Source organism: Halichoerus grypus, chromosome 2 (assembly GCF_964656455.1).
Source record: "Halichoerus grypus chromosome 2, mHalGry1.hap1.1, whole genome shotgun sequence".
Taxonomy (NCBI): domain Eukaryota; kingdom Metazoa; phylum Chordata; class Mammalia; order Carnivora; family Phocidae; genus Halichoerus; species Halichoerus grypus.
This window is the reverse complement of record NC_135713.1, coordinates 89,646,194-89,772,343: the sequence shown is the minus strand read 5'-3', so window position 1 is coordinate 89,772,343 and position 126,150 is coordinate 89,646,194. Positions and strand designations below refer to the sequence as shown.

The 126,150-nt window shown below is 39.0% G+C and overlaps 1 protein-coding gene across 3 annotated transcripts; it reads left to right on the top strand.

Annotated features, from left to right (window-relative positions):
- Positions 1–7,291: 7,291 nt before the first annotated feature.
- VCAN (versican) lies at positions 7,292–124,178 on the top strand. Of its 3 annotated transcripts, XM_036091246.2 has the most exons (15): positions 7,292–7,895; positions 18,968–19,043; positions 24,779–25,156; positions 28,559–28,733; positions 28,819–28,946; positions 51,765–52,058; positions 58,660–61,668; positions 79,400–84,628; positions 87,943–88,056; positions 90,304–90,417; positions 95,171–95,329; positions 96,586–96,668; positions 114,833–114,977; positions 121,879–122,061; positions 122,207–124,178. In XM_036091246.2, exons 2-15 carry the CDS (start codon positions 18,974–18,976, stop codon positions 122,332–122,334), a joined length of 10,209 nt encoding a protein of 3,402 aa, XP_035947139.2. In that variant the 5' UTR covers positions 7,292–7,895; positions 18,968–18,973; the 3' UTR covers positions 122,335–124,178. The 3 variants fall into 3 exon arrangements, with proteins under 3 accessions (XP_035947139.2, XP_077923216.1, XP_077923215.1); XM_078067090.1 differs by lacking the exon at positions 79,400–84,628 and having other exon boundaries at positions 7,295–7,895; XM_078067089.1 differs by lacking the exon at positions 58,660–61,668 and having other exon boundaries at positions 7,299–7,895.
- Positions 124,179–126,150: the final 1,972 nt, after the last annotated feature.

Here is a 126,150-nt window from a genome sequence, read left to right as displayed (position 1 = left end):
TCGAAAGTAAGAGGAAGTCCGCATTAGGTGGATTTACAAGCTAGATCTGTCAGAGGGAGAAGAGGCACTGAGATTTAGACTAGGGATCCTGCTAATGAGGCAGCCCTGGGTGTGACCAAGTAGCTGTGATGTGATCCCGGCGTGGGGAGCATGGCCTACACCGAAGGAGCGGTGGCTGGATTCACACTCCTCCCTGATACCTTAAAACTTGCAGCCTCATCTTGCCCCAACCAAGGCAGGAAACCTATTGTTGCCAGTCCTGCCTTTCTAGCCAGCCAAGTGGTGATTAGAGTATTGAGAATTATAGCAGATGTGATTGGTACCCCACCTGCATCCCCTTACCTTTATCATTTCCTTGCAGGCTGGCCCAGTTTCCCATCACAAGCCCTGGATCTTTTAGCCCGAGAGCCTTCACTGGCCACCAGAGCCCAGGCGGCCGGCACATATACCCAAGTGGCAGGAGATTAACACCCCTTGGAAAAGCCCTCAACCAACAACAAGTATATAAATAGCCCAGAAGGGATAGCTCTGCGGTGCACGTTCTCTACTCTTTCTCAGCAGTCCCCAGTGGGATTAAGCTCTAACTACCTATAGTGACAGCCTGCTTGAAGTGCGTCCCCCACTAGCCTCCTTTCCTTCCCCGTCTCATGCCTTCTTCTCTATAGATGTTGCTTGGTCTTGCCTCCTAAATGAACTGCTTGCATTTGAATCCTGGCCTCAGGGCTTGCCTCTGTGGGAACCCAAACTAAGATAGATAGTGTGCTTTTTTGTTTTTCCTTTTAAATTTCTGTGGAAAACGCCATTGGAATTTTGATAGGGATTGCATAGAATCTATAGATAGCTTTGGGTAGTAGGGACATTTTCACAATATTAACTTTTCCAGGATATATTTCCATTTATTTATGTCATCTTCAACTTTTTTTCCTCAGTGTCTTATAGTTTTCAGTGCCTAGTTCTTTCACTTCCTTGGTTAAATTTATACCTAAGTATTTTATTGTTTTTGATGCTACTGTACATGGATTGTTTTCTTTATTTCTTTCTCAGGTGACTGTTACTATATAGAAATGCAACTGATTGTTGTATGTTGATTTTTACTGAAACTTTACTGAATTCCCTTATTAGGTCTAACAGTTTCTTAGTGAAGTATTTAGGATTTTCTATATACAAGCTCATGTCATCAACAAACAGGGACAATTTTTCTTCTCTCTTTCTGATTTGGATGCCTTTTATTTCTTTTTCTTGACTAATTGCTCTGGATAGGACATCCAGTACTGTGTTGAATAAGAGTGGTAAAAGTGGACACCTGACCTTAGAGAAAAAGCTTTCCACCTTTCACCATGGAGTGTGATGTTAGCTGTGGGCTTGTCATATATGGCCAGCCTTTTATCATGTTGAGAGTAAAATGGTGGTCGCCTGAGCCTAAAGGATGGGGGAAATGGGGAGATGTTGGTCAAAGGCTACGAACTTTCAGTTATAAGACGAGCAAGTTCTGGGAATCTAATGTACAGAGCGGTGACTACAGTTAACAATACTGTATTGTATACTTGAAAGTCTCTATGAGAGTAGAGCTTTAATGTTCTCACCAGAACAACAGCAACAAAATGATAATTATGAAGGTAAAAGATGTGTTAACCAACCTTATTGGGGTAACCATTTCACAGTATGCACATGTATCAAGTCATCACATTGTACACCTTCAACTTACATAACGCTCTATGTGATTTATATCTCAATAAAGCTGGAGAGAGATATTGTGTGAAATGATATGGGGAGAGGAGGCAGTCACAGGTAACTACCACCAGAGAGAAATAGACAAAAGTTCCCCCAAAGAGTTGCAGAAATGGGGATAGGAAGGGCTATTACACATTCTCAACTGCATTTTTGAGGGAAGCCTATAAATTCAATACAATATTTAAAATCAAATTATTTCAGCTTTGTGATGACTAAGAAGAAGAATTTTAGTGCCTATTCTTTTCTCTTGTTTTCTAATGCCTACATTTGATACTCATGTCCAGCAGCCAGAGACCCTAATGTCCTTGGTGTGATCAATTTCCCTGACCTTCCTTTCTTGTTAGGATGACATTTAATGCTTTCCTTCCACCATTCAACTTTGGTTTGATTTATCAACTCTAGAAGACCTTCAAAAACTTAAAATGAACCCTGAGTACATGACATCTACTGAACTATTTTTATTGTGGAAAAATAAGAAACACAATTTCTTCATATACAACAAGATTAATGCCTGGACTCAATGTCAGTAGAATATGTGCATGCAAGTGATTTTCCAGTAAAGGAGATTTGTTGAGCTATCATTCTCCCCTGATCCATTTGTAATCAGTGACATGTTTTTAAAAGATGGCTGATTAGACCAGCCAATGAACACACACACACACACACAAATGCTTTTTTCCCTTTAAATTCATTAGTCATTACATAGATAAATAATAACCTTGGCTACTCCAATAAATTAATTTTTTCTATAGAGATTAGAAACTTCTTTAGGCTGAGAAGCAATCCTTACCTTCTGAATAATGCCTGAATGCCTAAGGTCTAAAACAGTACACATTAACAGTGCTCGGTAAATGCTTGTTGGATTGAACAAAGAAAATAGAAATGAAATTGAGAGCAGTCTGTGATAAATATTTGCTGCATCTTATAGATATTCTTCTCTTCTTTTTTCTTGATGAGCTATAGCAATATTTAATGTCCTTTGAATTGCAGGGTTAAAATGGGATCATTCATATTTTTTGACAAAAGCCTAAAGTCCCTGGCATTCAACTTGTCCTGCAATTCTTTTTGCTGAAAAAACTAAAATGGAATGACTGCCTGTTACTTCTGTGTCTTGTTCTGATACCTATACTGGAGTTCGCCAAACGTTCTTCTCACTACGTCGAACTTCCTTTGTTTCCTGTCTTGCTTCCCACCTTCGCTCACCAGAGACACTAATGATGCTGTGGTGGCTTTTTGCACCATCCATAGAGCTTTCATCAAATTTCTTGTCTCTGGGTCCCGTTGTACTCCGATTAAATAAATGGAAGCTGGTACTCACTGAAAATAAACAGCAACTGCAGAAGTTTTGCCTCTTAAGAAAACCTCTGCGTTGTTCTCAGCCCTACAGCATAGATTGTAAGATCTCTACCGCTTCCTTGTGTTCAGAAACCAAATCCTTCAGTTCATCTTGGTTCAGTGAGACAAATGCTTTATAAGAAGTGACCTATATTTCTCAGGCTGTAGGAGGGGAAGAAAAGAGTTTGAGAAAGTGACTAAGGAGGTGAGTAAGGTCGATACTATCTCTGATTCAATTTAGTTGGACTGCTTCATTTATGTCTTAATCTTTTTCTTTATAAAAACGATGGCATTTTTGATACTGTGCTCCAAACAGCTTTCCTGGGGGCGAGCGCAGATGTGCTGAGCCATTTGGCTGCCGTGTGGACCGACTCAGAGAACTTCTCTTCTCCCTAATGAAGTCATCCTCTGGGCAGCCCAGCCTTTCCCATCACTCCATGTTGGAACTTGGCTTTTGCTTGCATAGTTCCGTCGTGATGTAGATGGTCTTCCAGTTAAGTTCTGGAATAATCTGCCCAACCATGAACAGGACATTTACAGCAAAGAAGAAAAAAAAACTTTTACTGAAAGAAACATTTTACTGTAACATTTTGATTTGGGGGTTGGGGAGCAAAGTCTCGCTCTGGGAAAAATCAAATTTTTCATGGCTTTCTGAAGATATTTGTCTGTGTTTAATTTTTCTGAGTAATGTATATACTTCAGGCTAAAGAGTAATAAGATTGCCACCATCACTTTGCCTTTTGTAGAGTTTCTTTTATTTTTTAAGGAAGGCAAAAAGACCTCATATTACTTCTGCATTTCCTAGAAAACCAAAGAGGACTTAAAGTGTTGGATAAAATATCAGTCCCTAACCTATTAAAAAAAATAATAATGAAGCAATTTTAGAGGTTGGATTCCTTTTCTAGGCACTGTGGAATTCATTAAAGGTACATTTTTTAGCCACACATTTTTTTCACCATCCACAGAGGATATTTGCTTCATTGTGCCTAGGATCGGCCAGATCAGGGACTTGAAATGCGAACCTATTTTCTGCATGTGGGTGGGACTGGAACCTTGTCATCCCTAGTGCAGCAAAAGATGATACCATGTCTAAGAACACTTCACCTGATCACTAAAAAAGAAGACTTGAAATGTGATCCTAAAGCTCAGAAGGAGGTTCAGATGAAGATAATGAAATTCCCTGGACACCCACCTGCCAGCTACACCTTTCTTGTCCAGTCATTGGCTGACTGCCCCTGACTCCTGCCAAGTTCCTGAAGACAAGATCAAGGCAACGAAGCAAGGCACGCAGCTTCTGGCTTCTGGTTTCTTGTAGACACCCGCACTAGGAATGAAGATCTTGCTTTATCGATACCTGGGACTATGGAGTTTACATACAGAATATCCCCAGTACAAGGACATGATTTAAAGGGGGATACATAGAATGAGATTTTAATTACTGTTTGATTCAGACTTGAGTGTAATGGGCAAAGTAGTTTTAGTTATAAAGGTTACAAAAATATACTTTCCCATTCAAAACCTTGTGATAATTTTTAAAACGTGGGAGAGTCGGAAATAACTGCTCTGTCATTCACTTTGTCTTCATGAAGAGAGAAAGAGAAACACAGGGAGAGAGAGGCAGGGAGGGAGAGGGAGAAAGAGAGAGAGAGGGAGAAGTCCTCAAGGACAGTTAAATGGAAATAATACATCTATAGAGTCTATTCTGAATGTACCTTGTATACTTTCTTTTTTATTCCCTATTATAGGGAAATTAGAGAAAGCAAGCTGATATTTGGGGGTGTCGTTTCATTTTAGTTATTTGGCAGCCTGCGGGAGTGTTTAATTTTCTAAATAATGTTACAAGCCGAGGTAAAGAAAAGGCATGCGGTATAAAGCTGTTCAGAATTGTCCATGTTCTGACTAGTGAAGTCTGCCTGAGAAAGTGCCTTTGCCCTATAGAACTGCTCTGTCAAGAGTTGTAATGTCCGTGGACATTATAAGGAACTATAAACATTAGAGGGCTAGAGAAACACATTTGGGAAGATAAAGGAAAATATCTCAGGATGTAAGTAGTCTCTGACCCTTATTTTTCATCATGTTTCATCATGTAAAGTTGGCATTATTTACAGGGACTGTTAAATATTAACATTTCCTTAAAAATGGTTATTAATCTGCTATTAGTTGCTTTCTTCCGCCTTAGGTCTCCTTTGCAGAAATGTTTTACTTAACTGTATTATGAAGGGAGAGCAGGGTAATGGAAAGATAATAAGCTTTTCAGATTGGCAGATGTACCACTTAGAAAGTGGCCACAGGCGAGACATTTAAACTCTTTGGAACTCAACTAGGTTTACTCAAATTTAAGAATGAGAACAATAATATATACTTTGAGGTGTCTCAGAGAAAGGTCTGTCCTAATACCTGGAGTATAAATTTCAATAAGGAGTTTTCTCCCTTTTTGAGTGAAGTGATCTTGATTATAAAGTTGCTAGGAGGGGCACCTGGGTGGCTCAGTCATTAAAGCATGTGCCTTAAGCTCAGGTCATGATCCCAGGACCCTGGGATCTAGCCCGCTTTGGGCTCCCTGCTTGGCAGGAAGCCTGCTTCTCCCTCTCCCACTTCCCCTGCTTGTGTTCCCTCTCTCTCTGTGTCTTTCTCTGTCAAATAAATAAATAAAATCTTTTTAAAAAGTTGCCAGGAGGAGTGCTGGAAAGACCACTGGACCTGGAGTCAAGAGTTGTGTTCTGGTAATAGCTCTGTTATTAATTGTCTGACTTTAGGAAAAATCACTTTCTGAGCTTTAGTTTGCTTATCTGCTAAATGTAAAGGTTGAAATCTGATTCTGTTCTGTGACTCTGTTATTCTAAATACTTAATGAAATAGAACTTCAATGTTAAGAACGGTGGTATAAAAACTATAGTAAGAATAAAAAAATCATTGTAAAACAAACAAAAAAAAATTGATTCCTAAATCCTGTAGTTAATAGTTATGTTATTCACTGTAGTGAGCTGATAAATAAATAAATAATGAGAAATGGAAAACACACATTTTGAGAGCTGAAATTCTCCCAGCAAAACTTCTACCTGTCTATAACTTAAAATCTAGCATCATGCAGAATGCATACAACTTGCAAAAGAAACTTAGAAAAGAAACATTATAAATGTGTGTGCACAGAAGTCTAGGCTTCTACAAGTTTTAAAGTATGAATCTAAAGCCAACCCACTCAAAGAAATTCAGAGTGAAACTGGACTTTTTTCTTTAATCATCACTGTTGTATTTGATATAATTTTCTAAGTAGAGACTTTAGAGAAAATAATCATGAGGATACTTCCATGTTTGTGTAGAAAGAAAAATTTGCTATCCACTCCAGTATCCATGTTGAAACTGATGTGCACCTTGGACTTATTTTGTTCCCATTGTATAAACTCATACTTGACTTCAAAGAAAAGGAAAATACAAAGTCCCTCTTTTCTAAGAGGGAGAAATCCTTTGTGTCAACTGGTTGACCCTTTGCTCTCTAAGGTCCTATAGGAAACCTTTTGTAACACAATGCAGGGGACTCTTCCTTGTGTTGATGTTGTTTACATAGTTGGTCAGCCTGGCTGAAAACAAAAATCACAAAAACTCAAGAAAGATTGTGGTCCCATTTCCTGACCACAAGGAAGGGGATTGGTACATCCAAGGAGTCTCTGTTACTAAGAAAAATTATTAAATATTCTACCATGAGGGACACTTTGAAAAACTGAGGGAAAAGAAGAAGGAAGAAAGCAAAATCTAGACTTCTGTACGTTTGTGGCAGAGTTAGAGAATCTGTTGAAATCCGACAGGGGATTTGCTTCGGGGAATTTCCTGTCCAAGCCTTTATTACCAGGGTCTTTGTAAATTGCGCTATGACGTCGGGCTCCCCTTTGGGCAGTTCCCGGGTAAGGCAGTTCTTACACTTTCCCTCTAGGTCTTAGAAGGATCTGGTTTTCTCAGTGTCTCTTTCAGGTTGGCTGGAGGCGCAAGCCTGACACTTCCCTCAGATGGGACAGGCAGGTTCTGTGGCCGCGTAAACACGCTGTAACCAAGTTCTCTGCTGATTTTGCAGAGTTTCATTCGCTCCCAAGAAGAACTGAGGGTGCGCAATTGTCTAGTGCTGGCCTGCCCCACCAGAGCCTGGGGGCTCCTTTCCCCTAACCCAGAACTGGCAGCACAGGGGGCGGGGAAGTGGGGGTGGGGAGGGGTGGGAGGGCAGTGGTTTCCGTGCGCACAGCGCGATGTTACTTAGTGAGTCGCTGAATGGGGAGCGCTGCTGTCCCCAAGCCGATTGGTACTTCTTGTCAGGAAGAAACGCCGAGAGGTGGGAGTGCCTGGGGAGGGAGGCAGGCGGTCCCTACCGCAGGCGCGGGGAGCTGCCTTTCCGCCCCTCTGCCTGCTTTCCAAGCCTGGGCTCTTAGGAGTGGCTGAAGCTGCCGAGCGCTTCAGGAGCCTGTGAATGAACCCTCCTCCTCTTCCTCCTCCTCCTCCTCGCTGAGTCTCCTCCTCGGTGCTGACGGTACAGTGATATAATGATGATGGGTGTCACAACCCGCATTTGAACTTGCAGGCGAGCTGCCCCGAGCCTTTCTGGGGAAGAACTCCAGGCGGGCGGGAGCAACAGCCGCGAACATTAGGTGCTGTGGACAGGCGCTGGGACGGGGATCTGCGGCCAGCCCCGCATCCTCCTGCATCCTTCAGCACCGTCCCGCACCCTCCGCACCCTTCCCCAGGCCACCGAGCTTCCTATGTGACCCGCCCCGGCAACACCGAGCCCATTCGCGCAGCGCTGCGGTGATTTTTATCCCCCAAACTGCAATAAGCCGCCTTTCAAGGTAATCACGTTTCTTTTGTTCCCCCTTTAAAAAAAAAAAAAAAAAAAATAGAAAAAAAAAACCAACAAAAACGAGCGAGCTTAGAAAAACGAAGTACATTTTAATTGGTAGAAGGTTTTAATTAAGGCAAAGAGAACTAGCTGTAAGGCGAAGTTAAGAAAATATATGCACTTTAAAAATGCAGGTAACTTTCAGAAGGACGTTTGGAGAGAGGAATACCGAGGGACCGTGGTGCTGAAAAGATCCAGACAAAAGAAGCCCGGAATGGGGTGGGGGTAGAAGGACTAACGGAATTGGGGGAAGGGAGGGAAGAGAATTGTAGAGAATCCTTAGAAAAGTATTGGGGTCTTGAGCTGGAGAGCTGGAGGGACCGCTGGCACCTTGAGCTTTTTTTGTTAACCTGCTCGAGGCAAAAGTTTGAATGGGGACTCCCGAGACTTGTCCACTTGCAAGTCCCCGAAGCCGCCTTGGTGCGGGCCACCTGGCTTCCGGGCCCCTGGTGTGTGGTCAGTGCCCGGCGTTCCTGGAATGCTGCTCCAGGGCAGCTCCTGACAGGACGATCCCGCGCCGCAGCAACCCGGGACCTGGGCGGACATGACCCCCCCGCCCCCGCCGCCCGCAAGCAGTCTGGAAAGAGGTCCGGCCGGGGGATGTGTGGGGTGCCTGGGCTGCGTCTCTTTGGAGACTTGGGGGCTGTCAAGGCCCTCCCTGGTGCCCCTGGGTTCTTTTGTCCTGCGCGCGGAGCACAGGGGCTGGCCGGGAGGGAGCAGGGGATGGGGGTGGGGTTGTTGGAGTGCCGCGGCGGTCTGGGAAGCGCCTGGGCGGGAAAAGCTTGCCTTGAACCATCAGCGATGTGCAAGAATTTTCTCTCACCCAGAAGAGCGAAGTGGAGGCTTCCACTCTGGTCTTAACGAGCAAACCAGGGCTCAGAGCGCTCTCTAGACAAAGGTGGTGCGGGGACCCGAATCTGGGGCCTCTAGGACCAGCCTTCTCGCCCCGAGTAAAGCGGTCCTTCTTTTCCTTCCATCTCCCCACACCCTCCCAGCTCTTCGCCCTAGTTGAGCAACTTTACTGGCTAATCCAGCGGCCAGGGAGAGCGTGTGCCGGGAGCCCCGGGGGACGCCCTAGGCTGGAGCGTCCCACCACCCTACAGAGGTGTGGGCGCCGCGGGGCGACATCCCCAGTGCGTGCGGATATGGGGGCCACAGGGCTGTCCCGGCTTGCTGTCTGTGTCACTGGGCGTGGAGCGGTCTGTATGTTAGGCAGCGGAGAGCGGGTTAGAAATACAGTGTCATAGCTTAAACTATTTGCTCTCCGATCCAGCTGCGCCCCAGCAAGTCCTGCTTGTCCCCGGGAGATGCTGCGGGAGGGGGAAGAAATCTACGCAACGCCTGGAGAGCTGTCGCACCGTGCGCACACCCACAGACTGAAAGACAGTCTCGCTGTGTCCCGTTTCTCATCTTTGTGTCTCCCTCTTCTGTCTCCATCTTCTCTGCCTCCCTTCCCCTCTCCCAGCCTCTGTTCAGTCTCTCTCGCTCCTGCGTCCCCTCCCCCACGGCTGACAAATGAATGGCTAGTGTGAAATCCCTGCCTCCCGGGTCCGCGGAGGCAGGCTAGGAGGGAGGAGCGAGAGAGGCAGTGAGCTCCCTGGGATCTGCCCCCAGTAGGCGTGCTTAGGGCTTGCAGAACCCAGATGTCTAGGAATAGGGTGTTTTGTGGCGGGTGTGGGCGCCCCCTGATGGAGAAGTGCGGCACAGGTGGAGGAAACCGAGCCCCCCACCTCCCCCCTCAAAAAACCCCAAGCGAGCCAATTTTACAACCATATATTCAAGGATGAAGAACCTTTAGTTGTTAGTTTTCTATTTCAGACTCTGCGACGTAAATCTAGGGATTTGGAGGGCCCTGAAAGGAGACCTTGTCTTTGCGAAGTGCAGAAGCGCCAGCTCGCGAGTCCTCGGGGATGTGCGCAGCGCCCTGGGCCAAGTCTGAAGCTTGCCAGGGGCGAATCCAGGTTTTGGAGGGCTTGATGTTCAATCTTACGCATCAGTTTAGGAAATATAATACAGAATGCTTTACTTTTGGAAACTTTACTAAGGCCCTTGACCACCTGAACCCAATACTAGGGCCCCGCCCCAGGATATGGCAAAAGAAAGGCCCCTAATCCAAAGTTTAAACTTAATCAATTTCAAGACACACATCGAACATGGAAATTTGGGGGAAGGAGTGCGCCGGGAGGAAAAAGAAGAGAAGGCAAGGGAAGGGTAGGAAGGGGGAAGAAGAAGAGAGCGGAGATGGAGCTGACCGACGCAAACAGCCAGGAGAGGACAGGTAGGGTACGTTTCGAAGTTTGAGGCCGAATTTCGCGTCTTGTTTTAAGATATATTTTAAATAAGTGACAACAAACGCGACTAAAGCGGCGTCCCAGGATGGAAGGGTAGGGGAGAAACGAGCCCTTTAAAGCGGCTGGGACCTCGGGCCGAGCCCCACTCGCTCAGCAGGCGCGGGGTAGGAGGCGCGCTGGGCGCTCCTCGCTATGCCGCAGTTCTCCAGCCGCCGCCACGTGGGCTGGGGTTTTAGTTCCCGGCCAGAGACGGGTGTGACTTGGGCTCTGAGACAACCGCTCTGCCGAACCGGCAGTCCGCCCAGCCTGAACGCTGGCGCGGCGCCTCGGGTCCCCGCCCAGAGGCCAATGGGGGCGGGGCCTTGCGCTTTCGGCGGGGGCGGGGCGGGGCGGGGAAAGGCTGGGCGGGGCTCACGGGTGGAAGCTCCGCGGTCGCGGCCTCGGCGCTTAGGGTGCGGGCTGCTGCTGGAGGCTACCCGACTTCTGTCCAGAAGGTGCTAAACACTCTTATTAATAATGTGAAAACAATTTTTCTTGCTTCTTGGGAGCGGTAGGAGAAGTGTTTGCCTTGAAACAGGGAGGACTCCAAGCAAACTTTTTCGACAGAAAAATGACACGAGTTTATTCTGTACTCCATATATTGACTTTTAAAATACGTTCAAGTAGGTTTAAAGACTATTTTTAGTCAATTACAGGATAATCACGTCCAGACTGTCGTGCGTCTAGAATGGCGAATGATTGCCATTTGACAGGACTGATGTAATTCCAATGAGCTCAAACATTAAGGGGCTGCGGGTGTAACTCAGGTCCCTGTGCATCAGGACCCTTAGCACGGGTTTGGCCCACAGTGGGAGCTCAGCACACATTTATGAAATGACGGAGCTAGTAACTTGGGGGAACGTGGCGCAGTCTAGACACTGCCACTTAGAGCTGCATTTTAAACTCTCTTGCTTCCTCGCTTTACTTCAGAGAACAGGGTTTTAAGGATCTCTGAGATCTCAAATTCTGATTATCTAATTGGTACACTTTCCCTTTCTTTTTGACTCCTTCTAAAAGCTGTGACCTAAATTATTTTAAGTACTGCTTGTCAACTGTGCCAAAGCTATCATGAAAATATTCATGTGAAGTCCTGAAATAGGATGCTGTGAGTTTAATGTAAAAATGGGAAGGCATCAATGGGAGCAACAACTAGTTTTCTGAGATGAAATCTGTTCCCAGTTCCGAGAATATGTCACTTGGATATAAGACCATATCGGGCAGAAGGTCTCAGGGACTGACTTCTAGTGCGATCTCTCAGTAAAAAAAGGAAGATTTCACAATTGTATATGTCTGTCCAAACTAATACAGCGAAGGGTTCCAGTGGATTCCAAAGTGATTGAGCAATTACTTCCTCCAGCAGGAAGTCCACAGTCCTTAATCTTGTGGGTGGTAGGAAGAGGGATAAGAACAAGACCATCTAAGAGTTTATGTCAGAATTCAAGCTTTTAGTTTGTTTTTCCTAGTAGATAAATTAAAAGTTATTCCTAAATTGTTTCTGCTTTAAAAAAATGAAGTTTGAAAAGAATCCCCCGCTAGCTTTATATGTTTACAGGTGTAGGTTTCCTCTAATTTTTCTCTGTGCTTGCAAACTGGAGGGGAATGTCTCTGATATTCTAAGATACCTATGTCTGCATGCTTGTAAATTCTGTTTGCAAAGGACTTAAAAAGCTAACTTAAGGTTGAATATGATTAATGTTAAAAATATAGTCTTTGTTCTCTCTTTCCTCACATTATTATGCATAAGTACTTTGTGGTTGATGAGTGATCACTAATTGAGCTTTAGAGCCTTTGAGAGCATAAAGACCCACCAAGGCTGTCTTCCAATAGTCACACAACCAATCTTTTCTTTCCTACTGCAGTTTAAACAGTTTTGTTGACTTTATTCATTGACAGACATCACTAGACACGATATTTAAAATGGGATATTGCCCTATGACTGACCCAACTTCTCAAGATACACAGTTATCTTGAGAAGAATCAGTGACTATACCACAGTAGGTGATTATTTCACCACCCACCTAGAGAAACCAGTGAGGACTCACACTCATTGTTGGGGGTGAGTTGCTCTAGTCTGAGAAAACATGCTCATTGTTGCACAGGTCTATACTTTACCAGAAAACACAAGGCTGGTACTCCCTCTGATTGGGAATCAGAACAAGAGGAAGTAGATGGGCACCTGGGTGGCTCAGTCGGTTGAGTGTCTGCCTTCGGCTCAGGTCATGATCTCAGGGTCCTGGGATCAAGCCCCGCATCAGGCTCTCCACTCAGTGGGGAGTCTGCTTCTCCCCCTGCCCCTGCTTGTTCTCTCTCTCTCAAATAAATATATAAAATCTTTAAAAAAGAAAAAAAAAAGAACAAGAGGAAGTAGAGATAAATGTCTTTTTTTTTAATTTTATTTGTCAGAGAGAGAGAGAGAGCACACACTGTGGGGAGCAGCAGCCTGAGGGAGAGGGAGAAGCAGACTCCCTGCTAAGCAAGGAGCACAATTCGGGACTCGATCCCAGGACCCTGGGATCATGACCTGAGCCTAAGGCAGACACTGAACCAACTGAGCCACCCAGGCATCCCTAGAGATAAATGTCTTGGTCAAGCTCTGCTTCAATTAGTGAGTTTTTGCCTGTTTCCTCTGGTAGCCTAGATTTAGAAAATTACACCCACTCCCCCCACACCCCCCATACATAAATGTACATTTATGTGTTTATATTGTATTTATATGTATTCTCCAGTGTTTGCGTTGTTTTTTTGTTTGTTTGTTTTGTTTTTACTCTGCTAGGTTCTTATCATTGAATGTGCCAGGGTGGTTGTATTTCAGTGGTCAGGGCAAAGTGACTTTGTTGAATGTGTTTGTCTGTTATGTTTCCTGAAACTCCTCTGGATAGATCTATCAACTATAAAAGGGTGTGAATGCACATCTATGTTTAAATTTACCTCATTTCTGTATCTATATATATCCTACCTCGTTCTTTTAAGAATTTTAAGAGGTGCTTATGTCTATAAAAATGAGACTACATAGCTTATAATAAACACATATATAATATGTGACAATAATTTTTTATTATTAAATTACTGAGTTGCTATTACCTATGGTGTGGTGGAATGAACACTAGACTTGGAATCAAAAAGCTTGATGTCAGAATCTATTAAATGCATATACAGTTATACACATCAAAACGGTGAATACCTGTGGGAAAGCTTTGGCAAATGGAAAACTATACAAATAAGTGGTGTTAATATTATATCCATGGGACTCATATTGATCTAATTCTATAATCTCAATAAAAACACTATTACCTAAATCACATATTTCCTACTAAATCTATAAAGTGAGTTAGATAGGAGCATTTTGCTTTAAGAATTGTCTAGTTTCACTTAACAGGAGACAGAGTCCAGAAATATACTAGAATAGACTTGGAAATTCAGTGGAAAAGAAGGATTATTCAACAAATGATTTGGGGACAACTGATTGGTCCACTCAGAATAAGAGTCAATCTCTACTTCATTTCTTTTCCTTAAATAAAGTTAAGATGACCAAATATGAGATGTAGAGAATGATATTAAAAAAATAACTAGAGGGGGCGCCTCTAGTTGGGAGGCTTAGTTGGTTAAGCTTCCTACTCTTAGTTTCAGCTCAGGTCATGGTCTGAGGGTCATGAGATCCAGCTCCATGTGGGGCTCTATCCTGGGTGTGGAGCCTGCTTAAGAGCCTCTCTCTCCCTCTGCCTCTGCCCCCCCCCCCCCGGCTTGTACATGTTCTCTCTCTCTCTCTCTCTCTCAAAACTAAAATAAAATAAAAAAATAACTAGAAGAACCTATAGGATTTTTAAAATAATAAAATAGGAGTAGAGAAACCTGTTCTAAGCAAAAGATAAAATCCAGAAGCCATACTAGAAAAGACTGATAAGTATGAGTAAATAACAATTAAATTATTTACACAAAAACAAGTAACACATTGGAACATATGAGAGACAAAGAGCTAATAACTCTTTTGGTATACCAAGAACTTTTACAAATAAGTAAAAGACCAAAACCCATCCAAAAAATATCAAATGTGAAATACAGGCAGTTGGCAGAAGAAAAAATATTTTTTTAATCATATGAGAAATTGCTCAGTCTCATTCATAATTAAAGAAATAGTAATTGAAAAGCAATGATATACTGCACTATTTTTTCATCCATCACAGTAGTAAAGATAACAAAGTTCGATGAAGGTTGTGTCAGCCATGTTGTGGGGAAAGTGGATCTCTCATATACTACTGTGGCAATATAAATAGGTTCATCTTCTTTACAAAATAATTTGGTAAGAGCTACCAAAAAATTTAAAAAATGCATATACTCTTTGACCCAGCGATTCTCTTCTGGACATTGTCATATAGATATTGGCACAAATGTCACCCAAGACAAATGGACAAGGATGCCCTTTGCAGCATTGTTTCTAATAGCAAAAATATGAAGCCAGCTTAAAGGCTTATCATAGGAACTGGTGAAATACAAGATGCTGCATTCATCTAATGGAAAACTATATGGTTGTTAAAAACAACCCAGAAAAACTGTATTTGCTAATTTGGAACATTCTCCAAGATACACTGTATTTTAAATGAAGAAAGGAATGTACCAAACAGTGTTTATAATATGCATCTTATTATGTAAAAAAAAAAAAAAATGAGCATATTTTACTGAGTGTCCTGAGCAATGAACAAAACATCAAAGACTGCTCTCCCAGAGCTTATATTATGGTGGGTAGAGAAAGGCAATTCCCAAATATATAAATAAAATGATATGTGCTATGTGCTGTGATGAAAATAGAGCATGGCAAAAGGAATAGAGAATGCAGTGTTTTAGACAGAATAATGAGGAAGGAGTTAGCCAGGCAGAGAAAAGGGCAGTACCAAGGGGCAATGACATGAGAAAGCTTAGCTATGTCCCGGTTCAGGAATCCAGTCACAGGTTAGTGATAAATTCACATGGCGCAATTACTCCTGTGAAATAAATTTATAAGATGTCCTGCTTAAACCATGATATTTCTCTCTGCGTTGCAGTGATTCTTCCTGTGAGAATGCACCCAGGAGCAATATGGTAGGCAGTACTCATAATATTCACCTTGTGGTTGAGGTGTCCTAAACCATTGGTTGTCTAAGGTAACTAATTTGAAGATTAGAAGACAAGATCTCTATGTCTGTGTCCTTAAGTCACCCTTTGCTCAGAGGATCTTCCCCAAGATTAAGGGAGGATTAAGGGAGAATATTAAATATCTGTTTACTAGAACCTTGGCTCTCTTTCTTCAAGGCAGCCCATCCTTGGCATGACCCTTACCCTTTTTGCAGACATTTGTCATGTATAGGAGTCTTGTTAACCTTGTCTCTTCTGTCTCCCAGGCAATTAAACAGCTTCAGTCAGCTGTGCCTTGATTGTTTGATGACTTTCTCCTCTTCTCACTGATTTCACTGGAGTGAAGGCTAAATATAGGCACTGGCTTTCATATCTCCTAGGTCTTTCTATGCAGACAGACATGTTATCACCAGCAGATTATGCTTACAAGACATGGAAGAGGGAAGAATAGAAGTGGGGGGTTAGAGTGGTACTAAAAAAAAGAAAGAGGTTTTAGAAAGTTCCTTATCTAGTAAGATCAAATGCAGAAGGTAAATAGTGTGCCTTAACAACATGAACATGGACATAGCCTTAAGAAAATTAGAGAAATGGAGTGAATGCCCGTAGACGCCAAGGAAGAGACCACAGAAATGTAGTTCTAAGTCAGTTAAGATCAGTAAAAGCACTCTGAGATATTTACTAAAGAAATAAATGACCATTCTTTAAATCAGGTGCCTAAAGGGAACAGGAATGGAGTAGAAATGGATGAGAAGCCGAGTGGGGCGAGTGATGACCTTGAGTACACGGAGCCAGGGTGAGAGCCTGCTCCTTGCCTAGTGCTGATGGCTGGCCAGCAAGAATATGGACCTAGACTTGTTTGATCTGATTTGTCAAAAGAGATCTGAGACTTACTGTGAAAACCCTAGTTTTTGAATGTTGGGAATTTGTTAAAATATATTTATGTAGATATATTTAAGACATGACTGATCTCTCCCTTGTATTTTTAATGCACTGGCTTCCTTCGCTAGCCTTGTCTTGGGGCAATCTTAAGGCAAGTGATGAATATACTTGTTATATAGATAAAAAACCATTTTCCTCCCTCTCTTAAAAAAAAAAAAGATACTTTTATAAGGTTGAAGCATGGCACAAAAAGTTACACTTTGAGTATTGGTCTTAGAGAGGAAATTAGGATGCAGAAGACCCATTCCTGGGTCATGGTCACACTTTCTCTGATTTTGTTATGAGAGCTAACACCAATGTCCAAATATTGACAAACATCAAATATTATCATGACATGATGAATAGTCAACTGGACTGGTTTAAATATATTTCACGTTTAATTAGCCTACTTTCCCATAGTCATAAGAGATGGTTGGCCCTTGGCTTCAGAGTGTGTTTCAGAATAGGAAGTGGAGGCAGTGGCCCTGCATTTGGTCTATAAACCTTCCTCAAGGTCTACTCTGAAGCTGGCCCTGTGGAAATATTATGGGAATATTACGGGAATTAGTAAATTGAATGTGATACTAGCTGTGTTCTACAGAGAAGATAAAACATGTTTACAAGAAATGACTCGAAGCACATAGAAAAAAGTTTTAGAGCAATTTATTATAAGCATAAACTTATCCACTGCTTCTATAGTGGCAACCAAGGTTATAATTTTCAAATCCAACCGCTTCAAATACTTTTCTTTTTACTATTAGTGATATGAAAGCAGGAAGAGAACATCTGTAGAAAACCTGAATTAGTAATTTTAGTAAGAAATATTGAGTACTGAATACACTGTGTATCCCTGAGCTATATTTCATAGGCATTATTTTATCAATCCTCACATTCACTCCAATAGTTAAGTACTACTGTTCACAATTAAAAAGCTACTGAAAATGAGAGAGTTAGTAATTTACCCCCAAATTGCAGAGTATTAGTAAAGGATTCAGAACTTGAATTCAGGTGGACACCAGGCTTTTAACATTATGCTTATAAAATAAAAGTCTCCTGAAAAAATAAAAAAAATTGAGGACAATTTTTTCTCTAATGAAGATAGGAAATTATTGTTTATAAGTATATTTATAAAAAGGTTTCTTAGTTAGATTCAGTTAATACTCATGGAATGCATTTTCTTTAATAGCTTTTTTATGATACAACCTGAAATTTCACTTTCTACTCTTAAGATGAATGTCCCTCTCCCAGGAGCATCCCTTCTGCCCTGCTGAGATCCCCTCACATCTCATTAGTTAAGATTGCCTCATATACTCATTCCAAAACCAGTCATTGGTGAAAGGAATGGGAGCAGTGTGACTGACTTAGGATAATCAAGATCATTCCCTCGGGCTGGGTTTGACTCAGGCTCCTCTAAGGTGTATGGCTGTGTGAAGGAGGGTAGACAGGAGAATGGAATGGGAATTTTGTTAGAAAGGAGAAAGAAGAAAGGCTGCTGGGTAGCCAACCAAGAAGGACCGTTACAGAACAGTTCTAAATGTAGCTGAGAAAGGAACAACCATGGGGATCAAATAATCTGCAGTTCTTCTGAGATCGGCTCTTTGCGTTCCAGATGGTCCCCAACACTGGTACTTATCTGCCTCATAATTACAGCTTCATAGAAATTCAAGCTGGAAGGGACCATTCTGAGACCCAGACTGTTAAATGTCTTCCCCAGAGTTGCACAATAAATTAATGGCAAAGCCAGGGCAGGGTTTCTTGACTCTCAGAACAGAGTTTTTCTTTCTTTTTTTCTCCCTTCAGGCTTAGGAACTGTTGGAACTGCTTTAAAACTCACAGCAGGGTGCCTGGGTGGCTCAGTTGGTTAAGTGACTGCCTTCAGCTCAGGTCATGATCCTAGAGTCCCAGGATCAAGTCCCACGTCAGACTCCCTGCTCAGCAGGGGGTCTGCTTCTCCTTCTGATCCCCTTCCCTCTTGTGCTCTCTGTCTCTCATTCTCTCTCTCTCAAATAAATAAATAAAATCTTAAAAAAAAAAAAAACAACTCATGGCAAGCACTGGTCTTTTTGTAATTAACAGCTCCTTATAATACATTTGTTTTGTTTGTTCAGCCTCCTAGAAACTAAATTGAGTCTGTGCTTTAAAAAGCCTGCTGAAGTCCTTATTCCCTGTTTTGATAACATGTGCGGGAACCACCACCATGTTCCTTCCCACCTCACATTTGATATGAATCCCTCTCTTTCAACATCCCTGCCTATTGCTTCCCCATCTTCTTCTGCTCCATCTGTGACCAGCTTCCTGTTTCTAAATAGACATTGTGGTCACCCCTCCCTCTCTGTGCTGGTTCCTAGCCACTAGGTGCTCGGGCTGTGGTCTCAGTCGTTCTTTCTACAGCCTACCCAGTTGTGGTTGTCCCGCGCATCCATATTGTTGTATGTTCCCAAAGTGGGTTCTGGGATTATTTTGGTAACAACTGCATTGGGTGAGAGTCAAACTAATAATTAAAGTGTTGGGATGACTTTTCCTATTACAGGTTCTATCTTGTTTTTACAATCTAAGGGGAGCCGCTCCTTGTACTCTTATTACATACACTGCACAAATAGCATGTGATTTATGGCCCACCACAAACCTGAATGCTTATGGTTTCCTTTGTGTTTTTCTCCATTTCTAGAACAAGATGTTGATAAATATAAAGAGCATCTTATGGATGTGCTCTACCTTAATAGCAACCCATGCACTACATAAAGGTGAGTGTGGTAACAATTTCTTTGGTGCTTAGTGAAATAAAAATGTAAGTACTAGGGCATAGAATAGCAATATGGGGCCACTAGAATAAAGAATTAATTTTAATCTACTTAGTGATTTATAGTGCTGAACACTTTCAGCTAAAATATTATTTTTTATTTAATAAATGGTTTTAAATCAATCAATCAAAATGAAATAATGAACAGAATGCTAAAGAAGCGAATGGATTTTCAGTAAATTCCCAGATTACTTTCAGACTGCAAAAAGGCTCATATATGGCATTGGACATATTTTTAAAATCTGTCTTCTTCGATATACTCAAAGACTTTCCTATAAAGAAAAGAAAGCCTATCAAACCCTCAGGAGGCTAGGGTTTGAGAAGAGTCAAAAAGACAAAGAGCAGGCTGACAGCCAAGTTTTTACCCACATCTATATTTCTTTTCTCTTTTCTTCCCTCCCCTTCTCTCCTCTCCCCTCCTCTCCCCTCCTCTCCTCTCTTCACTTCTCCTCTCCCCTCCCCTCCCCTCCTCTCCCCTCCCCTCCTCTCCCCTCCTCTCCTCTCCTCTTCTCTCTCTCTCTCTCTCTCTCCCTCAAACTAACTGGGTAAGTGCACATGCACTGTTTTCCTCAGCTTTAAATTATATATTCATCTGATGAAGGTTCTATAGTTCCAAATTCCTGGACCGTAGTCCATGACGGAAGATACTGCCCTGAGTTCTTTCTTTGTTTTAAGCCAAAAGTCTAAACTCTATTTTAAGTGTCCCTCAAGGTTCTCCCCCTCTTTTCTCTATTATTCCTCTTCTGTTACTACCCATCTAAACCAACTCCATTTTCCATATTTCCTTTCTGTGTTCTCCCTTGTCCCTGGATGCTATTATCCTTCCCTGTCTGTGACCTTCCCCTTTACTTCCTGAAAGTAAGTAAACTTCCCCAAAGTCGCACAATAAATTAATGGCAAAGCCAGGGCAGGGTTTCTCCCCTCCCCTCTGCTCCTCTCCTCTCCCCTCCCCTCCCCTCCTCTCCTCTCCCCTCCCCTCCCCCCTCCTCTCCTCTCCTCTCCCCTCCTCTCCTCTCCTCTCCTCTCCTCTCCCCTCCCCTCCTTTCCTCTCCCCTCCCCTCCCCTCCTCTCCTCTCCCCTCCTCTCCTCTCCTCTCCTCTCCTCTCCTCTCCTCTCCCCTCCCCTCCTCTCCCCTCCCCTCCTCTCCCCTCCCCTCCCCTCCCCTCCTCTCCTCTCCCCTCCCCTCCCCTTCCTTCCCCTCCCCTCCTCTCCTCCCCCTCCTCTCCCCTCCTCTCCTCTCCTCTCCTTTCCTCTCCTCTTCTCTCTCTTTCTCTCCCTCAGAGTAACTGGGTAAGTGCACATGCACTGTTTTCCTCAGCTTTAAATTATATATTCACCTAATGAAGGTTCTATAATTCCAAATTCCTGGACCGTAGTCCATGAGGGAAGATACTGCCCTGAGTTTCAGTGATCTGCTCCTCTCCAGACTCAGCTTCCACTTTTTTCTCACACTTACTCTATGCTTCAGACTCTCTGAACTAATTTGCAGTTCCACACATAGACTTTCATATTCCCAGACAGCCCAGGCGCTGTCTTCTTCAGTGTTTTCAGGAAGTAAAGGGGAAGGTCACAGACAGGGAAGGATAATAGCATCCAGGGACAAGGGAGAACACAGAAAGGAAATATGGAAAATGGAGTTGGTTTAGATGGGTAGTAACAGAAGAGGAATAATAGAGAAAAGAGGGGGAGAACCTTGAGGGACACTTAAAACAGAGTTTAGACTTTCTGCTTAAAACAAAGAAAGAACTCACACAAACAATGGGGAAAAAACCCAAAACACTTATGATATAGCCCCTTGATGGTTTTTTAAAATAATAATAACTATAGCTAGCAATACTGAATGATTTCTACATGTCAGGCCTTCTTCTGAGTATTTTACATAGTAAATTTATTGAATCTTAACTTTCCAGTGAGACAGATGCTTCTATTCTCCGCATTTGGCAGATGAGGAAACTGTATTATCAAAAGCTTTGGAGGCATAGCTAATGTAGAAGATTATATAGCAGTTTAGTTATGGAGCCTGGAGTTGAGCCTGGGCAGTCAGGCTCCACAGTCCATGCTCTTAACCACTGTATTATACGTTAGGCCAAGAATCAAGTTCTTTGTACATATGTGATCATGATTAAGAGATGTAATTAGTTGGGGGCTGATTTCAGAAGAATTTAATTTTTTCATATGAGGGGCAAGAGTTGAAAACATAAGATCCACATAAAGCAGAGTTGCCAAGTTCATAGTGTGATACACTGCAGTAACTTGCTATGAGTCAACACAAGTATTTTCATCTTAAGCTTTTCTCTGCTTATTCCTAGGCACTCAAAAGATCAATAACTAATATTAATGAATACCTTGTCTCCTGGTTATTGGCTTTATTTTAATGCATGAAGAGGTCTGTGCTTTAACAATACTTATTATATTGATTATCTAGTGTTGACTTGGTTGTTTGGATATTCCTCTAATATCAGTAAATGAGTCATGCACAGTTATGAGTAAATGAATGAACAAGAGAGTGATATTTATCACCTGAGAGAGTAATAAATTCCCATATTCTCAATCTGACATTGACATTTATTTGGCCAAGGTGTGTGTGTGTGTGTGTGTGTGTGTGTGTGTGTGTGTGTGTGTGTGTTTGGTCAAATTGTGTAGATGGAATTTACGTCATTCTTCTCCACAGAATTTACTGACAAAGAATGAAAGGTAAATGATCCTTCATTATTCAGAGATTTCTCCCTCAATATACTCATTTGGACCACAAACCATCTGGTGGGAACAGTGAACTTTTTGTTAACATTCATTTTTATTACTTGCATTGTTCACAATTTCAGACAAGTTCTTGCAGGTAGCATTTTTTAAAAACATGCATGGTCTATAAACATAATCTTCTGAACTACTAAATTTCTTCCTTAAAATATTTAGATTCAGTGAACTTAGTTCTTGTGACCCAGTGCATTAAGACTCAAAATTTTATACACAAAAGACTTGACCACACAGCTTCTTGTTAATCCTGTTGTTAAGATTGGATTCTACGTGAATATATATTTATATCCAACTGAAGCTTTTAATTTTCTTGTATCTATAAACATCTAGAACAATAAATAACCCTTGGGAAATTTGCCTTTTGACATCATTTTGTTCCAATATATTTTTTCATAACAGCACAGTTATTGAGCAATGCTCTGAGTTTCAAAAACCACCCAAATGGATAGATTTGACTGACTCTCATATCTGCCTCTACACATCTAAAATTGTGAAAAGAATTATAATTTAGTAATAAATATTACAGAATTGAACATCATTTATCTTAAATTCATTTTTTAGGGAAATGATAAAGAATCTCATAATTTATATCATAATTGAGGTTGATGGTAAAGCTGTTTATTCTCCATTAAAAGAGCAATACTTTATTTGTGGTGAAGTTAATCATCTAAATAATTCTTCAGGAAGGAAGATGGGATTTCCTAGAACATATGATAAATGTAAATTAGGAGATTTTTAGATCATAGAATTCTCACCCCTTCCCTTCTCAGAACCCCTATTCTTGGCAAAAAAAAAAAAAAAATCTTTGTGTCGTCATCATCTCCCTAATGGGGCCCAAATTAAAGGATTATGAATCAGGTAGGGAGTCCCCTGTGGACTTTATAGATTTATTTAAAAGATCATGAAATTGCTAAGAGCTGCCAATGCAGATAGCAATTAAAGAAATAGGATGGGATAGAAATAGGATGGGATAGAAATAGGATGGGTCTAGACTCTGCAAAGGAACTAAAACTAATTTAGGGACAATGGAAAAACCCAATAAATACCAAAGCTGAAAGATCCCTTTATTAGTTGTGAGGAGACTTTCCTTCTCACCACCCAGGTCTGTAACCAGCCAGCTGGGAGCTTGAATGTCACTTCCTCTCAGTGGAGCATCTGTAGAAAGTGATTGGACTAGTTTCACTCTGAGGGTTCACTTTCAGTGAGATAATTTATTTTGTCAGCCAAGGATTTAATAGAATGGAATTGCCCCCTATATTCCAAGATGATAATGATCTTAGTAACATCTTAAAGACTAACTTAGTGCAGTTAATAGTATATGTTATTTTTATTTAATTTTGTTAAGTGCCTTAAATCCTGTTTTGGGACAAGTTATATATAGATTAGTAAGATGACAAAGAAATGCATGACAACAATGACCATTATAAATTAGAAATATGTGAGTGATTTCTATCAAATACTGTAAATATAATACTGTATTGATTATTTTAGATTTATTTGTATCATATAAAAGGTTTTATAGGCCAGTCATCTTGAAGTTAAATTTCAGTCTTTAATAGTAGAGAGTATTTTTTTCTTTTCTTTTTTTTTTTTTTAAAGATTTTATTTATTTATTTGACAGAGAGATACACAGTGAGAGAGGGAACACAAGCAGGGGGAGTGGGAGAGGGAGAAGCAGGCTTCCCGCCGAGCAGGGAGCCCGATGCGGGGCTCGATCCCAGGGCCCTGGGATCATGACCTGAGCCGAAGGCAGACGCTTAACGACTGAGCCCCCCATGCGCCCTGAGAGTATTTTTTTCTTAAAGTCCATAATATCTCCTTATCTTCCTGCAGTTTTCAAAATGACTTATCCGCAACTGAATCCTCAGTGCTCTGTTGACAGCTATATCATTTCTGATGCATGTTTATATTGAGGTGTATGTTACCAATACCTTGACTACTAACACACACTAGGTGTTAGACACACGGCATTTTGTTAATTAAGAAATATTATTTCACTCCATCTGGCGCTACTGTTACCTTGTTCATCATATTTTCATGAAGTAGGACTGCTTGTGTATTGACATAATTTCTATTGTTATTGCCAACACATTGTCTAGCCAATTTGTAGGAACTAGAAGATGGGGGGAGGAAAGAAAGGGGTATGAATTCCTGTAAGAGTAAAAGAACAGGTTTTTTTTTTGCATGTGATAGTGTTAAATTGCAGTCAAGGTATTCTTTCTTATTAAAAGTTTAAGGGCTTAAACAGAAAGACATTATGCAGATTAATACTCTAGGTGGGTTAGATAAACAGACCAAAATTTCCCCCCAGGATACAATTGAGAGGTAATGTTTCACTGCAAAATGATTGCAGCTGGATTTGTCGTTATGATGAAAGCCTTTGATTCGAACACTGAACCAAATGAGGGTCCTTCAAGTGTTAAACTTCCTCTTGCTCCAGTCTACTAAAGTACGTTTTTAAAATTTTTGCTTCCTCTTTGCATTTTATTTTCATTTCCTCTAAGGTAATGTGGCAGTTATCTTAAATGTTTTTCCTCTTCTGACCTGTAGATATAAATTTGCCTTTCAACTGCTCTTCCTAACATCGGTCCAGTCTTTGAAACCTGCATTACTGATTCTAGTCTCTGCCTTCCTATACATGCCTTATTCTATCACCTATTTTGTTCGTGTTGAACCCTAAGTTACAAATACTTCAAAATAAATGCCATATTTTTAGTACATAAAAATGAGCATTATGAATCCCTGTCTTTGTTGCAAAACATTATTAAAATTGTATACTATTCTTTATATATAAAATCATTCTAATTATCTCACATATTGAAGATGTAACCAAACCAAGGCAAGGGTTTCTTATCCATTCACTTATTTAATAGACTCAGTTGAGTTTTCTAGGACTGTTAATTTGGTATTTTCTCTTTCTTCTAGTCAAAGTGGAAGAAAGCCCACCTGTTAAGGGCTCCCTCTCTGGAAAAGTCAACCTACCTTGTCATTTTTCAACCCTGCCTACCTTACCACCCAGTTACAACACCTCCAGCGAATTTCTCAGAATCAAATGGTCTAAGATTGAATTGGACAAGAATGGAAAAGATCTGAAGGAGACTACGGTTCTTGTAGCCCAAAATGGGAATATCAAGATTGGTCAAGGCTATCAAGGAAGAGTGTCCGTGCCCACACATTCCGAGGTCGTGGGTGATGCCTCACTCACCATGGTCAAACTGCGCGCCAGTGATGCGGGTCTCTACCGCTGCGACGTCATGTACGGGATTGAAGACACACAAGACATGGTGTCATTGACAGTGGATGGTAAGGCTTTCTAAGTCTGGAAGACAGTAGTGTAACATGATACCTGGTTCAGAAGTGTTGTGAAACAGTACCCAAAGTAACTATAGTTCAGGGTTTGGGCAAGTGCAAGAAATACCAGTCATTTCAACAGTTCATGCCTTTCACCAAAAATGAGCTGTTATTTCTTCAAGGGTCAAGGAAGGTGACTTTTTGCACAGCAACTTCCCTGACTCAATACAGTCAAGAGCAAGTGCAGTATCGCAGAAATGATGAATACCTCAAGACATGATAAATAGCTCAAGAATTATTACTTCATTATTGAGACCTATCAATGATACTTTTTAAGACCATAAAGACTGATCTACAGTTTAATTTTTACAGTATGTGTGTATGCACATATACACACACACACATACTCACATGCTACCTTTTCTCCTTTTTTCTCGCTGTCCTAGCATGATTATTAAAACCTTTGAGTTTGTTCTTAAGAAATAAAAATTCCATCTTACATTGAAGAAATGAAGCACTTAATAAGTATCATGGTACCTTTCACAGTGCCTTAGAAAGACCAGACTTAATAAACATTTGAATTGGATCAAAATAAAACTCAGTGAATTTTTTTTTAAAGGTAATAACGCTAGCTGTTATACATTAAGTCTTCCAATGAGGCATTTTCATTTTAGCCCCTTTTCTGTGGTGGTTTATATGTCATTTGAATTTAAGTTAGGAGACAAAGCAAAGAAAAATCGCTTTAATTGGGTACACACATAATACCATAGCTCTTGGAAACAGAATATTTTGGCAAGTTATTAAGCAAAATTCTAATACCCAAACATGATGGAACAGATTTTTCTTCCATCCCTCCATTTCCCTGTAAAATATTTACCTTTCAGAAATATATACAAAGGGTTTTATTAAAACTTTCTTGTGTAGCCAAAAGGAAATACTTTGAATTTCAGATGCAACGAATTAATTTTCTGTACATCCTTTTATGTTCAGATTCTGTTTCTCTCTCCTACCAATCTATTTTTATATTGTCCAGGCATCCACTAAATATCCTGGGCTCTTCATTCTTTTAACCTTTTTATTATTTATTTTAGTTAGCCTAGGACTGTTTTGCTCTAGTGATATTTTTCTATTTCTCTTTGTGTGTGTGTTTGTATGTTTGTGTGTATTATATTTATATCTTGTATGAACATACAGATTATTAATAAATTATAAATATATATAGTAGTGGTAGATACGCACTATGTATAATTTATATATATGTTTTTAAAATTCCAAAAGGAGTTTAACAATTTCTTACTATTTTCATCATTAAAGAATTAGCAATGGATTTGCCCCTTGCCCCTCTTAAACAATGAAAATCCTCCACTTAATCTCCTTAGCCCCATGAGGTCTTCAAATTATCCCAACAATTGCAGATACTTACACCGACTGATATGCCCTGCCCTGCTCTTAGAGGCCCCTTTGTGCCCCCTTACTGCCAGTCTTCAGTGCACATGGAAGATTTTTAATTACCAAGAGGACTATTTGAAGCTTTGATCAACATAAGACTAATTTAAAACCGTTTGAATTCTTGCTTAAGCCTTAGAGATCATTATAAACTATCTCATACTTACCAGATAGCACAATATATACTTCCTGGCAATTTTATTGTAGTTCTGTAGAGGTACAGATTTTCTGAAAGGCATGTGATGAATTTTTCGTTGCAATATCAGAAATGGGAAAATGAATGTTAATTGTCAGTACATCTACTCGGTGACTGTGCAGGTCTTTTTGAGTTGACACTTATCAGAGGTGCTTATCTATGACATGGCTAGTTTGTCACCCTGTAGTTATTTTATTGGCACATACCTGTCTCGGGAGAAGGAGACAATCTAAGGATGGGCATGTGGAAGACAGTCTCTTAAGTCAGGCTGTGGGATATAGACTGTTGTCAACCCCAGGGAATTACTAGGAATAAAAAGACAGTGGAAGGTATCTTGGAAACCTAAGTTCATTCTGCATAACAAAAAAAAAGTGGTCTTAGGCAATATGACCTTTTCTTTAAAAAAAAAAAAAAAGATTTATTTATTTATTTATTTATTTGAGAGAGAGTGAGAGTGTGAGTGGGGTGAGGGACCGAGGGAGAAGGAGAGCATCCCAGGCAGACTTGCACTGAGCGTGGAACCTGGCACCAGACTCAATCTCACAACCCTAAGATCATGACCTGAGCTGAAATCAAGAGTCAGACACTCAACTGACTGAGCAAACCAGGCGCCCCGGCAGTGCAACTCTTAATAAATTCTCATCCATAAGACCCAGTTGCCCCAATTTCTATTTTCCAGTGACTTCCCAGGTACTTACCATGACTCACTTTGCAGTCTTGTAGAAATGAGTCACCATATTTACTCCAGTTAAAAATAAAGATGCTCCTGTTGAAGTGGGGGAGAGGACCAAAGCTCCACCCCCCGACCCCCCAGCTGCTCTTCCCTCAGCCCTTTGACAATTCCTTGAGCCCTGGAGCACCATTCAAGAACCACTAGATTATGCAACTCTTAACATACAGCAGAGTGGAATTTGAAGCAAGTACTGAGATGCCTAGCTTCAACTCAGGGGAGTCTTAGGAACTTTACTTCAGGCCTTCTTTGGGATAAAAATCATACATTTTATCTGTCTTAGTGGAAACCCTCAGTTATGCTAGTCACATGGTGAATATGATAAACATTGGGTAGTGTTTAGTAGCCTATCCAACATTTTTAAAGCCTTTACATAATTTGACTTTTATATCACATAACGTAAGCAATATCCGTTATACTTTATGGTGGGGGAGATTAACAATATATGGTTAAGGAACAAATTAGGGACTGGAACAAGCTTTCACTCATAAACAGTCCATTGTCTTTGCCATCTTAGTACATTATTTCTGGAAGTAAATATCTCAAATGTTTTATGTTTGGAGGAAGTGGTGTTAGTGAATGTTCCACGGGCTTCTGTTGAGTCGGCCCCGGGTAAAATCATGAAGTAGGGCAAGTTGATCCTGTGACCCCCTTAACTCTTTGTATCCCCTGCAGCACCAACTCCCTTTAGTTGTCCAGTCTCCCCATGATAATGTGAAGACTACCTGTAATTAGAACAACTCTCCACCACTTGGGATTTAGTGGCTTAAATCTTTTTCTTAGATTGTCTTCATGAGAATAGAACATTCCTGGCCAGGAAACTTCCTAATGGAGCAGGATAGGACACCTGGGTGAATGGCATTTCTAGGGCTCCTCACATCACCATAATTTTGTGTGGTGCTACACCAAGTGAAAATAAAGGATCACCATAGTGTTATTACCATGTGAGCAATGAATTTGATGTATTGCTCCAGTAAAAAACTTTGCAAAGTATGGTGGGATATTTTAACCTGCCTGTAATTGCTTGCTGCTCTCTTGGCAGGGGTTGTGTTTCACTACAGAGCGGCGACCAGCAGGTATACTCTGAATTTTGAGGCGGCACAGAAGACTTGTTTGGATGTTGGAGCAGTCATAGCAACCCCAGAGCAGCTCTATGCCGCCTATGAAGATGGATTTGAGCAGTGTGACGCAGGCTGGCTGGCGGATCAGACCGTCCGGTGAGAGGTCTGGGGGCCTCAGGCTGTAATTCATTCATCTGAGAGGAAGAATCAAGTGCTACTGACTAGTCTTTTATTTCCCCAGGTATCCCATCCGGGCTCCCCGAGTAGGCTGTTACGGAGATATGATGGGGAAGGAAGGAGTCAGGACCTACGGATTCCGTTCGCCTCATGAAACTTACGACGTGTACTGCTACGTGGACCACCTGGATGGTACGATGTTTAAATTTCTAATGCTTCCTTCGAACTCAGGAAATTGAAGACAGACTGGGAGCACGTAGGACTAGAGCAAGTTTTCATACGTGTTTGGATTCCAAGCAGCAGCATTTAGTTTAAATGACCGTATGATTGTGGTGAAATAAGCTTAAATTAAAGTGGAAAGAGAAGGAGGAGTGTACAAATGGTTATGCAGGTTAGAAATGTCTTCAGTTAATGGCAGGTTTTCTTTCAGGCATGCTGCTGTTGGACTGTTTCCAATACACTTTTAGAGCCTTAAGAATAGAAAGCTGGACGGGTGGTACCTATTCTTGTGAGAACTTCAGGTAAAGTCCTGTGATGACAAACCACTGTGAATCCAAGTGCTGATAAACACCCCGAAGCTCAACTAAATAGCTGAAACTAGCCCAGGAGGGACTGTCAGGTTTTACTTCTTTTCCTGTTAACTTTGCTGCACTAATATTCAGGGCAATTGTTCATTCATTAAAGAAACCACCGACCGTATGCTGGGTGCTCTGCTAGTTGTTAGGGATATGAAGCCAGGGAGGATAAAGGCCTTGCTTTTAAGATGCTTACAGCCTGATTGATTTTGGCACAATCATCTCTCACTTGGCATGAGTTAGAGGTTCTTAAAGACAAGTATGATTTCAATAGTGGCATCCAAGGGGCACAGTACAGTTTTATTGTAAGACACATGGAACAGAAGTTTCTGTGACTTTTGAAATGGAGTCTCCTTTGTATTAACAGGCAGCTTAAAGTCTAAATATATAAGGGGGAGTTCTGAATTGAGTTACTCTTTTAATTTTGGCTGGGTGCATATAGAAAGATAATCTCAATTTTCTTATGTGTAAAATAAAGAGGTTGGACTAGATAATTTCCATGGTCCCTTCCAACATTAAAATTCTATGATTCTGTGAATTGAATAAACCACCTCAGAGACTGAAAGCTACAAACTAAGCAGCTTATATTTTCCTAATGCCCTGACCAAATTTGAATAAGAAGCCTGGCTTACCAGAAGGCTGCTTAAGTGGGGTTCGCTAGCATCTTAACATTCTTATTATAACTGTCCTTTAAAGCTGGTAAATGTATTTTCTAAAGTAGAACTTCAGATACTAACCATTTCCATTTTTGCATAGGGACGAAGGGAAAACATACAAAATCCAACCTATGATATATATGTGATATATATATTGAATTTTGAATATAAAATATATGTATATATACACAGAATTTGAATGTTTTTGTTTGGGCACATAAAAGTTGAAAGAGAAAGGCAGAAGAATCAGTATAACTACTAATTCAAGCACTGACTGAAATTTCTGTGAGCAGAGTAACAAGGTTTTTCATTGTTTTATAGAAGGAATTTAACAGTTCTGAAGGATATTCAGTATGTTTACAGTGACATTGTTCTGGAAATTTTTTCTTCCATGTTTTTTGTCCCTTGGAATAATTTGCAAATCTCTGGACACTGGTTTTTTCTCTCTTGACCTGAAATTGGACTGGTGTGGTGGGGGAGGTTAGAGAGGCCTTTGCGACTGGCGATGAATGAGGAAGATCACAAGATCACTCTTGTAAAGGTCTCTCTCCTTCCTTTACTGAAGTGTATGCCTCTCTTTGAAGTAAAGGCCATTGGCTGAACTTTGAATTGATAAAAACTCTTGTGGAAAGTTGACTATATAAAGTTACATCTGATGTTTCAATTGCCACATCAATGACAGATTATTTGAAAGTAAGCCAAAATTCCTCATAAGAGAGATTTATTACTATATTCAGGGGTATCATAATTGCCACCTATATTTTATTGTATTTTTGACAGCCAAGTGTGTGTGTGAGCGTCAGTAAAAAATAGAGATATTGATGCAATCAGAATGCATGTGATGGAAAATATATCCAGTTATGAACTAAGGTGCAATAACTTTCGATCAGAAGCCAAATATTCCAGGTGGCCTAATGAAAAAGTCAATTAAGTGTAAAATGAAGCATAGTTTAAAAAGGTAATTAATTTTGTTTTAATTTAGTCATTTAAAATGAAAGGCATTTAGTTAACAGAATGTCAACCCTCTTTTTTTTCTTCTTGTTTTATAATGTCATATTCATTCTGTTGTATGTATTTCTTTATAAAATTCAAATAATTATACTCTATTAAATCCAGCTAGTTTAGGGGAGAAAAAAAAACTAATCTGGTTCTTATTCTAAGATGGTGATTATAGCACAGTTATACATACTAATGTAATATTCAATCCTATTTTTAAAAATAACCAGTAAATGTAAAACAGCAGTTATATTAGCTATATCCACAAGCCAGAATTCCAGTACGAGCCTGTATTTTTGGAAATGGTCTAGACATTGTGGTGGCTTATTAGCCATGATTCAGTAACAGAGCACTATTACCAAGAAATTAAGGGAATTAAGATTCTAAAGTAGGAAATCTAGAAATTAAGATAATCACAAAATAATCCTTATTAGAAAGTTTAATCTGTGTTTCCTGGTGAGGTAGCTTTGGAAAACATTGAGAGGGTTCCTTATTAGGAAGTTTAATTTGGGTGTCCTGGAAACATAGGTTTGGAGAACTTTGAGAGCATTTAGAATAGAGTTGAGATGATCATACAGTTCGGAAAATTGAGTAAAGGACTGGCATTATTTAGGAGTGGTAAAGACAATGCTGAGAGAGGAGTCTGGGGAGGTCGTTAAGGTCCCTGTAATTAAGAACAGGAAGGACCTCAACTGAATCCCAGCTCTGTCACTTACTAGTTGTGAGATCCTAAACAAGGCTTTACCTCTGTTTCAGTTTCTTCTTCTCTGACATAGCGACAATTAGAATACGTACTTTTTTTTTTTTTTAATATTTTATTTATTTATTTGAGAGAGAGAGAATGAGAGAGAGAGCACATGAGAGGGGGGAGGGTCAGAAGGAGGAGCAGACTCCCTGCAGAGCAGGGAGCCTGATGCGGGACTCGATCCCAGGACTCCAGGATCATGACCTGAGCCGAAGGCAGTCGCTTAACCAACTGAGCCACCCAGGTGCCCTAGAATACGTACTTTTTAATCAGGGTATGAAAATGAGGCGAGTGAACGTGTAAAGCTTTTATCACAGTGCGTGTCTCAAAGTAAGTGCTCAATAAATAATAGCTTATGGATATATGAAAGGTTCTTTATTTCCACTGAATTCATAAAAAGAATAAATGACTTAAAATTGCAACTCTGTGAATTAGGTTCAATATAAGGAAAAATTTTCTGATAATACTGCAAAATGTAGAAATAATCTTGACAGACTATAAAATTTCTTCTCTGGAGTGTTCTTAAAACTAGAATTTTTCTGAGATGTTCTGAATGCAATGTTCTGTCAAAGTCTGAGTCCTGGTACTTTGAAGTGTATAGAAAAGAACTGGAAATGGCTCATTTTATGAAGAAGGATGACTTTCATGTCAAGGCATTTTGAATACGATAAATTGCTTGAATATTACTTGAATATTACTAAGAATTAAAATTAATACAGTGACAAAACCAGAATTCCTGTGTTATCCCTCCTAAATAGTTTAAAATAAGTTTATTCTCTGATTAGAATATTATATTCTTGACTAACAGTGTTCAGGAATCAATCTGGTATCTGATTCCTCATAGGAGGTCATGCTAGTGGGAGATTTAAATAATTCTGAGAGTGCTTTGTGAATTAATGCATTCTGTGCTGAAAACTGGCTGTTTGATAGGAAGTATGTGTGTCATAGCAAAACAAAATAAAACAAAAAAACAAACAAAAAACTATCCTAAATAAGATAGATAAGAGAATGTTGGAAAGAATGGTGGTAGGTGAGGTCAGTCTGCTTTCATTTTCATGGGTGACCTGCTTAGTTTCCTTGCAAGTGAGTCAATACTTCCAGTCTCATCCCTAGACCCGACGAATGATTGATCTAGGAGCTTCTTGCTCCTCTGATATAGGCAACCTTGGGGACTTACAGCTCATCCTTCTATGGCCTATATTTTCTATGTAACCCTACCTTTGGCTATTACTTCTCCTGGAATAACTACTACCCTACTATTCTGATTTCCTGGCTTTCACATAAGGTTCCCAGCACTTTGATGTGTCTGTACTATGGGCTTTCTCCTTCATCTCATATCCTCTTCCTAAGTCCTAGTTGATTTTTCTCACCTTTACATCTCCAAACCTTGAATATATGACTAACCACCCCCAAATGTTTGCTTTGTCTCTGTCTCTCCCCTAAGACTGTGGCTTATGTATATCCCCACTATGTCCATGCTCCATAGATGGAATCACATAAATGTGTGAATTACTGAATTGACCTGCAAACTAAAAGTGCCCACTCTACTCGCCTTGCTTTGCACTTACCCCTTGGATAACTTCACCCCTCTCCAGGCTTAATCGCTATTCTACTTGCTTCCCAAATTTTCATTGCTCCAATTTCCTTATTAGTTTGTATAATGTCATACTTGTTCTTGTAGGTAAACTGTACATCAAATGCCTTGTAGGATGAATGGGGCATGAAAGTACACCAAAATAACAAATAAGTGAAAATGGAAATGTTAGTTTCTAGTTTTGCATGTTTAGCCCTGAATTCTCTTCTGATTTCCATACCCATGTTTCTAGTTTGTGAATCATTTCCGTGTCTCATCTCTGGTTTTGATTCTCACAGATAATCCCTATGCCTTTAACAGACCTTCAAGGGGCCTGTTTTACAACCATCAAAGAGCTTGAACACTGTGTCCATGTTCTTCTCCTACTCAAAATCCCATGGTGAATTTTCTGTCATCTTCCTCCTCAAGCATAAACTCTGCATAATCTTTGAAGTCCCCCAAACCTGCCTAGAGGGTAACCAATTCAACCTTGTTTCCCTCTTTCCAACATGACACGTGCACCAGCCCTCCACAGACCCTGTGTTTGCTCCCACCTGCAGTTCTGCTTTGGTCCTCTCAGAGAACATACACCCCTCAGCTTTCCAACACTCTGCTCTTCCCTGTACCTGAAAACTTACTGCTTCCGAGAGCCCATCTTTCGCTCTTCCAGATCACATGATTTCCTTAGTCTGAACTCCCTCTTCCACATGTTTGGTGTTTAATTGTCCTTTAGTTGCTATATAGTCACTGAATACAAAATGTGATCTGTTAGTTTTGTTTTGCCAAACTTCTGTAACTGCCTGTAGAGATAAGGCCATAAACATCTTCTCTACCTCTCTCAATCTCAATGAAGGACCTATTCCATTAATACGAACATAATAGTTACTCAAGAAATACTTGGTGGTAAATGCATTATTTTTTTCAGACTTTGTCTCTTTTGGAATACAATTACTACCACCCTTCCATTTCTATAATATTTGAAAAAAATGCTTCACTTTGTTCCCCAAATTTACTAAGAATCTATTTTTTTTCATCTTTATTTGATCACCATGATACTAATTTTTCTCTTTGAATTGCTCCTCTCACTCTTCTCCATGGTGTCTCTTAGAAAGAATTCCTTCCTAGCGATACATTTTCTCTTTTCCATCTTCTCACAGTAATTTCCCTTTCTTGCCACCCTAGCCAGTCATCCCCTCTGGGATTGGTTCCTTTGTCCCTATTCACAATTTAGCACTTAATTTTTATACTGCTTCCGCATGTCAAAATCAAAGATAGTTCTATCACCTTCATAACTGTGTAATACTTCTATGCCATCCTTGTGTCTGGCCTAGAACCAAAAAATAACCTTTCCTTTTTGTTATCATATGATCCCCTTTAGAAATGCAAAGCTAAAAATTTAGGTGAAGGCCCGAATGTCCTTAAACAGATCTTAAGCAGGGCTTAAAGGTTCAGGCTTTTTTGGAGGCTTTGATTGGATAGAAATCAGTTATCAAATCTGGAAATTGTGTGATTTCCTGCGATAGATTCTCAGATTGACTTTTAATTTTGTTTCTTTCTTTTTTTTATTTTATTATGTTATGTTAATCACCATACATTACATCATTAGTTTTTGATGTAGTGTTCCATGATTCATTGTTTGCGTATAACAACCAGTGCTCCATTCAGTACGTGCCCTCTTTAATACCCATCACCAGGCCAACCCACCCCCCTCCCCTCTAGAACCCTCAGTTTGTTTCTCAGACTCCATAGTCTCTCATGGTTTGTCTCCCCCTCCGAATTCCCCCCCTTCATTTTTCCCTTCCTACTATCTTCTTTTTTTTAACATATAATGTATTAGTTTCAGAGGTACAGGTCTGTGTTTCAACAGTCTTACACAATTCACAGCACTCACCATAGCACATACCCTCCCCAATGTCTATTACCCGGCCACCCATCCCTCCCACCCCCCACCACTCCAGCAGCCCTCAGTTTGTTTCCTGAGATTAAGAATTCCTCCTGTCAGTGAGATCATATGATACACGTCTTTCTCTGATTGACTTATTTCGCTCAGCATAATACCCTCCAGTTCCATCCACGTCATTGCAAATGGCAAGATTTCATTCCTTTTGATGGCTGCATAATATTCCATTGTATATATATATATATATATATATACCACATCTTCTTTATCCATTCATCTGTCGATGGACATCTTGGCTCTTTCCATAGTTTGGCTATTGTGGACATTGCTGCTATAAACATCAGGGTGCACGTACCCCTTTGGATCACTACATTTGTATCTTTGGGGTACATACCCAGTAGTGCAATTGCTGGGTCGTAGGGTGGCTCTATTTTCAATTTTTGAGGAACCGCCATACTGTTTTCCAGAGTGGCTGCACCAGCTTGAATTCCCACCAACAGTGTAGGAGGGTTCCCCTTTCTCCACATCCCCGCCAACATCTGTCATTTCCTGACTTGTTAATTTTAGCCATTCTGACTGGTGTGAGGTGGTATCTCATTGAGATTTTGATTTTGATTTCCCTGATTCCGAGTGATACTGAGCACTTTTTCATGTGTCTGTTGGCCATTTGGATGTCTTCTTTGGAAAAAATGTCTGTTGATGTCTTCTGCCCATTTCCTGATTGGATCATTTGTACTTTGGGTGTTGAGTTTGGTAAGTTCTTTAAAGATTTTGGATAATAGCCCTTTATCTGATGTGTGATTTGCAAATATCTTCTCCCATTCTGTTGGTTGTCTTTTGGTTTTGCTGACTGTTTCCTTTGCTGTGCAAAAGCGTTTTATCTTGATGAAGTCCCAATAGTTCATTTTTGCCCTTGCCTCCCTTGCCTTTGGCCATGTTTCTAGGAAGAAGCTGCTGCGGCTGAGGTCGAAGAGGTTGCTGCCTGTGTTCGGCTTTAGGATTTTGATGGACTCCTGTCTCACATTTAGGTCTTTCAACCATTTGGAGTTTATTTTTGTGTGTGGTATCAGGAAATGGCCCAGTTTCATTCTTCTGCATGTGGCTGTCCAATTTTCCCAACACCATTTGTTGAAGAGACTATCTTTTTTCCATTGGACATTCTTTCTTGCTTTGTCGAAGATTAGTTGACCATAGAGTTGAGGGTCCATTTCTGGGCTCTCTATTCTGTTCCATTGATCTTTGTGTCTGTTTTTGTGCCAGTACCATACTGTCTTGATGATTACAGCTTTGTAATAGAGCTTGAAGTTCGGAATTATGATGCTGCCAGCTTTGCTTTTCTTTTTCAACATTCCCCTGCCTATTCGGGGTCTTTTCTGGTTCCATACAAATTGTAGGATTATTTGTTCCATTTTTTGAAAAAAGTGGTTGGTATTTTGATAGGGATTGCATTAAATGTGTAGATTGCTCTAGGTAGCATTGACATCTTCACAATATTTGTTCTTCCAATCCATGAGCATGGAACATTTTTCCATTTCTTTGTGTCTTCCTCAATTGCTTTCATGAGTATTTTATAGTTTTCTGAGTACAGATTCTTTGCCTCTTTGGTTAGATTTATTCCTAGGTATCTTATGGTTTTGGGTGCAATTGTAAATGGGCTCGACTCCTTAATTTCTCTTTCTTCTGTCTTGTTGTTAGTGTATAGAAATGCCACTGATTTCTGTGCATTGATTTTATATCCTGCCACTTTACTGAATTCCTGTATGAGTTCTAGAAGTTTTGGGGTAGCATCTTTTGGGTTTTCCACATAAAGTATCATATCATCTGCAAAGAATGAGAGTTTGACTTCTTCTTTGCTGATTTGGATGCCTTTTATTTCTTTTTGTTGTCTGATTGCTATGGCTAGGACTTCTAATACTATGTTGGATAGCAGTGGTGATAGTGGACATCCCTGCCGTGTTCCTGACCTTAGAGGGAAAGCTCTCAGTTTTTCCCCATTGAGAATGATATTCGCTGTGGGTTTTTCATAGATGGCTTTTATGATATTGAGGTATGTACCCTCTATCCCTATACTCTGAAGAGTTTTGATCAAGAAAGGATGCTGTACTTTGTCAAATGCTTTTTCTGCATCTATTGAGAGGATCATATGGTTCTTGTTCTTTCTTTTATTAAGGTATTGTATCACACTGATTGATTTGCAGATGTTGAACCAACCTTGCAGCCCAGGGATAAATCCCACTTGGTTGTGGTGAATAATCCTCTTAATGTACTGTTGGATCCTATTGGCTGGGTGAGATCCTATTTTGTTGAGAATTTTTGCATCCATGTTCATCAAGGATACTGGTCTGTAATTCTCCTTTTTGATGGGGTCTTTGTCTAGTTTTGGGATCAAGGTAATGGTGGCCTCATAAAACGAATTTGGAAGTTTTCCTTCCATTTCTATTTTTTGGAACAGTTTCAGAATAGGTATTAATTCTTCTTTAAATGTTTGGTAGAATTCCCCTGGGAAGCCATCTGGCCCTGGGCTTTTGTTTGTTGGGAGATTTTTGATGACTGCTTCAATTTCCTTGGTGGTTATAGGTCTGTTCAGGTTTTCTATTTTCCTAGTCAGTTTTGGTAGTTTATACATCTCTAGGAATGCATCCATTTCTTCCAGATCATCTAATTTGCTGGCATATAGTTGCTCATAATATGTTCTTGTAATTGTATTTCTTTGGTGTTGGTTGTGATCTCTCCTCTTTCATTCATGATTTTATTTATTTGGCTCCTTTCTCTTTTCTTTTTGTTAAGTCTGGCCAGGGGTTTATCAATCTTATTAATTCTTTCAAAGAACCAGCTCCTAGTTTCATTGATCTGTTCTACTGTTCTTTTGGTTTCTATTTCATTGATTTCAGTTCTGATCTTTATTAATTCTCTTCTCCTGCTGGGTTTAGGCTTTATTTGCTGTTCTTTCTCCAGCTCCTTTAGGTGTAGGGTTAGGTTGTGTATTTGAGACCTTTCTTGTTGCTTGAGAAAGGCTTGTATTGCTATATACTTTCCTCTTAGGAGCGCCTTTGCTGCATCCCAAAGATTTTGAACAGTTGTGTTTTCATTTTCATTTGTTTCCATGAATTTTGTTAATTCTTCTTTAATTTCCTGGTTGACCCATTCATTCTTTAGTAGGATGCTCTTTAGCCTCCGTGTATTTGAGTTCTTTCTGACTTTCCTCTTGTGATTGAGTTCTAGTTTCAAAGCGTTGTGGTCTGAAAATATGTAGGGAATGATCCCAGTCTTTTGGTACCAGTTGAGACCTGATTTGTGACCTAGGATGTGACCTATTCTGGAGAACGTTCCACGGGCCCTAAAGAAGAATATGTATTCTGTTGTTTTGGGATGGGATGTTCTGAATATATCTGTGAAGTCCATTTGGTCCAGTGTGTCATTTAAAGTCTTTATTTCCTTGGTGATCTTTTGCTTAGATGATCTGTCCATTTCAGTGAGGGGGGTGTTAAAGTCCCCCACTATTATTGTATTGTTGTCGATGTGTTTCTTTACTTTTGTTATTAATTGGCTTATATAATTGGCTGCTCCCATGTTAAGGGCATAAATATTTACAATTGTTAGATCTTCTTGTTGGATAGACCCTTTAAGTATATGTGTCCTTCCTCATCTCTTATTATAGTCTTTGGTTTAAAATCTAATTTGTCTGATATAAGGATTGCCACCCCAGCTTTCTTTTGGTGTCCATTAGCATGGTAAATGGTTTTCCACCCCCTCACTTTCAATCTGGGGGTGTCTTTGGGTCTAAAATGAATCTCTTACAGACAGCATATTGATGGGTCTTGCTTTTTTATCCAATCTGATAGCCTGTGTCTTTTGATTGGGGCATTTAGCCCATTTACATTCGGGTAACTATTGAAAGATAAGAATTTAGTGCCATTTTATTGCCTGTAAGGTGACTGTTACTATATATTGTCTGTGTTCCTTTCTGGTCTGTGTTACTTTTAGGCTCTCTCTTTGCTTAGAGGACGACCCTTTTCAATATTTCTTGTAGGGCTAGTTTCATGTTTTCAAATTCCTTTAGTTTTTTTTGTCCTGGAAGCTTTTTATCTCTCCTTCTATTTTCAATGACAGCCTAGCTGGATATAGTATTCTTGGCTGCATATTTTTCTCATTTAGTGCTCTGAATATATCATGCCAGTCCTTTCTGGCCTGCCAGGTCTCTGTGGATAGGTCTGTTGCCAGTCTAATGTTTCTACCATTGTAGGTTACAGATCTCTTGTCCCGAGCTGCTTTCAGGATTTTCTCTTTGTCTCTGAGTCTCATAAGTTTTACTATTAGATGTGGGGGTGTTAACCTATTTTTATTGATTTTGAGGGGGGTTCTCTGTGCCTCCTGGATTTTGATGCCTGTTTCCTTCCCCAGATTAGGGAAGTTCTTTGCTATAATTTGCTCCGATATACCTTCTGCCCCCCTCTCTCTTTCTTCTTCTTCTGAGATCCCAGTTATTCTAATATTGTTTCATCTTGTGGTATCACTTATCTCTCGAATTCTGCCCTCGTGATCCAGTTGTTTATCTCTCTTTTTCTCAGCTTCTTTATTTTCCATCATTTGATCTTCTGTAGCACTAATTCTCTCTTCTGCCTCATTTATCCTAGCAGTTAGAGCCTCCTTTTTTGATTGCCCTCATTAATAGCCTTTTTGATTTCGACTTGGTTAGATTTTAGTTCTTTTATTTCTCCAGAAAGGGTTTCTCTAGTATCTTCCATGCTTTTTTCAAGCCCAGCTAGTATCTTTAAAATAGTCATTCTGAACTCTAGTTCCGACATCTTACTAATGTCTGTATTGATTAGGTCCCTGGCGGTCGGTACTGCCTCTTGTTCTTTTTTTTTGAGGTGATATTTTCCATCTTGTCATTATGTCTAGAGAAGAATAGATGAATGAGAGAACAAAATGCTAACAGGGTAACAATGACCCCAGAAAAATATACACTAAACAAATCAGAAGAGACCTGAAACAGGGGGAAAAGAAAGGGAAAGAATGAAAAAAGAAAAAAAAGAAAAAGATTTAAAAAAAAAGAATATGATCAAATATGATCATGCTGGTGCATAGATCAGTGCCACACACTAGATTTTGGGTGTATTTGGGTCTGTTAGAAGAAACTGCCTCCCAAAATTTTTAAAGAAAGAAAAACTTATATATGTATAAAAATAAGGGTAAATAAGATGAAGGGATGGAATATGACTGTAAAGATGAAAATTATAAAAGATTTTTTGAAAGGAATTGATCAGATAAGAAGTTGGTTGAAAAAAGAAAGAAGAGGAATTAAAAAAAAAGGGAGAGAATGTGATCAGGCAGGAGACTGGAACAAAGCCATACACTAGAGATTTAGGGTATCTTTTGGTCTGTTAGAAGAAACTGTATCCCAAAATTTTAAAGAGAGAACAACTTATATATATATCAAAAATAAGGTTAACTACAATGAAGGGATAGAATATGACTCTAAAAATGAAAAATAAAAAAGATTTTTTAAAAAGTGATTGATAAGATGTTGGTTGAAAAAGGGAAAAAGAAAAATTCAAAAAAAAAAAGATTAAAAAAATTAACTTTGAAAGACTAAAGAATCATGGTAAAAAAGCCATGAATTCTATGTGCAGTATTCCCCTAGCGCTGGAGTTCTGCCGTTCTCGTTGATCGGTAAACTTGGTCTTGGCTGGCTGTTCTTGCTGATCTTCTGGGGGAGGGGCCTGTTGCCATGGTTCCCAAATGTCTTTGCCGGAGGCAGAATTGCCCCGCCCTTGCTGGTCCGGGCTAAGTAATCTGCTCGGGTTTGCTCTCAGGAGCTTTTTTTCCCTGCAAGCTTTCCCTACAGCTTTGGAGGCCAAGAGTGAAAATGGCGGCCTCCCAGTCTCTGCTCTGGAGGAGCCGAGAACTCCGGGCCTGACTTCTCAGTGCGCCCCAGAGAAAAGCAGTCAATCACTCCCGTCTCCCCGGTCTCCATGCTCCCCTGGCCTGTGACTGAGCATTTCTATCTCTGGCACCCGACCCCATGTGGAGTCTCCAAACCCAGCAGATCCCTGTGGTGCGCTCCCGCGCCGCTCCTCCCAGGGGTGGAAGGTGAGTCTCCCCGGATCTGCCGCTTGTTGGGTCCCTGCTGGAGGAGCAGTGGCCTGACTGTGCCGCGGATCATGGTTTATGGCAACCCCGAGCTGAGAGTCCGCTCCTCGGCTCTGTCTCTGCAGCCGGCTTCCCCGCTCCGATACCTGGGAGCTCTGCCGCACTCAGGCACCCCTGGTCTCTCTGTGACCCCGTCGATCCTGAGACCACACTGTCCCACGAGGGTTCCACGCCCTGCTTAGCCGCTGGAGCGACGTCCCTCAGTGGAGCCGACTTATAAAAGTTCTGATTTTGTGCTCCGCTGCTCTGTCACTTGCCAGAAGTGGCCGACGGAGGCCCCCTCCCCCGCCGTCTATCTTCCCGAATATCGCCTCCGATTCACTTCTCCGCATACCTTCCAGAAAGTGGTCGCTTGTCTGTTCAGAGAGTTGCTGCTATTCCTTTCTTCAGTCTCCTGTTGAGTTCGTAGTTGTTCAGAATGGTTTGATCCTTATCTAGCTTAATTCCTGGGACCAGACGAAATTTAGGTCTCCTACTCCTCTGCCATCTTGCTCCTCCCCATATTGACTTTTAATTTTAATGGGATTTACAACATATAATCTACAAAATACTTCACCAGCGGGAGTTATCTAAGAATTAGTGATACTGGTCTTATTCAGTTAAAACGTTCTGTGTCAGCTAGAAGAGCTTCCTACTTACTATGGGTCAGCAAATGATTCAAATATTGATTCTGGATTACAGAAACTCCTCACTTCCATTCACTTTGGTTTGGTGCTAGAAGATGCTGAAAACTTTTCATTTATTCTCTGTAGAACTCGTAGAACCATAGATCATAGCTGCAGCTGTGGCTTCTTACATAAGCTTTGGAAATTAACATGTCTTGCTAGGGACCTGAAACTGACCTTGGGAGTTTTGAAGAGTGTAGCTAAGAGCCAGTGAGGAAAGCAAGCAGGCATGGCACCCTGGCAGCCCCTCTGGAAAATGATATCCTCATTCAGTATAATGATTTCCATAGATTGACCGTGAAGTAGCTCCACAGATAAGGTAAGGAAGGAAACTGTTTATTATTTGGTTGTATTATTGTTTAACTTAATCCTCATGAGAACCTTGTCAAGTATTTCTTTTTTTAACCCTGCTTTTTGCCATAAGGAAAGGTTAAATAATGGGATATGCCCTTTTTCCTATTTCCCGGCAGTAAACTCTTGTGGCTGCAGATTCCCCAGAGGAGAACAGACAGTCCTCCCAGCCAAGAAGAGATAAAGTGCTCTCCAGACTCCCCCAAATTTCTGATTTCTCGCATAAGAATATCTTCATTCTTATTTGAGTAATGATTTGTTTACTCATTGTGTTGTAATGATTAGAATTGCTGGCTTAAATGGTAACTCCATTTTTAACTTCTTGAAGAACTGCTTGCCTGTTTTCCAGTGTGGCCACACCATTTTAAATTCTCACCAGCACTATATTAGGGTCCTGGTTCTTTCACATCCTTGCCAACACTTGTTTTTATCCGAGATTTTGATTACAGCCAAAAATATCTCATTGTGGTTTTAATTTGTATTTCTCTTATGGCTAGTGATGTTAAGCAACTTTTCATGTGCTTATTGGCCATTTGTATATTTTCTTGGAGAAATGTCTATTCAGTCGAGTTATAAAATGAGTAAGTCATGGGGATGTAACATATAGCATGGAAACCATAGTTAATAATTTATATTGCATATATGAATGTTGCTAAGAGAGTAAATATTAAAAGTTCTCATCACAAGAAAAAATATTTGTAATTATGTATAGTGATGGATGTTAACAAGACTTATTGTGGTGATCATTTTGCAATATATACAAATATTGAATCATTATGTTGTACACATGAAATGAATATAATTTATGTCAATTAAACCTCAATTAAAAGAAAAAAAGAAATGTCTAGGGGCACCTGGGTGGCTCAGTCCGTTAAGCATCTGCCTTTGGTTCAGGTTATGATCCCAGGGTACTGGGATCGAGCCCCACATCGGGCTCTGCTCAGCGGAGAGCCTACTTCTCCCTCTCCCTCTGCCTGCAGCTCTGCCTACCTGTGCTCTCTATCTCTCTGTCAAATAAATAAATAAAATCTTTTTTTTTTAAGGTTTTATTTATTTGACAGAGAGAGACACAGCGAGAGAGGGAACACAAGCAGGGGTAGTGGGAGAGGGAGAAGCAGGCTCCCCACAGAGCAGGGAGCCCGATGCGGGGCTCGATCCCAGGACTCTGGGATCCTGACCTGAGCCGAAGGCAGACGCTTAATGACTGAGCCACCCAGGCGCCCCAATAAATAAAATCTTAAAAGTAAAAAAAAAGAAATGTCTATTCAGAACCTTTACCCATTTTGTTTTGTTTTGTTTTTACCTTTACCCATTTTTAACTGGGGTGTCTTTTTGTTATTTAGTTGCAGGAGTTCTTTATATACTCTAGATTAAAGTGTCTTTTTGGAAGATTTGCACATTTTTTTTTCCCCATTCCATGAGTTGTCTTTTTTACTTTCTCAGTAGGGTCCTTTGACACACAAAATTTTTGAATTTTAATGAAGTCCAATTTATCTCTTTGTTCTTCGGTTGTTTGTGCTTGTGGTGTCATATCTAAGAAAACACTGCCAAATCCCCAGTCATGAAGACTTGCTTCTGTGTTTTCTTCTACAAGTTTTATAAGTTTTAAGTTTTATTTTTCTTTTGATTGATTTTGAGTTAATTTTTGTATGTGGTATGAGTTAAGAGTCCAGATTCATTCTTTTGTATGTATAGACATCCAGTTGTCCCTGCACCACTTATTGAAAAGACTGTTCTTTCTCCCATTTAATGGCCTTGGCATCTTTTTGAAAATCAACTGTTCATAGATATATGGGTTTGTTTCTGGACTTTCCATTCTATTCCATTGATCTATATGTCTCTACTTATGTTAGTCCCACATTGTCTTAATTACTGTTGCTTTGCAGTAAATTTTGAAATTGGAATGTATGAGACCTCTAACTGTGTTCTTTTTCAAAATTATTTTAGTTATTCTGGGCCCTTGAGTTCTCATCTGAATTTTAAGATCAGCTTGTCGATTTCTACAAAGAGGCCAGCTGGGATTCTGATAGGGGTTGCATTGAATCTTTAGATCAATTTGTGGCATATTGCCATCTTAACCATATTAAATCTTCAGATCCATGAACATGGGACATTTTTCCAATTCTTAAGACCTTCTTTAATTTCTTTCATCAGTGTTTTATAGCTTTTAGAGTATAAGTTTTACAGTACTTTTGTCAAATTTCATCCTAAATATTTTGTTCTTTTTTGATGCAAATGAAAGTGGAGTTTTCTTTATTTCTTTTTCTGATTGTTTGTGGGAAGTATATGGAAATGCAATTGGTTTTTATATATTGGGCTTGTATCTTGTATCCTGCAACTCTGCTGAACTTGTTTATTAGTTCTAATAGCTCTTTAATGGCATCCTTAGGATTTTCTCTATATATACCCTTGCATTTATAATCTTACCATAAGTAGACTTGTCATGATATACATCCCTTGAAGCATGTGACATTTGCTCTAAGATTTTGATGTCAAGGTCTTTTGGAGTTCTGAACTGAAAGAGCTTCTTAGGAAATACAGTGGCCATTTACCTTTCAGCTGTGAAAAGTAAAAAAAAAAAAAAGCCAAACTAGGCTGATCGTCCTGTGTTGACCCATAGCCATACCGTGCCTGTCAAATCAAATAACATGTTCAATCTCTTAGATATTTTGAAGACTCAGACACCCAGAAATATTTTAGAATTTCTTTCTCACTCTAATTAAAATCTTACTGCTTTGTCAGTGGGAAAGAAGGAGATATGACATCCTGAAAAACCATAAAAATATGTTTAAATTTTAAATTTTAGTGGGGTTTCCTATCTCTTTAAGCTCTTCAAATCGACATACATGAGATCTTGTATAATAACACATTGACAAATACATGGATTCCTTTCCTTATCTGACTTAGAGCATTTTAACTGACTCTAAGAGCCAACTGATGACAATTCTTTAGTAATTAATTGGAAGTTAAAAATTCAAAATTCTGTCTGTGCTCTAAGCCACATCATGCTTCTCCTTCAGCCTAAGACAAGTGAAAAATCTGAAAGGTGCTGATCTGTCCTTCCAGTCTCATTACCGCCAAATTGGGAATAATGCCAGCCTTGCACTCGAGATGGAATGAAGTTAGGTTGGCAGCCCCTGAGGTTTTCTTGTCACTTTGAACAGAAGGGTGGTCTCTGTGCAGGTTGAAGGACCAAATCTTAGGGGAACTGACATGCTTTTGAATTATCTTCAAATGTTGGCCCTCAAAAGATTATATAGCAGTGTATGTTAGCTGTTAATCAAACATGTACAGCTGATGGATACTGTGATCCAGAGTATAATGAGCATTAGTCTTCAATGCTTTGATCGTGTGTACGTAGACACAGTCAAAAAAGAGCAAGAGTGAGAGAGGGCAAGAGAGAGAGAGAGAAAGGGAGAGAAAGAAAAGAAAAAATAAACATCCTTTGAAACTTAAAAGTCCAAAACTTCAAAGCTAATAATAATTATGCTGAATTGCTTTTATCATCAGGATATTTGCCATAAATGGTTTTATTATATCGGCATTTAGAAGCTCATGTCACATGACTACTTCCTGCTTACACACTGTAGCTACTTTTACATATATTTATTACTTATTATAACTTAAATAGCAAGGCAATGTAGTAACATTTATAAATCCTGAACTTCCTTAAAGTGAAAAAAAAAAAATCAGAGTTCTTTTTTCAAATGGATAAAGGGAGTCATGATTAGTTTATAAGAACTTATTTTCAGACTGGACAGTTCATGATAGAAGGGTTATGAGCACAAATAAGCAGAAACAAACAATAAACATTTATCACACTACCCAGCAAATATACCCAGCCCAGAAAACTGTGGTGGGATTTTGGCTTTGGCTACCTGTCCACTGAATCCAGCAGAGAATGGAGTAATTATGTATGTCCTGCCCCTGCCAATTCCCCTTTTCTCCTTGGTATTTACAGGGAATTGTCTGCAGGAAAGAAAGATCTTATCCTCGCTTTGCTCTAGAACCGGACTCTTTAATAGTTGTTCTGAGTTACTCCTGGGTATAAATTCTAGCTTTTGAACAGTGCAGGTCATTTTTAATGTTTGATTTGTTTTCATCATTGTTTGCCATTTCAGTATATGTCATTTTTTAGTCTGCCAAGAAGCCACTTTCCCATTTAGCAATGAGAAGTGTGGAAAAAAGAACACGCATGGTCCAATTTCCAGGGAGTCTTGTAGCAGTTAGTTGTCAAACGAAAGTATTTTTTTCCTTAATATTTCTGATGATGTTAATTCCCATGATTAAAGTAAATTTAATTTGTGGAATGTCACCAGATATTAAAGTCTCACCAGCGGTGTCTTCCAGTTTCTTCCAGGATATCCCTAGAAAGTTGAAATAACAGGAATAATTCAAACCGATAACATTTAATTTGAGATTTTGGAAAAATATGCATTAAGATACCACATATATGTTTTTCAGATAAGTATGCAAATTATCCTATATCTGCAATCCTCTGTTCAGCATTATTATATCTCATGTGTGTACTAATGTGAGCATATATGTATACACCTCAATGAATTCTTACTTATGCTAACTTAAATTAACTTGACCTTTTATGTTAAGTAATTATATGTAAAACATTTTGTATATTTCTTTCCTGACATTTTATTTGTTCTCTTTAGAGAAAAATTAAGTATTGTCTCATAGGTAGATAACATTTACAAACATGTTCCAAATCTTTACTCTAGTTACCAATTTGATGGTAAGTGTCTTATAGATGTAGCTACCTTGAAGAGGCTACTTCTGGAACTTAGAGAGCAGACTCATTGTCAACTTGTAAAAGTAATGTCTACCACCCAGGAAGGCAACTATCCAGTAAATCTAAAGTACATTAAATGGCTCAGTTACAAGTATTCAGTGGTAGAAAGAGAACACAGCCTTGTCCTGTGCTAATAAAACGGGCATTTTATCTCACAAAAGGTTTTGCTTTCTCTCCCTCTCTAAAGCAGTACTATGATTCAGAAGGAGCTTTTATTACCTACATCAGAGGCAAAAAGGTGCCTTTAAGATACCTTCGGGGCAGGAACTTACACAACCTGACCAATTAAGTTGTGTCGTAGAGAAAGAAACTAAGCTAATGCACTTAGTTGCTTTGCTTGATTTCCCAGGTTTGCTTTCTCTTTCTCTTGATTCTTTGGTGCCTGATGTGCCCTTGACTCTGAACTTCAGACTTTATGTCTTGATGCATCCTGTTATGATCATTCATTTTTGGACCAAGGCTGGAGTTACATTATTGTTACTGGCCCAGACTTAGTATCTGTCTCATTTCATTCTGCTGCGTTATAGTTTAGAACATATAATTTGACCTGTAAATAATTCCTGACTATGGATTTAAAAACTGAGAGTAGATCACTGGAAACATTGAAAATCTTAACATCTTGACTGCTTTATCATTGTAAAAGTGGTCAGTGTTTAGCTTAAAATCTGCATTTTTTTCCCTGTGGTATCGATATGCTTTTTTTCTGTGGGAAAGCTTTGTGCCTACCACTTATTATTGAGGAGAAAGCCTGCTTTTGTCTGCTATTCCTTGGTTTACTTTTCTCAAAAAGATCTTCTTTTAAGAAATGAACCTCCGTGTTCATTAAATACCGTCTTAGATGCTTCATCGAGGTCCCTGCCTCTTCCCCGTCCCCTGTGCTCACTGGCAGGCTTTGATGCAACCCTAGGAGGCAATGGACTTCATATACCCTTTGCTTTGTACTCTAGCTTTTTGGCTCCTGCTTAATGCTGTTTGCTTACCTGGTCCACTTTGCTTCTATCTTAAGTAGGTTGACACGTAGGCAACCAGAAACTTAATAGCAAATTATACTTGCTATGGATTCATTGAGTTTGGAAAATGATTCCACGGAACAGGTCCATGGACTATTAATTGGTATTCTATGAGTAAAGGAGGCTTCTCTGGTCAGATGGCTTACAAATTGTAACTTCCTGTGGGAACTCTCAATAAATAAGCTATAATATTAAATGCTCTGAGAAGTCTTGCAGAAACCTGTCAGATCACTTGCATTTGTTTTCCAAATGCAGTTGTCCGTGGAACCTCTTTTCTATAGAATACCTATTCGCATCTCAAGGATCACCAGTTTTCTGTAGAAGACATTTTTGGGAATTATGTACTTCGAACTTGGACCATAAATTAACAGTCTTTCTGATCCACATCTTCAACAATAAGCTTTTAATAGGTTAATTCGGATTTAAACAATAGGTCACCTATGTTTGTATTATGTTAGATAAAAGATATATAATGTCAAAGGATTATCTAATTAAAACCAGGCATCTAAGGAATAAAAACAAAATAGGAGGTCATAGATGTCTTAGGAATCCAAGACACTTAGTAATACAAATTAGTTCAATTACTGCTGTGCATTACCTATTGACTTACCTTTTTTATTTTCTGGTTTGGGTTTCAGTATAAAACGGATGCTAGGATATTCTGGCATATTTTAGAAAAGTATAAGATGTCCTGGCCTTAATATTTTGAGGTTGATACATAGGATGGGCAAAGTTTGGAGGTTTGACTCAATGCCAATTAAATCTTTTTTTTTTTAAATCTGAGTTGAATGAAACCCAATGGTGATATCTTTTTCAATGTTTTTTTTTTTAAATTTTATTTTCAGTTTTTGAAAAGTTCCTACATATAAAGGAAAATAGGTGGCCTTGGGGATAATAGAATTTAATCAAATAAGTAAAATGATTATTTTATGGGTATTGGATAGATGGATGGAAATTATATCTTCCAAACAAATGAATTAAATAATTGACTGCAATATAGTCAGACTTAACAAGAGTTTCTATATAAAAATTCTATAAGTAGATCTTTATTGACTTAATAATAATAAGGGAATTCTCTTTTTAACCTACCAGCATCTTCTGAAACCTTTCTTTCCTCTAACACCCCAAATATATTTGCTGTTTAAAAGAGGTGAAACCATTTACCCATGAAATCCTGCTGTCACTCTTCTTCACTGGCCCTTTGGTCTGGCCACATTTGGAGAAGTTGATTTCCCCCAACATACAGACTGGCATTGCTGTTTGGAATAGCAGACTTCTACTCTCTCAATTCTATTTCTCTGCCTGCTTTGATTGGCTAATCACTCTTATTACTATAAAGGAGCAGTCATTTTGCCTCAAAATTGCAGTACATCACAGAGAACTAAGGCAACAGAAGGATATTCCAGCTGTAATAACAAATGCAAGTGTTCTACCTTGGAGGGAAACAGTTTGGCGTGCTGCCCTCTCTCACTCTTGCATTCCTTTGAAGTGAATGAGGCTGCTCAGGAGCACACAGACAGTCTCTCTGTCTGCCTTGCCCCAGGTTGCTTTAAGCCAAATCCATAGGTGAGATGAATCAGCTCTTCTGGACCGCAGCTCCCCACAGCTCGGCTGCAGTCAGCTTTTTTGAATGTGCTGCTCGGGGAGGACGGAAGAAAAAGAGCACCTTGTTTCTTAACAAGAACTTGAAATGCCATTCACTTAGCAAGGATTATTGAAGATCTACTCCGTAAGTGGTACTGTGACCCTTATGCTTTTAAAATTTCTTAGGGAGGGAGATGGTGCAGGAATGTGGCTGGAACTTACGTTCTTACAGTGTATTTTGGATTTGAGGTTACTGTCCTTGCCAACCTACACAGTTAAGGACAAAAAGCGATTCCCACCGCCCCCCCCCCCTACTTTTTTTCAGTTAGGTAAAAGTCATTTTTCTCTCTCTTCTTCAAATAGCTCTTATAGGGATTTGGCCTATTTTAGATTCATAGTGACCAAAGCTGACGTGTGTGATTTGGCCATTTTTCCCGCGACTAATTTTTCTTGTTTTATGAAGCTATTGCACACTCAGAGAGAGTAATGGCTCTATTCATTGTAAGCAATCGCTTGTTACATCTGGCTTTAGTCAGGTGAAGAGCTGAATCGTGAGAGCTCTGGAGTCCCCTTGTCTAATAAATCATACAGTCAGAGACGGCCTCAGTGAGATGCAGCTGGGACCTGCGGCTGCAGTAATGGGCTATCAATATTTTCGCTTCCCCCTGCCTCATTTTCTCTCCCTCCCGCCTGCTGTATTTGCTTAGGTATTCTCTCACCCTGCCTCTGTCTTCGAGCCACTTGTGCTGTAATGTGAGAAGCATCATTTAATTTGCATTGAATTTATTGACGCCCCTTGTTTTGTTAGCTCCCCACGTACCGATTTAACAAAGCATTTATTCTAGCATTTCCAGAATATTTTATTGTGACATGTTAAGTTATTGTGAACAGATTCTCTGCTAATTGGGCCTGGTGATGAACAAAGTAAACGTTCAGCCTTCCTTTGTTAATCAATAAGCAAATAGAAGAGTCTCTCAAACGTAGCTAGAGCCCCGGCTAGCGCGTATGATGTCTTTGTGAGACCTGGAAAAGGGCGCCCCCTTTGGGCAGACAGATTGCGAGAGGTATGCACCCTGGGCAGAGCGAGCAGCAAACAAAAACGTGCCTCTTCCTCCAGGGGGACCTTGGTCACTTGGGCCAGTTGGAGTGGGAGCGAACGTTAGGGGGCCTCCATGCACTCTCAGCCCCGGATGACGTAACAACCACGGGACCCATCTTGCTTTCCTGTCCCTTCGCATCTTCAAACCCTGGAGTTTTTCTTGTTTTGTTGTTTAATTTGATGGGAGTTCATCCATTTTGATGGTAGTGAGAGGTGAGAAAGAGGGTTCGAGAGCTACTGTTGGATTTCAGGTGAAACGATGTGAAATAACCCGGGTGACATTTTAGTATAGTTTCCTTTTCCAGCCTGCTCTATCACGGAAAAGAAAACTCATTTCCCAGATGATAATCGAAAGACTCAATGGAGAAGGTGTGTTCATTTTAAAGAAATGATTGTAACTTTATTATCAAATGGTTGCTTCTGTTTACCCATGGGCCATAGAAGCAGTCATTTGATATTAAAGTTAATATATATGAACTTTCCTGGTATGTGTCACACTAATAGTGGCAAAATTGAGTCGCCGTGCTGTTTACTGCTTTAAAGAACCAGAAGCTGGGCGCCTGGGTGGCTCAGTCGTTAGGTGTCTGCCTTCAGCTCCGGTCGTGGTCCTGGAGTCCTGGGATCGAGCCCCGCATCAGGCTCCCTGCTCCGCGGGAAGCCTGCTTCTCCCTCTCCCACTCCCCCTGCTAGTGTTCCCTCTCTGGCTGTGTCTCTCTCTGTCAAATAAATAAATAAAATTTTAAAAAGAAAGAAAGAAAGAACCAGAAGCTGCTACCTTGCCATGAAAAAAGTATTATGTGCTTCTAGCCGCTCCCTCCACCCACCCACCCATAAAGTGGAGAGGAATGAATAGTAAAACTTAACGTTTGTTGTCATGTTTTTTTCCCTCCTTATTTCAGGTGATGTGTTCCATATCAGTGCTCCCGATAAATTTACCTTTGAAGAAGCTGAAGAAGAGTGTGAAAACCAGGACGCCCGGCTGGCGACAGTGGGGGAGCTCCACGCAGCTTGGAGGAATGGCTTTGACCAGTGCGATTACGGGTGGCTGTCCGACACCAGCGTTCGCCACCCTGTGACTGTGGCCAGGGCGCAGTGTGGAGGTGGTTTACTTGGGGTGAGAACCCTGTATCGTTTTGAGAACCAGACAGGCTTCCCTCCCCCTGATAGCAGATTTGATGCCTACTGCTTTAAACGTAAGTGTTTGAGACCTTTTTAAAAATTACAGATTTAAAAAAAAATACTTCGAAGACATGCCTTGGTGTTCACCTAGTGGTGGGAATGGATTCCATGTCTTGCAGTGTATGCACAGAACGGAAACAGTTCAGTGACTTTCAAAAGCCAGTAAACGGAACAGCAGCGATATGGTTAAAACAACAGGAAGTTTGACAGATGTTTTTTTAGAGGTGATGAGGAAATGTCAAGTTAAGGTCTTAACTATGCTCCATTGCACCTAGAACCACAGAACATAGTTCTGATTCTTTGTTTTTGTTTTTGTTTTGTTTTGTTTAACATTAATTGCAGTCCTTAAATGTAATTAGATTGTTGGTGCTGTAATGTTGAGGCCAGCTGTGGCTGAGTTGAATCCTTGAATTCTGCTTATTTTGTCTTTGTTTGGTATGTCTTTCTTTGAAATGGCGGAGAATTCAAATTTCAGTAATTGCAGGTGAGTACTTGGAACAGATATGGATAATCATAACATTCAATTAATACCTAACAGGAAACCATGCTATAAATAAGTATCTCCTTTCATCTTATTTTAATTCAGGTAATGGAAATATGTGCCTTCTAATCACTAATTCTCTAGTACCATATTGAAGTACAGTCTATGTTCTTTGAAAGGTGTAACGTAGGCTATCCTCAGTTAGGTTTGCTATTTAAAATTGATCTTAAGTGACATCTCTCCACATTCATGATATAATTGCTTAAATTTTTCAGATGTCCTTAAATTATTTTAGCAGTAGTAGTCACATGATATAGTATCGTGCTCATAGGATGCTTGATCAAACAAGCAAGTAATCCAGAGTCTCACTGTGATTTTTACTGAAGGGTCTGTATTGTTGTGACAGCTAAACAAAGGTTTCCTAGCATTTGGGGTGAGTATGTTCAAAGTAGAGCCATGTTATATTGAAATAGAGTAAAGGGTTTTACTAAGTTTCCAATATATCTTATTTTAGTAATACATAACTGAAATGAATAGAAAATATTATGGAATTGGTTTCTAAACTGAAGTGCACAGGCATTCTTTATCAACCAAACAGTCACCGCTAGGGTGTCCGAGTAGAAGAGCCATTAGCGCTGTGGAGAGGCGTGATCTCACACGCCGCGGCCTCCCCGCTGAGCTGCCTCTGCCCACATCTCCTCCCACAGACTCAGCTTTCCGAGTGTGAGAGCCATGTGTTGGGTGTCAGGGCAATACAGGCTGGCCATAAAAAGCCACTTGAAAATACTGACTTTTGTTCCTAGGCCCTGAAACAGCAGAAAAGTTCTTCCTTACTTATTTTCAGGAAAAGAAACAACAATAAAGAGGAAAGCCTATCTCTAAAAGTAGAAAGATAGACATTCTTTTAACAGTGACTCTCAAGTAGTTGAAGCTCTAAAATCAGTTTTTCATTAAGTGACTATGATTAAGAACTGAAATCAGATTGGTGTCGGGGGGCAGGGTTAGGGAGGTTTAATTAGGGAAGGAGTGGAATTATCCAACTGGACTACCTTGCTCAATTGGATTTTCTTGTGCTTGATAAAACTGGCAAGAGAGAACTTTTAAACAACACTTTTTTTTTTTCTCCCTGAGGGTAAAACTTAAACCAAAGGCTGTCTGTAGACACAAAGAACTCATCCTGATGTGTTTTAAATTATTTATTTAAATGAGGAATTCACATGAACGGATGAAATGACAAGATACTTAGTTTCAAATACAGTAGCCACCTACTAAAAATCTATATAAAATCTGAGAAAAGTTTGAAAGTTTAGGTCCAGTTTTTTCTAATTCATCTGAATCGATAGAACTTGGAAATATATAACTTCCAAATATCATGGTTCAAATTTTGAGTTTTTTCCAAACCAAAGTGTAATCTAAACTAATCCAAATCTAATCTAAGGGTTAGAGTCTTGTTTATTTCTTCCCTAAAGCCTATTATATTTAAAATGCATTCAGCATCTAAAAGATTTAGAAGGCTTAGTCATAACATAAAAATCTTTCTTAAATCACACACAGTGCCAACAGCTTCCCCAAATTTCTTAATTCATTTTTCAAGGATTCTTTTAATGTATATATTTTAAAGAATTTAAAAAATATTCTCAAAATGACTTGACTGCTACTCACTTTTCCCACACAGTTGAGCGGTGGCCAAATACCTAGGGTGAAGTGTATGAGTTGTGACCTCAGCAAGAGTTCCGAAAGCGATTTCAGAGATGTACCGCTGGTTGGTTAAGTAGAGGAATTTAGAAATTTAACCATATTTCTCTTGCTTGCTTTTTACCAAATGTAGAAGGGGTTTTTAAAGCCACTTCTTGGTGAATGAACAATACCAAACCTCACTTTGCTCTAATTCTCTTTTCCTTCTACCATCACTGAAATAGAATATTAACAATGGCTGATGACAAGCATAATTAGAATCTATTCATGTCAAGTAGATTTGAAAAACAAGGAAATTAGTACATTTGTGAAATGAAATTTTCCTGTGTATTTCCCTGTGATGATTAAACTAAATTGTGCACTTTTGATTTTTCTTTAACCTCAGAGTTAAGCAAGTTCTGTGATAGTTAGAGACTTAGGGCTTTGAAAAATCACCCATACATCCCCAAATTTAAGTCAGTCAAAGCCACTCAAGACTCATGATAATCTTTCACGTTATGTTATTAATGATCTCCAAGACAGGGAGATAGAACATGTTTCCTAGAAAACCCATTCTCATATCCTTTTACCATATGGTCGGATAGTTTTTCTAATTATCTAAATTCATTGCATTGGACTTTGAGCCCATTTTTCCTTTTTAAGTTGGAGACCAAACTCTAAATAATAGCCATTTCTATTATTGAACACAGTTGTTCAGTTGTCTCTCAGCATCTTCCTCAACTGACCTAATTTTCCTGTTTTGAAATTTTAATTTCTAAGTGTCTGGTCATCTATGGGATCTAGCTTTGAACCCTCATTTTTTTCTATCCCTCTGTTTGATTAAGCTAGGAACTAGAATTGTGGCTTAGAGAAGGCTAAATAAGTTCCCACCACTTCATGTGCTACACTTCTTACATATTTGTTCACTTTTAAAGTTGGCCTGCCCTTCTAACCCATGGTGTGCTTACGATCCTTTTTGTCCCCTCAACTATAATCTGACTGTAGGCACCAAAACTAATACTTCCCTAAGTGGCATTTTAAATATGTTTTCTGTTTTTTGAATTTCAATCTGTTAGCATTCAATCACTCATAAAACTTTTTAAAAAGAGTTTGAATTCCAATGCCATTGTTCCAGCCTTTATTCTATTTACCGATGAAGTCCGAATCAACTTATTGAATATCTACTCTATTTGTGAATTCTCATGTTTACAGTTATTTATGTGGAAAACATTTTAATGTAGAAGAACTAATTTGAAATTAGTCACTTTCATATAATGTAGGCAGTACGGGTGTGCGTTAAATCGACTATCATGCTGCTAATAGGATCTTTATATCTTATTGGGAAAATCTGCCTCGTGTCTTATAACAGAAGCACAGAGAAGAGAGTCCATAGGACATAAAATACCATAAGTACAGTGATGCAAAACATCTGTGTGGCAGACAGCTGCAAAGGTTGGAATGGGGCTTTTGTGGGAAAAGAAATATGCTGATTTCTGTTGGCTTCCTTAATAATGAAGCTAAAGGGACACTGGTAGGTTTCCAATTCAGAAATTTCTCCATGTGAATTCTTCTGGAAGGACACTTCGGGAATAACTTGGAGTTGCATTTTCACCTTTGTAATAGCCACCATTAATATAGTAACATTTATTCTTAAGGTATCTCTTTGGAGATATTTGTGGTTTTTAAAATTATTTCCTCTTTTTGGAATGGTTGAAACAATGATCAGATATTCTGAATTATGATGGAAATCAGCTGTTAAGTTGACGAAAAAGCCCCCCAGCCCCAAAGGAAGTCTGAGGTTTTCCATTCCAAATAGTAGAATTAATTAACTTAATTATAAGCAGACTTTTAAACAGAGCTCTAAAATTATCGAACACCCTTGTTTTTGAAAACAAAGTCACATACATCCTGGCTTTGTAAGGGAGAGTCTCTTAGACATAGCGCTGTCACTTTACTATGCTCCAGGACTAGACGAAGGCAACACCAGTGCTACAGTAATAATCGGCATTGATGTACAATTTAGTTTTTAAAATCTGAATCCTTTATTTTTATAACACTATAAAAGTATTTTCGTAGCATTGTAAGAAGTTGCTAGCCCAGAACTTGGGTTGGAACAAGGGACAACCTGATCCACAGGACTTCTGTTTGGCCCTAATGCCATATCATCTCCTTTTAAGTTAATTTCATCAGCCACAGAAATACTCAGAGGAAGAAAGCAAAATTAGCTCTTTTGCTGTTCTTAACAATAATATGATTATTTTTTCTCTAATATGCAGTGTGTAAGTGATTATGTTATGTTTCCATGGGAACTTTCTCTGTATGTACATTTTACTATTTCCCCAAAGAAAGCTGTTAGAAGACGAACATGATATTTGGCAGTGAAATGAGGTAATAGTCATGGAATTTCAGAGGATAGAGAATTGAATTAAAAGAGAGATCGTCAACCACGCTTTGGCTCCTTAAGTTCATGTCAATCAAAATAGACCAAATCTTCTTCCAGGAAGTGAATATAGAAAAGGATTTTCTTATGAGGAGAAAAAAAATTATATAATGTTTTTGAAGAATCCAATTATTTTTTGTTTAGTTTTGTTCCAGCATAAAATAGTAATAGATAAATAGTGACAGACTTTGGAGAATATTTAAATGTTACCATAATGTAAATGGCCACCAAGTTTTCATTCTAAAATTAGTGAATCTGGGCTTCAGAATGGTCTGGGCATGACCACAGCTAGTAACAGCTCATCCCAGACAAAAATAAAGAACCTGTTACAACTCAAGTCTGATTTACAACAAAATCGCATCATTTTATCCTCAAAGTATTTTGATAGGCTTTAGTTTTTAGAGCAGTTATAGGTTTTAGAGCAGTTAGATTTCCTGTGTACCCCTGCCCCCTCTCATGCACAGCCTCCCGCGTTATCAGCATTGCCCACCGAAGCGGTACATTTGTTACAACTGATGAGCACACATGGACATACCATGATCAAAATTCATAGTACATAAAGGTTCATCCTTTGTGCTGTACATCCTGTGGGTTTGGACAAATACATAACGACATATATTTATGATGCTTGTATCATACACAGCAGTTTCACTGCCCTAATATCATTAAGTTTTGACAGAATAGATGGAGTTCAAAGATAGCCAGTTTAGTTTTCCAAGGACTCCTGTTGGGGGATTATTGAGAGTTAGAGATATTACAGATACTACAGACGTGACAACTCTCATCAGGGAGGACAGGCATTCCCCGTACAGCTAGCTTTAAGTCATACTGGATGTGGCGAGAGAATGACTACAGGTTTCCTTAGAACAGTTCCTTCTGAGTTTAGTGGTGACTAGTTGTTGGTTTTTGAAAATCCGATTTTTTCGTAAGAAACAAAATCTTTGCATGCTAGGTTGCTGCATTTTCCCTATGTTGAAAGGGAATCTTGTCTATAACATTGTCACTTTTATACTCAATTTAAATTTCTTTAAAAAGGAGAGGCCATTCTCTGTAAATCTGGAGGCATTATAATGTAGCATTTTATGATGACATGTTCCTTTTTATTGCCTGAGCCCATTCTTTCTGATGCTCAGAGTTGTTTCCGGTGATTTGTAATTACAGACCTAAAATATATCATGTGGGTACTTTACTCATGTTTTACTTTTGCGTTTCATGCTAAAGAATTCATGCTAAAGTAAGCCTGGAACCAAGACCCTTATAAGAGTTACAAACATGGTGTGTAGAACAGAGCTAAACGTAGAACTATCACAAATGCCAAGCAGCCTCTGCCAGAAATGTCTTACTGTTTATTAGAAACCCAAGGCTACACTACAGAGTTGAAATGAAGGTGAAGACAAATGCCCCAACACCTGGACTCAAGTGAAGGGTGGTATTAAAAAGTTTAATATCCTGTTTTTATGAAACCCTCCACATTACGGACAATGTAATAGTTCATATGTAACTCAGGTACATTTGATGTGGCTTTTTTGTTGTTTTGCAATCTGAGGCACTCCCTCTCCCCCGAGACACAGCACAGCTTGAGAAGGAGGGAGAAAGCTAGAGGCAGGGGACAGAAGAAGCCTTCAGAATAGTATTACCACGTTTTCCTACTAGACCCCAAGTTGCTGCTGTCATTTCTGATACGTAAGCTATCTATTGTTTCCAAACTCTGAGTTTATATGGTTTTGGACTTCTCCTTGTCTTAAAACTACAAAATATTCATTTTCCTTAACCGAAAGCAGTCATTCATCCTTATGGGTGAAAGCAGTGATAAACCTTACAGTGTAAAACAAGTGATGAGTTTGTGACTATGAAATGTTCGATTGTCTGCCCTTGAGTTAATATAATTACAGTTTCTAGATACCTTCATCACAAAACACTTCTGGGTAACCCCAAAATACACAGCAGCACTTCACAATACTGGACGTACAACTTTTTATTAGTGACTTGTCTAATCAACTCTTTGAAATTATTTTTCTAGCTAAACAGAATATATCAGAGGCTACAACCATCGAACTGAATATCCTTGCAGAAACTGCATCATCCAGTCTTTCTGAAGAACTACGAATGGTACCCAACAGAACCACACCAATCATCCCTCTAATTACCGAATTACCTATCATTACAACAAAGTCCCCTCCTGTGGGAAATATAGTCAATTTTGAGCAGAAAACCACAGTTCAGGGTCAAGCTATCACACACACATTAGCCACTGACTCATCCACACCTGCTGGGCGTACCATGAAGCCTTGGGAGATGGACTACTACTCACCTTCTGCTTTAGAACCACTTGGAAGGCCAGACATACCTGAAATTCAGAAAGAAGTACCTCAAAGTACAACTGTCATCTCCCATCATGCTACTGATTCATGGGATGGTGTCAGGGAAGACCTACAAACCCAAGAATCAGTTACACAGATTGAACAAATAGAAGTGGGTCCCTTGGTAACATCTATGGAAATCTCAAAGCACATTCCTTCCAAGGAATTGTCCGTAACAGAAACACCATTTGTGTCTATGACAATGACCCTGGAATCCAAAACTGAAAAGAAAACAGTAAGCACTATTTCTGAATCTCTGACCACAAGCCGCTATGGATTCACCTTGGGAGAAGATGACAGTGAAGACAGAACATTTACAGTTAGATCTGCTCGGAGCACCTTGGTCTTTAGCCAAATACCTGAAGTCGTTACAGTGTCAAAGACTTCAGAAGACACTGCCTCCACTCCGCTAGAGGACAGGCAGCCAGTCTCAGCATCTACAATTCTTTCACCTGTAACTATGCCTGACAGTGATGGATCATCCACAGACAACTGGGAAGAGAAACAAACTAATGGAAGAATAACTGAAGATTTTTTTGGCCAATATATGTCCACCACACCTTTCCCGTCACAGCATCACACAGAAGTAGAATTGTTTCCTTATTCTGGTGATAAAAGATTAGTCGAGGGAATGCCCACAGTTATTTATCCCTCTCCACAAACAGAAATGGCAGAAGGAAGAGAGAGAACAGAAACACTAAGTCCAGAGATGAGAACAGATACTTATATTGATGATGAGATACAGGAAAAGATCACCAAAGATCCATTTATAGGAAAAATAGAGGAGGAAGGCTTCTCTGGAATGAAGTTCTCTACAGCTTCCTCAGAGGAAATTCATCTTACAGAGTCTTCAGTGGAAATGACCAAATCTTTCGATTCCCCAACACTGACAACAACAAAACTAAGTGTAGTGCCAACAGAGGCAAGAGATGTGGAGGAAGACTCTAGGACAACACCGGCTGAATTAGAAGCAGACAGCTATCCAGATACTACGAAGTATGGTGAGGGTGTCACAACAGTGCATTTGAGCCACAGCACTTTCACTGTGGAGGTGGTCACTGTATCAGAATGGTCCCGGGAGGAAGATACTACACCAGCGAAGCCCTTAGGGTCCACGGAAGATGCAGGCCCTCCAGAATTACCCCCTGCCTTGCTCACCACTACAGAAGTGAGTGGGAAAGATAAAGAAATCCCAAGTTTCACTGAAGATGAAGGAGATGAATTTACTCTTATCCCAGATAGTGCTCAAAAGCCACTAGAAGAGTTTACTGAGGAAGACACAACAGACCATGGGAAATTCACAGTTGGATTTCAGCCAACTACATTGATTGGTATTGCAGAAAGGCCGACTTTGAGAGAGTCTACAACTGAGGAAAGAGTTCCACCTATCACAAGCGTGGAAGGCCAGGTTGTTTATGCAACCACAGAAGGAAGTGCTTTGGATGAAGGAGAAGATATGGATGTCTCTAAGCCGGTATCCACTGTCCCCCAATATGCAGACACTTCAGACGTGGAAGGATTGGCATTTGTTAATTATACTAGCACCCAAGAACCTCCTGCTTATGTAGACAGCTCCCATACCGTTCCTCTTTCTGTAATTCCCAAGACAGAATTGGGAGTATTGATACCTTCTGTTCCACCAGAAGGTGAAGTTCTAGGTGGACCCTCTCAAGACATACATGTCATTAATCAGACTCGCCTCGAAGCAACGATTTCCCCTGAAACTGTAAGAACAACAACAGAAATTACACAGGGACCAGGTCAGGAAGAACTCCCTTGGAAAGAATCAACCGCAGAGAAACCAGTTCCTACTCTCAGTTCTACAGCTGCCATGGCTGAGGAGGCAGCAACACCTGTGGGTAAACAAGAATGTGACGGGCCACCATATACAGTCTCTGAAGACAAGTTGGTGACAGCTTCTGAGAGAGTCCCAGTTGTCAAAACAACTCGAATTGGAAAAATTGAGCATAGTATGCCTTATCCACCTGGTGCTGTCACAGAGCACAGAGCAAAAACAGATGAAGTGGTCACACCAAGCATGGGGCCAACAGTGTCTTTGAGTCCAGAGCCTGAAGAGAAGTATGAGACAGAAAGTGCTAGTCCAGGGGTATTTGTATCACCTTTCAGCACCCATGTTACCCAGCTTATAGAGGAAACCACTCCTGAGAAAAGAGAGAAAACATCCCTAGATTATACTGATGTAGGCTCAGGATTATTCGAAAAGCCCACAGCGACAGAACTCCCGGAATTTTCAACAATTAAAGCCACGGTTCCAAGTGATATCACTGCTGCCTTCAGTTCAGTAGAAAGACTCCACACAACCTCAGCATCCAAGCCATCCTCAGTACCCACTGAGAAACCACCTCTCATTGACAGGGAGCCTGGAGAAGACACAACCCGTGACATGGTAATCATCGGAGAGTCAACATATCGTGTTCCTCCCACTACCCTGGAGGATGTTCTGGGGAAGGAGACAGAAACTGATATTGACAGAGAGTATTTCACAATTTCAAGTACTCCCTCCCCTACGCAGCCAGCAAGACCGCCCACTGTGGAAGGCAAAGAGGCCGGCAGACCTCAGGCAATTGCCACTCCAGAACCCCCAGCAGGGACAAAATTCCACCCTGACATTAATGTTTTTATTATTGAGGTCAGAGAAAACAAGACAGGTAAGTCTTTGCTTTCTAGACATGTCAGTCAAGGCAATCAGCATTTTATCTTGAAAATTACTTTTGGAAAAAAAAAAATCAACGTACCAAATGCTGCCATTAGAAGATAACTGGAGTGTGAAAAAAATTCTGTATTTTAGCTTCATGTATTTGTACAAGAATTGGAAGAATATGTTATTTGGAAGAATGTTAGATACAGTTGCATTTTAAAAGTCCTAAGAAGCCCTGCTTTGTCATCTAATATAACCAATCATCACTGTTACATCACTTCAGAACATGCAGAACAAAATGTTTTAATTTCAGTGTCTTTCCATGCATTACTACTCAAGTGTAGTACTAGACTGTGTTAACATTCCATTGGTCTTTAACTATTAACCTTCAGTACTTACATTGTGGACAGCTAAAACTGTACTGCACATGTCCAGGGCTGGTAGAAGGACGTCCAAAGGTTTGCTTTGGTTTTTTTCTCTCCCAGGATTTTATAGGTTGTACAGCTGTGGGGTGGGTCCCAGGTCTGTAGTTGAAACGTTATTTTAATGCCAGTTCAGCATACTGTTAAGCCGTTGTCCTTGGGTATTTTAATGAGGCTTTACATATTTAGAGCAAATACAACCTAGCTCAGTTCTAGAAAATGCTGTAATTCATTGTGTCACTTATAATTTTGGATATGGGTATGTCAGCATTACCTCTGTTCCCTAAAAACCAGGCTGTTAATGTTATTTATTTTATGATTTAATTGTCTCATCTCTAGGAATTCTTCTGATGCCTTCTATTCTGCTCAAATATTTTATTTTTCTCTCCGGCAAAATTCTTAAAAACTGTTTCTTTACATTGAATAATACTTGCAGTTTTCATTATGTTCGATAATGTTCCTTCCTAAAGGACAGACCAACCATCTTTTGACTTTGGTAAGCTGAATTGAGAACATATAGTGAATACTGTTTAATAGATCAATTCAGGTTTGTATCTTTTTAATTTAGAAGTTGAGATCACTGATTTTAGTGAAGTTGCTGTATTCTTGTTTGAATATGTGAATTGAAAGAATAAATAGTTATTTTTTCCTTGACTGGGGTCCGAGGGGTTGGGCTAGAAGATTTTTTTTTTTAGCATATTTTCTCTCTTACTGTTGAGATACTTCTCTCAGGGTGTCATTTTCTTAAGAGTGACGCCATCCTCATTAGAGTGCTCAGGAGTGCACCTGTTGGAAACAAACAGGCAGCTCCGTTGTCAGGTCAGCTGGCTTCCAGTACTGTAGGGGGAAACTTCACACTTCTAGTATCCAGAATGTTCTCAGTTTAAAAGCTCTTGCGGAGCAGTAAATAGAAGGAAATACATTCCCAGAGTATTGCAGTTAATCTCCACTTTTCTAGTACAGCTGAAAGAGCCCAGGATTGGACATTACTGTCCTGCTAATGATGCCGTTTCTTGGAAACTGTATCATGTCTCCTGTCTCTTACATTCCTTTTCCACCTCTTGAAACCGGGGTCAGAGAGAGATGAGTTGCCAAGTAGTGGAAATGAGGAATGCTGTTAGTAGGGCTGGAAAAGTGACAAGACAGTATTACTATGAAAAAGAAAAAACAGAAGTGAAAAGAAATTTCTACTAGCACTTAATTTGAGAATTTAAAAAAAATGCTTGAGTGACTGACTATGCAGAGGTTTTTCCCAATTTAGATGACTCTCAAGTTAATGTAGATATTAAGGTGAATCAAATAGTATAGAAAACAGTAAAAACTATTCTGCATTTAAAAACTCTTCTAAATGGGAAACTGTGTGATAAGGTTTAGGTGATCAAATTACAAAATAGAAAATGTTCAACATGATCTCCCTGGAAGCATTGACAGTCATCAGGAAAAAAAAAAAATCTAAGTTTGTAAATGGTGACTCGAAATGGAGGGTCTGAGTAACCTGACCCAGAAACCATTTATACAAATGTGCGTGTTTAAATTGGAGTTGTTAACTTAGTTCAGCTGGGTTTGGGAGATGTACCTAGGTCTGTCCTCTTCCTTCTTCCACTTTTGAAAACACGGGATCATGATTTGCTTGTCTAGTTTTTCCTCAGCGTTGATAAGAGTAGGTCAGAAAACTCTATGGACAGGGAATTGTTGGGTTTCTCCATCAGGACGCGGTTCCAGTGTGTGTGTGGTGGGGCGGGGCAGGGTATAGCCTGTGTCTATCGAGTTCCCTCCCTCCGTCTCTCTGTCTCTCTCTTTCATCTATCATTTTTGTATACTTTATATATGTCTTTCTTAAGACTAAAAGCATTGTTTATTGTCTTGAGAAGACAATGAGGTTTATTCAGATCCAACTGCTTACTTTTATTAATTTTACTTGTTTTCTATGAGAAATTTAATTTTTCAAGCATCTTGAACTTTGGCAAGGGAAAACATTAAAGCAGATGTTAAATTAATGGGTTCTAAGGCAGGTGTACGTTAATAAGGAAAATACATATGTGCCTTTATGTATCGAGGTACATTTTTCCAGATTGGAAAATCCTTGGTTCATGTATGAACTTGTATAAATCTATTCACAAACATAGAACTGACCTCTACATGTACTGTTATATCCAAGTAAGCAAAAATGCCACCCATGCTACACTAAACCAAAGCATTCATAATTTTTTGCTGTGCTCAGCAAGTCATATAAATCTTGATTTTTTTTTAACTACTATGAAATAAAACATGCTACTCAAGACACGTTTATGTTATATTTGCTGAAATGGATCTTAATAGCAACTTAAGGTGCTATTGCTGGAGGGCAACTGTAGTTAGCAGTTAAAAAAAATCTGAAGGAACTTCTCAGCTCATAAAAGTTTTATGAGCTGAAAAATGCTATGGGGTGTGTTTAACAGTGGTTCAGGGGATACTGAAAACATGATTCCTGTCTACTTCAGGAGTAATTTGCACACCTGCATTTTGAAAAATTATTGAAAGATTTTCTTTGTGAACACATAGAAGTCTACAGGATTTAGTAGTGTGGGAAGAGTTTCTTCAATTCTATACTTTTTTTTTTTTTAAAAGAACACTCCTCTAAATCATCGAAAATGTCACAAGTTGGTGTGACAAAACTGTGAATGTTTCAAAAACTGGTGTGCTGTTATCTTTAAACCAAAGAATTATTTAGAAATGTACAGATATTAAATTCAAACATTATTACGTAAATGCTCATAGTTATAACCTTAAAATAGATGGTTTATTAGTTGTTTTTTTTTTTAATGAGTTCATATGTACTCCACACTACTTGTCAGGCCAGCCTGATATTATTTGTTTCATCAAGCATTCTTTTTTGCTAGTTTTATAATTTATACCTTAAGTGTAAGGCAAGTGTAAAGCCAATATTAAACTAAAATGATACAGATATTAAGATATGGATAAAATTATTAATGTGATGGTATTAGAGATTAATGAGATGGTGAGAAAGATAATTTTGGCCTCTATCTTAGAATTCATTTTGCTCAGTTTCTGTATTGAAATTTATGGCACCTTATTTTTTTCATCATTGAGACATAACTCTCATATGATTAATTCCTCCTGCATTTTTGTTTGTAGTTTGGAGAAATGTACACAAAGCTAAAGGTGTTGAGGAGAGGATGAAGAATAAGGGACACTGGCTCTGAGAATAGGAGATAGACACCTGGGCAAATGGCAATATTTATCTCATTGCATGCACAGTCATCATTTTTTAAAAGGCAATGTTTATATGAGATTGCTTCATATAACTTTTTAAAATTACATATTTTTCATTTTGATAGAATTGATTATATAGAAAAATTACTTTCAGATTTTTTATTATAGGAGCAGATTCCTTTCTTCAAACAAAATCTTATTAGGAACACTATATTTTGAGCAGATAAGAGTGGCTGTTCTGGTTAATATTTGATAGCCAGCTATGCTCACATCATACCAGCAACGCTGCACTGTTCTGGTTAACATTTGCGAAAGGAGATCAGGATCCCCAATTTCTTGGGACCTCTCTCTTACCTTGTGGTAATTTCTAAATTAACATGTACCTCAGACCATGGCTAGAAAAAGAATAATACCATCTAGCTAATTCAAAAGAAAGCAGCAACAATTATTCATTCCTGAATGAGTTGATTTTTTTAACGTAAAAACATTTTTTAAATTGGTCTGATTATCAATACTTTATTTCACTTTCATCATACACATTCACTGATATTTACCTTTGAATAACTTTGTATGATGAGGAATAAAGCAAATTAAGCAAATCTAGGATTTGGTTTTTTCCAAAGATTTTATTTATTTATTTATTTGACAGAGAGAGAGAGCGCGTGCACAAGCAAGGGAAGCGGCAGGCAGAGGGAGAAAGAGAAGCAGGCTCCCTGCTCAGCAGGGAGCCTGATGCGGGGCTCCATCCCAGGACCCTGGGATCATGACCTGAGCTGAAGGCAGACGCTTAACTGACTAAGCCATCCAGGCATCTGCAAATCTAGTTTCAATCTCATTGATGCCTATGTGTCATCAAGGTAGTACGTAGTTACATTTCAGAATATCACATGAATGTGCAGAGCTAAATCATCATCAAGCTCACAGAGCTTGGTACTTTCAGGGCATGGTTTACGTATATTTTCATGTTTAAACTTCAGAGATCATGTGTGAGACAACTAGGGAAAGTATCGCAGATGGGCAAATGGAGGCACACGTTTAGGTTTAGTTTGCTGCTAATATGGGGGGGGGCACGTATGCTATTCCGATACCTGCTGTGGCAAGAGAACAGCTTCATGAAATTGGTAGCCCTGGGTATGGGCTGCTTCTTTCCTGCAGAATTTTGGAGCACATCCCTGAAGTTGGTTGGGGCTGGTGCTCGCACACATGAGTGGTTCTCCTTGCTGGGCCCCGCTGTGGCTCCCTGCCAGAGAAGCACATTTTTTTTCTGCAGGGAATTAGGATGGCTTCTCCCATCCTTCCTTCACTGCCTGAAACCCAGAAAAGGATTGAGTTCCTCTTCTATTAGTCAAATCATGAAAAGGAAGAGGCTATCTTCCCTTTGTTTCTATACTTCGAAGAAAAGAATTGACCTTAGTGTGTTTCTGAATTATTAGTGGGTTTAACCCTATACTGCAGATCAATGGTTACCTTTTTAAAAAGTCCTTATAAGTGAAGTATCTTGTATGTGTCACACATACATGTGCATACCTCTCACATGTAGACACACATACACAAACACACAGTAGATCCTCCATTTTTAAAATGCTCTATGAATGTTTGATAACCCACTCACCTCGAGGAAAAATCTAAGAAACTGAAATTGTTTCTTCACAGGTTGAAGTTTAATAAAAGACGTGTTCCACAGATAGCTAAAAAGACCTTTGTTATCTGCTAACATGAGCCTCTTCTTTCTGAAAATAGCATTTGCAGTTATAACTTAGAGTCATCAAAACTACTGCTGAGGTGGGGCATTATCTCAAGACAAATAGCACTTAGCTGTCACTGGCAATGAACTCGAGAGAAAGGCACACACTGTCTTCTAGCAGAGCACAGTCAAGCAAGATTTATCTCTAGTTGAAGCTACAGTGTGCCTCATCCTTTGACAGATACTAAAAGAGGCACAAAATAAACATAAACCACAGGCCCTGCTCCCAAGGACTTTAAGTGCATTCTGGGGAGCCAGGATTAACACGATCAGATCTGGTTACAGTACGGAAACATACAGTTACACGCTAGGTAATGTGGTACCAACGATAAATGGCGGTTGAGGTCAGCGAAGGAAGGAATCAATGAAGATAGGGAAGTCAGAGAATATTTCATGAGAAGGGAGAAACTGCAGCTGGTCCTTGTTGGAGAGAAAGATCAAAAACAAATTACTGGGAACCAGTTAGTAGCCCCTTGCTGCCCAACAGAGCCTCATCGGTGGAACTAAAGAGCCACAGGTATAATCAGGCATTTTTCTAAATAGCACTGGGATGACAGAGGGGCAGGGCCCACTTCAGGAGATGAATGCCTTCTTAGTGTTCACCTGGGAACCTATACAGGTGGGTGGACACCAGATACTCAGCCAACTTCTTCAGGAGGGAGTGTTCTCATACTACCTTCCTGTTCTTCACTGATTCAGGCTTTTTGACAAATATAGCATCTTCTGTAGGTTAAGTATGTTTAACTTTTCAAAATATATTCCCATGAAGTATCATGGTTCAGAGTTACACACTTGTAAATTTAAATGAGTGGGCTGTGTACGATAAAAGGTGAGTTAAAGGCTTATGCCATCTTAATTCAAGTGATTTTCGACTCAGTATTATTACAGAAGCAAGAGCTAGAAGTTGGAGAGTCTGGAGTCGGTCTCTCCTTTGCTTACCTGCAGTGTGGACCCAGAAATTTCTTAAGTTCTTTGTCAGAATTTTTTGCCAGTAAAATAGATGTAATGGCTATTATTATATAGAAGGAATATTTCCTAAACTTTGACCCATACGCTTTTTTCAAATCACAGGGATCATGAAACAAGGAAGATGATCACAAGTGTATACATACACACACATACATGTACACACACCCATACGCATAATATACAAACATATGTCTTCTCATTTATTCAACAAGTAGTCAAGTAATGACCATGCACAAGATACGCCACTAGAACTGGATTTTTGAAGCACGTTCTGTGATACTCTGAATGAACGTGGATGGGTAGTCAGTTCGCCCCATAAGATCCATGGCAGAGGCAGTTGACATCATGGAAGGAGCCTTTGGAAACAGTCCTGGGTTCATTGTCAGCATTGTGATTTCCATCTGTTTGGTCTTAAAAATTGCTTTATCTCCGGAGGCCTCAGTTGTTACAACATTTAAAATGTATAATAAGACTACAAACTCGCCAGGTTGCTAGGAGGAGAAAGGGATCTCTTCAAGGGCTTGTCCGTCGCTGTGGTAGGCACCTCACACAGTTAATCCTCCTGTGACAACAAAGCACTCCGCATCCTGCCTGGCACATGAGGACTACCGAGGACAAATTAATGCCCTCTCTGCTTTAGCAGGTATTTTATTCTGGACTTCTACACGTAGGGACACTTAGATTGTTTTGTACTATGAATAGGTAAAAAAAAAAAATGAATTATTTTAAAATTCAAGATTTAGACCACAGGGAGCCAAATATAACTAAACTGTAGTATCTACGTGACTGTAAGAGCTTGTTAAAATTTTAATCCTCTGTGAATTGTGGTTGTCTAGGGTGATGCCATTTTGGGTGCAAATCAGAAGCAGCTGCAACACTTATTTAAAATGTAAATGTAGTATTGATTCTACAGCACCTACATGTAGAATTCATTAGCTTTCTGCTCTTTTTTCATGTGTGAGAATTGGGCTTATGATTTTGATAACCACCCATTTAATTTTTTTTTTCCAAAGAGAAAGATCTTTTTACAAATTCTTTATAAATTTTTTCCAGGTACTAGGCCTAGTCTCTTCTTGCATATTCATGGAATGCATGGGCATTCCCTGCTGTCTTTCTGTTGTTGTCAAGGAAACCCCCAGTTCTCTACACAGGGATTACATTCTTCTTTCTTAATAGCTCTTAGATCATTCATTTGTGCAATGAATAAAAAATGTATTCATGGGCCCAGACAGTGTTCAGAACATTTTTGAGGGAAGGGATGTAGCCAAGGGGAGAGACGTGCATCGTGAGAGGAGCAATAGGGATAAAAGAAAAGGAAAAAGAAATGCTCTCTGAGGTTTCATTTTAATGAGGTAAAGCTGAAAATTGTATGTTTTTAATAAGGCATTGCCTTTTTGTATCAGTTTACAAAATGTATAACGTTACACCTCAGTGAGGTCAGTTTGTCAGGTACAAGAAGAAGAGTTGGCTATTCATTTGCTTCATTGGTAGAATGATTCCAAGAAGGGGGCCCTGGCTGCAGGGTGGGGATTGGGGATGTGTTTTGGTGAAAACTGTTGTATATTTTTTTCATTTGTATCGAAGTGCTTTGAATTTTTAACACCATACTTGAGGTGATAGAAAATGTAAAATAGTTTTTCATCCCAGGGCATCATGTGAACAACTGAGAACCTATTTTATTGTATGAAAAAATGGTGTTCCTTAGAGAGATATACTGGTGTTTAGACTTTGTGAGTATGAATCAGGAGGAAAACACCTATCTATTGGCAAAAAGGCTGTTAATTGTTCTTAAAAAGAATGATTTGATTCTTGGGAGGAAAATAAATTATGATGAACCCTCTAAATACTTACTGGAATCATTGCGATAATGGACAAAGTATTTCTCCATAAATAATTTAAAGTGTAAACAGGAAAGGAAGAATCTCTGGAGTGAGAGGAAAAGTTTATTTATATTTCAGCATCTGTGTCTATAAAAATTTGATCTATCGTGTCACGATATTATGCCCAGATTTGCTTGCACACATATGTAATCACTACACACTACCTTGACTGGCTTCTGGTGGCTTCATCCTTTGGCTTTGTGCCATAGTCTTCTTTCTCACAGGGTGACTTAGTTGCTTTGGCCATGTGCTGCGAAGAGTAAGTTTCTCAAGGTTGTGGTTTTCCTAAGTTGAGAAAGGAAAAAGGAAATATATTAAGGTATATTTCTGTAGAGTATAACGGAATATAGTATAGTTACCATTTTTCACTATGCTGCACTCTCACCTTGCTCTGCTCTGTAGGGAAGCCATTTTACTCTCTGCAGATGAAACATTCTCCTCCCATCTCTTCACACTTACTTCCAGGAGATAATTGGAGGCGTTGAAATAAAGTCATTCAGTCAGGGGCGCCTGGGTGGCTCAGTCGTTTAGAATCTGCCTTCCACTCTGGTCGTGATCCCAGGGTCCTGGGATGGAGCCCCACCGCGTCGGCTCCCTGCTCGGCGGGGGGCCTGCTTCTCTCTCTCCCACTCCCCCTGCTTGTGTTTCCTCTCTTGCTGTGTCTCTCTCTGTCAAATAAATAAATAAAATCTTAAAAATAAATAAATAATAAATTAAAAAAAAATAAAGTCATTCAGTCAGGCTATTGTGTGCCTGGAGAAAAGAAGATAACGCAATCTATTGCGTAATAGGGAAGGCAACTTGAAATAATTAGTAAGCAAAAACATATAATAAAGGCTATTTGCTTGCTTGAGTAAAAAGATAAAACTAGACGTAATATGAAATAAATTAATAGAAGAAGCATCTTTAGATTTGGCTTCACAGGAAACTCTGGACACTCATTCCCTCACTGAGCAACCACCCAGCTTGCCCCGGGGCAGAGGGGCAGGGGTGGGCCAGAGCTAAACTAACCAGGCACCAGGCAGCTAACCAACAGTGATGCCATTCTGACCATGGGGGTTTGAGAAACACCAGGAAATGGCCCAGTGCATAAATATTGCCAACACTGCTTCTCAACCCTCGCTGTCTATTAGAATGGCCAGGGAGCCTTTAAGTAAAAATGCTCACGTCCCCATCCCTCATCAGACAACCTGAATCTGGATTTCTGGTGGGGGGACTCGGGCATTTGTACTTTTTGTTAGTTTCTTTTCTTAAATTTGCTTCATTTATTTTTCATTACTAGATATCTGTATTTTAAAACGCATCTCATGTGATTTTGATACACAGTGAGTGTTGAACATTAATAAAGTAAAGGCTTTCTGACCTGCCGACAGCTGGCTGAAGTAGACACTCCTGGGGAAGGGGATGCTTTAAGCCTCTGCCAGTTAAGCTGTACTTTACCAATTTTAAGGAGAAAAAGAATATGTCTGATTCAGTCTCCTCTGAGTGAAATGGTGCTCTTTGATCATATTTTGGGAAGTGTAGCTTTTGTCACAAGTGTTAAAATGAACCTTGGCATCTGTAAGTAAGGAAGAAAATAGAATTAAATATCATTAAAATACATGTTTTTTAAAAGTTTCAGGAATAATTGTAATTGAATCAGAAGTAATGGTAAGGGGTGGAAAATATGTCTTGAATTACCCAGACTGCATACCTCACTTTGCGGTATCCATGTTACCTTCTCTACATCAACATGGAAACTATAAGGAAATACATATGGTTATGGCTTAGGGATTCTTCTGACTCTACTACCAAAGTGACTTTGTTCATTATACATTTACATTAAGAAAAACGGTGATTACCACCCTGATACAAGCCTATATGGAATCCTGGATTTGGAATAAGGTGAATGATAAAAAAAAAAAAAAAAAAAAATTGAAACTGTCTGCGCGTTTGGATTATCTGGATTATTATATCCAGAAGAGTCTTTACTGTTTGCGTTATCTGTATGGTTCTTTAGTTGTATCTTAAGAATTCGATCCGCTACTGCAATCAAAAGACAACAATTTCTTCAGCCTAAAATTCACATTTTTCAAAGGAAGTATTGAACTCTAATAGTAAACATTTTCTTTCTTGATGATAAAAACCTGAGCAGACATTCTTCCAACAAAATTCTCAAAGAGGGGCTGTGTGGCAAGAGTATGAAGGGCATTCATGTTTAAAGGATCCCTTCACTCACTTTAATTACGGAATACAGAATTTAGAATGGGAGGTGAGACAAAAATATAAACACAGCTAAGGAATTTATAAATAAGAAACAATATGACCTAAGTCCTGTGGCATACAAATCAAAGATACAACCAGTTTGGGCTGAGGAGTTTTAGAGAAGATGTCCTGGAGAACTGAGGCTTTAGCTGGATCATTCATAAATGCATGGGTGAAGTTCAAAGGAGGATTTGTGAAGCATTCCAAGTTGGGGGTGGGAGGGCTCTTCTTGAACGGAAGTTGAGCAGGGAATGAGGAGGATAATAAGAAAGGGACGTGGAGTTGCTGGGCTCCAAGGCAGAGAAGCAGAGAATTCTAACAGAGAACTGAAGGAAGAGGATAAATATGGGGACAGTCAATGGGACTGTTCGAACACCCTGTGTGAAGAGGTCAGGTGGAAGGAGGTGAGCAGAAACTATGGACTTTTGAAGAAAGGAGTAACATAATTGAAAATAACCTGGTGTCTGGCAAAGTTTATCTTACCAGCTATAATTTAGAGGTCTTAGAAAGGAAGTATAAGCATATTTATTTAGGGGAGGCAGTTGTTTTACTTTACTCAAAGCTTTTACTTAAATTTTAAATCCTTGATCCTGACTGAAGTGTTTTTCTGGTGTTAGGATATTTGGTACCTATCTATCTCTTTATCTATCTGTCATCTATCAAAGGCTTTGACAATGTTGGAGAACTAAAGTGAAAAAGATAATAAGTGTAATATTTTTGTTGGTTTTTGTTTGTTATATTTTTAAGCAACTGTGAAACCTAAATAACCTGGCTTACTTCTCTTTCATATAGCTCTTTCTCTTATTGTTCAGAAATGCTTGAAGGTCCCAAACTTACTTGATTATGCTCTCCAGGAAAGCCCTTGCTCTTTAAAAATTGGAAGTTATGAAGTCCCCGGGGCCTTTTTTATAAGTAAGAAAAGGCCACACTTGGTGATATCTCCTTAAGCGCACTTAGACCAGATGACTGTATCTAAACACATTCTTTCCACTTGAAGGAACAGCATCATTAGTGGATTATCTCAAGTTGGGGAAAAGAGATGATTCCCATTTATCATCCTCATAACATGTCTGCCTCTTAAATTTGAGGCCATCAGAAACACTTATGTTGTTTATACACATATATTACTTTGTGGGTATAAAATTCATGAATTGAGAAATACCAAGCTCCTTGCTCAGCAAGAGGAGGCTGTCAGTATAAGATAACATGCTTGGGAGTTGCACCAAATGAACCTCAGCTAGCAGAGTTAATAGGGAGATATGGGTCACAGAATCTAATGCTGGTCTCCCAACCTTTAATCTCTCTCATCTCTGGGGAGATTGAGTATTGATATAAATATCACTTGATTTTCAGTTATTGAGGTAATTAATTAAGGATGCAAAAATACCTGAAGAGATTTGGGGAGGGTGTTTATATCTTGATTACTAACGTCAATTTTTGTAACATATTGAGTTGGCATTATTTTTAGTGTCTCAAATTTTGAAAATATTGGAGGAATTTAGGATGTCTGAAACAATCTGATTGAAATTTATATTAGGTGGGAGTGCCTAGGTGGCTCAGTGGATTAAGCATCTGATTTCGGCTCAGGTGATCTCAGGGTCCTGGGATTGAGCCTGTATGGGGCTCCCTGCTCAGTGGGGAGTCTGCTTCTGCCTTTCCTCTGCCCCTACCCCTGCTAGTACGAACTCTCTCTCCCTCCCTCTCTCCCTCTCTCTCTTTCTCTCTCAAATAAATAAATAAAATCTTAAAAAAAAAAGTTTATATTAGGTGATTGTCTTTGCTTCCCGAGGTGCCAGCATTTTATTTTAAATTAAGAACACATCAAACGTGAATGAAATTGAGGCATTTGTTTCTGTCTGGCTGTTGGACCTATAGGTATGTGTCAGAAAACATATAAACATCTTAAAGAACTTCAAACTTCCTCTAAATTCTGTAAGTATTGCTCAGGCACTTCAGTATGGTTGCCTATTGTATTTTTAAAATAAGGAAACAAAATATTTCTGTTACACATTAAAATGAAATCCATTTTACTAAAGAAATGTGATCCTAATATATCTCTGCTGAGTAAATTGGTATATAGTTATATTTAATTAAAAGCTCTTAAACTTATATTGTAAAATTCCCCAAAGAGAATGTGAACTTTAGCCAGCTGCCTGTGCATCTTAGCAACTATATTTTGTGTCTGCTAACATCATGACTGGAAGATTGCGCTATGTCCACAAAATTCTGCCGTGAAGTACTTAAAAATACTTGGTGAATAATTTGAGGTCAGCTCGCAATTAAGCGTTATGTGAAAGGCCATTAAAAAATCTATTAACTGTGGTACTAGTATATTCAAGTCAAGCTGTAAAAATATATTCGTATAAACATAGAACGGATTATACATACACTGTGTAGAGTTCTGTGGTTCGACTCTTGAAATCCAAATAAAAGTTATATTATCCTTAGAATAAAATTCTAAAATAGAGAGTCTTTTATAAGGACTTGTTCATCTAAGAGCTGGGAACGTTAATTACTCCGTTAGGTTGCCCTGTTAATAGGAAATAGAGCAGATCATGATTTTGGAATAGTATACCTGCTTTTACAATAGCACAGGTGTCCCCGCCACCACACCCCACAAAGAAATTTTTATGGTTTGCAGTAATGGTAGTACTTATAACTACCTGATAACATGTGTGGTAGGTGGGGGTAGTAACAAGAATGAGGGATGAAAAAGTGATTTTAAAGACTGAATCACAAAAAGGAGCAAATAGGAGTCTGGGTGAGATGTCAGGTAGCAATGACAGGAGTATGGGGTGGTGGGAAAGAACTCGTCCATCCATACTGGGTAGATTTCAGAGCTCCACACCCCCTGTGAGATTTTAAAAGTATGGGAACGCACTAGCCACACTGACAGAATAAAATGTAGATTGATCTGTAGAGAATCTGTTGGTGGAAAAAAATTACCTTTAAAGCCCTAGATAATGGACATTTCCCTCACCCTCAAAACAATATTAAGAAATCTGATGAAACCATTTGGAAGCTGACACAACTTATTTAAACAATGAATATTAGTCACTTAATTGTGAGACTAGGGAAAAAGGAAACAAAATAATTTCAGCTCTTATTTTGTATCTGTTTTATTTAAGAATTCCCCTTTAGTAGAACATTTTTGTGATACACATCAAATGAGCACTTTTTAAAATATATCTCTTCTTCTCAGTCACTCTTTAGTGTGATGCGCTGATAGTTCTTTGGTGATTGCCAGCCTCGTGGTACAATGAGAAGCGTGAGACAAAACAGCTTAAGATGATTCTATGTTTTCTACTATTCTGAAAGCAAGTCAGATCAGATACTTGGGAGGCAGGTGCAAGAAGGAATCCTAGATTAAATGTAATGATTGATAGTTTGCAATATGTACACTCAAAAATTTTCCTTTTCAAATAAAGAGAAAAGAGTTTAGTAAGGCCATTTTTCTAACCTATTGGAAAGAGCATGTGTTTGAAAGAGAGAGAGAGGCAGGCAGACAGACAAACAGACTTGGAAGATATTCTTGGAGGTCCTAGGTCTCTATAGAGTTGGTAAGCAAGTGTCTGCAATACAGTCTGATACATAATAGGTAGTACATTTTATGCAGTCAGTTGCCTTCTGGGAAGATAATACAGTTGGGTGGCATGCACGGTTGTGGTAGTGAATTTAATTTTGTGTGCAAAAACCAGTATGAAACCAACTGTTCGTGAAGAATATGCAAAGGCCAACTCTGCTATGTTTGTATTGCTGTGATTGAAATATTGTCATATTTACTTAGGTTAGAAAATGGAATATATTGCATCTAACAGTTGAATCTTTTAGTAAAATGTTCTGATACAGTAGTCTACAATGCTAACGGAAGTCCCCATAGATTCATGTGCAATAAGAAATGTTGAAGTTCATTATCCAAGTGGAAACTGGACTAAAACAATGTTATACTTTGTTCATTGGAACTAAAATGAGAGAATATAAAGTGAATGCCAGGGTCTTTTATTAATTGAATTAAGTAGATTTAATAAGAATTGATAGTCAATGAAATTATTATATAAATTGTTGATTTACAATTATAGTTTTTCTTTGTTTTCTATCCTGGGGGCGGGGGAAACATTTTATTTGAAATTATTCATTCCTTTGTAAAACATCTAAGTGAACATCATGACATGTCGGTTCCTTTGACACACAGATAGTTGATACACTGACATACCTTAGTGTCTTCTCTCTTTCTCTCTGCTTTTCTTCACCCCACTAATTTTTAGAGCTACCAACATCCTACATTGATGGGACCTCCATTTATATTCACTAAGAAGATCATGGGATATGTTTATATCAGGTTTTCTTTTTTTACTATTTTTTTAAGTAAGGAATTTATGTAGAAACCTATATAAACCTATACAGGCAATGAGTGTTGTTTGTCCTGTTCCTGGCCTAGGAGTTTATAAATAAACACTATTAAGCAGTCATTTCCTTATTTATCCCATGTTTGTTTGGAGAAGCTTGGCTGAATGGTTAGTTTTATCTCCATTATTTGTAAAACAGTACAAAATGTGGTGGGGATTCTTTATATGCTTGACACAGACCTATGTGTTTCTTATTTAAAATTCTTTCCATATTTAAATGAAAGATATTGTGTGAATTTAGTGTCTGTGTGTGTGATAATTCTTGAGGTGAATTCTGGTTTTATTTACACCTCATGAAACCTAATGCAAAAGGTTGAATGCAAAACGAGAGTATTAACAATTGAAGATATGCATATTTTTGAAGCTCCAGTTAGACGCTATAAAGTTGTACAAAATAGTTTAACTGAGTCTGGCTTACCTCAACTATGTTAAAATAGTATTAGCAATGAAAGACTACTTAATTTGTTGATTAGATAAAATTACTGATGTGATATTTCAAAAGATTCATTTGTACAAAGGCATTTAAAACGTATTCACATATACATATTGTACATATGCATATATATTATCACACATTTTTTTTCATAGCAAAACAGTGGGCTTCATTGCAAGCCATATTAAGAGGTGTTATTATCTGAAGATCTTAAAAGTGTCCTCTTTTAAAACATACACCATGAGACACTGTAAGATCACAGTAACAACTTCAGTGATCTAATATTGAACGAGCTTATGCTTTTAATTATACTTTTTTGAAAAAATGTAAGGCATTTAGTCATGTTCTTGTTTGGCAATTAGGAGTTGTTACAGCATCTGTGGCAGAAATCATTTGTCTTGGGCGCCTGGGTGGCTCAGATGATTGGGCATCTGCCTTCGGCTCAGGTCATGATCCCAGAGACCCGGGATCGAGTCCCGCATCGGGCTCCCTGCTCCTTGGGAGCCTGCTTCTCCCTCTGCCTCTCTCTCTCTCTGTCTCTCATGAATAAATAAATAAAATCTTTAAAAAAAAATAAAAATAAAAATAAAAAATAAAAAAAAATAAAAAAAAAGAAATCATTTGTCTTCATTTTATATTTTTGTAATGTACTAGAGTTACACGTTGATCTCACTTCTCTTATGGTAGAAGTATTTTTTATTCATTTGACTACCCATAAGCTCTTGTGTCCATAGTTGAAAGGCTGAATGTCTGAGGTGGAATGAGAAGGAGATTTGGTTATAGGGCATATGGTTAGGGTAAGAATAACCCAGTCCTATGCAAGTAATAGTTTATGGAGATTACGCAGTGAAGATGTGATGGGATACAGAAAAGAGTTTTCTTTTTTGCTTTTATTAGGGCCAAAGGGATAAAGGTAAATATAGTATATGTCTTCCAGTTCCATAAAAGTCTTGTGGTCTTTGGTTTTCTAAGCAAACCATAGTTAAAAACATAGAGGAGTTTCTTAGAGTTTTTACTGATAGTTCATATACTTCTGAATTTATTTTGGTGCATAAAGAATACAGGCAAGACCCGTTCCTTCTCAATAGGGTTTTTTCCTCGTCTGACTTGTCAGTAAATGCTAGATGTTGATCCTTTCATGCATGGAAAGGAGTGGCTTCTTGCTACAGGAACAATCTCCCTACTAATGGGGGACAGGGGTGGCTCCGTCGTAATTATTCCTTCTGTAAGTTGCTCAGGTTTCGCCTGAGCATTTGTGGCATGAATTGGGGCTCAGCCAAAAATGAATTCTGCAGCAGTATTCCTGGGGTGGGAGAGCGAGACACTGTGCAGTCCTCCATGCTGCTCTTTGTCTTCTTCATGGGTCCTTGCATGCACAGGCACCTTTCACCGTGACACTGGGACAAGGACAGCTGCAGTGGCAGAACTCTGTCCTCGGACAACTGAATTCCACTCTGATAAAAGTGATACAACCCAGAATTCCTCCTTCCTGGTGCCCAGACAAGGGTTTGGCTGGTGTATTTCTGGAAGCAGAAGAGCCCATGGAGCTTAGTGGTTGGTACCTTATAGCAATTTACAATCTAGGGAGTGCTCTGAGGATATGTGTTACTTAAATTATGCTAGTTTGGATGTTTAGGTATGACTCCTGAACTTCCGTTGGAGAAAATGTTAATAAAAAGAACTGTATGTAACTGACCCAATCCAGATCGCCTCTCATGAAGGACAAAGGTGTAAAGCATGGTGGGCTCTTCCTTCCTTCCTGGTGTTCTCAGTGAGCTCTCCCTGCGCAGAGCCCCCCATGCAGGGCTTCCTGTCCTGGTGTCTGGTCCATGGCTGCAGCCTACGCAGCTAAATCTTGTCTCACTGTTACACTGGGGAGGGACTGTTGATGCACTGTGAAAAGGCTATAAAGAAACCTCTCTTTTACTTTTCTGGAAACAGTCTTCTCTAGGACGGATTATGGCAAGAGAAGGAATCTCTTCCCATTTCCTTATTGAATAGAGGGTGTCTCAGCCTCCCCTTACATAAAACAGTAATCGCTTACTTTTTCTGTATGATCTGGTCAAATGGTCTTAATTTTTCTTTTTTTTTCAGTTCACATGCATATGAATTCCCACATTTCATGATTACAATGTACATATGTGACTCCTTGTTTCATTTTAAGGGCCTTGCTTTGTTAGACATGTTGAAGAGTTCTCATAACCTGTTTCTATAATCTTATATTGGATTTATTTTTCCTATTGTTAATGTGACTCCACAAATTTGGAGACTGAGAACCATGTGTAGAAGGGTGATTGCACTTTATGTGAAAAGATTTGAATCCTTCCTTGTGTGCGTGAGTGTGATCAGCCAGCCTTGCTATCGATTTCTTCTGTCATACACTGCCAAATCTTCTATTCAAGTATTGTGAAAACTCTTTGTTTTTTTCAGGTCGAATGAGTGATTTGAGTGTAAGTGGTCATCCAATAGATTCAGAATCTAAAGAAGATGAACCTTGTAGTGAAGAAACAGATCCAGAGCACGATCTAATTGCTGAAATTTTACCCGAGTTAATTGAACTAGATCTGTACCACAGTGAAGAAGACGAAGGGGAAGACGAAGAGTGTGCAAACGCTACTGACGTAACGACCACCCCATCAGTGCAGTACATTAACGGCAAACATCTGGTCACCACGGTGCCCAAGGACCCAGAAGCAGCAGAAGCTAGGCGTGGCCAGTTTGAGAGTGTTGCACCTTCTCAAAATCTTTCAGACAGCAGTGAAAGTGAAACGCATCCGTTTGTGATAGCTGATCCTGGATTGTCTACTGCCGTGCAACCTAACGAGTCGCAAGAAACAACTGAGTCGCTTGAACTTACGTGGAAGCCCGAGACTTACCCTGAAACACCTGAACATTTTTCAAGTGGTGAGCCTGATGTTTTCCCCACAGCCCCGTTCCATGAGGGAGAAGCCACAGAGGGGCCAGAATCGGTCACAGAGAGGGGGCCTGAACTTGATAATCTGGTCCATGAACATATAGAACCTGTACCTCTGTTTTCTGAAGAGTCTTCAGGAGATGCTGCCATTGACCAAGAATCTCAAAAAATGATCTTTTCAAGGGCTACTGAAGGAACATTTGGTGAAGAGGCAGATAAAAGTACTTCTATCACGTATACTCCAAGTATAGTTCCAAGTTCTGTGTCAGCCAATGTTTCAGAGGAAGTATCGGTTGCCTTCATAGGAAATGCCCTCCCTGATGGCCCATTGCCCACTGTAGAAAACTGGGTAGAAATAACCCCTAGAGAAAATGTAGAGCTCTCAGGGAGTCCTTCAATCCCATTTCCAGAAGGCTCTGGAGAAGCAGAAGAAGATAAAAATAAAATGTTCACTGTGACAACTGATTTATCACAGAGAAATACTATGGATACACTGGTTACTTTAGACACCAGCAAGATCATGATCACAGAAGGTCTTTTTGATATTCCTGCAACGACCTTTTATTCCATTTCTCAACAACCTTCTGCAGAAGTCGTGCCTACCAAATTTGGAGGGGAAACAGACACTTCTGAGTGGGTGTTCAGTACAGCTCTTGAAGGAAAGAAGAGGAAAGATGAGGAGAAGGGAACCCCAAGTACAGCTCCTACAGTTCAGGTGCATTCATCTACACAGAGATTAGATCAATTGATTTTACTCTCTGAATTAGAAAGCTCAAGTGAAGCTACATCTAGCGATTCAGCATCTACTACCAGGAACAGGTTTATGTCCTCGACAAAACCCACAGAATCTGAAAAGGAAATGACAAGTTCTACTCTTGTCTTTACAGAAACGAATGTTTTAGATGGTCTGGGGGCACAGACTGCTGAGCCCAGCAGTAGCAGTCAACCTGGGGCTCAGGGGGGGCTGTCCGCTGTTCCAGGGAGCCCCGCCTCTCTCTCTATGGAGCTGGGCTCTGGGGAAGCTGCTGCTGACCCAGAAATAGCCACTGTTTCTTCATTTTCATTAAGTTTAGAGTCTGAAATTCCAACCAGAAAGGAGATAGCTGGCACTCTGTCTCCCCATGTGGAAACTATATTCCCTTTTGAGCCAACAGGATTAGTTTTGAGCACTGTAATGGACAGAGAGGTGGCTGAAATTATAAGCCAAACATCCAAAGAGAACTTGATTTCAGAGGTCTCAGGAGAACAAAATCGTGGGCCAGAAATAAAGGGCATTTCTACAGATTTTCCTTTGGAAGAAGATTTCAGTGGTGACTTTAGAGAGTACTCAACAGTAACTTATCCCATAGCAAAAGAAGAAACAGTAATGATGGAAGGCTCTGGGGATGCAGCATTTAAGGATACCCAGATTTCATCATCTGTGATACCTACTTCAGATCACAGCAACCACAGAGCTGACTCAGAAGGACCCAATAGCACCTCTGTCAGCATTTCCACCTTCCCCTGGGAAGAGTTCACAGCCTCAGCTGAGGGCTCAGGTGAGCAGCTGGTCTCGGTAAGCAGCAAGGTGGACCAAGTGTTTCCCGGTGCTATGGGAAATGTTTCTGGTACAGATTCCCCATTTATTGACCAAGGATTGGGAGAAGAAGGTGCTGTTAATGAAGCCGATAAAAGGATCACCATTTTACCAACAGCAGAAGCTAAAGGTACTGAAGCCGCAACAGAAAAGGGAGAAGTGACAGTCAATGGCACAGTTTCAGTGAACTTTCGCCAGACTATGGAGCCAGCCAAATTATGGTCCATGCAAGAAGTCAACCCTGTAAGGCAAGGAACTGAACGTGAGACAGCATCAGAGGAGAAGATTCAAGAACCAAAATCTTTTGAATCCCCTCAAAGCTCTGTTGCACCAGAACAAACAATTTTTGATTCACAAACATTTACTGAAACTGGACTCCGAGCCACAGATTATTCTACGCTAACAGTGAAGAGAACTGACAGTACTGGTGAGGAAATGGAGAAGGAAGGCATTTCCTTCGCTGATGTGTCTACTCCAGATCCAGAGGCAAAGGGCTTGGAACCCTATACTGCTCTCCCTGACATTACCAAAAAATCCCATTTTTTCTTAGCTACTACCTCAGTGACTGAATCTTTATCAGCTGAAAGTGTAGTTACAGATTCTCCAATCCAAAAGGAGGAAACTCTAAAACCTTTTCCCAAAGTTGTGAGGCCCACAGTGAAAGAGTCAGATACCGATCTTTTATTCTCTGGACTGGGATCAGGAGAAGAATGGGCTACTACGGCATCAGTGAATTTTACTGAAACGGAACAAATCACTACCACATTCTCTCCCCAGGCTTCTCACATGGAGAGTTTAGAAACCAGCCTCATAAGTGATACAACCAAAGACTATGAGGAAATGGAAAATGTAGCAAATGAAGTTAGACCACCCATTTCCAAAACAGACAGCCTCTCTGAAGGTATTGAGACAGCATCCAGCCCAACCTTACTAGAAATTTTAAGTGACACCAGAACTGAAGGACCTTCTATGGCACCTCTCACTTTCTCCACAGATACTGAAAATCCTCAAAATCAGACCCATGGTCGGGCAGAAGAAATCCAGACTAGTAGACTACAACCAATGACTGAACAAGTCTCTAACGAGAATTCTTCAACAGCAGAAACAAAAGAAACGGCAACCCCTCCCTCTGATTTTCTGGCTAGAACTTATGGTCTTGAAATGGCCACAGGATTTGTTACATCACCAAAACCATCTGACTTGCTTTATGAACATTCTGGAGAGGGATCTGGGGAATTGGATATGGTTGATTTAGTCCACACTTCTGGAACTACTCAGGCAACCAGGCAAGGAAGCACCACATTTGTTTCTGATAGATCCCTGGAAAAACATCCTGAGGTTCCAAGTGCTAAAGCTGTTACTGTTGATGGATTTCCAACAGTTTCAATGTTGCTGCCTCTTCATTTAGAGCAGAATGAAAGCTCCCCTGATCCAACTAGCACACTGTCAAATACAGTGTCATACGAGAGGTCCACAGAAGATGCTGCAGATAGTTTCCAAGACCATCTCAGAGGATTTGAGGATTCCACTGTAAAACCTAACAGAAGAAAAACCACTGAAAACATCATTATAGATCTGGACAAAGAGGACAAGGATTTAATATTGACAATTACAGAGAGTACCATCCTTGAAATTCTACCTGAGCTGACATCAGATAAAAATACTATCATAGATATTGATCACACTAAACCTATATATGTAGACATCCTTGGAATGCAAACAGACATAGATCCAGAGGTACTATCAGGACCACATGGCAGTAGTGAAGAAAGCGCTCAAGTGCAAGAGAAGTATGAGGTAGCTGTTAACCTTTCTTTAACTGAAGAGAACTTTGAGGGCTCTGGTGACCCTCTTCTGGCTAACTACACTCAGACAACACGTAATGAATCGATACCTTCTGAAGACAGAAGCCACTTAGATCCCATGGGCTTTACCTTCACAACTGAGCTCCCTGTTCCTAGCATAGAAACAGAATTAGATATTTTGCTTCCCACAGTGACATCCCTGCCCCTTCCTAGTACATCTGCCACAGTTAATCCAGAGACTGAAGAACCAAAAATTGAAGCAAAAGCCCTGGATGATGTCTTTGAATCAAGTACCTTGTCTGATGGTCAAGCTATTGCAGACCAAAGTGAAGTAATATCAACATTGGGCCATTTGGAGACACAGGATGAGTATGAAGAAAAGAAACATGTAGGTCCTTCGTTTCAGCCAGAATTCTCATCAGGAGCCGAGGAGGCACTGATCGATCCTACACCCTACGTAAGTATTGGTACTATGCACCTTATGGCTCAGAGTTTAACAGAGGCACCTAACATGATAGAAGGATCCAATCCCTCAGATTACACTGATACAACATCAGCAGTTTCAGCTTTTGCCAAGTTGTCCTCTCAGACACCATCATCTCTGCTCACTGTCTACTTAGGCAGTGGAGCCTCTGAACATGCAGAAGACCCCCCAGCGAGTGCTCTGCCTGGTACAGATGCTGGCACATCTCAGAGGTCTCTAGGAAAACTTGCAGATATTGAGGTGACTTTCACATCATCGACTGAAGAGCTCGTTCACATAACCGAGCCTCCATCCTTATCTCCTGACACTGGATTAGAACCTTCAGAAGATGAAAGTCATCCTAAGTTATTAGAACACATGGAAACTTCTCCCACAGAACTGACTGCTGAAGAGGGAACTGAGATTCTCCAAGATTCCCAAACCCAAACCAATATTCGACTTTCTGAAGAAACAATGAAGAGCAGTATTCGAACCACTGAGCCTGGAACTGTGGTCATAACCGCAGGTGACATTAAGTTAGAAGGTGCTACACTGTGGCCACATTCTACTTCTGCTTCTGCAGTTTATGGAGTTGAGGCAGATGTCGTGCCTCAGCCCAGCCCACAGACTTCTGAGAGGCCCACCGTTCCTTCCTCTCTGGAAATAAACCCTGAAACACAAGCAGCTTTGATCAGAGGGAAGGATTACACAGTAGCAGCATCAGAAGAGAAAGTAGCGGCGAGAATTCTTGATTCCAATAATCAGGCAACAGTAAGCATTGCAGAGTTAAATACTGAGCTTGCAACACCGTCATTTTCCCTTCTGGAAACTTCTAATGAAACCGGTTTCCTGATTGGCATTAATGAAGAGTCAGTGGAAGGCACAGCAGTCTATTTACCAGGTAAGGTCACAACATTGATAAATCTGTTTCCAAACTTGGAAACAGTCCCTTGGTCCTAACACATCTATGCATATAGTTTTTATTGTGATATTAAATCAGTGGAGAATTTTATATTATTCACATAATAACAGGACAGACCACATTACTGAGGCCATAATTAGATGCAAAGAAAGTGAGTGTAGATTATTTCTGGGCTTTATGGATATCCTTTGTATTCTTCTGGGTTTTAGAGACAACCTATGATTGCGACATAGGAAAAGTGAAATTGTTAATGGTGTAAAAATTCAATTTGGTTTTACCCGTAACTAAAATATTGCTTTGTCATATGCCCTGTAGTTATACATCTTAGTTAAAAACAGGGGGAAAAAAAATCCCATTTTTAAAAATCTCTCATTGATGGGTGCTATTATGGCAATATCAAAATCTGTCAGGCCTTTAAAATTTTTTGAGTAGTAAATAACTCTAATAAACATTCACTATAGTTTGTGTAATATCAGTTATCAGTTCATACTTTTATGTAATTTCCTTGCTCCAGATAGTCTGCCTAATGCTTCTAGCACAGCGCCTAGCCAGAGTGGGTATGTATTTGCGCCCTGCTTGTCGAAAAAGGATTTCTGTTTTTTTGTTTTGTTTTGTTTTGTTTTTTACCTGAATGGACAGGAAGCATGAGTTTGATATTGGTTCACACAGACTCTCTTATATGATCACAAAAATGCTGTGTTGTTATTATCATCATCCCCATATTATTATCCCTACTTAAAAGGGTGGGATGTGGATGTTCAGAGAAGTTCTGTAATTTGCCGGGGGTTGCGTAGCCACACACACCATGGCATTGGTGGGATTTGAACCCAGATCAGCTCCACGCCAAAGTCATGGTCTTTTCATTGCTCTTTCCTGGTTTCCAGTTAATATAGTATAAAAGTGAATAATTGACATTTAATGATTTATAAGCCAGAAATCTTGGAATATTTACTTTGTAGAATATATTTCCTTTTCGTCTAGCTTGATAATGGTGAGAAGTCTTCTTTAACAGGGTATTTTCTAGTAATGTTATTTAAATAACAATGTCAGTGGAATCCACAAATAGCCATTACCACCTAGTGACCTAGATAAGAAAAAAAAAAATCAGTACTTCAAGGGCTGTGTTGTTGAAAATATGTTTTATTTTAATGAATATGTTTTACAGCATGGCTATGCTTAGGATTATTCTCCCGATCATTTCAATGTTATCTTTTGTGCCAGTAATGCTTCTGTGTGTTGTGCTTCAGATAGAGTAAAATAATCAATCATAAAGTGCAACTTTTATAAATGACTTGAAGTATTTTATGAATAAAATTAATCAGAGGTGGTCGATGGATTTTTTTTTTGCTGTCACTCTATATTTAATTTGTAAATGATAACCTAGTAATCTGGCCAGTATTTATTCTCTTATAATTTAGTTGAAAATACCTCAGGTTGGTGAAAATACAATACAGAAATCATTGTTAAGTCATAGAGAGTTAGGTTTGACAGATGGATGAGAAATGTGTACCAGTAATCCAGACCACAGTATTTACTTAGAATGAGAGCTTGCGTCTTCATTACAAAGCAAATTGTGACTTTAGGCGAATTCGGTAAACAGCAGCTCACGTCGGATTGCCTGGTTTCTCTGTCGCAGGTTCAGCTTTCAGAGAGTAATACAAACTGTTTAGGGAAGAACAGAATTTGTCAAAACAAAACTTTTCTCCTAACCTAAACTACTTTAGGTTCACAGAAGGACCCACTTTCTTGCCAAGTCCTTGTCCCATAGTCTCAGCATGGTGTCTGGAGTCTGTGGTGGGAATAATAACAATACTTCACATTTGTGTGGCACATCACAGTTTATCAAGCGCTGTCACATACGTGTCATTTTGGTTTTGCACCGAGGGCAGCGCGTAGATGTGTTGTGGACGGCATCCTTGACAGAGAAACAGTGTACTTTCAAAGGCAGAAGGCTAAAATGGCTAGGGAGATTTTGCATATTTTTAGAACTATAGGAGAAAGGGTCTTAGAAAAATTGGGGTTATATTTGAAGAAGTAGGTGTAAGCATCTGAATCAACCTGATTATAATGTTGAACCCATAGATGTGAATGTAGTATCTATCAAGTCTTTCTTGTAGTCCCGAGTTTACCTAACACTTGGAAAGTTTGAGTTTGACTTTCTTGTGTGGAAAGACTCAGTTACCTTCTAGAGCAGTGCCTGCTTATTCCAATATTCCTTAAGTTCGTGTTTCTTAAGTAGATATCTTTTTTCATGTGTAATTACTTCAGGGTTTCGGGACTGAAGATTCTTGAAAATATGGTTTTTATTCCATATCTAGCCTATTTATCTCAATTATTTTGTAAGACTTTCAACTCTTATCTGGATTTTTGAACATTTTGAAACATAAGCAATTCTGAAAAAGCATTCAAATAATAAATAGAAGCGACTCATGTAAATACAATTATCCAAGCAATACCACAGAATAATATATGTGCTTGAAGTATTGTAGAAGTATTTGCCTTTAGGAAACATATTTTAAAGTGTTTCTTCTCAGAAATTTGTGTCTCTGGCCTTTACATTTATCTTCTAGGACTGTTGATTTTATTTGTGTTTTAATAAGAAAATTGTAATAAAAATTTGGGGTTTCAAAAAAATTGGGAGTCTCATTTTAGGTGAGATTTTTGTCTTTGGGTGTGTTTTTATACAGTAGAGTTTAATTTATGTGTTGCTTTTCTTCAAGTATAGTTTAAAGGAGTACATTTGGAACGTGTTTTTGGAAAAAGCATATTAATGTAGCAGAAGAGACTTCAGTGCACACTTTCGAAGAAAAACAGTTTCTGAGCATTAAGTGGTAAAAGGCAATAATAATTCAAATGATGATAACAAGCCAAACTGCTAAAAAGAATGCATGTTTTGTGTATCCAGCCATTTCACATGAACTAACCTCGTTTAAAAGAATACATTTTCCATTCACTGTGCACATATGTGTAATCATTTTTGACTAAAATCAATTGCCATTATCATGCCGACTAAATCTGCAGTAGAATATATTAGTTGCCAGATACTGTACAAATTATTGTTTAAAAATAATGATGACTGAATCCCAGAAATGAATAGAATGCAATTTGTAACAATTAGTTGTAATGCCAAGAAACACTCCAGAGAGTAAAGTTAATGTTAATTTTTATGCGTAGTATCTAAATTGCTATGGTAAAGCTTATATTATGGTAGCAGTCAGTGGCAATTTATGCTACAATATATTAAAACCTGGATATGAGCCTAATTGTTTTTCTTACTTTCCTGAACATGGTAGGACCTGATCGTTGCAAAACGAACCCGTGCCTTAATGGAGGCACCTGTTATCCTACTGAAACTTCCTACGTATGTACCTGTGTGCCGGGATTCAGTGGCGACCAGTGTGAACTTGGTAAGATGTTCTTGTCTGAAAGAGTGTAATGCTTTTCCAGAAGATATATTGGGGCAGAATTTATATTGCTCAAAGGATTTCAGGGAAACCCATGTGTAGATGAATTATTTGTTAAATGACGTTAAAATCATGGAGTAATTTAAGTAGAGTCTGGGAAATGGGGACAGGTGTTTACTGAATTTTGTTAATATACCCAAAACTCAGTGAAGCTTTCTGAGGTGAACTGTGTCTTTTTATATTTTTTCCAGATAGGCTTTACAAATGTAAAGTTGCATAAATAGTAAGGAAATATTTTAATCTCCTTCCCCAAATCTGCATATCAATAATCAATTTAAATACAAAAAAATATTAAAAAGCTGTATTTAAAAGATGAGGGAGTTTAGTTTTTGTGTTTTGAGTTAACTTGCTCCTCTGAGGTGGAATGGGCAGGATCCTTCTCTGGGTGTCTCCAGAGGCCAGCCTAACCCACCTCTACCTCAGTAAGTTTTGAGGTGGTTGTCCTCCTCTTCTTTAATATCATTGTCTGTTTACTAAATCAGTTCCTTTCACTCTCATTTTTATTTAGGTTTCCTTTTTTTTTTTTTTTTTTTAAAAGACCCCAGTTCTGATTTGGGTAAATATGGATAGACCTTTCCTCTGAGAAAAGAGATAATGAGAATACACTGGCCAGGTGATCCTTTTAGAGGTCCCATAAAGGTTTTTTCCTACGAATGAGTAAAGAAGGCCCATGGATAATGCTTTAGATTACACAGAAATATTGAGATAAAATCCTCAACATTCATATTAAAAGAGTGCTTGTCTTTAAAAAAATAGTCAATGGAGCTAGTCAGCTCTATCTGTGTGCTAACTAGTAGGGACATAGAAATAGCAATAGATTACATTTAAGGAATAATTACATCTTAAGTATCATATTTACCTATATATGTATAAAAGCATCTCTTTGGCCCCCATTCTGTTTTACATTAAAGTCAATTTAAAATAATGTAATGAGTTAATATCTGTGAAGCTGTTAGAACAGTGGCCGGCACTTAGCAAGCATCATAAAAGTGTTTGGTATCACTGCTGTGTAATATCATCATTACCAAGGCCATTTCCTTAGGTACCCATACATTATATACCTCTTGGAAACTTAATGTATTGTGTATAAGTCATATGTTTTAATATTCTTTTTATTTAATATAAGCATAAATTAAATTTTTAGTGGAATTGCAAACTGCTGAGAGAATAAAGCATTAATTTCATCAGAGATCATGGAGGTCTGGGTAGAAAGGTGGCACTTACTAAGATCTTAAAGTTGGGAGGATTTTGATAGCTGGTGGGGCGAGACTCAGACACAGCAAACAAAGGCACAGACACCCGGACTGCAGAATACATTTGGGTGACTGCGAGTATTCCAGGTATGCCTATTTATGGGTTTGTGGGAGAAAATCCTTGAAAGCAGGTTGGATCTCGATAGGTCTGAGAAGGTTCTGAATCCAGCGTACCGACGAGTTTACTTCCTACTCTAGTAGAGTGATTTTGACTTCAGTGGGCATCAAAATCATGGGCATGGCTTCTGCAACCCCAGGTGTTGTTCCCATCCCCCCACAGGGTCTAACTCTGTAGGTCTGGGGTGGGCCTGGGAATGTGCATCTCTGACATTCTGAGGTGATGCTGATCTGCTTGTCCAGGGACTACATTTGGAAGATATCTGCCCTGGGCAGTTGGGATCTATTGAAGGTTTGGAAGCCAAGGAGCAAATTGTCATGACCGTGTTTAAAGGAGATGGCAGTCAGCAGAATGATGTGTTGGAAAGAGAGAGAGGCCCAGAGGCAATCAGGCCAGTTACATATTTTCAGTATTCCACGGGTGGGGTAATCAGAGCATGAGCCACGATTGTGGGTAGGAAGTTCCAGGGAATTCTTTACCAGTTCTAGGACTCATGTGACCATCTAAATGCAATGGAAACAATGACCCTCCTATGAATAACTTTGAAATTTTCTTAGGGTTGCCAGATTGAGCAAATCAAGTGCAGGAAGGTCAGTTAAATTTCAATTTCAGGTTAAAAAAAAAAAAAGAATAATTTTTTAGTGTAAGTAGCCCTAAATATAGCATGGGATATATTTATACTGAAAAATTATTATTTTTTTAAATCTAAAATTCAAATTTAACTGGCTGTTTTGTTCTTTATCTGGCAACCTTACACTAAATAGGATCTTTTGACCTTTCCTGAAAGTACTTTTGTGGCCTTCTATGATTTTATTTCAGATTTTGATGAATGTCACTCTAACCCCTGTCGCAATGGAGCCACATGCGTTGATGGTTTTAATACGTTCAGGTGCCTCTGCCTTCCGAGCTACGTTGGTGCACTTTGTGAACAAGGTAAGGGCTGGTGCAACATCTGTAGGATGAACAGTATGGTTGTTTCATTTCAAATGTTACTTCTAGACAGCTTTTTGCCATCATTATTTGGATGTTTTTAGCAATGTTGGCCATACTGCATGTTTTTTCCTGCAAGGGAAATTCACAGATTACCTAAGTATATTAGGTTTCCTTATGTGTCCGTAGCCCGTGAAAAATAGTGTTGACTTAATCACTGCTGTTTTGCTGCTAGAACAGAATTGTAGACAGGCACACTGAGCTGAATTTAAGGACATCTAGCTGACAAAAGGAACGTTGTTATAAGTATTCTTCCTGAGGACAAATTAGGCATTGACCTTAATCCATCTGTGTGGCTTGTACCAAGGAGTATCGAATTCAGTACTCGTTGCCTTTATTTTCTCCTCCAAAACACTTGGGAGTCAATGGGTTTATTTTTCATCGTCAATCATCTCTGGAGAATGCATTGATATAGTTGTTAGAATACATTAGCTTTGGCTCGGTAAACGTTACATAAAAGGTATTGTAAATCTGCTCAACAGGGACTTTTCCTACTACAGAAGCATCTGCTTTTTCTGAATGAAACAAAGGCCCGTGTTCATGATTGCTTGAATCTCATGATCCCTGTAATTTGTATTTTATGGCCAACCTGAGAATGTATTTCAGGTGGTTAATGGTAACATTTCTTAGTCATCAATCAGAAACAGATTGCACGTTCAGCTATACTCAGCTTTGAAATGTCGTTTTCCTTTACTGCAAGTCATACAGTGGTTTGGCTTTGACAAAAGTGCCCAGTGCCAAACTTCTGTTCCACCAGACAGAATGAAAGTGTATTAGACACTCAGACACATTGGTCTGGCCCCACATTCTGGTTTACAGTGTTAATCCAGACATCACCACAATTAGAACAACTGAAAGCAGCATGTATTGAACTGCCAATCAAAAAGGATGGGTGATGGCTCCATTTTTAGTTTTTTCTCTCTGTTGCATAGGATGAGTCTGTTTAGAATTTAAAAGGTAAATATGAAAATTGGCCAGGCAAGATCCTCTTCTTAAGGAAAACAGTAAGGAAGATGCCATTTATTGAAGAAAACCAAAAGGGCGAGATCCTTGAAACATCGCATATGTTAAAATGATTCTGGCTTCCCTTAGTTCCAAGTCAGAGGAGCAATTCAAAAAATCATTCATTCAACAAATGTTTACTGAGCGCATACTGTCTTCCAAGTGCTATCCTGGGTACGGGAGGTAGAACTTTGAGCAAAATAGACAAGGTCCGAAGTCTGGGTGACTCAGCGTAATTCTTGGCAGGGAATAAAAAGAGATGCTATTTGTTGAATGCCTTATAGTTTACCAGATGTTCCCAGGTATATCATTTCGTTTAGTTGACAATATTTCGATGTGGTAAGTTGGGCCAGAAATCAAGGCTCAGAAAGGAAAAGTGATGTGTTCAAGGTCACATGGCTAGTAAATCAGAGTGGGAAAAATGAACCTAGGCTGCCTTGTAAAGCCCAGGTTTTTCTCAATATCTTCCCACTTTTAAAGTAACTCTCACAGATAAGCATTTTATTTTCATGTGTATTAACAAGGTTTGCTTTTTTTCTCATTTGGGGTACCACTTAGTTTTCAGGTGCATTCTATTTTGTCTTAAAGCGAGTGTACTTTCATCCACATTATTTGCTGAGAAATAGCTATCCTGGTCTGTTTATCCGATGCAGCTGTGCTTCTGTGATTTATTGCCAGGACCCTGAAAGATTTTTTTCTCCTCTTTGCAGGTTGCCTAAGAACAAATGTTTTTTTCATTAACAGCAGCATTGTTGTCTAAACAGTTTTCTCTCCAAATTTCAGTGATGACTGTGTTGTTGTTTCTTCAGCTGACCTTTTCTTCTCTGCATTGGTAACCTCCCAACTCCCAGTAACTCTGGAATAAGGGACCTATTTTGGTAGAATGATAACTGATATAAAATCTAGAAGGGGCTCTTAGGACAGTATGGAGACAATTCTCACCACAGCCAACACACACAGGCAGCCAGCACACACACACACAACTAAATGTAGGTCTTTGTGATATGACCTATGCATTATAGTGGTCTTAAAGCATAAGAAGTATTTCCATATGTCAGATGATTTTTACAAAAATATCACCCAAAGGTGTTGCTTTTAATGAATGAAATGTGTATCACGCTATTTTTAGGTGAGATTGGAAAAGGAGACTGCTTCTGGTAACTCCTATCAGAATAGCATCCTAGAAGATGCTGCTTGACGCCTAGTCCTGTGTTACATATTTAGTGAATTCATGAATAATAACAGTTAAGTAAATCCACATGGATTTTTGGCTTTTTTTAATAAAGAGTCACTTTGTTAAGTAGTATTTGCACATATATTCATAATCATTAGGACCGTAAGTCTATGGTTTCAGTAGCATAGATGAATAAATAAACAAGCAAAAACAAATGGTCCCAGTTTGGACCTGTGTTCCGATAGGAATATACGCACCTGTTAACTGAGAAAGGCATTGTAGCAATGATGTGGTCATGCATCTAAATTTTATGATCATTTGGGTTTTTTGGTGTAAGAGAAAAAAATACTTAATGATAATCTGTTTTAATGATAAAACACAAAGAAAGAAGACTGGACTAAAACCATTGGGTTAATAGAGGATATGAGTGTGTAGAATTTTTTTTTCTAATGTCTAACTCAGTAAGTTAGGGATCCTCTAGAATTTTAAGCTGTGTCTTAAAATACATATTAATTTCCATAGTTAAGGCAAGCTGTGCTGGTATAATATCACATTATTGACTTTGGCAGTAAGAGTTTTCTAAAAAATCTTTCCAGTTCTCCTCCTTTATAAACTAACTCCCTCATATATGAAGATCCGTTTCCTCCCCACCCCTCCTACCCCACCTTCCATGGGAACATCGCAAAAGGAAATTTACTGCATCTAAGTAACCCAACTGCACTTTATCTTTGGGGGCTGAATGCTACTTTTATCCCAAATCATCTAGCTGTGCCTTGATTCTTTTCCTATGAGATTTGGTGGTCTCCAAAAACACTTTAGTAAAACTCAAAACTTCCAGTGCACAGTATTTAAACCAGTTAGTCAGCTGGCTGTAACTAAACAAGAAGCCCGATAGACTAAACTGAAATAAAGCCCGCTCTCCGAGATAAGCTGCATCTGTTGTATGATGATGGTCGAAATCCCTGGAGCCAGGAAAACATGAAAAGCTCCCAGAATGCATACTTTCCCACAATTATAGAAAGAGGAGCAAATGGTGTGAGAGGCAGGAGATGATCTGACTATCAGTTTGGCCCCCAGGTCTGACGTATACAGTAAGCATGTATTTCATCTAGAAGGATTTTTTTCCTTCATCAACCAGTAAGATTAGGGGAAGGGAGGGTGGTTCGTAGGTAATTTGGAAAGTTTTCTTGGTGCTTAAAATTTTATAAATATTGCAGTTCTGTTAGTGTTTGCGTATAACTAGTTCAGTGTGTTTGCGAGGTATGTTTTGTGATAGTCAAAATTATTTCCGTTGATCATCATTGAATACATACCGTTGAACCAGCCCCCCACTGTGAGTGGATGAGCCCGAGGAAGGTCGCTAGCAAGAATGCAGTACTATGGAGCCAGACTGCTTTCCTGTGAAAATATTTAAAAACTGGCAATCTAGAATCTAGAAGGTACAGCTGAAGCTTCCTGCCAGTGTAAAATTTAGATATATTTGAAAAATATTCTTATCCAAACAGGATACTGGTTATAGCGTGCTTGTCACAAAAGAGAAAATATACCTATACATGTATACACACACATATATATGTGTATACATGGCTTGGTGGAACGTGGGGCACGGAGTTAAAGAACTTAGGTTATTTCATTCTTAAGAAACTTAAAATCCTGGGGGCGCCTGGGTGGCTCAGTCGGTTGGGCATCTGCCTTCAGCTCGGGTCATGGTCCTGGGGTGCTTGGATTGAGCCCCATGTCGGGCTCCCTGCTCAGCGGGGAGCCTGCTTCTCCCTCTCCTCCCCACTCGTGCTCTCTCTCGCTATCTCTGTCTCTGCCTCTCTCTCTCTCTCAAATAAATAAATAAATCTTAAAAAAAAGAACAACTTAAAATCCTGATGCATTTGCACGGGGAGTTACCTATATTTCCTCTCCTTTGGGGGAAGAAGGCCCACAGTTCTAGCTATATCCCAGAAGCTGCCTACGGATGACGACTTTTTTTTTTTCCCTCTCTTTGTAAATCTTACTTGACAAGAGCCTGTGGCCACCCAGCTATCTCTCTGGGAAGTGGTAAAGGAACTACTTACAGAGCCTTTGAAGTCCTTATTCAAATAGAGCAGTCATAATCCTATTAGCCAGAATTCTTATCTTATCACTTGAATAATTCTCTTCAGAGAAGTTGTGTTCGTAAGGACTTAGCCCCAGTTGCTTCACGAGTGAGTCAGTCGGTAGACATTGCAGCCTCAGAAGTTCTGTCTGGCCGCTCTGCCAGTTTTCTTTCCTGCTGACACGGGCTCTAATCAAGGAAACTGAAGTTAGGTGCTGCCTCTTCAGTCCAGAGATGTACAGCCACCCACTTGGCAGGAGTCAGCGGGCTGTCTTTATCATGCTTTCTTTGTCATCGTGACCAAATTTATTAATATATAACTTCAGGGACATTGCACTGATATTGGCTTAGGTCTTCTTACTAACACTCAGATCCATGAGGCTAAATTGAATGACGTCGGTGAGATTACTAAGCCCCTGCCTTGTTTCTTCCAGACACAGAGACGTGTGACTACGGTTGGCACAAATTCCAAGGGCAGTGCTACAAATACTTTGCCCATCGGCGCACATGGGACGCAGCTGAACGGGAATGCCGTCTGCAGGGCGCGCATCTCACAAGCATCCTGTCTCATGAAGAACAGATGTTTGTGAATCGTATGTACCAAATATACGCAGGTTTCCTGAAGCTTCGCTCAGTGTCCCCATCTTCTTAGTTTTCTCTGTATCTAACTGAACAGATGTAGCTTTCTCTGTTGCAGTTCAACTTATTAAATCCCTCGTCTGAACTACTTAAAATCATCTCTTCTACCTGAGTCCCCTACTTTGAGAAACACTCAGCTCTAACAGAGGAAGGCATTTCCTAGTCTACCAGCAGTAATAGGTGAAATGGCATGCTATAGCTTGGGTCCTGTGACGTTGCTACTTGATTATTTTCTGACGAAAATGGCCACTCATTCTTCTCATGGCTGCCTTTGTAGTTCTATTTTGAAGATGGGCATATGTTGTCTCGAGTTAAAGAGAAAATTGCTTTTAGCTATTTTTATCCCACTAATTAAAATTGAATTGTCAATTATACCTTAATCCTACCCTCTGCACAAAATTGGTTCTCATCCAAGCTGCTAATGGTTTTAGGCCATAGAAAGTGGGTTTCATATTAAGAACGTGAACAAATAGAGACTGTAAAGCTAATGAAACTTACTACCAGAGCTGTTGAATAACTCCTTAAACTATAGCAAAGAGGAGGGCAGCTAGCTTTTATGTAGTGAATATGTAGAAGTTTTTTGATATGAAGCATTGTTTGATGCTCTATTAAATATGTTCTCATAATGCCTGCTATCTTTTAGAAGTTTGATTGTTAGTTTACAATCTGTATGGAGGTTCAGTTAACTTTTTTGCATGGTATTCTTGCCAGTGACTCATCTCATGATGAAAGTAATTATTTTTGAAGATCTACAATTTTGTAGAACTGTCTGGTCTATGTAGTCACTGTTTAAATGCCTTAAGAAGAAACACGTGGCTTCCAAAGTGAGGCTAGCATGGGAATGATCTGTCACATTTTATTGGGTCACTGAATTTTTGCCAATGGCATAGCTTAATAAAAAAAATGGAAAGTTTTTATCATGAGTAAGGATGGAAAAATATTTAATTATAGTAAACTGCTAGGGAAATTATTTTCTTATGTCTGATATTTTAATGTTTCTCAATGTTTGTGAATTAGCTTTTTAGTTTAGAGCACATTGGGTAGAAGAAGAAAAGATAGTTAGACTATGAGAGATTTTTATGAGCAACTAAACAAAAATCTAGCCAGGAAAGAGGATGTATGATTCACTCTGAAAATAATTTTCTTTGATACATTTCATCCATATATGGGAAAGGTAGTAAAAATATCTGCGTTGTTTCCCTTTTCTTAGGTGTGGGCCATGATTATCAGTGGATAGGACTCAATGACAAAATGTTTGAACATGACTTCCGTTGGACCGATGGCAGCACACTGGTAAGTTGCTCAGGAAAAATGATACCAATTCTGGGAACTTGGTAACGTGTGCTGATTGCATGTTACAGAGGGCATATTTGATCAGAGACCAGTTAAGTGACTTGCTCAGGGTCACTCAGTAAGATAGATGAGTGTTAGAATAGAGTCCATGCTGACTGTTTCCAGTCACTGTGGCTCTCTTTGAAAGAAGAGTGTATCAGAGTCCATTGAACTGGAAAACCACACCTCAGGTTTGTCTTTCAGACGGTTATCTTTGCTTTTTATGGCTTCAAAAAAAGGGAAAGAATAAATGTAAGAGAAAAGGCCTTAAAACAAACAAACAAACAAACAAAAAACCTACCTTTCCCTCTTATATAATTGCACTGGAAATCTCTGTGGCATGGCTCATTTTTATCCAAACCAAGGTGCTCATTTTTTTCATCTTAAAAAAGATTGCTGAAGGGTGCCTGGGTGGCTCAGATGGTTAAGCATCTGCCTTCGGCTCAGGTCATGATCCCAGGGTCCTGGGATCGAGTCCCGCATCGGGCTCCCTGCTCCTTGGGAGCCTGCTTCTCCCTCTGCTTCTCTCTCTCTCTCTCTGTCTCTCATGAATAAATAAATAAAATCTTTAAAAAAAAAAAAGATTGCTGAATTATGATCTTGTGGATTTTCTTCCATTCAAACTCTGCTGGCTAATTATATAGTTTTTAGCTTTTTATGCTTCTTAAAGGAAGGAGTGAAATGGTAATACTGGCCCCAAACTTGAGTTGGCTGAAATAAGATCCTTAGGACAGCTGAACCTGTTTTGAGTCACTACTCTGAATACATATGAGTCTAATTTTTTAGAAATAGTTCAAGTGTGGTTAGCTATACACTAGTGGTTCTAGGCACTGGCTGTTCATTAGAATCACCTGGGGAACATAATTTAACAACTGGTGCCTAGGCATCAACTCAGATTCATTAAAGCAAAACCCCTGGCGGCTGGCTCTATTTTCCATGTGTTCTCCAGGTGATTCCAAAATTCAGACAAGTTGGGATCCATGGGGCTGGACAATAAGTGTAAATTCAATTCTAAATTAGATAAATAACAGGAAAAATTGTAAGTAATGTTTAGCTCTTTTTGTGAATTTATTTAGGTGCCTAAATTTCATTCACTACTTGCCACTCATCTGGATTTAATGAGTTTGGCAAAATGTAAAGTTCATCCTTAGAATGGATGCCAAAGGAATCTCCGCTTTTCGAAGTCCTACTCTGTGTGCTCAAGAAAGCTCTTCTGTGTTCTGATGGACGTACCGCTCAGTTCATCTTTGTGCCAGTTGCTATATCGGCACCTTGCATTTGTTTATTCCCCACAATAACCTTTAAGAGAGGTATGAGGTATTTTATAGGTAAAGAAAGGGAACGTCGGTTAGGTTGAGATTTTTCCCAGAGCCCCAGTGCCAGTGCTGTTAAGTGGTGAAGCCATTCTCCAAAGCCGTGCTTTATTCTGGCCGGCACCTCCTAGACTTGAAAAGATATCCCTTATTACATATTTTGCCTCGAGCAACCCTAAAATAAAGTCTGTCCTGCCCTCTCTCTGGCATCACTCCTTATGTTTAATCAGCACTCTTTGTCATTCAGGTCCATAAGTAGGTCCTTTGGCAAGATGCAGAGAAGATAAGGAAGTTAGATTGTCCATAAAATACATTCCCAGTAAGATATATGAACCACACCCTCTGGATCAATACTCATTGTTTTCTTTTTTTTTTTTTTTTAAAGATTTTATTTATTTATTTGACAGATTCATGGCGAGAGAGGGAACACAAGCAGGGGGAGTGGGCGAGGGAGAAGCAGGCTTCCCGCGGAGCAGGGAGCCTGATGCGGGGCTCGATCCCAGGACCCTGGGATCATGACCTGAGCCGAAGGCAGACGCTTAATGGCTGAGCCACCCAGGCGCCCCAATACTCATTGTTTTCTAATTGTCCTGACTAGATGGTGTATCTGCAGCTGTTTCATCTGTATATTTTTATTTTGCTAAAATGAATAATAATTTCAGGGGGGCTAATTTTGGTCAGAGTAATAGTGGCTGGTAGGCCATGAGTTCTTCTGTTAATTTTAACTGAGGATGAACTATTTTGATTTTATTAATTTAATTTATGTGTGAACAAAAAACTAAAGGATTTTTTCCTTTAGTTCTGAGTATGTTAAAGATAGTTAAAACTGTTCTTATAATTTTGTTGTGTTTTATATAGTATAGGCATTTATCAAGTTTTCTTTTGTTGAAGGAATATTTCGTTCCTATGGGATAAATTGGGTCTGAAGACCCTCTGTTAATCTTCCTCCCACACACTTTCCCTTATACATAGCCCACTGAAAAGTGCAGGTCCTGTGAGGTCCCAACGGGACCTGTATTACAGAAGCTAGAAAGCCAAGGAGTCAGGTGGGGTTCTGGTTGGTACTTACTTGTGCCTTGCAGACCTTGACCACAGCTTATCTCAGAGCGTCCCTGTGTGTTCTTGCCCTGAGCCTGGAATAGCTGCATTTGGCCAGGTGTAGTGTAGGTAAAGTCTGTCATTTGCTACACACCGACCTGATTAGGCCAAGTCTCCAACTTCCAATCTGTCGTTGATTATATAGAATTGATTTGTTTTCATTCATAGCATTTTTATGTGTTTCTAGATGTTTATTCTGGTCATTAGCAGTTCAGCTTTTCAGAGAAGTGTTTCTCTTGCTTTTTCTTTCTTACGGTGTCTGGGACAAGGCCCTATACTACCTATGAGCTTGGTTAATGACACTGAATATCGGCTTGTAGCTGGCAGCTGTGTGAGGTCTCTAAAACATCTTAGGGAAATTTTCTTTTCTGCCAGGTGCCATTCAGGGGAGCTTCACTCATCAGATGTCATTATTCCACTTAGCCAAAGCAAGCCAACTCAACTATTTTTTTTGGTCTGTGTCCATTAATTTTTAATGGACCATGAAAAATACTGTAAAAAAAAAATAACTTCATTGTCATTTCCGTGGTCTGGATTGGTCCTCAACTTAGTAAATAAGAGAGCATTGCACTTTGCAAAAAACAAATCTTGATCTTCCCAGGAAATTTTCAGAGGAAGGTAACATCCCTCATGTAGATAACTGTACAATGTAAACAAGAACCTTACCCTAAATTAGTTTACATTTTTACATTAAAACCTAAAGGTTATGAAGAGAGCATCAAGTGAGGGCCTCAGTTTGAAGAAGGCAGAGGATGAATTACATAAACAAGTAAAGTGTATTAAAGAAATGATGCAAGCAAAAAAATAAAGAAAGAAAGAAAGAAAAGAAAAGAAAAAAAATGACAAGCAAATCCAGAAAGCACTCTGACAGACCCGTGGTTTCTTCTTAATTCCCTCTTTGTTGTAAAATAAAAGTGTGCTAAGGAGTGTCCCTAACTTTGAACATTTTTGGAACAGAAAAGACCATCTGCCCAACAGCCTGTCTCCCTCCCATTTGACTGATCTCTGGCCCACTCTGCTTTTGTAACCACCCTCGCCTCTATCCCTCCCTTTCTGAGACAGCCTAGGTGTCTCTTAAACTCTTTGGAGTTCTTTCTGCAGCCACCATCCCCTTAACAGGTTCCATATGTTTGCAGGCTTTGAATAAAATAAGTCTTCTTTGTTTCGCTGTTTACTCCAAGTGTCTTGACTTTGAAAAAAAATCCGTAATAGTAAACTCTGCATCTTCAGGGGAAAGCAGTATCTGCTTACACTTGGAAATGGTGTTACCTTGACTGTGTGCAATTTTAAGGACTTTGTTTATGTTTTAGAGTGATTTCTCCCCTCTCCCCTTTGCCCCCCATTTTTTGTTTGAAAGATTTATTAGAGCTTATTCTTCTTGGGAGGTAGAGCAGTATTAAAACCAAAAGAACCTTTGATATTTACCATATATTATCTTTTGTTATTCAGTCTTACAATTCAGTAAAAACAAACTAGTTTATATTGGGTTTTTCAGTCTCAGTAATTTCTTTTCTTGAAATAATTAAACTGTGCTTCCAATAAACTTGCAGTATATCATATTTACTTGATTATGCTTTATAGCTAGACTAAGTCAATTTATATGCTTATACTAAATTAATAATGTTATTTGGCCAAGTTATCTAAATTGCCCTTGTTCTTCAGATTCTGACTGATCCATTCCACATTATTGGCCCCTATAATATGGCGTAGATAACATGCCAAATTCTTGCTTTTGTTGTATCTTCGAAATCTTTTTTTATTATTATTTGGGGTGTTTACCCAATAAGTTTCACAAAAGTGTACGCACGCAGAGATCGGGTCTAGCCTTACCCTTGTGATTTCCATTAAGGTTATTTTCTCCTAACACATTTCAGTTTTTATTTTGTCACTTGGTTTTCAAATAACTAGTCACATTTCAATTTGTCCCTTGGTTTTCTACTAATGAGTTATTCTTTAACTTGACTATTGATCTCTTAACAGTGAAATGCCCCAAGTGCTTTATTAGAAACTCTGACAAATAACTTCAATAATGAATTACTTTACTTGTCACCCAAGTAATGTCTTCAAAGACACTAAGTTAAACCATCCAAGTTAAATACACATTAAAGCTGGCAAACTTAAACAAACATTTCTTATCTAGCTTCTATACTTTTAGCTGACTTTTAAGTTCTTTCTTTAACCTAATTGTTAAATGAATGACTAGTCTGAAGTGTTTCTCCCAGATCTGTTTTCCAGTGCCTATGACCTGCCTCTCCCCCTGCTATGAACTCTTGTTACTCTCTTTTTGAAATTCTGCAATATCTTCCTCTTGCAATACCTTCCTCTTGCCTTCAGTATAAAATTCTAATTATTAGTGTGCCATACCAACCCAACAATTACACCTGCCCTCCTAAGCTGTATCAGTCTTGTCTCAAAATACTCACAGTTCCTGGAATAAGCCATGACATCTAACTCCTGAAGGTCTGCATAGTCTTGCCCTAGTGCTTAGAATGTTCTCATCTCTTGTCCTAATTTTATTTAATTAATGTTCAAATGCCTTGCATAGCCAAGAGTCTCCTTCTTCCAGGAAGCCTTCCCATTTGGGTGTGACTAAGAGCTCCTCCACTGTGTTCCAGAAGCCCCTTGTGTCCTTTTCCCATCTTACCACTGATTTCCTGCCTTGTGGGGCTGATTTCCTGCCACTGAGCTTTCTGAGGCAGGGATTAACTTTCATCTCTATTTTTTCAGCACCTAGCAGAATTGTTGACAAAAATAGATACTTAATAAATGTTTTTTTTTGATGATAATTAATATTTATACATTGCTCAACCAACTTACTGTGTTAGCTTTTCAATCATGAAATGACCAACTAGGTCTTTTGGCAGAATCTTTTTGTGACAATTCTTGTTCATCTAAGTTAAATATTTTATTTAATGTTGTACCAGTATGAAAAACTTAAAACATAATAGGTGAGATTTCAAAAATGGTGAAAAAAAAAAGTTCCCCCCAAACAGATATATATAGTTAAGCATAATGCATCTTACAAAAGTTATTAACCCAAAGGAAAACAGATGTGCCTACTGGAAGTGACAACAGTCTTGTCCATGGTTGTCCCAAGAATACATTTACGATAAGCTCTGGGAAGAAAAAATGGAAAGCAAACTTCTCAGCCTCTGCCACCCATGCAGGTTTGAGTTATATCAGGACAGATTTTCCATGAAGCTTTAGGAAACCAACAATTACTCAAAACTTGGAAGAGGATTTTTTTTTTTCAAGATAGGCACGTATTCTGTCACTGCACTTTCTGAAGAAAAATGACTTAAAAAAAACCTTATTATCCAAATCCAAAATGTAGTAAAACAAGCAAAAGAAAATCTTACTCCTGAATGTTATCAGATCATTTTATTTGTTATAGATTGGTTGACCAAGGATGAATTGGTCCCCTAAGGCTGGACAGAGCTTCATTTATTCACCTTCTATCTGAGTCTGTTCTTTCAAGCACAGAGGGAACCAGACATGAGGGAACGCTATGGAGTCATTTATCTTGCCTTGTCAATATGCTTCCTAGCAAAATCATTTCCACAACTTTCTTTTCAACTATAGACTACGGTGTGTCCATGGATAGCACAGTTAGGGACTGGAAACTGTTAGGTGCCTTTGTGACACTACTTTTTATAACAGAGCTCCCCAGCGAATGGTTTAAAATCAACCTGTGGACCTCAGAGATGAAAACTGTTACCGCCTTGCTCCCTCCTCTCTCTGACCCTTAGGAATAAATTCTCACAGGGGGAGAATTTGGTCCCTTCTCTCTTCTCTTTAGTGAGTTTCTGCAGCACCATCAAAGCTTACCCCTCACCACTGGGGATTGGATGCTTCAGTGGATCAGAAGCAGTCACTTCAAAGGAAAATGTCACCTTAGGTAGTGTTGGCCAGAGGTTGAGGATTGAACGGAACTGACAATGCAGTTCCCTTTTAAAAATGTTGAGGAACCTTTGGAGAGTTTGATTTGTTTGGCGCAAAAACAAAACCAAACAAAACCAAACAAAAACCCTGACTTTACTCTCAGGCATTTTTTAAAAAACATTTCTTACGTCCCTTTCACATTTTCCTTCTTCCATCTCTATTCTGTCGGCACTCCGCCTCGCCCTGAGAGGCTGCTTGCTGGCTTGTCAGCTTCCCGGGAAGTAGTCATGGCCTCCTTCATGGTCCAGCGTACTGCTGGAGGAAACAGAAAGACTTCCTCTCCTCTGCACTTGTCTGACTCTAACCAGCAAGTTCTCAAACAAGTTACTAATTCACAGAACCATAAATATCTTATTTTCTAGCTCTAACCAACTCATCTTACCCCTTGGTAGTTATGAAAGGGATTACAAAAGGCTAACTGGTAGCCTTTTGCACTTAAAAGAATCCCACTTGAAAAATATTTCTGGGAGATAAGTGAATTTTGCCTTTTTTTTTTTTTTTTTCATTTGGATAAGCATGGTTCAGCACTGGCAAGCTAGCATACCTGGAATTCAGGACAGCAGTTCACCCTTCTGGTTAGAGTCGATTCATGAGAAGAGCCAGATTTGTGGGTTGACTTCAAATACGGAGGCCCCTTTACTTTTTTTCATAAATAAACATGTCAGTCTGTCACACAAAGTATTGTGAGAAAACCCAGCTTTGATAAAAGGTAGAAACCATAAAGAAATAGCCCTTAACTCAGGAAGAGACACTTAAAAGGGGCAGAGAAAAGGAGTAACAAGTCTCAGGCCATAAACCATTATTTTTTTATGCGGGATGTATCATTATTCCCCTTTTATAAACACACAAGGTTCCTATCCTCCTCCCTCTCCCAGATGTCTTGGACATTGAAAAGAGAATCAAGAGTATGAACTAATTCCCGGTGTTTTCCAAGCTTGTTTGTAGCTTTCTGCTCGTTTGAAAGGATTGCCCATGATTTGGCAGAAAACAATGAAAACAAAACCCCCAAACCAAAAACTTAAGTTTTACTTTTTCTACCTGAAAATGTTAGAAGACTTTCGAAAAATATTTGCAGATGGATGTGTGTCAGCTGTGGTGTGGTTTGAGCTCCAAGTCAAATGCCACTTCTCTGTGAACAAGTCACACTGCATATCAACATTAATTATGTTAAACCTCACAGGCTTCATTATATTAACCTAAAAGCCAAGGAAAACATATGCTGTTTCCTCATCCTTTAACACATTACTCATGAGTGGAAGAATTCTCAGTTTCTGTTCTGCAAAAGACCACTGAGCTCTTCATAAAAATTTTACTTGTGTTGCAGTTCAGCTTGATTGGAAACCAAGAACCGGTTCTTGTGATTCTATGTGTGAAATATAACAAGTCATAGAGTGGTTCCGGAACACAAAACCCTCATCTCTGCCTTGCCTTTCCTTGAGTGCAGATAGCTAGTGATACGTCAGATAGCTGGAAGAACACTTAGCTATCACTGGAAAACCTTTTCATCATTGAAAAGATTATCCTTAAAAAAATTATCAATGCAGTAGTTCCTCTCACAGATGCTTTTCCAGCAGTGCTCTATGAAACTCTAAAATCCCGTACAGATATTTAAATTTAATGGCTAATTGCTTTAGCGCAATTCATGGAAAAGGCAAACAAAAATGTGGAATGGGTTTTGGCAGTTTCCCACTGCATGTGGATTGTTAGCACTTCCTGACTGAAGACCTGTGCAAAACAAGCTTGGGGTGAAGGAACCCACCGGCACCATTTGAGGTGGGGGTTAAATGCAAAGGGCTCCGTGGGGCTCTGTCTGCCCCCCTCCCGCGCCTCCCCCCCCCAAGTGCTCTCACAGTGGGAGGAACTCACATCCTTTGGAAAATGCTGTTGATAATTACAGCTTTGTAGGGCGGTGAGCTCACGCTATTACGTGAGATTAGTGCTGGACTCAAGAGCTGCCAGATTGTCTCTCCCGCACAGAGATTTGCCAGCCAGGAAAATAATGGGCATATTGCCACTTTAACAACTATCAGGAGACCCCAAGTTAGTTTTTATTCCCTTCAGCATATTCAAGTTTGTAGGATCCAACTCCAGCCTGCCAGCCCAGGACAATGACACTAAAACAAATGTCTCTTTCTCCGTTAAAACAAAGCTGCTCTTTTCCTTTTGGTGTTCCACTGAAAGACAACAGCAGAACCATAACCTCCTTTAAAACATAAATAAAGCGGGACCCAGGCCAGAGGAACCTTAAGCAAGTACAAGGATCAAAAGAGGTATATCTCTACTGGAAGGCAGGTCATTTGCCCCTAGGGGTTAAGTAAAACAAAGTGAAATATGCCCCCCACAGACTGGAGACAAATGCCTATTGTGTACCACAGCCATCTAGGGGGGACAAAGGCATTTTAAAGTGACCAAATGTTTTGATTTCTGTAATAAGTAGTCCTCCTAACTTCCTTGCAGATAACCGTTTGACCTCTGTTCTGAAAGGCTGGGGGTAACCCAGGGTGCTTATTCTGAGTTCTTTATTTCGTGAAAAGGTGGTTTCTTATCAGCATATGGTTCAAATGGGGAAGCAGTCCTTTTGGGAAAGCGTTTTCTATTGGTGGAGTTTGCTTTTATACTTGGTGGCTATCTGTTTCCCCTTGGCGTCGCCTGCATTTGGGTGTTACTTGTAGCCGTGAGAGCACAGCCGTGGCACCCTCAGCCCCGGGCGATGACAGGGCTTTGCACACAGAGAAATCGGCTCTTAGTCCAAGTGCCACTTTTTATGATTAGTCTGGATAAGTTTTTGCCTAAAAACAAACAACATGTGAATCCCACTGCAGACATTAATTTGCATGCATAGGTGGGTGTTTGTTTATGATCTGCCCTGTTGTAAGATATATTTGTCTTTGTTCCTGATGCAGTTTCACCATTGAGGTAAACATAAATGATCTGATCATTTTAAAAGGCGGGGCGCCTGGGTGGCTTAGCCGTTAAGCATCTGCCTTCGGCTCAGGTCATGATCCCAGGGTCCTAGGATCGAGCCCCACATCGAGCCGCGCATCTCTCTGTCAAATAAATAAATAAAATCTTTAAAAAAAAAAAAAAAGGCAAAATGGAGAAAAATAAACTATCGTAGATGACCTTTCCAGTCAGATAGGAAATTCAGATTATAGCTGCCATGACCTGTAACAAAAAAGAATGCAATCACATTGGTAAACCCTGTTTAGCCGAGGTCCATCTTCTAGCAAAGTATTCTCTTCATGCTTTCCCTCACAAAACTGAGAGGACATGTCACAGATAATCCTGTAATCTTGCCACATGAAGTAAATAATAATGACTTTGGTGGGTATTGTAAATTCCGTTAAGTAACTTAGTTCGTAATTCATAATATAATAATGGATGGAGATCACCACCTAGTGGCCATATTGTATTTTGTGTTTCAAAACTTCACATACCCAGAACTCCTCTTAGATCTAGTAAGAATAGTATTCCCCGTGAATTAAGTTCCTGTAGTTTTGAGTTTAAAAATTCTAGTATGGTTTGCATTATATTGTGAACCTGAAAGTTAAATGTGAAATTAGATGATTTTTCAAATGCAGTGTGAAGCTAACACACAGGAGTCACATGCAGAGTAAAGTCCTAACAACTGAGGCAAATATTAGATCCAGTCTTTTCCATATCTTCACTTTATACACAGTAATAGAACACAGTGGAAAGTTTTCCTTGGCCGGTTTCATTGGTATGTGAACCTAGAGGACTTTTTTGGTTTTCATATGAAACTTTTTACAGTGAATTAAATTAGCAGTGTTTGGGGGGAAGGAGAGGAGGTAGAAAGCAGTGACTAGACTCTTCATGGAAAAAGATTCTGAATTATAGCTGGAAGACTTAGTAAGTTTTCCCAACAAGTACAATAATATATTATGTCATAGGACAGCTTCACTGGACAAATGTCAAGAATGGTTTCTATCAATGGAATGTGTGTGATTTATTGTTTAAGTGTACTTGGCAAAATCCATAATAGTTCTAAAACATAGAGGTTTTAAGTGGCAATTTAAGATAATCTAAATTATAGTGAATTTTAAAGAATAAAAAGTGACTCCATCTAAGCTAAAAAATTATAGCTAAATATGTGGATAGGTGGATGATAAATAAATAGATGATAGATGATAGATAGATAGATAGACAGACAGACAGATAGAGTAGGCCCTTGGCAGCGGTAGATTCAAGATTTGCAGTTTCAGTTATAATGAGAGACCCTAAAGATCCACAGTCTGAAATAATTTGTACTTCTTTCTCAGGCACAAATTCGAACCGTACTCAGTGGTTGACTAGTGTGTAAGAATTGTTCATTTGCTATCAAGTCTGTCTAATGGACAGATTGATTTTAGCATCTCAAGAGGTCTATTGCTGTTTATTCCTCTAACTCTTTAACCATTTTGGATCTGTGTTGTATTTATGGTGAGAACCTATCTGCCACACAGGTCTGTGGAAATAGGGACATTTCTAAACATCTTAGATAATTCTTCCCTAGTGCCAAGAAGTACTGTATTTGTGTGTGTGTGTGTGTGTGTGTATGTGTGTGTGTGTGTGTCTGTCTGTGTTTCTATGTATGTGAGTGATAGTGATAAATCTCACCTTTGTGTGTCACAAAAAGATGAACTTCAGTTTGATCTAGTGTCTGTGAAAATTCTGTTTTCTTTTCAGTAAGGAGGAAGAGAAATCAAGAGATTCTAAAGAGTATCTGCTTTTTTAGAACTAGTTAGTGCCAGTGATTATTCTTTGTAATTATTTGACCAAGTTAAGAAATCATAAAAACTCAATGAAAAGAATTTGAAATGGGTCAAATATTATGGAGAAGAGTTAATTATCAATGAAGTTTTGATAGGACCAATTGCTTTGAAAAATTCTTTGTTTTAAGATGCTGATAAAAGGGATTTAAAAACAAGAGTTTAGGGTGGGGCGCCTGGGTGGCTCAGTCGTTAAGCGTCTGCCTTCGGCTCAGGTCATGATCCCAGGGTCCTGGGATCAAGCCCCGCATCGGGCTCCCTGCTCCGCGGGAAGCCTGCTTCTCCCTCCCCCACTCCCCCTGCTTGTGTTCCCTCTCTCACTGTGTCTCTCTCTGTCAAATAAATAAATAAAATCTTTAAAAAAAAGAAATAAAAAAAATAAAAAAAACAAAACAAGAGTTTAGGGTTTTGGGGATTCTTTCTCCACTAGAGGTTGAAACATGACCTTGTACCTTCTAAGTTTTGATTTCTGAATTGACATTCTCTTGGAAAGACGTTTTTTAAAAAAACTTGATACAGAAAAACATACTATTTGGAATGTTGCATGGAGGGATGAGACTAAGTCATTCTGTATTTCAGGAACCTTCCTTGCTCCAGTCTTTCCTTTTCACTACCTAGCTGTTCACATTTTTCCTCATAAATGGATTTGCTTATATATGTATCAAGTAAAGGACCAGCTGGGTTGTGACTGTCACAGCAGTAACTGATTAATGCTGGATATCTTGTTTCTTTTCTTTAACTGAGAGCCATGCTCAAAGCTGAACCCAAGAAACTCCTTTTTTAAAGCAAAGCAAAGCACCTGGTTTATTTCTAAATCTTCTATATTTCTGAAATAATTTTTTTCAACCTCAGAAAAAAAGGCAGTTATCCATCTCTGCATAAGGAAAAGGTCAATTAGCCACATTACATTTTTATCATCAATTTATTTTGTTCATGCTTGTGATACCAGTTATCTGCTGAGATTTTAGGGCCATTGATCATGGCCATGTGGTGTGTATTTTAAAGATAAAAAGATCGTCTGGTATCTCTGAATGATAGTTGGGACTCCTAGACGCTATATAACCAGAGATTGAGCTTGAAAGGATGTCAACCCTGTCTAACTTTAGTAGATTGCTAATAACTTTCAAAAGAAGAGACCCCCACCTCTACCTGCAAACACACACACACATACTTTACCCTCCTTAGTACGTTTATGGAATCAAGTTGGACACTTGCAAAGAGCTGGGAGGAGAGAATAGCTCTTCAGCCATGCTGCTTGAGAAAAATGAGTCAGGTCCCTTGTAGGTGTGTGGAATTGAGGTCACTCACTGAGAGTGAAGAACTTTGGCAGGCAGGGAAGTCTTGTGTGCCCCAGAGAACCTGCAGGTTAATTCTACACCTTTATGTTAATGTGAGACAGCAACAAATTTTCGACAATAACATACAGGTTATTTGGAACAAAGTAAGCTAAGCATATATAAAGTTTGATTGATTTTGATGAATAACTTCAGTCTTTTCTGAGTTTTTCCTTTTGAGATTAGGACTGGTTCAAAATGAGTTCTCTGGTTTGTGGAGACAGTTTTCATGTGAGAAAACCATGCTTCGCTGCTGTATTTTGGCCAGGGTTTTTTGAATCATTTTATGCTTTTGGCAGTTGACTTGTTTGAACCCATTTGGGGGGAAAAAGAAAGAGAAAACAAAAACCGAAAGTTACTAAATCCAATTTAATTGAAATGGTTGTCTTTTTTGGCACTTTTGTTTTCTACAGATACAGAGAATAGTCATTTAACTGAAACTCTAAGAGTAACTTTGTCACATAATGTACAACATTAAGCAATTTCATACTGATATAAAATAATTATCTCTTAATAAAGTACAAGTTTGTTATAGAACATGTAGAAAATTTTCTATCTTGAGTTGGCTTCTTCTACATCAACTACTTGAGTTTTATGTCATAATTGTCTTTGCCATCAGTGGAGAATGAAAATGCAAAGTAATTTAGAGTTCTCTTTTCAGACATAGTCTTCGTCTAATTCTGCTTTCTGGGGGAGGCAATGAGAGTTTGGGGTTTGGGTTGGGGTCACATGAGTCTCTGAGACACAGAAAAACGTGCAGAGGTCTAATCAGCATTTGTTTTTGTTGATGGTGTTAAAATGAATTCTCTGCAAACCATGCTGGCTTTTTTGGAATAATTCTTAGTTTGCCCATCCAGCCCTAGAAGAGGGTTGATCTAGGGTAGATCACCCAGGGTGTTTTCTTACAATTCCAAATGAAGAGAAAAATATCAAGATGGAAGTGGGGGCATTTTTCTCTGCTCATTCCAAGAACCTACGTTTCTGTATGTATAAGACACTTCCTATGTGAGAGAGGCTCTATTACATTCTTATAACGCAGAATTGATTTCCTGAGCAGAGATCTTTTTCTAACATTTAATTTTAGTGAAAAAAAAAATACATTATTAAACCTGAAGTCAACGATTTATTTTTTATACCCTTTCCTCTGCAAGTGATATTAAAAATAAAGCTGTAAAGAATTTAGGGGGAAACAAAGAAAGTTATTCAGAAAAGTGAAGTTTCCTTTGCTAAGTTAGTTAAGCAATAACATGGAGCAAAATCAAAGCATCCTAGCCAAAATAAATCTGCACAATGGAGCTATCAGATATGAGGTAATAGTGTGACATGCCTGTGGGTATCAGACATTCCTGTAAAAACCACAGACCCAAAGTTTGGTCCTGCACCATTAACCCACAGTTCTGCCCAGGCAACAACACAGAACACAGGTTTGAAATTACTGTTGCAAGCCAAATGTAATTCCCACCAAAAACAATTAAATCTTTTACCAGAGGTCTGAGTCTGGGCAGCTTAAGCCCTGAGAATCACTTCAGTGGCATGGAATCTGAATCTCATTTCAGTGTGAAAATGAGACGGTCATTGTTCAGATCAGGAGGAAATGTCAGCTGCAGAACCCATGGCAGTCAAGTAACTGGTAACTTGAAGTGGTATTTGTTGAGGTTAGATTAGAAAAGGGTTAGCTAAGAATTTTATAAGTTCTTTCTGATTGCTGCATAGATCATTTTACAATGTTCATTTTTACCGATTCGAAAAATAATTCATGCTCACTCTAGGGAAGTGGAAAACACATAAGTATATAGAATAAAATATTATCTCTGTCTCATATAACTCAGATATAAACTTTGTCACATTCCACTGCATTTCCTTTTGGTCTTTCACAGACATGCACATGGGTGTGCACACACACCACACACACAGCTGTAGCTGAGAGTATGTGTAAAATTTGGATCATTGCGTATTTTTAGTATTTTGCTTTTTAATTTTAACTTAACACGTCTTTTAATATTTTCCATCTCCTTATATATTTTTCACAGACAAGATATTTAATGGTTATATAATATACCACTTGTCTGACCATACCCATGCCATAATTTATTGAATATATATTCACTCTATAGATTTTTACCCATTTACTGCTAGTATAAATAATATTTTAGATAAACTATTGTTCACATTTCTGATTACTTTTTAGGATAGAATTTTAGAAGTGGAATTATGGGGTCTAAGGGTTGGAACTTTTTGAGGCTCTTGATATGTATTACCAACTGTTTTCCAGAATGGTGCTGCTTGTCTCGCCTAGCATTTGGTAGCAGCAAGCAACATCTTCGATTAGTAGATATGGATGAGGAAGAATGCAACACATGCTGTTGTTCATTATTCCTAAATATCAGTACCAGTGTGTGCCAGGCATAATTCCTAGCACTGAGGATACACTAGTAAACAAAAGAACCCTAAATTCGTGTCTTCAATGAGCTTACATTCTACTAAGGAGGAGAAAATACAATACATAAATTATATGGGACATGAGAAGTTAATAATTGTTATGAAGACAAATAAAGCAAGGAAGAGACATGAGCAGTGTAGGCAGGGACAAAGAGGCAGGGAGCATTACAACATTCTATTGAGATGTTGTAAAATTTTCCACCTTTGAGGACTTTAACTCGTTTCCTGAAAGAGGTTAGTTAGAAAGTAAGCTAGAAATTACTGAGCTCCAAAATCCATAAGTATTTGAAGAACTCGGAACCTTTGGCCATTAAATAGAATTAAATACAGATCTTTGTTAGTTTCAAGGCATTCCTATTCCTTTGTTTGTTAATTTAATTTCATTTAGTTTAAGAATTTTATTTTGATCCTGCTTTAATTTGTCTGTTAAAGGCCACTTAGTTATATACATCAGCAACAGACTGAATGTGACTTATATCTCTGCTTTCTTGTCCCAGTTCCTTTTATCTATTTAAAAAGAGTAGCAAAAAACAAAACAAAAAAAAGGTTTCATGGGTGAAAGGTGAGAGATGATAAGGGAGGTCAGTTAGCAAAGAGAAGGAAAATAGAGAAATAATTAGAAACCCATTTTAGAGCAAATGTCGTTCCTCGTTGCAGGGAGACCTGCCAGTCAAAGACGCTTTGGTGAGTATGGTCCTGTGAGCAACCTTTCCAAGACCATCTGGACAGTAACTCAGTGGTACCATTCAGGCTACTAGAATTGGATTTCAGTCCATATAATTTCTGGATTTCCACCAGAAAAAAACAAAACACCACAGTACCTTTATTAAGCTTACCTTGGTTCTTTGCAATTTTATTACTTTCCAAAGACCCTTTTTTACAGAACAGGAATCTCTTATCTCCTATCTTAATTTTGGCATGATTGAGAAGGATTTTAAAGCAAAGCTAGGCAAAGAGATTGAAGGAAAAGTAGAAGGTCTCTTAATCTGGAGGCTTTCAAACTTTAGATCTTCTCACAAATTATTTTAACAAAGATCAAGGTTTTTATCATACTTAAAAGTTTTAAAAGCTATTTGTTTTTCTGAGAAAAAAAATACAGATATTCTCTCATCTATTTATTATATGTTTTTAAAAGACGTAAAAGTAGCCATGGTGCCTTTTTTTTTTTTTTTTTTTTTTTTTGGTTTTTTTGGCATGTCCTGAATTGGAAACAATTGCCTTACTCTTACATACAGTTCTTTCTTCTCTGACTTTATCTTTCCCAAATAAAATATTGTAATTCATTGTTTCAAGCCACAGACTTATTTTAAATATAATTCAAGGGAAGACTTATAGATCTGTAGGCCCAGGAAAGATAGGCATATTAGCCATCATCACATAAATCTGAATCTGTCCTTCTACTAAGTGAAGGCAGTTTGTCTCTACCAGTGTTGTCAGCGTTAGATGTGATGTACAACGTGACAGTAGGCAAAGCAGATTGGCAAAGTGATTCTCAAGTTGAGCCAGAAAGACACTGAACAGACTTGTCCCATATCACATTCTAGTTACAAGGATACCCAAGACTAGGAGGTCACTCTCTGATTTATAGTCCAAAGTTTATTATTTTTGAATAGGCAGGGCCTGTGTTTTTCATATAATTATTGGTTATGGGGGCAGCATTTTAAGGTAATAGAAATTGAAAGTAAACCCAAGAATCTTGGGTGCTTAATATCTCAGAGGTCCAAGTTACTCTTAATCCTGCTAGATACTTTTAAGAGATAATGCGTACCAAGAACCTAGAAGAGGGCTTCATCCATTATAGGTGCGAAACAAATGACAGCTGTTACTTTGATAGAAGGCAAAATATATTTCTGGTTATATATCATTGCTCAGACTGGGGAATCAAAAGATACCATCTAGGGATGCCTGGGTGGCTCAGTCGGTTAAGCATCTGCCTTTGGCTCAGGTCATGATCCCAGGGTCCTGGGATTGAGTCCTGCATCGGGCTCCCTGCTCAGCGGGGAGCCTGCTTCTCCCTCTGCCTGCCGCTCCCCCTGCTTGTGCTCTCTCTCTCTCAAATAAATGAATAAAATCTTTTAAAAAAAAGATATCATCTAAAGATATAGATATAAAGATAACCAGTGGAAAAACATCAAATCAGTAAAATTCAATACAGTATCTGAACATACATTACACAAAGAAAAGCAAATATATATTTATAGTAAGATATATATAAATATTTTAAAGATTTATTTATTTGAGAGAGAGCACACACACACACACACACACACACACACACACACCCATGTGTGAGTTGGGGTAGGGGCAGAGGGAGAGACTCTCAAGCAGAAACCCCACTGAGCTTGGAGCCCATGAGATCATGACCTGAGCTGAAACCAAGGGTTAGATGCTCAACTGACTGAGCCACCCAGCACCCCATAGTAAGATATTTTTAAAAGCTTATCTTTTATATCAATATGCTTAAATGTGATAAATATTCCTATTAAGAGAGAACAACTTCCAATTTAGATTGTAAAGCAAAACTTAACTGTATGGTGCACATAGGAATCACATCTAAAACAGAATTACTCAGGAAGGTTGAATATGAAATAATGGGTATATATATATTGGATAACTATAAAAAATAAATATAGCAAAAATCTCAATTCTTTTAACCAAATAAATGAACTTGGATAAAGACAATCACATTAAATAAGGCAAGAAAAGGTACTTTATAGTACCTATAGATATACCACTTTATAGTACCTATAGATAAAGATGTACAAGGAAGAATAAAAATCCTATTGCCCTATAATCACAACTACATAAAATTATACCTGCACATAAGGCCTGGAAGAAAACATGACCAAGTGACTAGATTATGGATTTTTTTTCTCTATTTCCACTTCCCTTAATATTGTTACATTTAATAATAAGAACATGATTAAATTTCTTAAGTTGAGCATTGATTATATATTTAGAAATCTAGTATAACTAGAACAAAATTTCTCAGACAGATCTCACTGCCAAAGGATAAAAAATACATATTTGTTGAAGAGAGATTTTGAGATACATATATTTTCCACTCAGAGTGTAAAAGTCTTTTTCTTTACCATTAAAATAATTTCAGTTAGATGGTTCAAAAGTCTAGTTGTTCTCATTCCATTGTGATGTCATGGCTCCGTCACTCTTATCATTTGCTACTTTTTAACTATCAAGTATTTAGTTCTGTTCTTCTTCTATTTTCACAGCAATATGAGAACTGGAGGCCCAACCAGCCAGACAGCTTCTTTTCTGCTGGAGAAGATTGTGTTGTAATCATTTGGCATGAGAACGGCCAATGGAATGATGTTCCCTGCAATTATCATCTCACCTATACCTGCAAGAAAGGAACAGGTAATGATTAATTAATAATGTACTTAATCTGCATTTCAGTTATCAAGTGAATTCAGGAAGAATAAACTTCATTACTTCAAGACACAAACTGCATGTCATGTACGGACTCTTGCTGCCTCTGGAATATTTCAGTTTGTTTTCAGTAATGTCTTTACCTTAGATGTCAGATGCTGAGATAACAGTGTAGCATTTATATTAAAACAAAACAAAACAAAACAAAACAACTACCTGGCAGTATCTTTAAGAAAAACAAAGTGCCAGCCCAAGAGCCTATCCACCTGCTTATTCTAATGAGGAGAACATTTAGAAAAATTAGTTGTCAACATTTAAAAATTGGGATATATTATAAAATAATCTGGATTTTTTACTTTTGTAAAAAAATAAGAACTGGTACCATTTGGTCCCTGTTCAAATTTATGAGTGTTCAAAACCACCACCCTCCTTCAGTGGGGACTGCAATCTCCAGCTCTTTGCTCCTTCCCTCATTGTGGCTAAGTGCCCGGTCTTTGTAGGCATTTGAATTTTTTCATCATTCCCTTAGGAGTTCCATGGGTGTAAACAATAGCACAAAACAGCATTGTTATATCTCTGGCTGAATACCTTCAACATATGATAAAATAATAACATTTGAAATGTAAGCTTTGTAATGAGTCTTGCTTAGTTGACATTAAACAGATAAAATTATGAATGCTGATTTTTAAAAGTGTTTATTATTGACCAATATGTTCGCATTTCTAAGGCACACTGTATAGACTTCTTCCTTTAAAAAATAGGAATTCCATAAATTTTTTTTTTTTTTAAAGATTTTATTTATTTATTTGAGAGAGAGAGAATGAGAGAGAGCACATGGGGGGGGGGGAGGGTCAGAGGGAGAAGCATACTCCCTGCCGAGCAGGGAGCCTGATGCGGGACTCGATCCAGGGACTCCAGGATCATGACCTGAGCCGAAGGCAGTTGCTTAACCAACTGAGCCACCCAGGCACTCACCATAAATTTTTTTTAACCTACTTCCAATTGATAATGGTGTTAGAACATGAAAATTTAGCCTCCAAATTTACCCAGACTTTTTGATCAAGGAAGAGTACAAATGTAAAATATGAAATCCATTTGATTTATTTGTCTTTGGATAAAAAATAATCAACTAAAAATACACACTCTGTAGATGTTTTAGGAAAGACTAATAGTAAAATTCTATCAGAAGAAAGAAAACACTGAGACACAGAGCTCGGGTGAAACTCAACTGTTGGCGTGTCACTCTCTCTGCTATTCTCTTACCTAAAGCGGAATTGACTCTGAATATCCTTCCTGTATGGGCAGCTTCCCCGGCCCTGTGCGTTACTTCCGCACTTCTGCCATGGGACTCATGAAAATAGCAAATCAAGTGTTTGCTGTTTTCCCTGTTTCTAGTGTAAGAAGTCTTTAATGAACTGTTTGTCTTAATCCGAATGTCATGTTTGTCTTCTTAGATCTCCAAATGTTCCCTGGAGTCATGCTTTTCCCTTTGTGATCCGAGCATTCTTCTATTTACCCTGTTACTTTTTCCTAGAGCAGGGTTTCTCAACAGCAACACTGTTCATCTTTTGGTCCAAATAATGCTTAGTTGTGGGGGCTGTCCTGTGCATTGCAGGTTTGGCAGCATTTCTGCTCTCCATGCACTGAATGCCAGTAACATTCTCCTCCACTCCACATCCTCCTCCTTTGCTTTGTAATAACCCTCAGTGTCTCTAGACTTTACCACCTATCCCTGGGGAGGGAGGGAGAGGAAGAGAACTGCCCCCAGGTTGACCACCACAGCCCTACAGCTACAAAGGTTTCACAAAAACAGCACCATGGTTTGCATTTCCCAAGGGGGAAAGAGATTTATAAAATATTGACTCCACCTCATTAAAGGGAAAACAAACCAAAACAACAAAACAAAACGATTCTTGTATTTTATCATCCTCCTGTCTGACTTTGAGTCATAGAGACTTACCTCTTTGTTAACCAGTACTCTGGGGAATTTTATAAATGTCTGTAGACTTTTATAAACGACTCATTTCTCCTTTCAGATTATCTTAGACACCTTTAAACATATAGAGCTCAGTAATTCTACTTTCAATTAAATACTTGTAAAGAGGATTATATTTTCCAGTTTTACTGAGAGATAATTGACAGACATCCCTGTATAAGTTTAAGGCATACCACATGATGGTTTGATTTATATATATTGTGAAATGATTACCACAGTTCGGCTAACATCCATCTTCTCACATAGATAAAATAAAAAGAAAAGAAAGAAGAAAAGAATAAAGGGAAAAAATTTTCCCCTTGTGATGAGAACTCTTAGGATTTACTCTCATCAACTTTCCTGTGTATCATACAGCGGTGTCGGCCACAGTCATCATGTTACATTATATCCTTAGAACTTATCTTACAACTGGAAGTGTGTACCTTTCACCACTTTCCTCCGATTCCTCCACCTCCTACCCCCAACCCTGGTAACCACATGTCTGATCTCCTTTTCTGAGTCTGTTCGGTTTCTTTATTTTTTTTTCTCCTCTTCCTGTTTTTTTTGTTTGTTTGTTTTAGATTCCACATATTTAGATTTAGATTTTAGATTTGCTTTAGATTCCACATGTAAGGGAGATCATACAGTATTTGTCTTTCTCTGTCTGACATACTTCACTTAGCATAATGCCCTCAAGGTCCATTCACGTTGTCCTAAATAGTAGGATTTCCTCATTCTTTATGGCTGAATAATATTCCATTGTACATGTATGTATATATACCACCGCTTTATCCACTCATCCCTTGGTGGACACTTAGGTTGTTTCCATGTCTTGGCTATTGTAAATAATGCTGCAGTGAACATGGGAGTGCAGATACCTTTTAGCGTTAGTGTTTTTGTTACCTTTGGATATGTTCCCAGAAGCAGAATTACTGGATATATGGCAGTTCTATTTTAATTTTTTGAGGATCCCCCAAACCTACTCCCTACTTTCCTAGTATCTGTACCAATTTACAGTCTCACAAGGGTTCCCTTTTCTCCACATCCTCTCCAGCATCTGTTATCTTTAGTCTTTTTGATGATAGCCATTCTAACAGGTGTGAGGTGATACGTCATTATGATTTTAATTTGCATTTCCCTCATGACTAGTGATGTTGAGTATCTTTTCACCTACCTCTTGGCCTTTCATAGATCTTTGGAGAAATGTCTCTTCAGGCCTTTTGCCCATTTTTAAACTGAGTTGTTGGGAGTTGTCATCAGCACTACTGGTCAGAGGGGCTGGAAGACACTCTCTACAGCAGGTGGGGCTGTGACCCAGCACCTTGCCTGGATGTGGGCAAACCAGGCTCTAGGGCTGGCAAAAGTCCTTATCTGAGGATCTGAATGAGGCAGAGCTGTCCCCCGCCAAGGTCCGTGGTCACAGTGTGCTTCTGCCTGGGCTCTGCAGGTCAGCAAAGCTGCTGCCCGGGGCTACTACTTCGGCACTGCACGTATGAATTTGGTCTGCCAAGGTTCAAGTGCTGCTTGTTGCAGGGCCCTCCCCCCTTCACAGTCACACTAGATTCCCAATGGCTGGACCCTAAATATCCCCCTGTAAGCCCTGTGGTGCAAGAGCAGAGTAGGGCTCCCACAAAGCATCCCACAATGCTGGGGGGAGGCTGGTTGTCTGCCGGGGGTTCTTTTTTTCAACTGTGGGAACGTGCGGCTCAGGAAAGACCTCTGCATGTGGTGCTGCACAGTCCTGGGGGAGGAGCAAAGTGGTCAACATTTAACCCCTTCTCTTATCCACTAATGTAGTCTGTCTTGGTTTCTGTGGTGCAGGGGTATGCTTCAACCTCACCTCCCTGTACTAGGAATCTCTCAGTGGTGTCTTGTTCTTGAACAGATGCTAGTTGTTCTTGGTAACGTCACTCTCAAAGCATATGTATTTATTTATTTTTTTTTAAAGAACACAGTGCTGTCCACACATCTTTGGAGCATCCTGCAGGTCCCTTACAATCCCATCTGTTTACTTTCCAATTCCAACCATAGATAATGACTTAATTCCCTCACTTTTCTCTTTAGTATTATCACACATGCTTGTATTTGTAAACAACAAATTGTTTCATTTTGCACATTTTTGAACTTCAAGTAGAATCATCCTGTATGTATTTTGTGACTTGCTTTTTTCAGCATCGTTTGTGAGATTTATCCATGTTGACACATTTAGCTGTATTTCTTCATTTTGCTGCTTATTTTATGTATAACTATATAATATTTTATTTACCAATTCTCCTGTCAGTAGACATTTGGGTTATTTTGAGTGTTTTTGCTATTATAAACACTGTTTCTATCAACATTCTTGAACTTGTTCCTAGCAGGCCTATGTGAGCTTCCATAGGGTATTTTTCCAGGAGTGATATTGCTGAGTCATAGGATATATGTACCATCAAATTTACTAGAAAATGCCAGATTGTTTTCCAAAGTAGTTGTACCAATTTGCACTCCCACCAGCAATATGTAAGAGGTCCTGTTACTCTACATCTTCTCTAACATTTGATATTATTGGACTTTGAGATTTTTGCCAATCTAGTGGGTATAAAATATTATCTCTTGTGATTTAATCTGCATTTTCTTGGATAGCTTTCCCTGAATATCATTTCATATACTTACATGTCATTCATTTATAGCTCTTTTGTAAAGTTTCTGTTCATGTCTATTCCTTATTTTTAAAAATTGATTGCTTTTCCTTTATATGATGATTTATTGGCATCCTTTTTATATCCTGGTTAGTAATCCTTTGACAATTATATATGTTGCATATTATCTTCTCCCAGTTTGTACATTGTTTTTACTTTTACCCTATGGTATTTATGGATGAACAGAATTCTCTATTTTGTTGCATTTTCCTTTAGAGTTCAAACCCTTTTGTGTCTTAAGAAATTTATACCTACCCTAAAGTCAGAAAGATATTCTATATTATTTTCTAAATGTTTTATAGTTTTTGCCTTTTTTATTTTTATATGTAAATCATCTAGAATTGATTTCCCATGTATTCTCTGAGGTAGGGAACCAAGTACATTTTTATCCATAATAATACCCAGTTGTCCAAGTGAAAAAATTACCTTTCCCCTACTCTTCTGCCGTGTTGCTTCTGTCAAATATCGAGCATGTATGTGTGGATCTATTTCTGGTCTATTTGCCTGCCCTTTCCAATACTACACTCACTGAATTATTTTAACTTTATTTTAAGTCTTCATATATAGTTTTGGAAGAAATCTATACACTGATAATGATAACTTTTAATTTATTGACATAGCACAGAATCAAGTATAAATGAATTATCTAACTGATAGTTTTAACCTTCTGTATCTCTTTGGTTTCATTCTATCTGATACTTGCTAGTATCTAGACCAGTATAGGCTATAGATATTCCAGATTGGAGTTATTGTTGATCCATATACATAGTGTAGTTTACTAATTGAAAATGACATTTTTTAATAGAGATTTCAGTTTATCTTATAGGAATTTGTGAAGATCAAATATTTACGTGAATAAATATTTCTAATTTCTTAGTTATAGATAGTATGACTTCATAATGTATTTTTAGGTTATGTCTGAGTGACAATCCCTTATGTGAATAAAAAGATATGCTTGGATTGTGTTTCTTTAAAGATAACTTTGTCATGAGGTCAATATGTTCCAAGCTATTTTGTCAGGCAGAAATAAATTAGAGGAACAAAATATTTAAGTGAAACCGCATTTGTTATTGCAAAAGAATATGGTTGTAAACAGCCTTCTGAATATGTAAATAAATTAAAATTTGTAAACTTTTGATATTAGGATGCTGACATCCAGACATCTTGGTACCAAGGTTTCTGGTTATCATTCTCCCGTTAAAGATTTGCATTATTTCATGAGAGCATATGACATGGACTTTGTGATATCAGAATTCTCAAAGTAAACTATGGAAAGGAAGTGCCATTTAGGGAAATTATTTTGAAGTTATGTTTTTATTAGAGACATATAGCAAAACACAATCACTTAATAAAAGTTAATTATTGAAGTATATCATTTTAAACAACACACTAATGTTGAATACAACTGTAAGTTAATACACACTCAGTTGAATCAATTTTCCCAGCTTTTTGAATTTCAAAATTGCTAGGTTTCTTTTACTGCTATTTCTTTTTTGTTATTTCTACATTGCTAGGTTTGTTGATATTCAGAATTTTTCATTGTAAATTTAAAATGATGGTTATATATTCCAAGATTTACCTTTATTAGCCCTTCTGAAGAGTTGAAATTTATAAGTTAATTACAAAACTGAGGCATGGATGCTATGTCCTGACTTTCCCCCTGTTTCCAGGCAGAAGACAGACAGAGAAAATAAACATAAAGGGAACCAGAGATATTTTCTTGATATTTAGGAATCCATATTTTGTCCATATTTTATCCATATTTTAAAACTACGATGTTATTATAGATTGTAAGTTTTTTCAGGGAGGTGACTGTGATAGTTAATTGTCACAAATCCATATTGTTCCAATTGAAGGTGGGTAATAAATACAAACTTTAGGATGCTGATGGAGACAATACCGACAAGCCACATGTTGGCATGAGACAGGTGCTTTTTAATTTGGAGTTTTTCAGAAAAGTGACCCTTCCAGATGGATAGATGAATATATGATCATTTAGCCCAATGGTTTTTAATAAAACACAGCTGAAGGTGATATAATCTGAGATTTAAACTAGGCCCAGAGCCTCAGTATTTAGTATTTCTCTTGAAGAATTTCAATTCTTTAATTCTAAATGATTGCCTTTGATGAGGGTGCTTGGTTGGGTAGCAGAAAAAGGGAAAGAGAAAAAAAAAAAGATTCATACTAATAGAAATATTTAGATTACTTGGCAATAACCCAGTTTACTTTTCTTTAGTTGCCTGCGGCCAGCCCCCTGTTGTAGAAAACGCCAAGACCTTTGGAAAGATGAAACCTCGTTATGAAATCAACTCTCTGATTAGATATCACTGCAAAGATGGTTTCATTCAACGCCACCTTCCAACTATCCGTTGCCTCGGAAATGGAAGATGGGCTATGCCTAAAATTACCTGCCTGAACCGTAAGTGGTCCTTTAGAAAGAATGGACAACCGTGCTATGACAACTACTAGACACGCTCATTTTATGGCTACGGTATTGGTAGTTTAGGGTATGGAGCAAGTAATATTGTTGTGTTTTCTTTCTTTCTTTCTTTCCTTCCATGTAGCGTCTGCATACCAAAGGACTTACTCTAAGAAATACTTTAAAAATTCCTCATCAGCAAAGGACAATTCAGTAAATACAACAAAACATGATCACCGTTGGAGCCGGAGGTGGCAGGAGTCCAGGCGCTGACCCCTAACGTGGCGAACCTGTGTGTTCATCATTTCAGCCAAAGTCCTAACTTCCTGTGCCTTTCCTATCACCTCGAGAAGTACTATCAGTTGGTTTGGATTTTTGGACCACCGTCCAGTCATTTGGGGTTGCTGTGCTCCCAAAACGTTTCGGATGAAAGTATTGGCATTCAAAAAGAAAGCTAACAAAATGAAAGAAAATGAGGGCAGAAAGTAACTGTTTCCAGCCTATCTAATTTCTTTAGTTTTCTATTTGCCTCCAGTGCAGACCATTTTCTAACGTATACCAGCCTACTGTACTATTTAAAAAGCTCCACTTCAGCACCAATGGCAATGTAAATAAGATGATTTAATGTTGATTTTAATCCTGTATATAAAATAAAAAGTCACACAGAGTTTGGGCATATTTAATGATGATTATGGAGCCTCAGAGGTCTTTAATCATTGGTTCGGCTGCTTTTTGTAGTTTGTTTAGGCTGGAAATGGTTTCACTTGCCCTTTGTCAGCAAGTCTGAGGACGGCTTTTCCTAGACAACTAACAAACACAAGGTCTTGTAGGTCACTGCGCCATGTCAGCCGTAAGTGCAGTTTGCTTCCGTGTGACCCTGAAGCCCGGCTGACAGGATCCCCACAGAACTAAGGACTGCACCGTGGAACTCTTCTTTGCTGCATTCCTTTTTCTTCACTTACGAGAAAGGCCTGAATGGAGGACTTTTCTAGGACCAGGAGCATTTTTTTAGGGGTCAAAGTGCTAATTATTAACTCAACCAGGTCTCCTTTTTAATGGCTTTCATAACACTAACTTGCAAGATCACAGATCAACACATTTCAAATGGATACAGACCTAAGGGTTCTGGAGGGTGGGGGATTGTTAAAACAACCACACACATTCAAAGAAAGAAATTTTGTATATATAACCATTTTAATCTTTTATAAAGTTTTGAATGTTCATGTATGAATGCTGCAGCTGTGAAGCATACATAAATAAATGAAGTAAGCCATACTGATTTAATTTATTGGATGTTATTTTCCCCCAAACCTGCAAATTGACCTAGTATGCTAGTTATTTTTCAGTGTTAGCCTTTATGCTTCCCCCACACCGTTTGGGACCACATAATCTAGGTATTTTGTCCCTGATTAAATAATGTGATGGATAGAATGCATCCAGTGTTTATTATGAGAAGAGTGGAAAATGTATAGCTCTCGGCAAATGGTGTTTGCCCATTCTAAGCAAGAAGCTACAGATGGAGTGTGGGTATTTCTTCCTGTTAGGTGGAGTGTACATGTTGACATTTCTCCCTATCTCTTCCTACTGTGTTTTCTCCCCTTTATTTGAATAAAGCGACTGCTGAAGATGAATTCCAATCATTATCCACTTAACGTTTAAGGAAAACCCCGTAATGGAAAGAAGGCATTTGGGAGTCTTTCCCTAATTTTAGTTAGAACAACCTTGAGAAGAGTAGACAACAAATAAAATGCAAAAAGAGCAGACCCAACACGGATTCGTTTTCATGAAACCTCCTTTGGCTTGGAAGGAACAACAGTAGCTCCCATCATCCTCAGAGTCTTTGAGCAAGTTCCCTTGGTTGCTGCACTAAGTATAATCCACCTCTGAGTGTTCCAGAGCACAGAACAACACTGTGTTGACCTCTTAGGTTTTAATTTTTCTCCTTCATTACAATGCACATAATACGTTCCTGTATTTATATTATAACGTGTATAGTGTAAAATGTGAATGACTGTTGTTTTTTTTTTTTTTTTTGTGAATGAAAATCTAAAACCTTTGTAACTTTTTATACCTGCTTTTGTTTCACCAAAGAAACCTAAAGTCCTTCTTTTACTATACTGTGACTGGTCTGGTTATTTACAACTTGAAATGCTAATGTGCACTGACATTTTTACGTTCTAGTTGCATTACAAAGTTCAAGCTGCTGGCTTGGATGAAATGATTTTGTGGCTAGCAGAGAAGTGATTATATATGTACCCGCAAAAATTGAGAGAGTAATTCCGATAGTGTTTACATCTACACAGTCAGGCATTAATCTCACATGTGAAAGAAACATGCAATAGTAAAAGTGATACCTCACATTTACAAAATGTTTCCTATGAACCAGGCCCAGTGCTTTATGTGTATCATCTCCCGACAGGCCTGTGAGACAGGTGTCGTTACTATCTGATTAATGAGAGATCAGCTGTAAAAAACTCAAGTCCTCGGTCCAAAGTCACATAGTTAGTTTTTAGTCAATGAGGTAATCTCCAGGGCCTGCATGACATCCTCAAGAAAAATACAAAATATTATGTTCCAATTGCTATACATTTAGGAGGTTAATTTACTGCCTAGAAGATTCTATCTAAAAAGTGATCAGAAGATCTCAAAAACATCAAGTTTCTATCCACCCAGATTTCCATCCATTCCTTCATGTTTGATTCATTCACTATTTATTGAGTACTTACTACGTCAGGCACTGTCCTAGGCTCTGGAGATTCAGCAGTGAATGAGTTAGACAGGTCTCAGCCCACATAAAGGTTTTATATTGGATGCATCCCATGGGGATTTTTTTACAGCCCATTCCATTCAATATATTTACGGATAATTTGGAAGAACAAATCTGTGATATGTTCTAAGGTTGTATCGAAGATATCAGAAAGGACAAAGGTGAGTTGAAAATTATTTTGAGGTTTCTTTCTTGGAATGTCAAAAAATATATGGGAAGTCGGGCATGAATAGATGCAGAAGAGATTCTTTTCCTTGCTGAGCTTGTCCTTATAACGTGCAATCCAGTCTGTCATATCTTTCACCCAGAGCTTTAAACAGAAATTACCCAAGGGAGTGGATAAGAATTTTCAATACTTGTGCATATACACTCTTATTAGATGTTTATAAACCCATCAAGTAAATTTTTATTGATCTAGGTGCAAATAATGGAGTCTCTGGGACGTTCCAATACCCAGAATACTGGGACAGAGTGAGAAGTTTAAGGAGGCTTGTAACACCCAAAGTCAGCCAGAGGGGGTTTTCAGTTTCTAAAGGCTAGGCTGCCTATCAGGAGGAAGAATGTGCCCCTATCACTGGGGGCTATTGAGAAGAGGTAGTCTTCCAGAGTAGCTAAAATGAAAAATAGGTAAGAGATTGTATAGGGAGGGATATATCATTTTAATGTGATAGCAAATAGACCTTGGCTAATCTTAAGTGAATTTTCAATACAGTACAGGAAATAGGAACTGGGTTAGCCTTGAGCTAATTGTCCAGAAGTCATATATCATGTAAAATGAAGTTAGGGAGTTTGGAAATGGACAGAAAAAATGTAATAGGTTGCAAAAAGGTTCAGAGTAGATTTTGTGCATAACCTGAGCATGAATGTCTCCCAAGAAAATAATCTACAAGAGAACATATATATTAGAAAAAGGCAAAGATGTTATTATCAAGTGGCTAAAGAGTCGATGATGTAAATGTGTTTTAATGTGTTTCTTTTTGTGTTTCCTAATATTACAAATGCAGTGAAATGTTTTTTGAAGAAAAATGCCCACAGCAATGTTTTTGTACGGATATTTGGGCATCCTTTTTTTTTCCTTTTTTTTAGCTGCAATTTCCATTTGCTAAACAAACTAGAATTCAGGAAAATGATTCTTTTCTGAAACAAGTCTAAATAGAAAGTTTATAAAGGTCTTTGAGTGAGTCATTCAAGATTGTATAATCTTTTCCCATTATTACTCATTTCTGTATGTTTGGATCCCAGCTGGACAAGAAAGAGTGAATGCCAAACAAGAACAGCAATGGTTTTTGTTGAGGTGTTTACAGAATAAGCAAAGCTTGGGT

Excerpts from the sequence above, each read along its gene's own strand:
- VCAN (XM_036091246.2), top strand. The coding sequence starts at position 18,974 with ATGTTGATAAATATAAAGAGCATCTTATGGATGTGCTCTACCTTAATA. Across the intron at positions 28,947-51,764 it reads CTACGTGGACCACCTGGATG|GTGATGTGTTCCATATCAGT; the intron begins GTACGATGTTTA and ends TCCTTATTTCAG. Across the intron at positions 61,669-79,399 it reads GGTCAGAGAAAACAAGACAG|GTCGAATGAGTGATTTGAGT; the intron begins GTAAGTCTTTGC and ends TGTTTTTTTCAG.